The sequence below is a fragment of the Mobula hypostoma genome, assembly GCF_963921235.1.
Source record: "Mobula hypostoma chromosome 11 unlocalized genomic scaffold, sMobHyp1.1 SUPER_11_unloc_3, whole genome shotgun sequence".
Classification (NCBI taxonomy): domain Eukaryota; kingdom Metazoa; phylum Chordata; class Chondrichthyes; order Myliobatiformes; family Myliobatidae; genus Mobula; species Mobula hypostoma.
Genome location: NW_026948142.1, coordinates 95466 through 233562, shown reverse-complemented (window position 1 = coordinate 233562; position 138097 = coordinate 95466). Strand labels below are relative to the sequence as shown.

At 46.0% G+C, this 138097-nt stretch overlaps 1 protein-coding gene across 1 annotated transcript; it reads right to left on the bottom strand.

The window, feature by feature from the left end:
• Nucleotides 1–16930: 16930 nt before the first annotated feature.
• On the bottom strand, nucleotides 16931–91146 carry LOC134341265 (ureidoglycolate dehydrogenase (NAD(+))-like). Its single transcript, XM_063039127.1, has 9 exons — nucleotides 91121–91146; nucleotides 80709–80857; nucleotides 70827–71015; nucleotides 53980–54041; nucleotides 49634–49687; nucleotides 26732–26830; nucleotides 21733–21868; nucleotides 19319–19437; nucleotides 16931–16957 (listed from the first exon to the last, which is right to left on the bottom strand). The coding sequence occupies exons 1-9, from the start codon at nucleotides 91126–91128 to the stop codon at nucleotides 16931–16933; spliced, it is 843 nt and encodes a 280-aa protein (XP_062895197.1). The 5' UTR covers nucleotides 91129–91146.
• Between the last annotated feature and the right edge of the window lie 46951 nt (nucleotides 91147–138097).

The following is a 138097-nucleotide window of genomic DNA, read 5'->3' as shown; positions in this document are numbered from 1 at the left end:
GGTACAGAGGGTGAATGGGAGAGTGGGGGTACAGAGGGTGAATGGGGGAGTGGGGTACAGAGGGTGAATGGGGGAGTGGGGTACAGAGGGTGAATGGGGAAAGGGGGTACAGAGGGTGAATGGGGATGGGGTACAGAGAGTGAATGCGGAGAGGGGGTACAGAGGGTGAATGGGGAGAGAGGTTAAATAGGGTGAATGTGGGAGTGGGGTACAGAGGGTGAATGGGGAGAGGGGGTACAGAGGGTGAATGGGGAGAGGGGGGAGAGGGGGTACAGAGGGTGAACGGGGAGAGGGTTATAGAGGGTGAATGGGGAGAGGGGTACAGAGGGTGAATGGGGGAGGGGGCTACAGAAGGTGAATGGGGGTAAAGAAAGTGTATGCGGAGGGGGTACAGAGGGTGAATGGGGAGGGGGTACAGACGGTGAATGGGGGAGTGGGGTGCAAAAGGTGAATGCGGTGAGAGGGGGTACAGAGGGTGAATGGGGAGGGGGGTTACAGAGGGTGAATGGGGAGAGGGGGTACAGAGGGTGAATGGGGTGAGGGAGTTACAGAGGGTGAATGGGGAGGGGAGTACAGAAGGTGAATGGGGGGATACAGAAGGTGAATGGGGGAGGGGATACAGAGGGTGACTGGGGAGGGGGGGTACAGAGGGTGAATACGGAGAGGGGGTACAGAGGGTGACTGCGGAGAGGGGGTACAGAGGGTGACTGAATGGGAGAGGGGGTACAGAGGGTGAATGGGGAGAGAGGTTAAAGAGGGTGAATGTGGGAGTGGGGTACAGAGGGTGAATGGGGAGAGGGGGTACAGAAGGTGAATGGGAGTACAGAGGGTGAATGGGAGAAAGGGGGTACAGAGGGTGAACAGGGAGAGGAGTTAAAGAGGGTGAATGTGGGAGTGGGGTACAGAGGGTGAATGTGGAGAGGGGGTACAGAGGGTGAATGGGAGAGGGGGGGTACAGAGGGTGAATGGGAGAGTGGGGGTACAGAGGGTGAATGGGGGAGTGGGGTACAGAGGGTGAATGGGGGAGTGGGGTACAGAGGGTGAATGGGGAAAGGGGGTACAGAGGGTGAATGGGGATGGGGTACAGAGAGTGAATGCGGAGAGGGGGTACAGAGGGTGAATGGGGAGAGAGGTTAAATAGGGTGAATGTGGGAGTGGGGTACAGAGGGTGAATGGGGAGAGGGGGTACAGAAGGTGAATGGGAGTACAGAGGGTGAATGGGAGAAAGGGGGTACAGAGGGTGAACAGGGAGAGGAGTTAAAGAGGGTGAATGTGGGAGTGGGGTACAGAGGGTGAATGTGGAGAGGGGGTACAGAGGGTGAATGGGAGAGAGGGGGGGTACAGAGGGTGAATGGGAGAGTGGGGGTACAGAGGGTGAATGGGGGAGTGGGGTACAGAGGGTGAATGGGGGAGTGGGGTACAGAGGGTGAATGGGGAAAGGGGGTACAGAGGGTGAATGGGAGAAAGGGGGTACAGAGGGTGAACAGGGAGAGGGGTACAGAGGGTGAATGGGAGAGAGGGGGTACAGAGAGTGAATGGGGGAGTGGGGTACAGAAGGTTAATGGAGAAGAGGGGGTTACAGAAGGTTAATGGGGAGGGGGTTACAGAGGGTGAATGGGGAGAGGGGGTGCAGAGGGTGAATGGGAGAGAGGGGGTTACAAAGGGTGAATGGGAGAGGGGGTACAGAATGTGAATGGGGGGTACTGAAGGTGAATGGGGAAGGGGTACAGAAGGTGAATGGAGAGGGAGTTACAGAGAGTGAATGGGGAGGGGAGTACAGAAGGTGAATGGGGAGGGGGTACAAAGGGATAATGGGGAGAGGGGGTACAGAGGGTGAATGGGGAAAGGGGGTACAGAGGGTGAATGGGGAGAGGGGGTACAGATGGTGAATGGGGAAGGGGTACAGAGGGTGAATGCGGAGAGGGGGTAGAGAGGGTGAATGGGGGAGGGGGCTACACAAGGTGAATGGGGGGGTAAGAAAGTGTATGCGGAGGGGGTACAGAGGGTGAATGGGGAGGGGGTACAGAGGGTGAATGGGGAGAGAGGTTAAAGAGGGTGAATGTGGGAGTGGGGTACAGAGGGTGAATGTGGGAGTGGGGTACAGAGGGTGAATGGGGAGAGGGGGTACAGAGGGTGAATGGGGAGAGAGGTTAAAGAGGGTGAATGTGGGAGTGAGGACAGAGGGTGAATGGGGAGAGGGGGTACAGAGGGTGAATGGGGAGAGGGGGTACAGAGGGTGAATGGGGAGAGGGGGGAGAGGGGGTACAGAGGGTGAACGGGGAGAGGGTTATAGAGGGTGAATGGGGAGAGGGGTACAGAGGGTGAATGGGGGAGGGGGCTACAGAAGGTGAATGGGGGGTAAAGAAAGTGTATGCGGAGGGGGTACAGAGGGTGAATGGGGAGGGGGTACAGACGGTGAATGGGGGAGTGGGGTGCAAAAGGTGAATGCGGTGAGAGGGGGTACAGAGGGTGAATGGGGAGGGGGGTTACAGAGGGTGAATGGGGAGAGGGGGTACAGAGGGTGAATGGGGAGAGGGAGTTACAGAGGGTGAATGGGGAGGGGAGTACAGAAGGTGAATGGGGGGATACAGAAGGTGAATGGGGGGATACAGAAGGTGAATGGGGAGAGGGGGTACAGAGGGTGAATACGGAGAGGGGGTACAGAGGGTGACTGCGGAGAGGGGGTACAGAGGGTGACTGCGGAGAGGGGGTACAGAGGGTGACTGCGGAGAGGGGGTACAGAGGGTGAATGGGGAGAGAGGTTAAAGAGGGTGAATGTGGGAGTGGGGTACAGAGGGTGAATGGGGAGAGGGGGTACAGAAGGTGAATGGGAGTACAGAGGGTGAATGGGAGAAAGGGGGTACAGAGGGTGAATACGGAGAGGGGGTACAGAGGGTGACTGCGGAGAGGGGGTACAGAGGGTGACTGCGGAGAGGGGGTACAGAGGGTGAATGGGGAGAGAGGTTAAAGAGGGTGAATGTGGGAGTGGGGTACAGAGGGTGAATGGGGAGAGGGGGTACAGAGGGTGAATGCGGAGAGGGGGTACAGAGGGTGACTGCGGAGAGGGGGTACAGAGGGTGAATGGGGAGAGAGGTTAAAGAGAGTGAATGTGGGAGTGGGGTACAGAGGTTGAATGTGGAGAGGGGGTACAGAGGGTGAATGGGGAGAGGGGGTACAGAGGGTGAATGGGGGAGTGGGGTACAGAAGGTTAATGGCGGAGAGGGGGTTACAGAAGGTTAATGGGGAGAGGGTTACAGAGGGTGAATGGGGAGAGGGGGTGCAGAGGGTGAATGGGAGAGGGGGTACAGAATGTGAATGGGGGATACAGAAGGTGAATGGGGAGGGGGTACAGAAGGTGAATGGGGAGGGGGTACAGAAGGTGAATGGGGAGAGGGGGTACAGAGGGTGACTGCGGAGAGGGAGTACAGAGGGTGAATGGGGAGAGAGGTTAAATAGGGTGAATGTGGGAGTGGGGTACAGAGGGTGAATGGGCAGAGGGGGTACAGAGGGTGAATGGGAGAAAGGGCGTACAGAGGGTGAATGGGAGAAAGGGGGTACAGAGGGTGAACAGGGAGAGGAGTTAAAGAGGGTGAATGTGGGAGTGGGGTACAGAGGTTGAATGTGGAGAGGGGGTACAGAGGGTGAATGGGGAGAGAGGTTAAAGAGGGTGAATGTGGGAGTGGGGTACAGAGGGTGAATGGGGAGAGGGGGTACAGAGGGTGAATGGGAGAAAGGGGGTACAGAGGGTGAACAGGGAGAGGAGTTAAAGAGGGTGAATGTGGGAGTGGGGTACAGAGGTTGAATGTGGAGAGGGGGTACAGAGGGTGAATGGGAGAGAGGGGGTACAGAGGGTGAATGGGGGAGTGGGGTACAGAAGGTTAATGGCGGAGAGGGGGTTACAGAAGGTTAATGGGGAGAGGGTTACAGAGGGTGAATGGGGAGAGGGGGTGCAGAGGGTGAATGGGAGAGGGGGTACAGAATGTGAATGGGGGATACAGAAGGTGAATGGGGAGGGGGTACAGAAGGTGAATGGGGAGAGGGGGTACAGAGGGTGACTGCGGAGAGGGAGTACAGAGGGTGAATGGGGAGAGAGGTTAAATAGGGTGAATGTGGGAGTGGGGTACAGAGGGTGAATGGGCAGAGGGGGTACAGAGGGTGAATGGGGGAGTGGGGTACAGAAGGTTAATGGCGGAGAGGGGGTTACAGAAGGTTAATGGGGAGAGGGTTACAGAGGGTGAATGGGGAGAGGGGGTGCAGAGGGTGAATGGGAGAGGGGGTAGAGGGGGTGCAGAGTGTGAATGGGAGAAAGGGCGTACAGAGGGTGAATGGGAGAAAGGGGGTACAGAGGGTGAACAGGGAGAGGAGTTAAAGAGGGTGAATGTGGGAGTGGGGTACAGAGGGTGAATGGGGAGGGGGTTACAGAGGGTGAATGGGAGAGGGGGTACAGAAGGTGAATGGGGAGGGGGTACAGAGAGTGAATGAGGGGGTACAGAGGATGAATAAGGAGAGGGGGTGCAGAGTGTGAATGGGGAGAGGGGGTACAGAGTGTGAATGGGGGAGAGGAAGTACAGAGTGTGAATGGGGAGAGGGGGTACAGAAGCTGAACGGGGAGAGGGGGTACAGAGGGTGAATGGGGAGAGGGGATACAGAGTGTAAATGGGGTGAGGGGGTACAGAGTGTGAATGGGGGAGATGGTACAGAGTGTGAACGGGGAGAGGGTACAGAGGGTGAATGGGGAGAGGGTACAGAGGGTGAATGGAGAGAGGGTACAGAGGGTGAATGGGGAGAGGGTACAGAGGGTGAATGGAGAGAGGGTACAGAGGGTGAATGGAGAGAGGGTACAGAGGGTGAATGGGGAGAGGGGACAGAGGGTGAATGGAGAGAGGGGGTACAGAAGGTGAATGGGCGAGAGGGGGTTACGGAGGGATGAATGGGGAGAGGGGGTACAAAGGGTGAATGGGGAGAGGGGGTACAGAGGTGAATGGGGAGAGGGGGTACAGCGGGTGAATTGGGAGAGGGGGTGCAGTGTGAATGGGGAGAGGGAGTTACAGAGAGTGAATGGGGAGGGGAGTACAGAAGGTGAATGGGGAGGGGGTACAAAGGGATAATGGGGAGAGGGGGTACAGAGGGTGAATGGGGAGAGGGGGTACAGATGGTGAATGGGGAAGGGGTACAGAGGGTGAATGCGGAGAGGGGGTAGAGAGGGTGAATGGGGGAGGGGGCTACACAAGGTGAATGGGGGGGTAAGAAAGTGTATGCGGAGGGGGTACAGAGGGTGAATGGGGAGGGGGTACAGAGGGTGAATGGGGAGAGAGGTTAAAGAGGGTGAATGTGGGAGTGGGGTACAGAGGGTGAATGTGGGAGTGGGGTACAGAGGGTGAATGGGGAGAGGGGGTACAGAGGGTGAATGGGGAGAGAGGTTAAAGAGGGTGAATGTGGGAGTGAGGACAGAGGGTGAATGGGGAGAGGGGGTACAGAGGGTGAATGGGGAGAGGGGGTACAGAGGGTGAATGGGGAGAGGGGGGAGAGGGGGTACAGAGGGTGAACGGGGAGAGGGTTATAGAGGGTGAATGGGGAGAGGGGTACAGAGGGTGAATGGGGGAGGGGGCTACAGAAGGTGAATGGGGGGTAAAGAAAGTGTATGCGGAGGGGGTACAGAGGGTGAATGGGGAGGGGGTACAGACGGTGAATGGGGGAGTGGGGTGCAAAAGGTGAATGCGGTGAGAGGGGGTACAGAGGGTGAATGGGGAGGGGGGTTACAGAGGGTGAATGGGGAGAGGGGGTACAGAGGGTGAATGGGGAGAGGGAGTTACAGAGGGTGAATGGGGAGGGGAGTACAGAAGGTGAATGGGGGGATACAGAAGGTGAATGGGGGGATACAGAAGGTGAATGGGGAGAGGGGGTACAGAGGGAGGGTGAATACGGAGAGGGGGTACAGAGGGTGACTGCGGAGAGGGGGTACAGAGGGTGACTGCGGAGAGGGGGTACAGAGGGTGACTGCGGAGAGGGGGTACAGAGGGTGAATGGGGAGAGAGGTTAAAGAGGGTGAATGTGGGAGTGGGGTACAGAGGGTGAATGGGGAGAGGGGGTACAGAAGGTGAATGGGAGTACAGAGGGTGAATGGGAGAAAGGGGGTACAGAGGGTGAACAGGGAGAGGAGTTAAAGAGGGTGAATGTGGGAGTGGGGTACAGAGGGTGAATGTGGAGAGGGGGTACAGAGGGTGAATGTGGAGAGGGGGTACAGAGGGTGAATGGGAGAGGGGGGGTACAGAGGGTGAATGGGAGAGTGGGGGTACAGAGGGTGAATGGGGAGAGTGGGGTACAGAGGGTGAATGGGGGAGTGGGGTACAGAGGGTGAATGGGGAAAGGGGGTACAGAGGGTGAATGGGGATGGGGTACAGAGAGTGAATGCGGAGAGGGGGTACAGAGGGTGAATGGGGAGAGAGGTTAAATAGGGTGAATGTGGGAGTGGGGTACAGAGGGTGAATGGGGAGAGGGGTTACAGAAGGTGAATGGGAGAAAGGGCGTACAGAGGGTGAATGGGAGAAAGGGGGTACAGAGGGTGAACAGGGAGAGGGGTACAGAGGGTGAATGGGAGAGAGGGGGTACAGAGAGTGAATGGGGGAGTGGGGTACAGAAGGTTAATGGAGAAGAGGGGGTTACAGAAGGTTAATGGGGAGGGGGTTACAGAGGGTGAATGGGGAGAGGGGGAGAGGGGGTGCAGAGGGTGAATGGGAGAGAGGGGGTTACAAAGGGTGAATGGGAGAGGGGGTACAGAATGTGAATGGGGGGTACAGAAGGTGAATGGGGAGGGGGTACAGAAGGTGAATGGAGAGGGGGTACAGAGAGTGAGTGAGGGGGTACAGAGGATGAATAGGGAGAGGGGGTGCAGAGTGTGAATGGGGGAGAGGGGGTACAGAGTGTGAACGGGGAGAGGAAGTACAGAGTGTGAATGGGGAGAGGGGGTACAGAAGGTGAATGGGGGAGACGAAGTACAGAGTGTGAATGGGGAGACGAAGTACAGAGTGTGAATGGGGAGAGGGGGTACAGAAGCTGAACGGGGAGAGGGGGTACAGAGGGTAAATGGGGTGAGGGGTACAGAGTGTGAATGGGGGAGATGGTACAGAGTGTGAATGGGGGAGATGGTACAGAGTGTGAATGGGGGAGAGGGTACAGAGGGTGAATGGGGAGAGGGTACAGAGGGTGAATGGGGAGAGGGTACAGAGGGTGAATGGAGAGAGGGTACAGAGGGTGAATGGGGAGAGGGGACAGAGGGTGAATGGAGAGAGGGGGTACAGAAGGTGAATGGGCGAGAGGGGGTTACAGAGGGATGAATGGGCGAGAGGGGGTTACAGAGGGATGAATGGGGAGAGGGGGATACAGAGGGTGAATGGGGAGAGGGGGTACAGAGGGTGAATGGGGAGAGGGGTACAGAGGGTGAATGGGGAGAGGGGTACAGAGGGTGAATGGGGGAGTGGGGTACAGAAGGTTAATGGAGGAGAGGGGGTTACAGAAGGTTAATGGGGAGAGGGTTACAGAGGGTGAATGGGGAGAGGGGGTGCAGAGGGTGAATGGGAGAGGGGGTACAGAATGTGAATGGGGGGTACAGAAGGTGAATGGGGAGGGGGTACAGAAGGTGAATGGGGAGGGGGTACAGAAGGTGAATGGGGAGGGGGGGTACAGAGGGTAACTGCGGAGAGGGGGTACAGAGGGTGAATGGGGAGAGAGGTTAAATAGGGTGAATGTGGGAGTGGGGTACAGAGGGTGAATGGGCAGAGTGGGTACAGAGTGTGAATGGGAGAAAGGGCGTACAGAGGGTGAATGGGAGAAAGGGGGTACAGAGGATGAACAGGGAGAGGAGTTAAAGAGGGTGAATGTGGGAGTGGGGTACAGAGGGTGAATGGGGAGAGGGGGTACAGAGGGTGAATGGGAGAGAGGGGGTACAGAGAGTGAATGGGGGAGTGGGGTACAGAAGGTTAATGGAGAAGAGGGGGTTACAGAAGGTTAGTGGGGAGGGGGTTACAGAGGGTGAATGGGGAGAGGGGGTTACAAAGGGTGAATGGGAGAGGGGGTACAGAATGTGAATGGGGGGTACAGAAGATGAATGGGGGAGAGATAGTACAGAGTGTGAATGGGGAGGGGGGTACAGAAGGTGAATGGGGAGGGGGTACAGAGAGTGAATGAGGGGGTACATAGGATGAATAAGGAGAGGGGGTGCAGAGTGTGAATGGGGGAGAGGGGGTACACAGTGTGAACGGGGGAGAGGGGGTACAGAGGGTGAATGGGGAGAGGGGATACAGAGTGTAAATGGGGTGAGGGGGTACAGAGTGTGAACGGGGGAGAGGGTACAGAGGGTGAATGGGGAGAGGGTACCGAGGGTGAATGGAGAGAGGGTACAGAGGGTGAATGGGGAGAGGGGACAGAGGGTGAATGGAGAGAGGGGACAGAGGGTGAATGGGGAGAGGGGGTACAGAAGGTGAATGGGCGAGAGGGGGTTACAGAGGGATGAATGGGGAGAGGGGGATACAGAGGGTGAATGGGGAGAGGGGGTACAGAGGTGAATGGGGAGAGGGGGTACAGAGGGTGAATGGGGAGAGGGGGTACAGAGGGTGAATGGGGAGAGGGGGTGCAGTGTGAATGGGGAGAGGGAGTTACAGAGAGTGAATGGGGAGGGGAGTACAGAAGGTGAATGGGGAGGGGGTACAAAGGGTGAATGGGGAGGGGGTACAAAGGGTGAATGGGGAGAGGGGGTACAGAGGGTGAATGGGGAAGGGGTACAGAGGGTGAATGCGGAGAGGGGGTAGAGAGGGTGAATGGGGGAGGGGGCTACACAAGGTGAATGGGGGGTAAGAAAGTGTATGCGGAGGGGGTACAGAGGGTGAATGGGGAGGGGGTACAGAGGGTGAATGGGGAGAGAGGTTAAAGAGGGTTAATGTGGGAGTGGGGTACAGAGGGTGAATGGGGAGAGGGGGTACAGAGGGTGAATGGGGAGAGGGGGTACAGAGGGTGAATGGGGAGAGAGGTTAAAGAGGGTGAATGTGGGAGTGGGGTACAGAGGGTGAATGGGGAGAGGGGGTACAGAGGGTGAATGGGGAGAGGGGTATAGAGGGTGAACGGGGAGAGGGGTACAGAGGGTGAATGGGGAGGGGAGTACAGAAGGTGAATGGGGGATACAGAAGGAGAATGGGGAGGGGGTACAGAGGGTGAATGGGGAGAGGGGGTACAGAGGGTGAATGGGGAGAGGGGGTACAGAGGGTGACTGCGGAGAGGGGGTACAGAGGGTGACTGCGGAGAGGGGGTACAGAGGGTGAATGGGGAGAGAGGTTAAAGAGGGTGAATGTGGGAGTGGGGTACAGAGGGTGAATGGGCAGAGGGGGTACAGAGTGTGAATGGGAGAAAGGGGGTACAGAGGGTGAATGGGAGAAAGGGGGTACAGAGGGTGAACAGGGAGAGGAGTTAAAGAGGGTGAATGTGGGAGTGGGGTACAGAGGGTGAATGGGGAGAGGGGGTACAGAGGTTGAATGGGAGAGAGGGGGTACAGAGGGTGAATGGGGGAGAGGGGCTACAGAGGGTGAATGGGGAGAGGGGCTACAGAGGGTGAGTGAGGGAGAGGGGACAGAGGGTGAGTGCCGGAGAGGGGACAGAGGGTGAGTGCCGGAGAGGGGACAGAGGGTGAGTGGGGGAGAGGGGACAGAGGGTGAATGGGGAGAGGGGACAGAGGGTGAGTGGGGAGAGGGGACAGAGGGTGAATGGGGAGAGGGGCTATAGAGGGTGAGTGGGGGAGAGGGGACAGAGGGTGAGTGGGGGAGAGGGGACAGAGGGTGAGTGGGGGAGAGTGTACAGAGTGTGAATGTGGGAGAGGGGGTACAGAGGGTGATTGGGCGAGTGGGTACAGAGGGTGATTGGCAGAGAGGGGGTACAGAGGGTGAGTGGGGGAGAGGGGGTACAGAGTGTGAATGGGGAGGGGGGTACAGAGTGTGAATGGGGAGAGGGTACAGAGTGTGAATGGGGAGAGGGTACAGAGGGTGAATGGGGAGAGGGGCTACAGAGGGTGAATGGGGAAAGGGGCTATAGAGGGTGAGTGGGGGAGAGGGGACAGAGGGTGAGTGGGGGAGAGGGGATAGGCTGATTGGGGAAAGGGGCTATAGAGGGTGAGTGGGGGAGAGGGGACAGAGGGTGAGTGGGGGAGAGGGGACAGAGTGTGAGTGGGGGAGAGGGGACAGAGTGTGAGTGGGGGAGAGGGGACAGAGTGTGAATGGGGAGAGGGTTCAGAGTGTGAATGGGGGAGAGGGGGTATAGAGGGTGAATGGGGGAGAGAGGGTACAGAGGGTGACTGGGCGAGGGGGTACAGAGGGTGAGTGGGGGAGAGGGGACAGAGGGTGATTGGGGGGAGAGGGGGTACAGAGGGTGACTGGGGGGAGAGGGGGTACAGAGGGTGAATGGGGAGAGGGGGTACAGAAGGTGAATGGGGAGCAGGGGTACAGAGTGTGAATGGGGAGAGGGTACAGAGGGTGAATGCGGGAGAGGGGCTACAGAGGGTGAATGCGGGAGAGGGGCTGCAGAGGGTGAGTGGGGGAGAGGGGCTGCAGAGGGTGAGTGGGGGAGAGGGGCTGCAGAGGGTGAGTGGGGGAGAGGGGACAGAGGGTGAGTGCCGGAGAGGGGACAGAGGGTGAATGGGGGAGAGGGGACAGAGGGTGAATGGGGGAGAGGGGCTACAGAGGGTGAGTGGGGGAGAGGGGCTACAGAGGGTGAATGGGGAGAGGGGCTATAGAGGGTGAGTGGGGGAGAGGGGACAGAGGGTGAGTGGGGGAGAGGGGACAGAGGGTGAGTGCCGGAGAGGGAACAGAGGGTGAATGGGGGGAGATGGGGTACAGAGGGTGAATGGGGGGGAGAGGGGGTACAGAGTGTGAATGGGGTTGAGGGTGAATGGGGAGAGGGGGTACAGAGTGTGAATGGGGGAGAGGAAGTACAGAGTGTGAATGGGGAGAGGAGGTACAGAAGGTGAATGGGGAGAGGGGGTACAGAAGGTGAATGGGGATAGGGGCTACAGAGGTTGAATGGGGAGAGGAGGTACAGAGGGTGAATGGGAGAGAGGTTACAGAGGGTGAATGGGAGAGAGGGTACAGAGGGTGAATGGGGGAGAGGGGCTACAGAGGGTGAATGGGGAGAGGGGCTATAGAGGGTGAGTGGGGAGAGGGGACAGAGGGTGAGTGGGGGAGAGGGGACAGGGTGAATGGGGGAGAGGGTACAGTGTGTGAATGGGGGAGATGGGGTACAGAGGGTGAATGGGAGAGAGGGGGTACAGAGTGTGAATGGGGGAAAGGAAGTACAGAGTGTGAATGGGGAGACGGGGTACAAAGCTGAACGGGGAGAGGGGGTACAGAGGGTGAATGGGGAGAGGGGATACAGAGTGTAAATGGGGTGAGGGGATACAGAGTGTAAATGGGGTGAGGGGGTACAGAGTGTGAATGGGGGAGATGGTACAGAGTGTGAACGGGGGAGAGGGTACAGAGGGTGAATGGGGAGAGGGGACAGAGGGTGAATGGAGAGAGGGTACAGAGGGTGAATGGGGAGAGGGGACAGAGGGTGAATGGAGAGGGGGGTACAGAAGGTGAATGGGCGAGAGGGGGTTACAGAGGGATGAATGGGGAGAGGGGGATACAGAGGGTGAATGGGGAGAGGGGGTACAGAGGTGAATGGGGAGAGGGGGTACAGAGGGTGAATGGGGAGAGGGGGTGCAGTGTGAATGGGGAGAGGGAGTTACAGAGAGTGAATGGGGAGGGGAGTACAGAAGGTGAATGGGGAGGGGGTACAAAGGGTGAATGGGGAGGGGGTACAAAGGGTGAATGGGCAGAGGGGGTACAGAGGGTGAATGGGGAAGGGGTACAGAGGGTGAATGCGGAGAGGGGGTAGAGAGGGTGAATGGGGAGGGGGCTACACAAGGTGAATGGGGAGTAAGAAAGTGTATGCGGAGGGGGTACAGAGGGTGAATGGGGAGAGAGGTTAAAGAGGGTTAATGTGGGAGTGGGGTACAGAGGGTGAATGGGGAGAGGGGGTACAGAGGGTGAATGGGGAGAGGGGGTACAGAGGGTGAATGGGGAGAGAGGTTAAAGAGGGTGAATGTGGGAGTGGGGTACAGAGGGTGAATGGGGAGAGGGGGTACAGAGGGTGAACGGGGAGAGGGGTATAGAGGGTGAACGGGGAGAGGGGTACAGAGGGTGAATGGGGGAGGGAGCTACAGAAGGTGAATGGGGGGATGAAAGTGTATGCGGAGGGGGTACAGAGGGTGAATGGGGAGGGGGTACAGAGGGTGAATGGGGAGGGGGTACAGAGGGTGAATGGGGGAGTGGGGTACAAAAGGTGAATGCGGTGAGAGGGGGTACAGAGGGTGAATGGGGGAGAGGGGGTACAGAAGGTGAATGGAGAGAGGGGGTACAGAAGGTGAATGGGGAGAAGGGGTTACAGAGGGATGAATGGGGAGAGGGGGTTACTGAGGGAGAATGGGGGAGAGGGGGATACAGAGGGTGAATGGGGAGAGGGGGTACAGAGGGTGAATGGGGAGAGGGGGAACAGAGAGTGAATGGGGAGAGGGGGTTACAGAGGGTGAATGGGGAGAGGGGGTTACAGAGGGTGAATGGGGAGAGGGGGTACAGAGGGTGAATGGGGTGAGGGGGTGCAGTGTGAATGGGGAGAGGGAGTTACAGAGGGTGAATGGGGAGGGGAGTACAGAAGGTTAATGGGGGATACAGAAGGTGAATGGGTAGGGGGTACAGAGGGTGAATGGGGAGAGGGGGTACAGAGGGTGAATGCGGAGAGGGGGTACTGAGGGTGACTGCGGAGAGGGGGTACTGAGGGTGAATGGGGAGAGAGGTTAAAGAGGGTGAATGTGGGAGTGGGGTACAGAGGGTGAATGGGCAGAGGGGGTACAGAGTGTGAATGGGAGAAAGGGGGTACAGAGGGTGAATGGGAGAAAGGAGGTACAGAGGGTGAACAGGGAGAGGAGTTAAAGAGGGTGAATGTGGGAGTGGGGTACAGAGGGTGAATGGGGAGAGGGGGTACAGAGGTTGAATGGGAGAGAGGGGCTACAGAGGGTGAATGGGGAGAGGGGCTACAGAGGGTGAATGGGGAGAGGGGCTACAGAGGGTGAGTGGGGGAGAGGGGACAGAGGGTGAGTGCCGGAGAGGGGACAGAGGGTGAGTGCCGGAGAGGGGACAGAGGGTGAGTGGGGGAGAGGGTACAGAGGGTGAATGGGGAGAGGGGACAGAGGGTGAATGGGGAGAGGGGACAGAGGGTGAATGGGGAGAGGGGGGGTACAGAGTGTGAATGGGGAGAGGGGGGGTACAGAGTGTGAATGGGGGAGAGGGTACAGAGGGTGAATGGGGAGAGGGGACAGAGGGTGAATGGGGAGAGGGGGGGTACAGAGTGTGAATGGGGAGAGGGGGGGTACAGAGTGTGAATGGGGGAGAGGGTACAGAGGGTGAATGCGGGAGAGGGGCTACAGAGGGTGAATGCGGGAGAGGGGCTGCAGAGGGTGAGTGGGGGAGAGGGGCTGCAGAGGGTGAGTGGGGGAGAGCGGCTACAGAGGGTGAGTGGGGGAGAGGGGACAGAGGGTGAGTGCCGGAGAGGGGACAGAGGGTGAATGGGGGAGAGGGGCTACAGAGGGTGAATGGGGGAGAGGGGCTACAGAGGGTGAATGGGGAGAGGGGCTATAGAGGGTGAGTGGGGGAGAGGGGACAGAGGGTGAGTGCCGGAGAGGGGACAGAGGGTGAGTGCCGGAGAGGGGACAGAGGGTGAATGGGGGGAGATGGGGTACAGAGGGTGAATGGGGGGAGAGGGGGTAGAGTGTGAATGGGGATAGGGTGAATGGGGAGAGGAAGTACAGAGTGTGAATGGGGGAGAGGGGGTACAGAGGGTGAATGGGGAGAGGGGGTACAGAGTGTGAATGGGGAGAGGGGGTACAGAAGGTGAATGGGGATAGGGGCTACAGAGGGTGAATGGGAGAGAGGGTACAGAGGGTGAATGGGAGAGAGGGTACAGAGGGTGAATGGGGGAGAGAGGCTACAGAGGGTGAATGGGGAGAGGGGCTATAGAGGGTGAGTGGGGGAGAGGGGACAGAGGGTGAGTGGGGGAGAGGGGACAGAGGGTGAGTGGGGGAGAGGGTACAGTGTGTGAATGGGGGAGATGGGGTACAGAGGGTGAATGGGAGAGAGGGGGTACAGAGTGTGAATGGGGGAAAGGAAGTACAGAGTGTGAACGGGGGAGAGGGTACAGAGGGTGAATGGGGAGAGGGGACAGAGGGTGAATGGAGAGAGGGTACAGAGGGTGAATGGGGAGAGGGGACAGAGGGTGAATGGAGAGAGGGGGTACAGAAGGTGAATGGGCGAGAGGGGGTTACAGAGGGATGAATGGGGAGAGGGGGATACAGAGGGTGAATGGGGAGAGGGGGTACAGAGGTGAATGGGGAGAGGGGGTACAGAGGTGAATGGGGAGAGGGGGTACAGAGGTGAATGGGGAGAGGGGGTACAGAGGGTGAATGGGGAGAGGGGGTGCAGTGTGAATGGGGAGAGGGAGTTACAGAGAGTGAATGGGGAGGGGAGTACAGAAGATGAATGGGGAGGGGGTACAAAGGGTGAATGGGGAGAGGGGGTACAGAGGGTGAATGGGGAAGGGGTACAGAGGGTGAATGCGGAGAGGAGGTAGAGAGGGTGAATGGGGGAGGGGGCTACACAAGGTGAATGGGGGGTAAGAAAGTGTATGCGGAGGGGGTACAGAGGGTGAATGGGGAGAGAGGTTAAAGAGGGTTAATGTGGGAGTGGGGTACAGAGGGTGAATGGGGAGAGGGGGTACAGAGGGTGAACGGGGAGAGGGGTATAGAGGGTGAACGGGGAGAGGGGTACAGAGGGTGAATGAGGGAGGGGGCTACAGAAGGTGAATGGGGGGTAAGAAAGTGTATGCAGAGGGGGTACAGAGGGTGAATGGGGAGGGGGTACAGAGGGTGAATGGGGAGGGGGTACAGACGGTGAATGGGGGAGTGGGGTACAAAAGGTGAATGTGGTGAGAGGGGGTACAGAGGGTGAATGGGGAGAGGGGGTACAGAAGGTGAATGGAGAGAGGGGGTACAGAAGGTGAATGGAGAGAGGGGGTACAGAAGGTGAATGGGGGAGAAGGGGTTACAGAGGGATGAATGGGGAGAGGGGGTTACTGAGGGAGAATGGGGGAGAGGGGGTTACTGAGGGAGAATGGGGGAGGGGGGATACAGAGGGTGAATGGGGAGAGGGGGTACAGAGAGTGAATGGGGAGAGGGGGTTACAGAGGGTGAATGGGGAGAGGGGGTACAGAGGGTGAATGGGGTGAGGGGGTGCAGTGTGAATGGGGAGAGGGAGTTACAGAGGGTGAATGGGGAGGGGAGTACAGAAGGTGAATGGGGGATACAGAAGGTGAATGGGGAGGGGGTACAGAGGGTGAATGGGGAGAGGGGGTACAGAGGGTGAATGCGGAGAGGGGGTACTGAGGGTGACTGCGGAGAGGGGGTACAGAGGGTGAATGGGGAGAGAGGTTAAAGAGGGTGAATGTGGGAGTGGGGTACAGAGGGTGAATGGGGAGAGGGGGTACAGAGGTTGAATGGGAGAGAGGGGGTATAGAGGGTGAATGGGGAGAGGGGGTACAGAGGGTGAATGCGGGAGAGGGGCTACAGAGGGTGAGTGGGGGAGAGGGGACAGAGGGTGAGTGGGGGAGAGGGGACAGAGGGTGAGTGGGGGAGAGGGGACAGAGGGTGAGTGCCGGAGAGGGGACAGAGGATGAATGGGGGAGAGGGGACAGAGGGTGAATGGGGAGAGGGGACAGAGGGTGAGTGGGGGAGAGGGGACAGAGGGTGAGTGGGGGAGAGGGGGTACAGAGTGTGAATGGGGAGGGGGGTACAGAGTGTGAATGGGGAGAGGGTACAGAGTGTGAATGGGGAGAGGGTACAGAGGGTGAATGGGGAGAGGGGCTACAGAGGGTGAATGGGGAAAGGGGCTATAGAGGGTGAGTGGGGGAGAGGGGACAGAGGGTGAGTGGGGGAGAGGGGACAGAGTGTGAGTGGGGGAGAGGGGACAGAGTGTGAATGGGGAGAGGGTTCAGAGTGTGAATGGGGGAGAGGGGGTATAGAGGGTTGGGGGAGAGAGGGTACAGTGGGGAAGAGGGGACAGAGGGTGATTGGGGAGAGGGTACAGTGTGTGAATGGGGGAGATGGGGGAGAGGGGGTACAGAGGGTGACTGGGGGGAGGAATGGGGAGCAGGGGTACAGAGTGTGAATGGGGGAGAGGGTACAGAGGGTGAATGGGGGAGAGGGGGTACAGAGTGTGAATGGGGGAGAGGGTACAGAGGGTGAATGCGGGAGAGGGGCTACAGAGGGTGAATGCGGGAGAGGGACTGCAGAGGGTGAGTGGGGGAGAGGGGCTGCAGAGGGTGAGTGGGGGAGAGGGGCTACAGAGGGTGAGTGGGGAGAGGGGCTATAGAGGGTGAGTGGGGGAGAGGGGACAGAGGGTGAGTGGGGGAGAGGGGACAGAGTGTGAGTGGGGGAGAGGGGACAGAGTGTGAATGGGGAGAGGGTTCAGAGTGTGAATGGGGGAGAGGGGGTATAGAGGGTGAATGGGGGAGAGAGGGTACAGAGGGTGAGTGGGGAAGAGGGGACAGAGGGTGATTGGGGAGAGGGTACAGTGTGTGAATGGGGGAGATGGGGTACAGAGGATGAATGGGGGAGAGGGGGTACAGAGGGTGACTGGGGGGAGAGGGGGTACAGAGGGTGAATGGGGAGAGGGGGTACAGAAGGTGAATGGGGAGCAGGGGTACAGAGTGTGAATGGGGGAGAGGGTACAGAGGGTGAATGGGGGAGAGGGGGTACAGAGTGTGAATGGGGGAGAGGGTACAGAGGGTGAATGCGGGAGAGGGGCTACAGAGGGTGAATGCGGGAGAGGGACTGCAGAGGGTGAGTGGGGGAGAGGGGCTGCAGAGGGTGAGTGGGGGAGAGGGGCTACAGAGGGTGAGTGGGGAGAGGGGCTATAGAGGGTGAGTGGGGGAGAGGGGACAGAGGGTGAGTGGGGGAGAGGGGACAGAGGGTGAGTGGGGGAGAGGGGACAGAGGGTGAGTGCCGGAGAGGGGACAGAGGGTGAGTGCCGGAGAGGGGACAGAGGGTGAATGGGGGGAGATGGGGTACAGAGGGTGAATGGGGAGAGGGGGTACAGAGGGTGAATGGGGAGAGGGGGTACAGAGTGTGAATGGGGTTAGGGTGAATGGGGAGAGGGGGTACAGAGTGTGAATGGGGGAGAGGAAGTACAGAGTGTGAATGGGGAGAGGGGGTACAGAGGGTGAATGGGGAGAGGGGGTACAGAGTGTGAATGGGGTTAGGGTGAATGGGGAGAGGGGGTACAGAGTGTGAATGGGGGAGAGGAAGTACAGAGTGTGAATGGGGAGAGGGGCTACAGAGGTTGAATGGGGAGAGGGGGTACAGAGGGTGAATGGGGAGAGGAGGTACAGAGGGTGAATGGGAGAGAGGGTACAGAGGGTGAATGGGAGAGAGGGTACAGAGGGTGAATGGGGGAGAGGGGCTACAGAGGGTGAAAGGGGAGAGGGGCTATAGAGGGTGAGTGGGGGAGAGGGGACAGAGGGTGAGTGGGGGAGAGGGGACAGGGTGAATGGGGGAGAGGGTACAGTGTGTGAATGGGGGAGATGGGGTACAGAGGGTGAATGGGAGAGAGGGGGTACAGAGTGTGAATGGGGGAAAGGAAGTACAGAGTGTGAATGGGGAGACAGGGTACAGAAGGTGAATGGGGCAGAGGGGGTACAGAGGGTGAATGGGGAGAGGGGGTACAGAGTGTGAATGGGGTGAGGGGGTACAGAGGGTGAATGGGGAGAGGGGCTTCAGAGGGTGAATGGGGAGAGGGGCTTCAGAGGGTGAATGGGGAGAGGGGCTATAGAGGGTGAGTGGGGGAGAGGAGACAGAGGGTGAGTGGGGGAGAGGGTACAGAGTGTGAATGGGGAGAGGGGGTACAGAGGGTGAATGGAGGAGAGGGGTTACAGAGGGTGAATGGAAGAGAGGGGGTACAGAGGGTGAATGGGGCAGAGGGGGTACAGAGGGTGAATGTGGGAGAGGGGGTACAGAGGGTGAATGGGGAGAGGGGTACAGAGGGTGAATGGGAGAGAGGGGGTACAGAGTGTGAATGGGGATAGGGTGAATGGAGAGAGGGGGTACAGTGGATGAATGGGGAGAGGAAGTACAGAGGGTGAATGGGGAGAGGGGGTACAGAGGGTTCATGGGGGAGAGGGGTTACAGAGGGTGAATGGAAGAGAGGGGGTACAGAGGGTGAATGTGGGAGAGGGGGTACAGAGGGTGAATGGGGAGAGGGGGTACAGAGGGTGAATGGGGAGAGGGGTACAGAGGGTGAATGGGAGAGAGGGGGTACAGAGTGTGAATGGGGATAGGGTGAATGGAGAGAGGGGGTACAGTGGATGAATGGGGGAGAGGAAGTACAGAGGGTGAATGGGGAGAGGGGGTACAGAGGGTGAATGGGAGATGGGGGTACACAGTGTGAATGGGGATAGGGTGAATGGAGAGAGGGGGTACAGTGGATGAATGGGGAGAGGAAGTACAGAGGGTGAATGGGGAGAGGGGGTACAGAGGGTTCATGGGGGAGAGGGGTTAGAGAGTGCCGAGGGCAAGGGAGTACAGATGTTGCAGAGGGAAAGAGGGTGGGGAGGGCGAGGAAGAGGAAGTAAAGGAGATGGGGTGCAGATGGTGCAGGGGAGGGGGGTACAGAGGGTGAGGGGTACAGATGGTGCAGAGGGAGATGGGGTACAGACAGTGCAGGGAAGAGGGAGATGGGGTGCAGATGGTGCAGGGGAGACGGGGTATATGTGTTTCTACAGGGAGCAATGATAGCGAAGAGGGTGAAAGTTAGAGTGCTACGCTCTATGGTGATGCAGAGCGGGATCATTTGAGAAAGTCAGATATGACAAATGGTATCATAGAGGAACGGTGTACAATCAGTGAGTACGCTCATGGTGAAGAGAAAGCACCGATGGGTGCGAATGCACTCATAGCAACAGACAGTGAACTTACAAAGCAACACACACAAAATGCTGGTGAACGCAGCAGGCTAGGCAGCATCTATAGGAAGAGGCCTCTTCCTTCAGTTAGTCCTGACGAAGGGTCTCGGCCCGAAACGTCGACTGTACCTCTTCCTAGAGATGCTGCCTGGCCTGCTGCATTCACCAGCAACTTTTATGTGTGTTGCTTGAGTTTCCAGCATCTGCAGATTTCCTCGTGTCTGAGTGAACTTACCAAGTCCGCCACCGCGTCCATCTCCTTCCAGTGGCGGATGTTGTTACTGTAATGAGCTCCCGCTAGAATTCCACAGAACACCTCCACCATCAGACTGAGTCCATAGCCCTTGTACCCACCTGGAACATGGCACATGGTTATCTAATGCAGCGCCTGGACACACTTGGATCATGAGTATCTGGTCTGACACCGAAGCACTGGTCTGTCTGGTCTGACACCTAGGGAGGAGAATGTACTTCAGGGGTCCCTCTAGACCCAGGGTCACTGACTGTGGTGGAGAATGTTTCGTGGGACGACCAGCGACCATCTAGAGCTATCATCACTGACTGTGGGGGTGAATATACCTGAGGAGTCCCTCCTGACCCACGGTCACTGACGGCAAGGGGCGAGTGTACCTCGGGGTCCCTCCAGACCCACAGTCACTGACAGCGAGGGGTGAGTGTACCTCAGGGTCCCTCCAGAGCCTGTGACTATGACAGTGGAGGAGAATGTACCTCGGGGTCTCCCCAGATCCATGGTCACTGACAGTGGGTGAGAATGGGGTCCGTCTAGAGCCATTGCTACTGACAATGGGAGTAAGGTGGGGTACCTGCAGAGCCATGGTCAGGGACTATCTCGAGGGCTCCTCTGGAGCCATGGTCACTGACTGGGGGGATGAATGTACCGTGGGGTCTCTCCAGAGGCATGGTCTCCGACAGTGGGGGAGAATGTACCCTGGGGGTTCCTCTCAAATTCTGGTCATTGTCAGTGGAGGCGAATGTGCCTCGGGGGCACCCCAGAACTCTGGTCACTGACAGTGAGTGCTGAGTGTTCCTAAGATTTTCTTCTCGAGCCATTGTTACCGACAGTGGAGTGCATATACCGTGGGGTACATGCAGAGCCAATGTCAGGGATTATAAGGGGTGAATGTACCTCGGGGTCCCTCTAGAGACCTGGTCACTGATTGTGGGGGGAGATGGCGAAGGGTACGGAACAGACAGTGATGGACTGGACCTGACAGTGAGGAACATCGACCTGACGGTGAGGATAATGGAGCCGACAGTAAGCGACCCGGAACCAACAGTGAGGGACACGGACCTGACAGTGAGGATAATGCAACTAATGTGGAGGGGTACAAACTGGTTTTTATGGCTGTCAATATGAATCCAGATGTTTGGTCTCCCTGGTGCCAGAGTGATTTCAGGGGATTCTAAAGGGGTCAGGTAAAGTGCACAAAATCCTTGGTGCTATTGACATAGATAATAACAAATCAGAACAGTACAGTACAGGAATAGGCCTTTCAACCCACAGTGTTGTGCTAAACTAATTAAATTAGTAATCAAATGCTAACTCAACTAATTACTTCTGCATACACAATATCCATATCCTTCCATTTTCCTCACATTCCTGAGCCTCTTGAAGGCCTCTATCACAGCTGCCTCCACAACTACCCATGGGTGCACAGTCCAGGCACAAGATCAAAGAGGTTCTGCAATATAAAAGTTGAGCTGAGAAGCAGGTTAAAGAGTAGGATCTCTGTCATCAGGCGAGCACTTCTGACGTTCCATGATAGTGAGATCTCAGTAATCTCTGGATCACTTCCGGTGTCACTTGTTTAGTGAGGACATGAATTCGAGGGCAGGTCATTGTGTCTGGGAGATTTGGTTGGCGGTGGGGGTATTACGTTTAAAATGAGATATTTGATGTCAGGTTTCAAGGTGGATAAATTTCCCAGGATGTGGAGATGTAACCAAGGCCGGGAGGCAAGAGAGGAAATGCTGGGCCCCTGACAGAGATTTTTAATGTTTTTGATGCCTGCAGCCAAGGTGCTAGATGACTGGAGAATGTGGTACCTCTGTTCAAGAAAGGCAACAGGCCTGTGAGTCTAACTTCAGCAGTAGGAACGTTGATTTGTGGGAGATCTGGTTTGATTAATTTGGCTGAACATCTTAAAGAGGGAACAAAAAGAATTAATGAGGAGTGGGATTGACAAAGTTGACATGGATTTCAGTGAAACCATTAACAAGGTCAAACACATGTGGAGGACTGATCCAAAAAGTTACAGACCTTGGGATGTAAGACAATGTGGCAAACCAAATACAAAATTGGGTTGTTAGTAGGAGGTAGAGGGTGATGGTGTTGTGTTGTTTGGAAACCTGCACTAATGTACAGCAGGGGACAGAGCTGAAACACCAACTATTGAGTTGAAGGTAACAGAAATGATATAAAAATTGTTAATGCTGTTGAAAGTGGGGAGAGTAGTCTTTGACAAATGGAGATTTTAATCACCTGAAATCATTAATTGGAAACTTGATTCCACACTCAGATTGAAATGTGTGTTGGAATCTCTCTGGTTGCGATGAGATACAGTTGCTAACGAAGTTTCCTAATTCACAATAACCTGGTACAGAGGTGTTCATAAATGTCATTCTTACTTGTAGCTTCACTTCCTCCCAGAGGCAACAGACACCCTCCATGCAGGATACTTGCTGGATCTGTGGTGTTTTTGCCGTTGGCGTCACAGCCCCATCCTTCAGGAACTATCTCTCCACGTCGGTGTTGAAGTTCTATCTGATTTAGAAAGATGGTTCATTACAGATTGTCAGTACAAGTTTGTATGTGGAGACCATGAGTCATGAATTTTTTGAAGAGATAGATAAGAAGGTTGATGAGAGGAGGTTGGTATACAAAGTCTTGATAAGGTTCCACATGGTAGGCTGCTCTGGAAGGTAAGAACGCATTGGATCAGGAAGAGCTGGCCACTTGGGTACAAAATTGGCTTGATGGTAGGAAACAGAGGGTAATAGTGGGAGGTTGTTTTTCAGACTGCAAGCCCATGGCAAATGGTATGCTTCAGGGATTAGATTAGATTAGATTATGAGGACACTCAGTCCTCGTTTATTGTCATTTAGAAATGCATGCATTAAAAAATGATACAACGTTCCTCCAGAGTGATATCACAAGAAACACAGGACAAACCAAGAATAAAACTGACAAAACCACATAACTATAACATATAGTTACAACAGTGCAAAGCAATACCGTAATTTGATAAAGAGCAGACTATGGGCACGGTAAAAAAAAGTCTCAAAGTCCCGATACCCTCATCATCTCATGCAGACGGTAGAAGGGAGAAACTCTCCCTGCCATGAACCTCCAAGCGCCGCAAACTTGCCGATGCAGCACCATTGGAAGCACCTGACCGCAGCAGACTCTGAGTCCGTCCGAAAACTTTGAGCCTCCGACCAGCCCTTCGACACCGAGCACCATCCTCTGCCGAGTGCTTCAACCCCGCCCCGGCCACCGAGCAACAAGCAAAGCCAAGGACTCGGGGCCTTCCTCTTCACACAGCAGCAGTAGCAGCGAAGCAGGCATTTCAGAAGTTTCACCAGATGTTCCTCCGTGCTCTCACGTCCGTCTCCATCAAAGTAGGATTGTGCACGGCACCCTACCTGACAAATAACAGACATCACCACTGGAATGGCCGCTGCGAGCTGCGTCGCGCCGCCATCTTCTCCTCTCCTTACATGATAGGTGCTGAACCCATTTTTGTTTGTCAACAATTTGGATGAGAATGTTCAAGGAATGGTTAGTAAGTTTGCAGATGACACTGAAATAAGCGGTGTTGTAAACAGTGAAAATGTTTATCAGGTTACAAAGGGGGGTAAGTGGACTGAGGAATGACAAATGGAGTTTAACTCTGTTAAGTACGAGGTGTTGCATGTGGGAAGACAAATAACTGTAGGCATTTCACAGTGAACGGTAGGGCTCTGGGAAGAGTTGTCGAACAGAAGGGAGGAGTTTCACAGTGAACAGTACAGGTCTGCAGAGTGTTGTCAAACAGAGGATGGAGTTTCACAGTGAACGGCAGGGCCCTGGTGTGTGAGATAGAACAGAGGATAGGGGTTTCACAGTGAATGGTAGGTCCCTGGGTAGTGTGTTCAATCAAAGGGGAGCAGTTACAGAATGAACAACTAGTCCTTGGAAAGTTTTACAGCACAGGTTAGGAGTTTTGCATTGAATGGCAGGGCTCTGGGGAGTGCTGTTGAAAAGGTGGTAGGAGTTTCACAGTGAAAGGTAGGGCCCTGGTGTGTGATGAAGAACAGAGGTTAGGAGTTTCACAATGAAAGCTAGGGCTCTAGAGTGTGTTGTGGAACAGACGATAGGAGTTTCAGAGTGAAGGGCAGGGTTCAGGTGAGTGTTGTGGAACAGAGTACAGTATAGGAGTTTCACATGGAACAGCAGGGCGCTGGGGAGTGTTGTTGAACAGAGACTAGGCATTTCACAGTGAATAGCGGGGCCCTGGAGAATGCTGCCAAACAGAGGGTTGGGGAGTGTTGAACTTGGTACAAGTTTCATCGTGAAAGGCAAAGGCCTTGGTAGTATTGTCAGAGGATACAAGTTTCACAGTGGATGGTAGGGCTCTGGGGAGTGTTGTTAAACAGAGGTTAAGTTTCACAGTGGATGGTAGGGCTCTGGGGAGTGTTGCAGCACAGCGGGTGGGAGTTGCACAGTAAATGCTAGGGCCCTGGGGAATGTTATCAAACTGATAACATTTGTTTTACAAAATATCTTTATTACAAATTCAGTGCTAAAATATATACAAACCAGTGACTAGCACAATTACTACACAACTACTAGACAAACAAAATTAAACTACACTGTTTCCATCTCTGTCAATGATGGTGCTAATCCCCCGTGGAGCCCAATGATCCCGTAATGCCTCTATGGTCGCCATGGACAACGCATGTTCTCTCTCAATGGTTACCTGGTCACAGACAGACCCCCTAAACATAGCCAGGCAGTCTGCCGAGGCGGATCACTCTGCCACCCATTTCCAGAACCCATGGATAGCTGTTTTTACCAGCCCCACGTGCAAATTGACAAGGACATCCTCATCCCTCCATGGCCCCCCTCCTTACTGGATGACCGTATATAAATAGGGTGGGGCTAAAATGTAACCAGAAGGTGCCCACGCAGATATGCAAAAAGGGGCTGCAGCCTCGCACACTCCATGTATGTGTGTTACACGGTCTCTTCCAGCCCGCAGAAGCGACATGCGGCTGGAGGACGCGTACAAGCTAAAGAACTTATTGCAGGGCACCGCTCTACGCAGCAGCCTCCACCCCAGATCCCCAAGGTGCATGGGAAGAACTCCCTCGTGAAGGGACTTCCACTGAGCACCCCCTCACCCTCAGGTGGAAAGACAGTCTGCCGTGGCGTGTCGGGATGGTGAACAAAGGCTGGGAAATGGAGGATGTGGAACAGTAGCCCATACAGGTACCTGCTACTTGCATCCCTGAATGGAATTGTGGGAGTCGATGAGAGATGGCTCAAATTGTGTGGGCTCGGCTCTCGGATAAGATTGTGGGGCCTGGCCCCAACAAGCCACTGCGGCGATGCAGAGGTGAGCCTAGCCGGAGTCATTCCACAAACCTGAGCAGCAACGACATCCACTGAGGTCGGGCAGGGGTCGCCCAGGACTCCGCCCTCTGCCAGAGGAGGGGATTCCTGGCCTGACGCAACCACGTTCCAGATTCTCAGTAGGTCCTGATAGAAGCCGGGTAGACTCTGCAAAGCAGGACAGCTGATGCCCACTGGTAATAGCCGCATCTTTTCGTAAAGACAACAGCCCCTTTGTAGAAAATACATCTCCATTACCTGCCACCTGGGAGGGTGCTTGGCATACAGGAATCTCTGCAGGATCCTGAGGTGGAGAGCTGCCAGCCGTGTACGGACACAGCAGTGCTAGTCCGCCCTCTTCCATTGGGAGACTCAACGCCGATGCGGAGACCCAGTGCTTCCTGTTACACCAGAACAAGTCCACTAACTTCATCTGCACTCTTGCGACAAAGGGGGCAGGTGGGGCCAGGATGACCATCCAGTACCACAACATGGAGGCCACCAGTTGGTTTACGACCACCACTAAGGGTCGGAGTTGTACAGAGAACATTGGGGTTCTGGCGAGTGTTGTAGAACAGAGGGCAGGAGTTGCACAGTGAACAGCAGGGCTCTGGGGACTGTTGCAGAAGAGAGGAAAGGAATTTCACAGAGCAAGTAGGGGTTCTTGGCAATGTTGTTGAACACAGCACTGGAGTTTCATAGTGAACGCTAGGGCCCTGGGGAATGATGTTGAACTGAGCGTAGAAGTTTCCCGGTGAACAGTAGGGTTCTGGACTGTGTTGTTGAATAGAGCTTAGGAGTTTCACATTGAATGGCAGGGCTCTGGGGAATATCGTCGAACAGAGGTTAGGAGTTTCACAGTGAACACCTTGGCCTGGGGGAATGTTGTGGAGCAGAGAATAGGAGTTTCACAATGAATGCTAGGACCCTGGGGAAAGTTGTCAAACAGAGGGTCGGAGTTACACAGTGAACGGTAAGGCCCTGGGGAGTATTGTCAAACCTGGAAGGGGTTTCTCCGTGAAAGGCAGCATACTGGAGAGTATTGTTGAACAGAGGTTAGGAGTTTCACAGTGAATGGTAGGGCTCTGGGAAGTGTTGCTGAACAGAGGTAGGGATTGCACATGGAGTGGTAGGGTTCTGGGGATTGTTGTCAAACAGAATGTAAGAGTTTCGCAGTGAACTGCAGGGTCCTGTTGAGTCTTGCAGCACAGAGGTTAGAAATTTACTGGTGAGACGGGGCTCTTGGCAGTGTTGTTGAACATAGCACCGGAGTTTCACAGTGAACGCTAGTGCCCTGGGAAAAGTTGTCAAACAGAGAGTGGATAGGTGTTTCACAGTGAACAGCAGGGCTCTGGAGTGTGTTCGACAATAGAGGGTAGGTGTTTCACAGTGAATGGCAGGGCTTTGGGGTGTGTTCTACAGTAGAGGATAGGTGTTTCACAGTGAATGGCAGGGTTCTGGGGTGTGTTCTACACAGTCAAAGTTTGTCCCAAGCCTTTGTGGCCCATCAGGCCGGTGCTTATGCTGGTTTCTGTGGCATGAAGCGACTGAGAGTACGAGACTCGCACCCCCATTCCGGATAGGATGCCAGTCTATTGCAAGGTTAACCCCCAGCATTTGCCAGTACCCATTTTCAGCTGGGTGGACTGGAGAAGTGTGTGGTTAAGTGCCTTGCTCAAAGACACAACACGCTGCCTTGGGCAAGACTCGAACCCACAACCTTCAGATCGTGAGCCCAACGCCCTAACCACTTGGCCACGCGCCACATGTTCAACAACAGAGGGTAGGTGTTTCACAGTGGACAGCAGGGCTCTGGGGAGTGTTATAGAACAGGGATGAGTACATAGTTCTCTGAAAGTGGTGTCACAGGTATCGACAGGGTGGTGAAGTAGGGTTCTGGCAAGTTAGCTTTGATTAGGATACTGAGTATAGAAGTTAGGATGTTATGTTGTCATATGCGATGCTGCTGAGGACATATTTGGAATGTTTATTCTGATTACACCTATAATAGACAATAAACTTTAGCTGTACCTTTCCCAACGCTGCAGCCGATGTGGCCATGTCCAACACAAAGATGTCGTCATCCAGGGCAGGAGCAGCGACACTAATAGGATTGGTTCCCAAGGTGCACTGGAAAATAGGTAAACACGGGGATGATTATTTGAAAGACTGTTGAATGGGTCAAGCAGGGAGACAAGGAAACAAACCATAAAGGGCAGCAGGTAAATTGAGCATTGTCTCCAAGTGATTAAAGGAAGCAAAACACAGGTGGTAAGTTATTAGTCAATGACAGAGCACTACAGCACAGAAACCTCACCTTTAGCCCACCTATTCCATGCCGAACTGCTATTCTGGCTAGTAGTATCTATCTGCTCCCGGATCATAGTACTCCAAACCTTCCCATCCACGTACCAATCCAAATTTCATTTAATTGCTGAAATCCAACTCACAACTTGTGCTGGCAGATCGTTCGACCCAACCTCAACGAAAAAGCCTGCTTGCATTTACCTTATCTAGACCCCTCATAATTTTGTATAACTCCAGCAAATCTCCTGTCATTCCACTGCACTCGACAAAATAAGGTCTTGGCCTATTAAGATAAGATAGACTGGCAAATGACACTTAAAGGATTGACGGTGGATATGCAATGGCAAGCATTTAAAGGTTGCATGGATGAACTACAACAATTGTTCATCCCAGTTTGGCAAAAGAATAAATCAAGGAAGGTAGTGCACCCGTGGCTGACAAGAGAAATTAGGGATAGTATCAATTCCAAAGAAGTAGCATACAAATTAGCCAGAGAAAGTGGCTCACCTGAGGGAGAAATTCAGAGTTCAGCAGAGGAGGACAAAGGGCTTAATTAGGAAGGGGAAAAAAGATTATGAGAGAAAACTGGCAGGGAACATAAAAATGGACTGTAAAAGCTTTTATAGATATGTAAAAAGGAAAAGACTGGTAAAGACAAATGTAGGTCCCCTGCAGACAGAAACAGGTGAATTGATTATGGGGAGCAAGGACATAGCAGACCAATTCAATAATTACTTTGGTTCTGTCTTCACTAAGGAGGACATAAATAATCTTCCAGAAATAGTAAGGGACAGAGGGTCCAGTGAGATGGAGGAACTGAGCGAAATACGTGTTAGTAGGGAAGTGGTGTTAGGTAAATTGAAGGGATTGAAGGCAGATAAATCCCCAGGGCCAGATGGTCTGCATCCTAGAGTGCTTAAAGAAGTAGCCCAAGAAATAGTGGATGCATTAGTGATAATTTTTCAAAACTCATTAGATTCTGGACTAGTTCCTGAGGATTGGAGGGTGGCTAATGTAACCCCACTTTTTAAAAAAGGAGGGAGAGTGAAACCGGGGAATTATAGACCGGTTAGCCTAACGTTGGTGGTGGGGAAACTGCTGGAGTCAGTTAGCAAGGATGTGATAACAGCACATTTGGAAAGCGGTGAAATGATCGGACAAAGTCAGCATGGATTTGTGAAAGGAAAATCATGTCTGACGGATCTCATAGAATTTTTTGAGGATGTAACTAGTAGAGTGGATGGGGAGAACCAGTGGATGTGGTATATTTGGATTTTCAAAAGGCTTTTGACAAGGTCCCACACAGGAGATTAGTGTGCAAACTTAAAGCACACGGTATTGGGGGTAAGGTATTGGTGTGGGTGGAGAATTGGTTAGCAGACAGGAAGCAAAGAGTGGGAATAAACGGGACCTTTTTAGAATGGCAGGCGGTGATTAGTGGGGTACCGCAAGGCTCAGTGCTGGGACCCCAGTTGTTTACAATATATATTAATGACTTGGATGAGGGAATTAAATGCAGCATCTCCAAGTTTGCGGATGACACGAAGCTGGGTGGCAGTGTTAGCAGTGAGGAGGATGCTAAGAGGATGCAGGGTGACTTGGATAGGTTGGGTGAGTGGGCAAATTCATGGCAGATGCAATTTAATGTGGATAAGTGTGAAGTTATCCACTTTGGTGGCAAAAATAGGAAAACAGATTATTATCTGAATGGTGGCCGATTAGGAAAAGGGGAGGTGCAACGAGACCTGGGTGTCATTATACACCAGTCACTGAAAGTGGGCATGCAGGTACAGCAGGCGGTGAAAAAGGCGAATGGTATGCTGGCATTTATAGCGAGAGGATTCGAGTACAGGAGCAGGGAGGTACTACTGCAGTTGCACAAGGCCTTGGTGAGACCACACCTGGAGTATTGTGTGCAGTTTTGGTCCCCTAATCTGAGGAAAGACATCTTTGCCATAGAGGGAGTACAAAGAAGGTTCACCAGATTGATTCCTGGGATGGCAGGACTTTCATATGAAGAAAGACTGGATGAATTGGGCTTGTACTCGTTGGAATTTTGAAGATTGAGGGGGGATCTGATTGAAACGTATAAGATCCTAAAGGGATTGGACAGGCTAGATGCAGGAAGATTGTTCCCGATGTTGGGGAAGTCCAGAACGAGGGGTCACAGTTTGAGGATAGAGGGGAAGCCTTTTAGGACCGAGATTAGGAAAAACTTCTTCACACAGAGAGTGGTGAATCTGTGGAATTCTCTGCCACAGGAAACTGTTGAGGCCAGTTCATTGGCTATATTTAAGAGGGAGTTAGATATGGCCCTTGTGGCTACGGGGGTCAGGGGGTATGGAGGGAAGGCTGGGGCGGGGTTCTGAGTTGGATGATCAGCCATGATCATAATAAATGGCGGTGCAGGCTCGAAGGGCCGAATGGCCTACTCCTGCACCTATTTTCTATGTTTCTATTAGGCTGCCTGTGTAAGTTTTGTTCAGTCTCACAGGATCATTGTATCTGATCCAGGCCCGATGTTTTGGGAAAGGAAACTTTGAGAGGTATAGGGATGGATTACAGGGTTGGTGCCAAACAGGACAGACCTCAGTTTTGTGGTTGGACTGGAAAAGCTCAGTGGATGGACTTGGAGCACGGAATGTATGGGAGGAAATATTTAAAATGAGAGTCGGTGACTACGAGTACAAGTTTAACATATAAAAACAAAAATGCTGAAAATATTCAAAGCACGAGAGATTCTGCAGGTGCTGGAAATGCAGAGCAAAACACACAAAAGGCTGGTGAAACTCAGGCCATGCAGCATTTATGGAAATGAATAAACAGTTGCCGTTTTGGGCTGAGACTCTTCATCAGGACTGATGAAGCATCTCAGCCGGAAATGTCGAATGTTCATTCATTTCCATAAATGCTGAAAATATTCAAGATCAAGTTTGTTCAGTTTACTGTGGAAAGCGGCCAGTGAAGGAGTGGAGCTTTGAGGCTTTGACTCGAGAGATTCTGGCAGTTTTGGCAGTTGGTCTGTGCAATCAAGTCAATCAAGATTTGAATAGATCAGCAGAAAGCCGTTAATTAGACAATCAAGATTTGAATAGCTCAGACTCAGCAGAAAGCAGCTGATTGGGCAGTCGAGGTCAGGTGACCAAACATTTTGAAAAGCTCAAACAGATAAATAGAGGGATAGCTCAAGCGAAGTGGCTAATGGAAAGCGGCCAGAGCGTGAGTGGAGCTTTAAGGCTTTGACGAGAAGAAGCTGAGGACAAGCTTGCTCGCAATTAGTCTCTACAATGCCTCCTGAGATGGTGATGTGCCTCTCATGTGAGATGTGGCAATCTTGGGGGAACGCCCCTCTCCCGCAGTCACATCTGCCAGAAGTGCATACGGCTGGGCGATCTGGAAGACCACGTAAGGAATCTGGAGCAGCAGCTGGATGACCTTCGACTCATAAGGCACAATGAGGCAGTCATAGATGAGAGCTACAGGGAGGTAGTCACACCTAGGCTGTCGGAAGCAGGTCGTTGGGTGACAGTCAGAGGGGGGAAAGCAAAGGTGAGCAGACGGGTAGTGCAGAGCACCCCTATAGCCATTCCCCTGAATAATAAGTTTACCGTCCTGGATACTGTTGGCGGGGACGACCGACCTGGTGTGAGCCACGGTGGCAGGGCCTCCGGCACTGAGTCTGACCCGGTGGTGCAGAAGGGTGGGACGGAGAAAAGAGAGCTGTCGTCATTGGAGACTCTATAGTCAGGGGAGCAGACAGGAAATTTTGTGGACATGAGAAGGACACCCACATGGTTTGTTGCCTCCCGGGTGCCAGGGTCTGGGATGTCTCTGACCGGGTGCATGACATCCTGGTACAAGAGGGAAAGCAACCAGAAGTCGTGATACATGTTGGGACCAATGACATAGGCAGGGAGAGGGATGAGGTCCTCAAGTGTGAGTTTCGGAAACTAGGCAGAAGTTTGAAGAACAGGACCTCAAGGGTGGCGTTCTCAGGATTGCTGCCAGTGCTACGTGACAGTGATGGTAAGAATTGGAGGAGATGGCAGTTGAATGCGTGGCTGAGGAGTTGGTGCAGGGAGCAGGGTTTTGGATTTTTGGATCATTGGGATCTCTTCTGGGGAAGGTGGGACCTGTACAGATTGGATGGGTTGCACCTGAACTCGAGGGGGAGCATTATTCTTGCAGGTAGGTTTGCTAGCATGGTTCGGAAGGGTTTAAACTAATTTGCAAGGGGGATGGGACCCAGAGCGATAGAGCAGTGAAAGAAGTGCATGGAGTAAAGCCAGATCTAACATATAGAGAGGCTTTGAGGAAAGAGAAGCAGAACAAACAGTGTAAAGACAGTAAGGAAGAAGGGCTGAAATGTGTGTACCTCAATGCAAGAAGCATCAGGAACAAAGGTGATGAACTGAGAGCTAGGCTACACACATGGAATTATGATGTAGTGGCCATTACAGAGACTTGGCTGGCACCAGGGCAGGAATGGATTCTCAATATTCCTGTGAATATTCCAATATTCCAGTGCTTTAAAAAGGATAGAGAGGGCGGAAAAAGCAGTGGAGGGGTGGCATTACTGGTCAGGGATACTATTACAGCTACAAAAAGGGTGGGTAATGTAGCAGGATCCTCTTTTGAGTCAATATGGGTGGAAGTCAGGAACAGGAAGGGAGCAGTTACTCTATTGGGGGTATTCTATAGGCCCCCTGATAGTAGCAGAGATACAGAGGAGTAGATTGGGAGGCAGATTTTGGAAAGGTGCAAAAATAACAAGGTTGTTATCATGGGTGACTTTAGCTTCCCTAATATTGATTGGCACCTGATTAATTCCAAGAGTTTAGATGGGGCAGAGTTTAAGTGTGTCCAGGATGGATTCCTGTCACAGTATGTGAACAGGCCGACTAGGGGGAATGCCATACTAGATCTAGTACTAGGTAATGAACCGGGTCAGGTCACAGATCTCTCAGTGGGTGAGCATCTGGGGGATAGTGACCACCGCTCCCTGGCCTTTAGCATTATCATGGAAAAGGATAGAATCAGAGAGGACAGGAAAATTTTTAATTGGTGAAGGGCAAGTTATGAGGCTATAAGGCTAGAACTTGCGGGTGTAAATTAGGATGATGTTTTTGCAGGGAAATCTACTATGGACATGTGGTCGATGTTTAGAGATCTCTTGCAGGATGTTAGGGATAAATTTGTCCCGGTGAGGAAGATAAAGAATGGTAGGGTGAAGGAACCATGGGTGACAAGTGAGGTGGAAAATCTAGTCAGGTGGAAGAAGGCAGCATACGTGAGGTTTAGGAAGCAGGGATCAGATGGGTCTATTGAAGAATACAGGGAAGCAAGAAAGGAGCTTAAGAAGGGGCTGAGAAGAGCAAGAAGGGGGCATGAGAAGGCCTTGGCGAGTAGGGTAAAGGAAAATCCCAAGGCATTCTTCAATTATGTTAAGAAAAAAAGGATGACAGGAGTGAAGGTTGGACGGATTAGAGATAAAGGTGGGAAGATGTGCCTGGAGGCTGTTGAAGTGAGCGAGGTCCTCAATGAGTACTTCTTTTCGGTATTCACCAATGAGAGGGAACTTGATGATGGTGAGGACAATATGAGTGAGGTTGATGTTCTGGAGCATGTTGATATTAAGGGAGAGGAGGTGTTGGAGTTGTTAAAATACATTAGGACGGATAAGTCCCGGGGGCCTGACAGAATATTCCCCAGGCTGCTCCACGAGGCATGGGAAGAGATTGCTGAGCCTCTGGCTAGGATCTTTATGTCCTCGTTGTCCACGGGAATGGTACCGGAGGATTGGAGGGAAGCGAATGTTGTCCCCTTGTTCAAAAAAGGTAGTAGGAATAGTCTAGGTAATTATAGACCAGTGAGCCTTACATCTCTGGTGGGAAAGCTGTTGGAAAAGATTCTTAAGAGATAGGATCTCTGGGCATTTAGAGAATCATGGTCTGATCAGGGACAGTCAGCATAGCTTTGTGAAGGGCAGATCGTCTCTATCAAGCCTGATAGAGTTCTTTGAGGAGGTGACCAGGCATATAGATGAGGGTAGTGCAGTGGATGTGATTATATGGATTTTAGTCAGGCATTTGACAAGGTTCCACATGGTAGGCTTATTCAGAAAGTCAGAAAGCATGGGATCCAGGGAAGATTGGCCAGGTGGATTCAGAATTGGCTTGCCTGCAGAAGGCAGAGGGTGGTGGTGGAGGGAGTACATTCAGATTGGAGGATTGTGACTAATGGTGTCCCTCAAGGATCTGTTCTGGGACCTCTACTTTTTGTGATTTTTATTAACGACCTGGATGTTGGGGTAGAAGGGTGGGTTGGCAAGTTTGCAGACGACACAAAGGTTGGTGGTGTTGTAGATAGTGTGGAGGATTGTCAAAGATTGCAGAGAGATATTGATAGGATGCAGAAGTGGGCTGAGAAGTGGCAGATGGAGTTCAACCTGGTGAAGTGTGAGGTGGTACACTTTGGAAGGACTTAGGCAGAGTCAAAGTAAATGGCAGGATACTTGGTAGTGTGGAGGAGCAGAGGGATCTGGGGGTACATGTCCACAGATCCCTGAAAGTTGCCTCACAGGTGGATAGGGTAGTTAAGGAAGTTTATGGGGTGTTATCTTTCATAAGTCGAGGGATAGAGTTTAAGAGTCGCGATGTAATGATGCAGCTCTATAAAACTCTGGTTAGGCCACACTTGGAGTACTGTGTCCAGTTCTGGTCGCCTCAGTATAGGAAGGATGTGGAAGCACTGGAAAGAGTACAGAGGAGATTTACCAGGATGCTGCCTGGTTTAGAGAGTATGCTTTATGATCAGAGATTAAGGGAGCTAGGGCTTTACTCTTTGGAGAGAAGGAGGATGAGAGGAGACATGATAGAGGTGTACAAGATAATAAGAGGAATAGATGGAGTGGATAGCCAGCGCCTCTTCCCCAGGGCACCACTGCTCAATACAAGAGGACATGGCTTTAAGGTAAGGGGTGGGAAGTTCAAGCGGGATATTAGAGGAATTTTTTTTTACTCAAAGAGTGGTTGGTGCATGGAATGCACTGCCTGAGTCAGTGGTGGAGGCAGATACACTAGTGAAGTTTAAGAGACTACTAGACAGATATATGGAGGAATTTAAGGTGGGGGCTTATACGGGAGGCAGGGTTTGAGGGTCAGCACAACATTGTGGGCCAAAGGGCCTGTACTGTGCTGTACTATTCTATGCTCTATGTACTGTCATTCAATGGTACACATGAATACTGACAAATGAAACAATGCTCCTCCACAAATAAATGACCAATAATCAGGTGCATTTAGCCTGTTAGCCTGACATCAGTGGTTGAGAAGTTGTTGGAATTGAATGTTAGGGATGAGATTACTGAATACCTGGACGCACATGACAAGATAGGCCAAAGCCAGTATGGCTGCCTGAAAGGAAAATCCTACATGACAAACCGACTGCAACTCTTTGAGGAAATTACAAGCAGGGTAGACGAAGAAGATGTAGTAGATGTGAAATACTTGGATTCTCAGAAGGTCTTTGACAAGGTACTGCACATGAAGCTGCTTAGCAAGATAAGAGCCCATGGAAATACAGGGAAGTTACTAACACAGGTGGAGCGTTGGCCAGTCGGCAAAAAACAAGAGAGTGAGAATATTCTGACTGGCTGCCAGTTATCAGTGGAGTTCCAGAGGGTTCGGTGTTGGGACTGCTGTTTTTACGATGTATGTCAGTGATTTGGACTACAGTATTAATGGATTTGTGGCTAAATATGCCGATGATACAAAGATGGGTGGAGGAACGGGTAGTGTTGAGGAAACAGAGACCCTGCAGTGAGACTTAGATAGTGTAGGGGAATGGGCAAAGAAGTGGCAAATGAAATACAATGTTGGAAAGTGTGTGGTCATGCACTTCAGTGGAAGAAATAAATGGGCAGACTATTATTTAGCTGGGGAGAGAATTCAAAATGCAGAGATACAAAGGAACTTGGGAGTCCTTGTGCAAGATACCCTAAAGGTTAACCTCCAGGTTCAGTCAGTTGTGAAGAACGCGAATGCAATGTTGGCATTCATTTCTAGAGGGAAAGAATATAAAAGCAGTGATGTGATTTTGAGGCTCTATAAGGCACTCATGAGACCACACTTGGAATACTGTATGCAGTTATGGGCTCCTTATTTTTAGAAAGGATGTACTGACATTGGAGAGGGTTCAGAGAAGATTCACGAGAATAATTCCAGGAATGAAAGGGTTACCTTATGAGGAATGCCTGGCAGCTCTTGGGCTGTATTCCCTGGAGTTCAGGAGAATGCGGGGGCGGGGCAATCTCTTAGAAACATTCTGAATGTTAAAAGGCCTGAACAGATTAGATCTGGCAAAGTTATTTCCCATGGTAGGGGATTCTGGGACAAGAAGGCATGACTTCAGGATTGAAGGACGTCCTTTTAGAACTGAGGTGCCTCAACATCACATCTCTGCTCTTGTATTCTATACCTCTAGAAATGAATGCCAACATTGCATTCGCCTTCTTCACACCGACTCAACTTGGAGGTTAACCTTTAGGGTAGCTTGCACAAGGACTCCAAAGTCCCTTTGCATCTCTGTGTTCAAATTCTCTCTCCTTCTAAATAATAGTCTGCCCATTTATTTCTTCCATCAAAGTGCATGATCATACACTTTCCAACATTGTATTTCATTTGCCACTTCTTTGCCCATTTCCCTAAACTATCTAAGTCTCTCTACAGGCTCTGTTTCCTCAACACTATCCACTCCTCCACCTATCTTTGTATCATCAGCAAATTTAGCCACAGATCCATTTATCCCATATTCCAAATCATTGACGTACATCGTAAAAAGCAGCAGTCCCAACACCAACCCCTGTGGAACTCCACTGGTAACCGGCAGTCAGCCAGAATAGGATACCTTTATTCCCACTCTCTGCTTTCTGCTGATCAACCAATGCTCCAACCATGCTAGTAACATACCTGTAATTCCATGGGCTCTTATCTTGCTAAACAGCCTCCTGTGTGGCACCTTGTAAAGGCCTTCTGAAAATCCAAGTGTACCATATCTACTGCATCTCCTTTGTCTACCCTGTTTGTGATTTCCTCAAAAAATTGCAGTTGGTTAGTCAGGCAGGATTTTCCTTTCAGGACACCATGCTGGCTTTGGCCTATCTTGTCATGTGCCTCCAGGTATTCCGTAATCTTATCCCTAACTATCGATTCCAACAACTTACCAACCACTGATGTCAGGCTAACAGGTCTATAGTTTCTTTCCTGCTGCCTCCCACCCTTCTTAAATAGCAGGGTTACTTTTGCAATTTTCCAGTCATCTGATACAATGCCAGAATCTATCAATTCTTGAAAGATTATTGTTAATGCCTCCACAATCTCTCCAGCTACTTCCTTAGGAGCCCAAGGGTGCATTCCATCAGGTCCAGGAGATTTATCCACCCTCAGACCTCTAAGCTTCATTTTAGTAGTTTTGTAAGAACTGTCTGTTCTGCTTCCAGCCTGCCTGGGTTTGAGCTGAGCTAAGTTCAACACAGGAATGTTGTGTCAGCCAGTCAGGATGGTGGAATTGGAAGAAGTTTCTAGAGAACGCTGCACAAAGAGTTTTTGAGAGGGACACTGGTGAGGGTTGAGGTTTTTTTTGGCAGCAGCTGGGAGAAGATGGGGAAGATGGCTGAGGATGTCATATGGTGGGCATTGATGGCAGACCCAGATGCAAGACACAGACACTGAAGTACTGGGAACTGGACTGGACTAGAGTTAGGGACAGGATTGGACACAGACTTGGGTTAGAACTTTGGCTGGGAAAGCAGAACCAGGACAAGGAACTGAGAACTAAGAGCCTGGGTTTGGACTCTGAGCCAGAGACTGGACTAGGACCCAGAAGCTGGGTCTGGACTAGGCGAGGCTTGGCTTGGCTACAGGACTAGGCAAAGCAGAGACTGGACAAGGACCCAGAACCTGGGTCTTGACTCGGGCTCAGACTCTGGAACTAGGCGAAGACATGACATGGCTACAGGACTGGACAAGGCTTGGATTCTTCAAGGCACTCCTGGGCAGGACAAGGTACTCCTTCTTGGAACGCAGGGCCAGGACCCTTTCTAGGATGCATGGCTGGAATGCTTTTGCAAGGTTGGGCCCCTTCCTTGGACGCTGGGCTGGGATGCTTACTAGAATGCAGGACCGGGATGACTGCCGAGATAAACCGCCAAGGAAACTGTCAGGGATTCAGGTGGAGAAGGGAAGGGAACAGACCAGCCTCAGGCAAAGACAGCCAGACTTACCCAACAGAGGCAAGGACAGGAAGGGACAGATCCAACCGCAGGGTAATGGCAAGGACTGCCTGACTTACCCCATAGAGGCAAGGACAGGAAGGGAGCTCAATCCAGGGTGGCTCTAAGTCTCAGGGCAGCCAGCAACCTTGGCTGGCTATGGAAACAGCCAAATCCATATCTAGCTCAGAGTGGCAGACAGCCACTCAGCTAGCCCCAGAAACAGCCGAATCCATACCACGATGACTGCTCCGACTGGAGACAACAAGGTTCCATGAAGCAGTTGTCCTCCAACCAGGCCTAGAGATCACAAAGGGTTGCTCTAGCCTTTCACCAGCAAGTTACTCTAAGGGGATACTAACAAGACAAACCAGCACCCACACTTGATCCCAGGGCCACTTAAATTCCCATCCCCAAGATAAGCATCAGGTGCCTATGATTAAGCCCAAATGGAACATGGGACAGCCGGAAGACCCGGAGTCGAGAGTCCAAGGACCGGGTTGTGAATCGGAATGCAATCTTCATGGACTGGACCATAACAGAGGATGCTATCTCTGCTGCACAGGATGTTTGTGCAGATGAATGGCTTCAAGGAGGAAGGACCAATACTCCTGTGGAAGACCCGTCTGTTTAATTTTGAGCAATATCTGAAAGGTGGTGTGTGCTTTCACACAGACCAAGGGTCCAGCGTGTGAGTTACAGACAAGTTCAAGATGAGTTCCAACTTTTATGATGATTTGACTGTTTAATTATAATGGGCACTTGCTTTTTGCTTTATTTTCTTTAAAAACTCTGGCTAAGTTAATGTTCATAAATATCCTCTCTTTATATTGGTATGCTGTGTACCTTCTGTTATTTCTTGCTGACAGGTGATTGAAGGAGGTCAGCAAATCACACAGCATTCACACAAACCGGGGTTTGGGAGGGTGAGACATCCCAACCTCACGCGTTTGGTGGGACCAAAGTGTATACACGCTAGACGTACGGAGCTTGAGAAAGGTGGGTTTTTCATAGTGGAGTCCTGTGGCTGTTAGCGAGGGGCTAACAACCCGCATTTCCAGAGATGCCTAATAAAAAGGGGTTTCACACTTTCTGCATCTGCCTGCTCCACCATTTCATCATGGCTGATCCAATTTTCTTCTCAGCCCCAATCTCCTGCCTTCTCCTTGTATCCCTTCATGCCCTGACCAAGCAAGACTCTATCAACCTCTGCCTTAAGTATACATAAAACCTTGGCCTCCACAGCTGCCTGTGGTAACAAATTCCAGATTTATCACCCTCTGGCTAAAGAAATTCTTCCTCATCTCTGTTCTAAAAGGACACCCCTCTATTCTGAGGCTGTGTCCTCTCCCACCATAGGAAACATCCTCTCCACTTCCACTCGATCAAGGCCTCTCACCATTCAATAGGTTTCAATGAGGTCACTCCCCATTTTTCTGAATTTGAATGAATTCAGGCCCAGAGCCATCAGACACTCTTCACGTGACAAGGCATTCCATCCTGGAATCATTTTCGTGAACCTCCTTTGAACCCTCTCCAGTTCAGCATATCCTTTGTGAGATAAGATGTCCAAACCTGCTCACAATACTCCAGGTGAGGCCCAGGTGACTTATCTACCTGCAGACTTTCAGTTTCCCAAGAACTTCCTCTCTAGTCACTTCACACACTTCATGCCCCTGATGCCTGGAACTTCCACCATTCTGCTAATGTCTTCCACAGTGAACACAAATGCAAAATACTTACTCAGTATTTCGCTATTTTGTCCACCACCCCCCCACCCCCCCCGTTACTACCTCTCCAGCATTGCTTTCCAGTCCGATATCCACTGTTGCTTCTCTTTTACACTTCACCTATCTCAGACCCTGCGGGAGGCAAGTGCAGAATTTGCCAGGCCCAAGCAGAGATATTTAAATCATCCTTAGTGACAGGTGAGGTACAAAGGATTGAAGGATAGCCAATGTTGTTCCACTGTTCACGAAAGGCTCTAAAAATAAACCAGAAAATGAGAGGCCAGTGAGCCTGACATTTGCAGTGGGAAAGCTATTGGAAGGTACTCTAAGGGACCAGATATATGAGTATTTGGAGAGACAAGGACTGATTAAGCATGGCTTTGTGCGTGGTAGGTTATGTCTAACCAAGCTTATAGAGTTGATGAAAGGAAGGCAGTAGATGTTGTCTGCGTGGGAGTTTAATCAAGATGGTTCAGTAACTCAGCATTCAAGATGAGGTAGTAAATTAGATCAGACTTTGGTTTTGTGGGAAAAGCCAGAGAGCAGTAGTAAATGGTTGCCTCTCTGACTGGAGGCCTATGACTAGTGGAGTGCTGCAGGGATCGCTGCTCTGTCCATTGTTGATCTGAATCAATGATTTGAATGATAATGTAGTCAACTGGATCAGCAAATTTGCGGATGCAGTGGACAGTGAGGAAGGCTATCAAGGCTTGCACCAGGATCTGGACAAGCTGGAATAACGGGTTGAAAAATAGCAGATGGAATTTAACGCAGACAAGTACGAAGTGTTGTACTTCGGTCAGACAAACCAGGGTAGGTCTTACACAGCGAAGAGAAGGGCCCTGAGGAGTGTGGTAGAACAAAGGGATCTGGGAATACAGGTCTATAATTTATTGAAAGTGGCATCACTGATATATACGGCTGTAAGGAAAGCATTTGGCACATTGGCCTTCATAACTCAAAGTACTGAACACAGGAGATATGATGTTATGTTAAAGTTGTAAAGTTAAAGATATTGGTGAGGCCTAATTTGGAGCATTGTGTGAAGCTTTGATCACCTACCTAAAGGAAAGGTGAAAATACGGTTCAAAGAGTAGAGAAAATTTACAAGGATGTTGCCAGGTCTGGAGGACCTGAGTCATAAGGAAAAATTAAATAGGTCAGGAATTTATTCCTTGGAATGCAGAAGATTGAGAGGAGACTTGATAGAGGTATACAAAATTATGAGGGATATAGAGAGGGTAAATGCAAGCAGGCTTTTTCTACTGAGTTTGAGAAGGATTACAACCAGAGGTCATGGGTTAAAGGTGAAAAATGAAAAGGTGAAGGGGAACATGAATGAATACTTCTTCACTCAGAGGGTTGTGAGAGTGGAATGAGCTGCCAGAACAAGTGGTACATGCAAGCTTTATTTCAACATATAAGAGGAGGTTGCATAGGTACACAGATGGTAGTGTATGGAGGGCTATGGCCATTAACCTGCACTATGGCCCAAGTGCAGGTTAATGGGTGTTGGTAGTTTAAATGGTTTGGCAGGGACTAGATAGATCGAAGGGCCTGCTTCTGTGCTGTCATTTTTTAAAGATTCTCTTACTCTATGCACCTCGCAACTACCATAAATACCACTCACTTAGATAATCACAATATCCTTATAAAAGAGAAGAAAGGATGCCATAAAGGTACGAAAGGATGTTAAGAGTAGCTGGCATTTATGCTGCCGTACTGTTTCCTGGATGGTAGCAGCTGGAACAGTTTGTGGTTGGGGTGACTCAGGTCCCCAATGATCCTTCGGGCCCTTTTGTCGCACCTGCCTTTGTTAATGTCCTGAATCATGGGAAGTTCACAACTACAGATGCACTGGGCTGTCCGCACCACTCTCAGCAGAATCCTGCAACTGAGGGAAGTACAGTTCCCATGCCAGGCAGTGATGCAGCTGGTTAGGATGCTCTCAATTGTGCTCCTGTAGAAAGTTGTTAGGATTTGGAGGCCCATACCAAACTTCCTCAACCATCTGAGGTGAAAGAGGCACTGTTGTGCCTTTTTTTTTAAAATCACACAGCTGGTGTGTACAAGACCATGTGGGGACCTCGATGATGTGGATGCCGAGGAACTTAAAGCTGTTTACCCTCTCAACCCCAGATCCATTGATGTCAATAGGGGTTAGCCTGTCTCCATTCCTCCTGTAATCTACAACCAGCTCCTTTGGTTTTGCGATATTGAGGGAGAGGTTGTTTTCTTGACACCACTGTGTCAGAGAGATGACTTCTTCCCTGTAGGTCACCTTGTTATTGTTTGAGATTAGGCCAATCAATGTAGTCTCGTCAGCAAATTTAATTAGCAGATTAGAGCTGTGGGTGGTGACACAGTCATGGGTATACAGGGAGTAAAGGAGGGGACTTAGTACACAGTCCTGAGGGGCACCTGAGTTGAGAGTCAGAGGGGTGGAGGTGAGGAAGCCCACTCTTACCACCTGCCGGCAATCTGACAGGAAGTCCAGGATCCAGCTGCACAAGGCAGGGTCAAGGCCGAGGTCTCTGAGCATCCTGTTGAGCTTGGATGGAATTATGGTGTTGAATGCTGAACTGTAGTCCAAGAACAGCATACTCACATAAGCAACCTTCTTCTCCAGATGTGCAAGGATGATATGTAGAGCAGTGGCTGATGGGTCATCTATCCATCGGTTGAGTCGGAAGGCAAATTGCAGGGGGTCCAGTCTGGGTGGTAGTAAGCTGCAGATGTAATCCTTGACCAGCCTCTCAAAGCATTTGCTTATTATTGAGGTAAGTGTCTTCTTTACCACAGACTCAACCTGTAAATTAATCTTCTGGGAGTCTTGCATGAGGACTCCTAAATCCCTCTGCACCTCGAGTTTGAATCTTCTCCCCATTTAGATAATAGTCCGCACTATCGTTCCCTTTACCAAAATGCATTATCGTATACTTTAGTAAAAGGAACAACAGTGTGGACTGTTACCTAAATGGGGAGAACTTCTATTTTCACCAATGAAAACAGGATTCAGCACTCCATATGATAAGTACACACCACTAAACTGAAATGAAAGCATAGCCCAGAAATGTGAAGAAATTATAATGATAGAAGAAAAAGTTAACCAATGGAAGTGCATAACCCTCCTTAGAAGACATCCCCATGAACTGAGCAGACTACATTGAGCAGTGTGATTGAGCTCTGATCAGTGACCAATTTGCGTTTGGGATTGATTAGCAAGAACAAATTAAAGGTAGGCAAGGCAAGCACAGTGGCCATTGTCTGAGTGCACAGAGTTAGACTGGTGATCTTGAGGTTTAGCTCTTTGGGGCTTCAGTGACGAGAGGCTTCAGTCAGAGGAAGCAAAAAAGAAAAGCTCTAGGTAAACTTTTTTTCTCCTTTCCCTTCTTTTTTATCTGCTCAGTTAGGACAGAAGAGATGACAGGCAGGATAGTTGAATGCTCCTCTTGCAGGATGTAAGAAGGCAAGGAGACCTCAGTGTCCCTGATGACTACAACTGTGAGAAATGCATCCAGCTGCAGCTTCCAACAATCTGCGTTAAGGCGTTGGAGTTGGGAGCTGGAACCGGATGAACTCCAGATGATTCGCGAGGCTGAGGACATGATAGGTAGGACATAAAGAAGGGTAGTTACACGTAAGGTGCAGGCACATGAAACTGGATGGCAAGTAGAAAGGGGTTAAACAGCCAATGCAGAATACTCCTGTGGTCATTCCATACAACGCATATACCACTTTGGATACTGTTGCGGAGGGGATGACCTAACAGAGGAAAGTCACAGTGGTCAGGTCTCTGGCACTGAGTCTGTCTCTGTGAAGGGGCAGAAGAGGTGATAGGGGATTCATTAGTTAGATGAATGGGCAGGAGGTTCTGTAGGCAAGAATGAGATTCCTGTATTGTATGCTGCCACCCGGTGCCAGGGTCTGTGACATCTTGGATCGTGTCCACAGCATTCTTAAGTGGGAGTGTGAAAAGCCAGAGGAAGTGGTCCATGTAGGTACCAATGACATGGGTAGGATGAGAGATGAGGTTCTGCATAGGGAGTTCAGGGAGTTAGGTGCTAAGTTGAAGGGCAGGACCTCTAGGGTTTGAACCTCAGGATTGCTACCTGTGCCATGTACTAGTGAGGCCAGAACTAAGAAGATTATACAGTTTAATATGTGGCTAAGAAGTTGGTGTAAAACAAAGGGCATAAGATTTTTGGATCATTGGGCTCTCTTCCAGGGAAGGTGGGACCTGTACAGAAAGGACAGCTTGCGACTGAACTGGAGGGGGCTAATATCCTAGCAGGAAGGTTTTTTAACGCTGCACAGTGGGATTAAAGCTAGAGATGTGGGGGGATGGGAACCAGAATGACAGAAAGGTTAGTGGACAGGCTGTGGAGGCAGATTGTAGGTAAGACCTTAGATAAAGTCAGGAATCAAAAGGTTAAGTATGGTGTGACGAGTGTCCTGAGCTGTGTACATTTCAGAAGTATCGTAAGAAAGGTGGATGAGCTCGGGCATGGATCAACAATTGGGATTATGATGTTATAGCTATTAGTGAGACTTGGATGCAGGAGATACACATTGATATTAAGGGGTTCCGTTGTTTTAGACATGACAGAGCAGGAAGGATTAAAGGAGGAGGGGAGGAGTTGCTAGTCAGGGAAAATGTCACGGCAGTGCTCCATCAGGCCAGACTGGAGAACTTAACTAGTGAGACATTTATGGGTGGAACTGAGAAATAAGAAAGGTATGACCTAGTAAATGAGTCCATGCTACAGTCCATTGAACAGTCCTCGGGACTGAGAGGAACAAATTTGTAGAGATTGCAGACTATTGCAAGAAACATAAGGTTATTATGGTAGGTGATTTTATCTTTCCACATATTGACTGGGAATCCCATACTGTAAAGGTCTAGATGGGATAGAGTTTGTCAGATGTATTCAGGAAAGTTTCCATCGTCAGTATGTAGAAGTCCCAACGAGACTGCATGCAATACTTAAGCAATATGAATTTTTATAAATGACCTGGTTGAAGAGGTGTAAGGGTGGGCTAGTACATTTACTGATGACAAAAAGATTGGGGGTGTTCTGGATAGTCTGGAGGGGTGTCAGAGGTTACAGTAGGACATCAATAGGATGCAAAACTGAGCTGAGGAGTGGAAGATGGAATTCAACCCAGATAATTGTGAAGTGGTTCATTTTGGAAGGTCAAATTTGAAAGCAGAATGTAATACTAATAGAAAAACAGAAGAACGTAAGAAATTGGAGCAGAAATAGGCTATCTGGCTTATCAAGCCAGCTCTGCCATTCAATAAGATCATGGCTGATCTGACCATGGACTCATCTCCACCTACCTGTCTTTTTCCCATAACCCTTAATTTCCTTACTATACAAACATCTATCCAACCTTGCCTAAGTATATTTACTGAGGTAGCCCCACTGCTTCATTGGGCAGAGAATCCACAGATTCACCACTCATTGGGAAAAGCAGCTCCTTCTCATCTCTGTCCTAAATGTACTCTCCCAAACCTTGAGACTTCCTCAAGTAAGGAGACCAGAACTGCACTCAGTACTCCAGGTGTGGCTTCACCAGTACCTTGTACAGTTATATCATAACCTCCCTGCTCTTAAATTCAATCCCCCTAGCAATGAAGGCCAACATTCCATTTGTCTTCTTGATAGCCTGATGCACCTGCATACCAACCTTTTGTGATTCATGCACAAGCACCTCCAAGACCCTCTACGCAGCAGTATGGATCAATTTTTTTACCATTTAAATAATAATTTGCTCTTTCATTTTTCCTTCCAAAGTGGATGACCTTGCATTTACCAACATTGTACTCCATCTGCTAAACCCTTGCCCACTCACTTAACCTATCAATACCTCTCTGCAGACTCTCTGTATCTTCTGCAGAATTTGCTTTTCCACTCAATTTAGTGTCATCAACAAACTTAGATACACTACACTTGGACCCCTCTTCCAGTTTATTGATGTAAATTATAGAGATTATAGAAAGAACAGGCAGGAGATGAGGCTTAATCAAAGCCAGTGGCATGAGTTACAGGGCAATAGAGGCACGGTGCAGTTAAGTCAGAAAGCAACAAATACTGTAATGAGAGTGTTGTATTTGAATGTACACGGCATAAGGAATAAAATGGACGATCTTGAAATTCAGCTACAGATTGGCAGATATGACATTATGGCCATCTTTGAAACTTGGCTAAAGGATGGCTGCCATTGGGAGCTGCATGTCCAAGGATATACGGCGTATCGGAAAGATAGGTCAGTAGGCAGAGGGGGTGATGTGGCTCTGTATAAAAAATATTAAATCGTTGGAAAGAGATGACGTAGGATTGGAAGGTGTAGAATGTCTATGGGTTGAGTTAAGAAATGGCAAGGGTAAAAGGACCCCAATGGCAGTTGTATACAGGCCTTCAAACAGCAGCCAGGATGTGGATTACAAATTACAGCAGGAGATAGAAAAGACATGTCAGAAAGGGAATGTCATGATAATTGTCAGGGATTTTAACATGGAAGTGATTGGGAAAACCAGGTCAGTACTGGACCTCAAGAGAGAATTTGTGGAATGTCTAAGGGATGGCTTTTTAGAACAGCTTGTTGTTGAGCCCACTAGGGGATTGGCTGTGCTGGATTGGGTGTTGCGCAATGATCTGGAGGTGATAAGAGAGCTTAAGGTTAAGGAACCCTTAGGGAACAGTGATCACAATATGATCAAGTTCACATTGAAATTTGAGAGGGAAAAAGTAAAATCCAATGTGTCGCTATTTCAGTGGAATAAAGGAAATTACAATGGCATGAGAGGGAACTGGCCGAAGTTGACTGGAAAGGGACATTTGCGGGAAAGACAGCAGAGCAGCAATGGCTGGAGTTCCTGCGAAAAATGAGGGAAATGCAAGACAGATATATTCCCCATAAGAAGAAATTTTCAAAGGGAAGAAGGACACTACCATGAATGACAAGTGAAGTCAGAGGCAAAGTACGAGGGGTGATTGATAAGTTCATGGCCTAAAGTAGAAGGAGTCAATTTGAATGTGTATTTTGCATTAGTCTTCACAGTGGAAGTATACCGGACATTCAGGGAGGTGAAGTTTGTGCAGTGAAAATTACAACTGAGAAAGTGTTAAGGAAGCTTAATGATCTGATGGTGGATAAATCTCCTGGACCTGATGGAATGCACCCTTGGGTTCTGAAGGAAGTAGCTGGAGAGATTGCAGAGGCATTAACAATGACCTTTAAATAATTGATAGATTCTGGCATTGTACTGGATGACTGGAAAACTGCAAATGTTACTCAGCTATTTAAGAAGGGTGGGAGGCAGCAGAAAGGAAACTATAGACCTGTTAGCCTGATATCAGTGGTTGGGAAGTTGTTGGAATCGATTGTTAGATGCTATCTTTCAAATCATCCTATTCTTGCCCTCACTAGCACATGGCACAGGCAGTAATCTACAGATTACTACCCTGGAGGTCCTGTTTTTCCAGCAGAAATGAATGTGCTTGGCTAAGCCTGCAGCTCAGGTTTTACCAACTTGAACTGAGAAAAAATATTTAAAAAATAATGATGATAATTAACATAAGAGATTCTGCAGATGCTGAAGGAATTCAGCAGGACAGGCAGCACTTATGGTGAGAAATAATTGGTGAGTACAGTGCAGGCTCAGACTTGAAGTACAAACTCAGCTGGCAGAGAATTTCTGGGCACTGTCTTGGCAGGGGCAGTGTCACTGGCACAGTGTTAGCAGGCACAGACTCGGCAGATACAGGATGGGTGGGTATCGTCCTGGTAGGTACAGTGTCACTGTGCACATTCTCAGCAGGCACAGATTCAGTGAGCATCATCTCAGTGGGCATAGGCATGGTGGGTACAGTCTTAGTAGGCACAGACTCGGGGGGGCGGCGGCTCAGATTTAGTGGATACAGTCTCAATGGGTACAGACTTGATGGACACAGGCTCAGTAGGTACAGGCTTGGTCACATTCTCAGCGAGTATAGACTGGGTAGTTACAGTCTCACTGTGCATAGTCTTGGTGGATACAGATGCAATGGGCACAGGCACGGTAGTACAGTGTGATGGGTACAGTCTCACCATCTATAGGTTTGGCAGGCACTGGCTTGATGGCACAGACTTGATGGGTACACACTAGGTGGGCACTGAATTGACGGGTAGTCTGGGCAGACAGTCTTGCTGGTCACAGACTCAGGCATAGTCTCAGTGGGTACAAACACAGAGGGTACAGTCTTGGTGAGTACAGATTCAGTAGGACAGTCATGGTACGCAGACTCAATGGTTACCGACAGGACAGGCACAGAATCGATGGGTACAGTCTCAGTGGGCACAGGCTCAGTGGGTATAGACTGGGCAGACAGAATTAATGGGTACAGTCATGCTGGGCACAGACTCAGGTACAGTCTCAGTAAGTGCACATTCAGGGGGCACAGGCATGATGAGCACAGACTCAGCGGGCACAGACACAGTGGACACAGACCCGACAGATACAGGATGGGTGGGTATAGGCTTGGTGGGTGTAGTGTTGTTGGGCACAGTCTCAGCAAGTACAGATTCAGTGGGCATAGGAACAGTGGGTACTGTCTTGGTGAAAATAGACTCGGAGCGTTGATTCGGCCAGTACAGTCTTGGTGGGTACAGATTCAGTGGCCAGTCTCAGTGTGCACAGACATGGCAGTCACAATCTCAGTGAGTACAGATTTGGTGGGCACAGATTTAGTGGTTCAGTCTCAATGGGTACAATCTTGGCAGGTAAAGAGTCGGCAGGCATAATCTTGATTGGTACAGACTTGGGCACAGGCTCAGTGGGTAGATTTGGGCAGAGATTCGGCTGGCAAAACTTGGCGGGTACAGAATGGATGGGTACAGTCTCAGAGAGCACAGCCTCAATGGGCACAGATTTAGTGGGTACAGATTCAGTGGGCACAGGCACAGTGGGTACAGTCCCAGTAAGCACAGACTTGGTGGGCACAGTTTTAGTGGGTATAGTTTCGATGGGTACCGACTCGGTGGTTACAGACTCAGGCACAGTCTCAGTGGGTGCAGAAATGATGGGCACAGGTTCAGTGGGTACAGTCTTGGTGGGTACCGAATCGATGGGCATGGGCTTAGTGGCTATAGACTCAGGCACGATCTTGATGGGAACATATTCAGTGGGAATAGACTCAATGGTCAGAGACTCGGGCACAGTCTTGGTGGGTACAGAATCGATGGACACACTCTCAGCGGGTACAGACTCAAACAGGCTCAGTGGGTACGGAGAGGCACACTCTCACTGGGCACAGATTCAATGGGTACAGACTCACACAGTCTAAGTGGGTACAGAATTAATGGACACCATCTCAATGGGCACAGATTCGATTCAGTGAGTACAGACTCACGTACAGTCTCAGTGGGCACAGATTAAGTGGGTACTGACTCAGTGGGACAGTTTCGATGGGCACAGATTCAGCAGATACAGACTCTGGCACAGTCTCAATGGACACCGATTCAGCTGGGTACAGTTTCAATGGACACCGACTCAGTAGGGTACAGTCTCAATGGACACCGACTCAGTAGGGCACAATCTCAATGGACACCAGTTCAGCTGGGTACAGTCTCAATGGACACCGATTCAGCTGGGTACAGTCTCAATGGACACCGACTCAGTAGGGCACAATCTCAATGGACACCGGTTCAGTTGGGTACACACTCAATGGACACCAGTTCAGTTGGGTACAGACTCAATGGACACCAGTTCAGTTGGGTACAGACTCAATGGACACCAGTTCAGTTGGGTACAGACTGAATGGACACCAGTTCAGTCGGGTACAGACTCAATGGACACCAGTTCAGTCGGGTACAGACTCAATGGACACCAGTTCAGTTGGGTACAGACTCAATGGACACCAGTTCAGTTGGGTACAGACTCAATGGACACCAGTTCAGTTGGGTACAGACTCAATGGACACCAGTTCAGTTGGGTACAGACTCAATGGACACCAGTTCAGTTGGGTACAGACTGAATGGACACCAGTTCAGTTGGGTACAGACTGAATGGACACCAGTTCAGTTGGGTACAGACTGAATGGACACCAGTTCAGTTGGGTACAGACTCAATGGACACCAGTTCAGTTGGGTACAGACTCAATGGACACCAGTTCAGTTGGGTACAGTCTCAATGGACACCAGTTCAGTTGGGTTCAGTCTCAATGGACACCAGTTCAGTTGGGTACAGACTCAATGGACACCAGTTCAGTTGGGTACAGACTCAATGGACACCAGTTCAGTTGGGTACACACTCAATGGACACCAGTTCAGTTGGGTACAGACTCAATGGACACCAGTTCAGTTGGGTACAGACTCAATGGACACCAGTTCAGTTGGGTACAGACCCAACATGCCCAATGGGTTATTTCACTGCTGTGTTTCTCCATGTCTCAGATCAGCTGAGAAGTGAAAGGTAGATCAGATGAGGGTCCAGGGGATTGGTTCCTGCTGCCGTTTTGAAAACAAATTTATTCCCTAATCTGGTAACAGGAACCACAGTTTATGACACCTTGTGGGTGACAGAAGGTACCCTGTAAATAGAATGCTGGCTCAGCAAATGTTGGTTAGCTAAAATGTTACCTCCTTTGCTCTGGTTGCCACCACAAATGGAGAGGTGTTGGTACAAGACATCCCCTAAAGAATACAAAGAGAAAAATGTTGTTATAAAACCATAAGATATAGGAGCAGAATAGGCCATTTTACCTATCTTTGCCATTTGACCCATCTGCTTTGCCATTTGATCATGGCTTATCCATTTCCCTCTCAGACCCAATCTCCTGCATTCTGCCCACCCTGTATGCCTTCATGCCTGGATTAATCAAGAACCTAACAATCTCTGCCTTAAATATAACCAATGACTTGGCCACCACAGCTGTACATTGCAACAAATTTAACAGATTTACCACTCTGGCTAAAGAAATTCCTCCTCATCTGCATACTAAGTGGATACTGCTCTATTCTGAGGCTGTGTCACTGGTCTTAAATTTCCCAGTTTGGGGAAAATCCTCTCCATATCCACTCTATTGAGGTCATTTGACATTCTACACGTTTCAATGAGATTCTCCCCTTATTCTTCCAAATTCCAGTGAGTACAGGCTCAGAGCCATCAAGTGATTGTCATATGATAAGCCTTTCAATCCTGGAATCATTTTTGTGAAACCGCTTCGAACTCTCTCCAATGTTAGCACATCCTTCTTAGATAAGGAGCCCAAAACTGCGCTCAATACTCAAAGTGAGGCCTCACCAGTGTCTTATAAAGCCTCAACATTACATCGTTGCTTTTATATTCTAGTCCTCTTAAAATGAATGCTAACATCACTTAGAAAAATAGGATGCTATGCAGTAGGGTAATTCTAGGCAGTTTCTAGAGTAGGTTACATGGTCCGCACAACATTGTGGGCCTAAGGGCCTGTGATGTGGTGTAGATTTATATGCTCTATGTTCTAACATTGCATTTGCCTTTCTCACCTGCAAATTAACCTTTAGGGAATCCTGCAAAAGGATTCCCAAGTCCCATAAGACATTGGAGCAGAATTAGGCCATTCAGCCCATAGAGTGTACTCTGCCATTCCATCATGGCTGATCCTGTAATCCACTCAACCCTTACACCTGACTTCTCGCTATGTCCTTTGATGACCTGACCAATCAGGAAACTATCAACTTCCGCTTTAAGTATACCCATGGATTTGGCCTTCACTGCAGTCTGTGGCACAGCATTCCTCAGATTCACTACTTTCTGCCACAAAAATAAATCCTCCTTACCTCTGTTCTAAATGGTTGCTCCTCAATTTTGAGGCTGTGCCCTCTAGTTCTGGATACCCCCACCACAAAAAATATCCCCTCCACATCCACCTTATCTAGTCCTTTCAATATTCGGTTGGTTTCAATGAGATCCCTCGGCATTCTTCAGGCCCTAAGCTGCCAAATGCTCCTCATATGGTAACCCTTTCATTCTTGGAATCAACCTCGTGAACCTTCTCTGGACTCTCTCCAATGACAACACATCCTTTTTGAGACATGGGGCCCAAAACTGTTGACAACACTCCCAAGTGCAGCCTGACTAGTGTCTTATAAAAGCTCAGCATTATCTCCTTGCTTTTATATTCTATTCCCCTTGAAATAAATGTCAATATTGCATTTGCCTTCTTTACCACATTCACAACCTGTAATTCAACCATTTAGGAGTTTTGCACAAGGACTCCTAAGCCCCTCTGCACCTCTGATGTTTGAACCTTCTCCTCATTTAGAATATAGTCTGCACTGTTGATTCTTTTACCAAAATGCATTATCATACATTTCCCAACATTGTGTTTCATCTGCCACTTTTTTTCCGCATTCTTCCAATTTGTCTAAGTCCTGCTGCAATCTCATTGCTTCCTCAGCACTACCTACCCCTCCACCTATCTTCATATTATCCACAAATGTTGCTACAAAGCCATCAATTCCATTACCTAAATCATTGACAAACAATGTGAAATCCTCCCTTATTCTTCCGTGAAGAGCCTCAATACTGACCACTGAGGAACACCGCTAACCACTGGCAGCCGACCAGAAAAGGCCCCCTTTATTCCCACTTACTGCCTCCTGCCTATCAGTCATTCCTCTATTCATGCCAGTATCTTTTCTGTAATGCCATAGGATTTTATCTTGCTAAGCAGCCTCATGTGCGGCACCTTATCAAATGCCTACTGAAAACCAAAGGAAATGATGAGCACTGCCTCTCTTTTGTCCACCTTGCTTGTTACTTCCTCGAAAAACTCTAATAGATCTGTCAGGCAAGATTTCCCTTCACAGAAACTATGCTGACTTTGACTTATTTTATCATTAGTCTCCAAGTACTCTGAATCCTCATCCTTAATAATAGACTCCAACACTGAGGCTAGCATGATCTATAAAGTGGCCTATAACCCTTTGCCTTGCTCCCTTCTTAAAGAATGGAGAGATATTTGCAATCTTCCAGTCCTCTCAAACCATGCCAGAGTCAAGTGTTTCTCGAAAGATCATAACCAATGCATTTGCTAACTTTTTAGCAACCTCTCAGAACTCTGGGATGTAGTCCATCTGGTCCAGGTGATTTGTCCACCATAAGGCCTTTGAGTTTGCTTAGCACTTTTTCCTTTGTAATAGCAATGGTACTCACTCCTGCTCCCTGACACTCACAGACCTTTGGCACACTGCTGGTGTCTTCCATATTATGCTGCACCATAGTGTCCTTTGCCATTTCCTGTCTCCCATTACTATCTCTCCAGCATCACTTCAGCAGTCCAATATCTACTCTCGTCTCTCTTTTACACCTTATGTATCTGAAGGAACCTTTGGTATCCTCTTTAATATTATTGGCTAGCTTATTTTCATATTCTGTCTTTTCCTTATTTATGACTTTCTTAGTTGCCTTCTGTTGTTTTTTACAATCTTGTCAATCCTCTAACTTCCCACTAATTTTTGCAATATTAAATACCTTCTCTTTGACTTGTCTTGTCAGCAGTGGTTGTGTTATCCTGCCTTTAGAATACTACTACTTTGGGATCTACCTAACCCACCCATCTGCATTGTCATCCAGGTCATTTATATACATGATTAACAGCAGAGGTCCCAGCTCAGATCGCGGCGGAACACTACTAATGACAGACCTCCAGACGGAAGAAGTCCCTTCAACCACTATCCCCTGTATCTATGCGCAAGTCAGTTCTGAATCCAAACAGCCTATTTGCCGCGGACCCCATGCATCTTAACCTTCTAGATTAGTCTTCCACATCCTTCTCAAACTGCAGGGTGAAATCTCTCACATTATGATCAATATCCCCTAAAGGTTCTTTTACCTTAAGCTTTCTAATCAATTCTAGTTCATTGCACAACACCAACTCCAGAATACCTGATGCCCTTAGTGGGCTCAACCACAAGCTGCTCTGAAAAGCCGTTTGATAGGCATTCTGCAAATTACCTCTCTTGGGATCCAGCACCAATCTGATTTTCCTAATCGACCTGCATATTGAAATCTCTCTTGACTATCGTATCATTGCCCTCTTGACATGCATTTTTAATTTCCTGTTGTAATTTGTAGACCACATCTTTGCTATTGTTTGGCAGTCTGTAAATAACTCCCATCAGGGTCTTTTTACCTTTGCAGTTTCTTAGATCTACCCACAACGATTCTATACTTTCTGATCCTATGCCACTTCTACCTAATTTGATTTCATTTTTTCACCTATAGAACCATCCCACCCCATGTGCCTACTTGCCGATCCTTTCGATACAATATTTATCCTTGGATGCTAAGCTCCCAACTATAATCTTTCAGCCATGTTTCAGCGATGCCCACAACGTCATTCATGCCAATCTGTAACTGTGCTACAAGATTATCTACCTTATTCCGTATGCTGCATGCATAGAAGTATAATATTCAAAACTGCCAGGATAGAAAGGCTTCTCATATGAGGAGTGTTTAATGGCTCTGAGCCTGCACACACTTGAATTCAGAAGAATGAGGTTTCTCTGAAACCTACTGAATGTTGAAAGGCCTCAGTAAATGAATGTGGAGATGATGTTTCCTGTGGTGGGGTAGTATAATACTAGAGGACACAACCTCAAAATACAAGGACGTCCATTTGGAACAAAGATAATCTTATGGTCTTTTAACACCTTCTGTACTGTATTCATCACCCTTTTCAACTTGTCCCCTTTTTACTTTGCAACTCATCTTGTTGATTGCAATTTTCCCTATCTTCAATTTCTGCTTGCGAGCTGTCTACCCACACGCTGCCTCTGTTTGTAAACCAACTACCCTATCCTCAGTCCTCTCACTCCAGTTCCCATTCTCTTGCTTGATTATTTTAAACTCTCCTGAACAGCCCTAGCGAACCTGTCTGCAAGGATATGTGTGTAACAGGTCAATCTTCCAAATCACATTTTTTGCACATCTTACTCACAATGAGGCCACATTTCACAGCTTGCATGGAATAGAAGCCTGCGATGCCATAATGGTTGGAACCTGGGAAGACAGTACGACACAGTGATCAACTTGAGGTGACAACAGAGCTGAGGGCGGCGCAGCTGATGTATTTTACGTGGACTTTCGTACCTCCCACTCGGCAATTGTCATGTACCCCATGACGGGAATAAAGAACCAGCAGAGATGGAAAACACTTTGGAGTCCAGTATTGCTATAAACTAATAATATTTATTAGTAACTATGCAATACAGTAATATAAATGTAGATAAATCAAACAGGTTAGCAATGATTATATAAAAGTAAGTGTGAAATATATATGTATGAAAGAAAAACCAAGCTTCTTTACATCTAGGGGTAAAAAGATACAGTCTTACGATGATGAGTGAAGTTCAGTACAGTTCAGTTCATGGTATTGAGTTGAGTAGTGATAGAGAGAGAGGGAGAGATTTGAGTCTTCAGGTGAGCTGACACCGCCAATCTTCTCGTTGTCCTTTGAAATCCTTTAAAAGTCACCGACTGTGACTTTAACAAAGGGGACCGGTTTTCTGTGGTGGAGCTATCCCCCAGGCAAGGGTGGGCACATGGACAACTCCTCACCAGTCAACCCCTTTCCTCTTTTCACTGCAAGAGCCACTGATCGATCCTCCAAAACCCACTTTTTCTGCAGGCACAACAATGCTCCTTCAGTGTCCAAACATGTGTCTGAGGTCTATATCATCTGACCCCCTATTTATCCTCCGGGGCTGAGCATCAACTGTCATTCAAATAACTCCTCCTTCCTCTCTCTGTGTAAGAAATACAAGCAGGCAAACTGTCCTTGAGAAGTATCAACAACCTGCCGAAAATCATAACATCGAGTGTCCATTAAATAACGCCCTCGGTCACCATAGCAACTTACGAGCTGCTCGGTGCTGTCTCCAACTCAGCAGAAATCCAAAAGTTACTTCCAATGCCTTAAAGTGACAGTCCAACAGTTAGTCTTCGTCCCTCTCCCTCTCAAACCAACATGTTGGTGTTAAATAACTCTCTCTCTCTCCTTTCAAAAGCTCAGTTCATAGGGGTAATTCAGGACCCCGTCACAGCAATCAACTCCAAAAGGCAAGTTGACAAATTGGATGCAAAGTTGGCTGGGTAATATGAGACAAGAGGGTTGTTTTTGTGACTGAAAGCCTGCTATCAGCGGTGTACCATAGAGATTCGTGCTGCTACCCTTACTATTTGATATATACATTAATGATTTGGATATGAATGTAGGAGTGGCATAGTAGTGAGCTGTCAGCATAACACTTTACTGCGCTAGCTGGAAGGTGGTGGCATGATTCCTGCCTCAGGTAGATGCAGACAAGTGCTTTATTCACTATGGTAGAGGGGAAACTATTGCTCAGGAAGACAGTGTTTCAGAGCATCCTTATGGAAAGTGTCATGGAACACTACAGCACAGAAACAGGCCCTTTGGCCCATCTAGTCCTTGCCAAACTATGAATCTATTATAAACTAGTAATTGAATTGAGAAGAATGAGAGGAGATCTTATAGAAACATATAAAATTATGAAAGGGATAGATAAGATAGAGGCAGGAAAGTTGTTTCCACTAGTAGGTGGGACTAGAACTAGGGGACATAGCCTCAAGATTCAAGGGAGTAGATTTAGGATGAAGATGAGGAGGAATTGCTTTTGCCAGAGTGGAGAATCTGTGAAAAATTCTTTACCCAATGAAGCAGCGGGGCTAATTCAATAAATATATTTTAAGACAAGGCCGGATAGATTTTTGCAAAGTCGGGGAATTAAGGGTTATGAGAAAATGGCAAGTAGGTGAGTCCATGACCAGATCAGTCGTGATCTTATTGAATGGCGGAGCAAGCTCGAAAAGCCAGATGGCCTACTTCTGCGTTTATTTCTTATATTCTTAATCTGCCTAGTCCCATTGGCCTGCACCTGGACCATAGCCCTTCACACTCCTCCCATCCATGTACCCAATCTAATATCTCTTAAACGTTAATTGAATCCACATCACCACTTCCACTGGTAGCTCATTCCACACTTTCACCACCCTCTGAGTGATGAAGTTCCCCCTCATGTTCCTTTAAACATTTCACCTTTCACTCTTAACCCATGACCCAACTCCAATTTTAGTTTCACCCAACCTCACTTCAGTGGAAAAGGTCTGCTTGCATTAATCCTATCTACACTCCTCATAATTTTGTATGCAGCAGATTCCAGTTAATTGGGACATATCGGAACCAGCACATTTTGGCTCAATTAAGCAGCTGCACCAATTAGCCAAAATTTCATGGAAATAGTTCAAAAGATGTAAAAGACAAACTGAGTAACAAATTATATATTTAAATAAAATACAGAATAAATTAGAACATCACCAATACCACAACGGTACTTAAAACTATTAGTTCCTAATAGTTATTGATGGAGGAAATCATTAGTGTACAGTGATGAGCTGTTTTGATTAACTGTAAATGAACAAAATCAGTGCAGACACATCGTACAAAGTGGACTGCCTTCAAACAATGCTTTCGATGATTGCATCCTCCAAATCTTCATTTTCATTGTAACATTCAAGATGATTGCTGATGCCTTCAAATTTCTGGCATCTCCAAGCCTGAATACTTGAAACTGCACAGTGAGAAAAATGGTTCCAGATTGTCTTACTGTTTATCATTCACCCACTATCAGTGACAAAAATCAGTGCTTTTTGAATATAAACATGTCAGAGACACTATTTAAAAACTGTTTGCTCTAAGCACAGAGTAGTGCCTAGTGGCCACACAACATACTTGCGACTGATGAGAGTTGGAAAATGTTCAGCAACAGTTCCCTGTCCTAATTAAGCATTGTGTGCTCCAAATAAAAGAATAGATTCCTGACTATTTTGATTTGTTTTTGTTTGCAAGGAGCACTATCGATAAAGGCAATTTGTGCGGCAGCTCTAATAGAAACAATCAAATACTCTCGTTTCAGCCTACTGCAGCTGAGAACCCAAAACTGCATCTAAGGTTTGTACAGTTAGTAACAATGTTTTAATGCGATTAAATAATCTATCGCTAATCAATAATGACAGAAATAGATCGGACTCTGGCCGGAGCCTTGCCCCTTTAAGATGGCATAAGAGTAGTTGTGCTGGGCTAAAAGTGCATTTAAGAAGACAAGGTTTTCAACTCCTAATATCAATTACTTGCTGGCAAACCTAGTCTCTGGTAAATAAAATTGAAGATCTCAGAGCTAGGGTGCTGAATCACAAGGACATTAGGACCACTTGTGCCTTTTATTTCATGGAATCTTGGTTAACCCCTTCCAACCCAGATGTAATTATTCAGAATGGCGGGTTCACAATATACCACCAAGATAGGATTGCTGAGTCTTTTAAAGCCAAGGGTAGTGAAGTATGCTTCATGATCAACACCTCATGGTGTACAAACATGGCAACACTGTGCCGGGTCCTGTTCACCAGACCTGGAACACCTCGCAATCAAGTGCCATTTACCTGCTACAGGAGATTTCAGTGATTGTACGCAGGCCAATGTCAAACAGACTCTAGATGAACTGTGCGATGTGATCAACAGGCATGAGACAGTACATGATGTCTTCCTCATTATTCTGCGGAATTTTAAACAGGCTAGCTTGAAAATGACTCTAAATAATTATTACCAACAAATCACTTGTAGGACCAGAGGAACCAAAACACTGGAGCGCTGTTATACCAACATCAAAAATGCTTACTGTGCTATCACACACCCAGCTTGGAAAGTGTGACCACCTGGCTGTACTTCTACTCCCTGAGAAAAGGCAGAGACTGAAGACTGCAACACTAGCAGTGGGGACCAAAAAGGCTTGGACAAGGGAAGTGCAGGAGTGCTTACAGGACTGTTTTGAATCGGTGGGCTGGACTGTATTCAGGGATTCATCTATGTCACAGTTTACACTGACTTCATTAAAACCTGTGTGGATGAGTGTGTGTCTACGAGACACTGCCTGGCCTGCTGAGTTCCTCCAGCATTTTGTGTATGTTGTTTGGATTTCTACTGTACATATCCAGATCAAAAGCTATTGATGACCCAGGAGGTTCATAGCCTGCAGAATGCTAGATCTGTGGCATTCAACAATGGTGACCCAGGTCTGCATGAGAAAACAAGGTATGACTTGTAGAGGGCTATTTCAAGAGCTAAGGAACATTTCCAATTGAGGTTGGAGGCAACTTCAGATGCACGTCAACTCTGGCAGGCTTTGCGCACCATTACTTCCTACAAAGCAAAACCCAACATCATGAATGGCGGTGATGCTTCATTCCCAGATGAGCTCTATGCTTTTTATGCTTACTTTGAAAGGGAGAATAAAACTACAGCTATGAGGACTCCTGCAACACCTGGTGACCCTGTGATCTCCAAGCTGTCTTTCAGGAGAGTGAACCCTCGTAAGGTGGGAGGTTCTGATGGAGTACCTGCTAAGGTTTTGAAAACCGGTGCCAACCATTGGTGGGGGTGTTCAAGGACATTTTCAATTTCTCATTGCTGCAGTTGGAAGTTCCCACCTGCTTCAAAAAGTCAACAATGATACCAGTGTCCAAGAGGAGCCTAAGAAGCTAGGCAGCGTCAGAGTGGTGATCTTGAGCCTTTAGTTCTTCGAGGCTTTAGTTAGAGAAAGCAAAGGAAAGAAAAGTTCAAGGTTAAGTTTTTTTTTCCTTTCTTTATATCTGTTCAGCTAGGACAGTCCAGCTGCCAGGTAGGATAGTTGAATGCTCCTCTTGCGGGATGTGGAAGGCAGCCTCCCTACTGACTACAACTACGAGAGGTACATCCTGCTGCAGCTTCTAACAATCTGCGTTAAGGAGTTGGAGCTGGAACTGGATGAACTCTGGATCATTTGAGAGGCTGGGGAGTGGGGTGATAGTGGAGAGGTGCAGGACACGGGAAACTGGGTGACAGTCAGGAAGAGGAAAGGGTATATGGAGCCAGTGCAGAGAACTCATGTGGCCATCTCCCTCAATAACAGGTACATTACTTTGGATATTGTTGGAGAGGATGACCTAACAGAGGAAAGTCACTGTGGTCTGGTTTCTGGCACTGAATCTGCCTCTGTGACTCAGAAGGGGGATGGGGAGAAGGAACATGCTGTGGTGATAAAGGATTCAGTAGTTGGGGGAATGGACAGGAGTTTCTGTGGGTGAGAACGAGAATCCTGGATGGTATGTTGCTTCCCAGGTGCCAGGGACTGGGATATCTCGGATCGAGTCCTCAGCATTCTTAAATGGGTGGGTGAACAGCCAGAAGTCATGGTCCATGTAGGTACTAAAGACATGGGTAGGTTGAGTGACGAGGTTCTGCATAGAGAGTTCAGGGAATTAAATGTTAAATTAAAGGTCAGGACCTCCAGGGCTGTGATTCAGGACTTATACCTGTGTCATGTACTAGTGAGGCCAGAACTAGCAAGATTATACAGTCTAATATGTAACTAAGGAGTTGGTGTAGAAGGAGGGCATAAGATTTTTGGATTATTGAGCTCTCTTGTAGGGTCGTGGGACCTGTACATAAGGGATGCTTTACACCTGAACTGGAGGGGAAGGTTTGTTAATGCTGCATGTTGACGTTTAAACTAGAGTTGCAGGGGGATGGGAACCAGAGTGCCAGAACAGTTAGTGGAGAGGTTGTGGAGGCAGATGTTGGTAAGACCGCAGACAAAGTTAGGAATTAAAAGGTTGAGGATGTTGCAGCTAGTGTCCTGAGCTGCATATATTTCAATGTAAGAAGTACCAGAGGAAAGGTGGAAAATAGCGCTGAAGATGAGGTAGTTGGTGTACAAATAGAAGCAATGTGTAGTGAGGTTGCTGATTGGGCAAAATTGCAGTCAATACAATGCAAAAGGCAGACAAAGTCAAAAAGGGCGAATATAGGACTGAGTTGTATCTGAATGCACGCAGAATACGGAATAAGGTAGATGAACTTGCAGCACAGCTGCAGATTGGAAGATATGATGTTGTAGGCATCACTGAACCGTGGCTGAAAGATTATTATAGCTGGGAGCTTAATGTCCAAGGATACACATTGTATCAAAAGGACAGTCAGGAAGGCAGAGGGGGCAGCGTTGGTCTGATGGTAAAAAATGAAATCAAATCATTAGAAAGAGATGACATAGGGTCAGAAGGTGTATCAAGCTAAGGAACTACAAGGGTAAAAAGACCCTGATGGGAGTTGAATACAGACCTCCAAACAGTAGTAAGGATGTGGTGTACAAATTACAATGGGAGACAGAAAATGCACGCAAAAGGGCAATGTTACAATAGTCATGGGGGACTCCAATATGCAGGTAGATTGGAAAACAGGTTGGTGCTGGATTCCAAGAGAGGGAATTTCTAGAATGCCTATGAGATGGCTTTTTAGAGCATCTCATGGTTGAGCCCACTAGGGAATCAGCTATTCTTGAGTGGGTGCTGTGTAATGAACTAGAATTGCTTAGAGACCTAAAAGCAAAAGAACCCACAGGGGCAAGTGATCATAATATGATAGCATTCACTCTAAATTTGAGAAGAAGCTAAAGTCAGACATATCAGTATTACAGTGGAGTAAAGGAAATTACAGAGAGAGGAGTTGACCAGAACTGATTGGAAAAGGACACTGGCAGGGATGACAGCACAGCAGCAATGGCTGGAATTTTTAGAAGTAATTCAGAAGGCACAGGATATATACAGTACATCCCAAAGGAGGAATACTCTAAAGGAAAGGTGACACACCTGTGGCTAACAAGAGAAGTCAGGGCCAATATAAAAGCTGAAGAGAGGGCATCTAATAGATTAAAAATTAGAGGAAAGTTAGAGGATTAGGAAGTTTTTAAAAACCAACAGAAGGCAATTTAAAAAGTCATTAAGAAGGTAAATATGGATACAAAAGTAAGCAATCCAATAATATTATAGAGGATACTGTAAGTTTCTTCAGACACATAAAGTGTAAAAGTGAGGCAAGAGTGATTATTGGACCACTGGAAAATGAAGCTCGAGAAGTAGTAATGGGGATAAAGAAATGACAGATGAACTAAATAAGTATGTTGCATCAGTTTTCACTGTGGAAGACACTAGCAGTTTGATGGAAGTTCCAGGTGTCAGGATCATGAGGTGTGTGAAGTTACCATCACTACAGAGAAGGTTCTTAGGAAAGTGAAAGATCTGAAGGTAGATAAGTCACCAGGACCAGATGTGTACACCCCAGGGTTCTGAAAAAGGTGGCTGAAGAGATTGTGGAGGCATTAGTAATGAACTTTCAGCAATCACTAGATTTTGAAATGGTTCTGGAAGAATGGAAAATTGCAAATGTCACTCCACTCTTAAGAAGGGAGAGGGGCAGAAGAAACTATAGGCCCATTAGTCTGACCTCAGTGGTTGAGAAGGTGTTAGAGTCGACTATTAAGGATGAGGTCTCAGGGTATTTGGAGGCACGTGATAAGATAGGCCTTAGTCAGCATGGTTTCCTCAAGGGAAAATCTTGTCTGACAAATCTATTGGAGTTCTTTGAAGAAATAACAAGTAGGATTGACAAAGGAGAATCAGTTGATGTTGTGTACTTGGATTTTCAAAAGGCCTTTGACAAGGTGCCACACACAAGGCTGCTTAACAAACTTTCAGCCCTTGGTATTACAGGAAAGATTCTAGCATGGATTAAGCAGTGGCTGATCGGCAGGAGGCAAAACCTTTTCTGGTTGGCTGTCAGTGACTAGTGGTGTTGGTGTAGGGGTCTGTGGTGGGACTGATTCTTTTCACATTGTATGTCAATAGTTTGGATGTTGGAATTGATGGCTTTGTTGCAAAGCTTGCAGATGATACAAAGGTAGGTGGTGGGGTAGGTAGTGTTGAGGAAGTAGAGAGACTACAGAAGGACTTAGACAGATTAGGAAAATGGGCAAAGAAATGGCAGATGGAATATAGTGTTGGAAGGTGTATCATCATGCACTTTGGTAGAAGAAATGAAAGGGTTGACTATTATATAAGTGGAGAGAAAATACAAAAAATTGAGGCACAAAGGGATGGGAATCCTTGTGCAGCATTCACTACAGGTTCATTTGCAGGTTGAATCTGTGGTGAGGAAAGCAAATACAATGTTAGCATTTATTTCAAGAGAACTAGAATATAAAAGCAAGAATGTAATGTTAAGACTTCATAAAGCACTGGCAAGGCCTCACTTGGAGTATTGTGAGCAGGTTTGGGCCCCTTATCTCAGAAAGGATATGCTGAACTGGAGAGGGTTCAAAGGAGGTTAACGAAAATGACTCCAGGATAGAATGGCTTGTGATATGAAGACGACTTGATGGCTCTGGGCCTGTATTCACTAGAATTCATAAGAATGAGGGGTGACCTCATTGAAAGCTTTTGAATGGTGAAAGCTCTTGATGTAGTGGATGTGGAGAGGACGTTTCCAATGCTGGTAGAGTCTTGAACCAGAGGACAGCCTCAGAATAGAGGGGTGTCCTTTTAGAATGGAGATGAGGACGAATTTCTTTAGCCAGAGAGTGTTGAATCTGTGGAATTCTCTGCCACTGGCAGCTGTGGAGCCAAGTCTTTATGTATATTTAAGGCAGAGGTTGACAGATTTTTGATTGATCAGGGCATAAAGGGAAACGGGGGGAAGACAGGAGATTGGGGCAGACAGTAAAACTGGGTCAGGTATGATGAAGTGGCAGAGCAGATTTAATGAGCCAAATGTCCTAATTCTGCTCCTATATTTCATTGTCTTATGGTCTAGGAGCATTGTGAGTTGCCTTAACGATGATTGTCCAGTAGTGCTCACATCTACGATGATGAAGTGCTTTGAGAGGTTGGTTATGGCTAGAAATAACTCCTGCCTCAGCAAGGACCTGGACCAACTGCAATTTACCTATGGCCACAATAGGTCTAAGGCGGACATGCAACCTTAGATCACCTGGACAATACAAATACCTATGTAAGGATGCTGTTTATTGACTACAGCTCAGCGTTTAACACCATCATTCCTACATAAGACAGTAAGACATAGGAGCAGAGATAGGCCATTTGGACTATCGAGTCTGCTCTGGCATTCAATCTTGGCTGATCCTTTCCCCCTCCTCAGCTTCACTCCCCTGCCTTCTCCCCGTAACCTTTAATGCCACGGCCAATCAAGAACCTTTCAACCTCTGCCTTAAATACACCCAATGGCCTGGCCTCTACAGCTGCTTGAGATAACAAATTCCACAAATTCACCACCATCTGGCTAAAGAGGGCTGTGCCCTCTTGTCCTAGACTCCTCCACCACGGAAACCATCCTTTCCACATCTGCTCAATTCAAATTCCACAGAGTACAGGCCCACAGCTATCAAACATTCCTCATTTTTCTTCAGCACTTTGATCGGGGCACGACTGTGCAAGCGTGTGGACGTCAGCCAATGAGAACAGCAAGAAGAGTTTAAAAGGAAACGGTTATTTTTTCAGCGGTTTGATTGGAGCACAACTGCACAAGCGCATGGAAGTCAGCCAGTTAGAACAGTAAGAAGAGTTTAAAAGGAGACAACTTTATAGAGCGGGCATCAGAGGAGCAGGTGACAGAGTAGAGGGAGACAGAGAAGGAAGGCGATAATGGGTTGAGGCAAGGTAGGTTGCTTGTGTAGATTACAGACAGGAAGAATGTGTGTGAGGCCATTGTTCTGTGCTCGGTGTCAGATGTGAGAAGTTCGGGAAACTCCCAGTCTCCTGGATGGCCACATCTGCGCAGGGTGCGTTGAGCATTAGGGAACTGGAGATGCAGCTTGATGACCTTCGTCTGGTCAGGGAAAGTGAGGAGGTGATAGAGAGGAGCTATAGGCAGGTAGTCAGGTAGTCACATTAGGGTGTCAGGAGACAGGTGGGTGGGTAACAGTCAGGAGAGGGAAGGGCAAGAGCCAGATACTAGAGAGTACCCTAGTGGCTGTCCCCCTTGACAATAAGTACTCCTGTTTGAGCACTGTCGGGGGACACGGCCTAGCTGAGGGAAGCAACGGTGGCTGTGCCTCTGGCACAGATCTAGCCCTGTGGCTCCGAAGGGTAGGGAAAGGAAGAGGATGGCAGCAGTGATAGGGGACTCTATAGTTAGGGGGCCAGACTGGTGATTCTGTGGATGCAGGGAAGAAACATGGATGGTATTTTGCCTCACAGGTGCCAGGATCTGGGATATTTCTGATCACGTCCACGATATCCTGAAGTGGGAAGGAGAACAGCCAGAGGTCGTGGTACATATTGGTACCAACGACATATGCAGGAAAAGGGAGGAGGTCCTGAAAACAGACTACAGGGAGTTAAGGAGGAAGTTGAGAAGCAGGGCCACAAAGGTAATAATCTTGGGATTACTGCCGGTGCCACGCAACAGTGAGTATAGGAATAGAATGAGGTGGAGGATAAATGCGTGGCTGAGGGATTGGAGCAGAGGGCAGGGATATAGATTTCTGGATCACTGGGACTACTTTTGGGGCAGGTGTGACCTGTACAAAAAGGATGGGTTGCACTTGAATCCCTAGGGGACCTGGCGGGGAGGTTTGCGAAGGCTACTGGGGAGAGTTTAAACTAGGATTGCTGGGGAGTGGGAACCGAACTGAAGTGATGGAGGAAGAGGCGGTTAGCTGACAAATAGAGAAAGCTTGGGGACAGTGCCAGAGGAAGGATAGGCAGGTGATAGAAAAGGGCCGCGCTCAGACCGATGGTTTGAGATGTGCCCATTTTAATGCCAGGAGTATTATGAACAAAGCAGATGAGCTTAGAGCATGGATCATCACTTGGAGATATGATATAGTGGCCATTACAGAGACTTGGATGGCTCAAGGGCAGGAATGGTTACTTCAAATGCCAGACTTTAGATGTTTCATAAAGGATAGGGAGGGAGGCAAAAGAGGTGGGGCGTGGCACTGTTGATCAGAGATAGTGTCACAGCTGCAGAAATGGAGGAAGTTATGAAAGGATTGTCTACAGAGTCTCCGTGGGTGGAAGTTAGGAACAGGAAGGGGTCAATAACTCTACTGGGTGATTTTTTAGAGACCACCCAATAGTAACAGGGACATCGAGGAGCAGATAGGGAGACAGATTCTGGAAAGGTGTAATAATAATAGCGTTGTTGTGGTGGGAGATTTTAATTTCCCAAATATCGATTGGCATCTCACGAGACCGAGGGGTTTAGGTGGGGTGGAGATTGTTAGGTGTGTTCAGGAAGGTTTCTTGACACAATATGTCGATAAGCCTACAAGAGGAGAGGCTGCACTTGATCTGGTATTGGGAAACGAACCTGGGCAGGTGTCAGATCTCTCAGTGGGAGAGCATTTTGGAGATAGTAATCACAATTCTATCTCCTTTACCATAGCTTTGGAGAGGGATAGGAACAGACAAGTTAGGAAAGCATTTAATTGGAGTAAGGGGAAATATCAGGCTATCAGGCAGGAACTTGGAAGCATAAATTGGAAACAGACGTTTTCAGAGAAATGTACGGAAGAAATGTGGCAAATATTCAGGGGATATTTGCGTGGGGTTCTGCATAGGTACGATCCAATGAGACAGGGAAAGGATGAAAGGGTACAGGAGCCGTGATGCACTAAGGCTGTTGTAAATCTAGTCAAGAAGAAAAGAAGAGCTTACAAAAGGTTCAAAAAACTACATAACAATAGAGATCTAGAAGATTATAAGGCTAGCAGGCAGGAGCTTAAGAAAGAAATTAGGAGAGCCAGAAGAGGCCACGAAAAGGTCTTGGCAGACAGGATTAAGGAAAACACCAAGGCATTCTACAAGTATGTGAAGAGCAAGAGGGCAAGGCTTGAGAGAATAGGAGCAATCAAGTGTGACAGTGTAAACTTTGCTTCAGTATTCACTACGGAAAAGGATCTTGGTGATTGTAGGGATGACATACAATGGACTGAAAAGCTTGAGCATGTAGATATTAAGGAAGAGGATGTGCTGGAGCTTTTGGAAAGCATCAAGTTGGATAAGCCACCAGGACCGGATGAGATGTACCCCTGGCTACTGTGGGAGGCGAGGGAGGAGATTGCCAAGCCTCTGGCAATGATCTTTGCATCATCAATGGGGACGGGAGAGGTTCCGGAGGATTGGAGGGTTGCGGATGTTATTCGCTTATTGAAGAAAGGGAGTAGAGATAGCCCAGGAAATTATAGACGAGTGAGTCTTACATCAGTGGTTGGTAAGTTGATGGAGAAGGTCCTGAGAGGCAGGACTTATGAATATTTGGAGAGGCATAATATGATTAGGAATAGTCAGCATGGCTTTGTGACAGGCAGGTCATGCCTTATGAGCCTGATTGAATTTTTTGAAGATGTGACTAAACACACTGATGAAGATAGAGCAGTAGATGTAGTGTATCTGGATTTCAGCAAGGTATTTGATAAGGTACCCCATGCAAGGCTTATTGAGAAAGTAAAGAGGCATGGGATCCAAGGGGACATTGCTTTGTGGATCCAGAATTGGCTTGCCCACAGAAGGCAAAGAGTGGTTATGTTCTGCATGGAGGTTGGTGACCAGTGGAGTGCCTTAGGGATCTGCTCTGGGACCCCTACTCTTAGTGATTTTTATAAATGACTTGGATGAGGAAGTGGAGGGATGGGTTTATAAATTTGCTGATGACACAAAGATTGGGGGTGTTGTGAGTAGTGTGGAGGGCTGTCAGAGGTTACAGCGGGACATTGATAGGATGCAAAATTGGCCTGAGAAGTGGCAGATGGAGTTCAACCCAGATAAGTGTGAGGTAGTTCATTTTGGTATTTCAAATATGATGGCAGAATATTGTATTAATGATAAGACTCTTGGCAGTGTGGAGGATCAGAGGGATCTTGGGGTCTGAGTCAAAGGACACTCAAAGCTGCTGTGCAGGTTGACTCTGTGGTTAGGAAGGCATACAGTGCATTGGCCTTCATCATTCGTGGGATTGAGTTTAAGAGCCGAGAGGTAATGTTGCATCTATATAGGACCCTGGTCAGACCCAAGTCCCACTTGGAGTATTGTGCTCTGTTCTGGTCGCCTCATTGCAGGAAGGATATGGAAACCATAGAAAGAGTGCAGAGGAGATGTTGCCTGGATTGGGGAGCATGCCTTATGAGAATAGGTTGAGTGAACTCGGCCTTTTCTCCTTGGAGCGACAGAGGATGAGAGGTGACCTGATAGAGGTGTAGAAGGTGATAAGAGGTATTGATCATGTGGATAGTCAGAGGCTCCTTTCCAGGGCTGAAATGGCTAGCACAAGAGGGCACAGTTTTAAAGTGCTTGGAAGTAGGTACAGAGGAGATGTCAGGAGGAAGTTTTTTTTTATAAACGCAGAAAGTGATGAGTGTGTGGAATGGGCTGCTAGTGACAGTAGTGGAGGCGGATACAATAGGATCTTTTAAGGGGCTCCTGGATAGGTATATGGAGCTTTGAAAAATTGCGGGCTATGTGTAACCCTAGATCATTTCTAAGGTAAGGACATATTTGGCACAGTTTTGTGGGCCGATGGGCCTGTTATGTGCTGTAGGTTTTCTATGTTTCTACGTGATAACCCTTTCATTCCTGGAATCATCTTTCTGAACCTCCTCTAAATCCCCTCCAATGCTAACACACCCTTTCTTACATAAGGAGCCCACAACTGTTCACAACACTCAACGTGAGGCCTCACCAGTGCCTTCTGAAGGCTCAGTATCACATCCCTGCTCTTGTATTCTGGACCGCCTGAAATGAATGCCAACATTGCATTTGGCTTCCTCACCACCGACTCAACTGCAAGTTAACTTTTAGGTTGTTCTGCACAGGGACTCCCAAGTCCCTTTGCATCTCAGATTTTTGGATTTTCCCCTGTTTAGAAAACAGTCTGCACAGTTATCTCTTCACCAAAGTGCATGACAATGCATTTTCTGACACTGTATTTCATTTGTCAATTTCTTGTCCATCCTCCAAATCTGTCTCAGTTCTTTTGCTGCCTACCAGTTTTCTCAACACTACCTGCCCCTCCATCATTTTTCGTATCATCTGCAAACTTGGCAACAAAGCCATCTATTCCATCATCTAAATCATTGCCATACAGCATAAAAAGAAGCCGTCCCAACACAGAACACCACTAGTCACTGGCAGCCAAACAGAAAAGAATTCTTTCATTCCCACTTGCTGCCTCTTACAAATCAGCCAATGCTTTAAGCATGCTAGCAACCTTCTTGCAATACCATGGGCTCTTAACTTGGTAAGCAGCCTCATGTGTGGCACCATGTCAAAGGACTTCTGAAAATCCAAATACACAAAATCCACTGCATCCCCTTTATCTATCCTACTTGTAATCTCCTCAAAGAATTCCAACAGGTTTATCAAGTATGATTTTCCCTTAAAGAAACCATGCTGACTTTGTCCTGTCTTGTCCTGTGTCACCAAGAACATAGAACATTCAAATCTACAGCACATTACAGGCCCTTCGGCCCACAATGTTGTGCTGACCATGTAACCTACTGTAGAAACTGCTTAGAATTACCTTACTGCATAGCCCTCTATTTTCCTAAGCTCCATATATCTATCTAAGAGTCTGTTAAAAGACCCTATTGTATTTGTCTCCAGCATTGTTGTCGGCAGTGCATTCAGTGCACCCACCTCTCTCTGTGTGAAAAACTTACCCCTGACATCCCCTTGGTACCTATTTCTAAACTCATCAAAATTATGCCCCCTCGTGTTAGCCATTTCAGCCCTGGGAAAAAGCCTTTGACTATCCATAACCTAATCCTTAACAATTGTCTCCAACATCTTCCTATCACTGAGGTCAGGCTAACAGGTCTATAAATTCCTTTCCGCTGCCACCCTCCTTTCCTAAAGAGTGGAATGACATTTGCAATTTTCCAGTCCTCCAGAAACATGCCAAAGTCCGATGATTCTTGAAAGATCATCACTAATGCCTCCACAATCTCTATCACTACCTCTTTCAGAGCTCTAGGGTGCAGTTCATCTGGTCTGGGTGACTTTTGTACCTTTAGGTCTTTCAGCTCTTTGGCACGTTCTCCCTTGTCATAGTAGCTGCACTCATTTCTCTTCCCTCACTACTTTCAACACCTGGCACACTGCTAGTGTCTTCCACTGTGAGCACTGATGCAAAATACTCATTTAGTTTATCTGCCATCTCCCTGTCCCCCATTACTACTTCTCTAGCTTTATATTCTAGCAGTCCTATATGCACTTTCATCTCTCTTTTATTTTTTATATACTTGAAAAAACTTTTTCTACCCACCTTGATATTGTTTGCTACCTTGCTTTCATATTTCATCTATTCCCTTCTAATACTACCTTTAGTTATTTCTGTAGACTTTTGAAGGCTTCCCAATCCTTTATCTTCCCGCTAATTGTTGCTTTATTTGTATGTCCTCTCTTTTGCTTCTACGTTAGCTTTGACTTTGCTTGTCAGCCACGGTTGTACTATTTTACCATTTGAGTATTTCTTTGTTTTTGGAATACATCTATCCTACACCACCTTCATTTTTCCCAGAAACTCAAGCCTGATGAATCCTATAGCCCTGATCAAAAAGCTACAGAACCTGGGCCTCTGTACCTCCCTCTGCAAATGGATCATCGACTTCCAAATGGGAAGACTACACTCTGAATTGGAAATAACATCTCCAGCTCACTGACAATCAATACTGGCGCACCTCTGGGATGTGTGCTTCGCCCACTGTTCTACTCTCTCTACACCCATGACTGTGTGACTAGGCACAGCTCAAATACCACCTATAACTTCGCTGATGATACAACCATTGTTTACAGAATGGTGACGAGAGGGTGAACAGGAGCTCGTTGAGTGGAGTTGCAGCAACAATCAAAGACCAAAGAACTGATTGTGGACCTCAGAAAGGGTAAGGTGAGGGAACACACATCAGTATTCATAGAGGGGTCAGAAGTGGAAAGAGTGAGCAATTTCAAGTTGCTGGGTGTTAATATCTCTGAGTATCTAACCTGGTCCCAACATAAATGATGCAACTATCAAGAAGGCTAGACAGCAGCTATATTTCATTAGGATTTAGAGGAGATTTGCTATATCACCTAAAACGCTCGCAAATTTCTACCATGGAGAGCATTCTAACTGGCTGCATCACCATCTGGTATCGGAGGGGGCTACTGCACAGGATCAAAGTAAGGTGCAGAGAGTTTAAAATTAGTCAGCTCCATCACGGGCACTGGCCTTTGTAGCATCCAAAACATCTTCAAGGGGCAATGCCTAAAAAAGGCGGCATCCATCATTAAGGACCCCCATAACCAGGACCTGACCTCGTCTCATTGTTACTTTCAGGAAGGAAGTACAGAAACCTGAAGGCACATACTCAGTGATTCCAGGACAGCTTCTTCCCCTCTGCCATCCGATTTCTGAATGGACATTGAACCCATGAACACCACCTCACTACTTCTTTATTTCTGTTTTTTTGCACTACTTAATTAAGTTAACTATAATATATATATATATATATATATATATATATATATATACTTACAGTAATTCACGTTTTTTTTCTATATTATCATAAATTGCATTGTAGTGCTGCCCCAAAGTTATCAAATTTCATGACATATGCCAGTGATATTAAACCTGATTTTGATTCTGAAATAAACAGCTGTCCTAATTAACCAATGGTCCAATTAACCGGAACCCATTGCAACTCCATCGAATCTCCCCTCATTTTCATGTACTAGGGAATTAAGCCTGGCAATATTCTTTGTAAATTTTCTCTGCATGTACTTGTCATACTGTGGAGACGGAAGAACTCAGAGAATGGGACAAAGTCCATGTGGAAGGACTGGTGGAGCATATTCGGGGGACTACTGCTCTTATTTTCTTATATACATAGTCCAGCTACTCACCATAAGCACACACCCAGCCTATTCCCACTTCTTTGGCCTTTTTGATAGCAAGATTGATGCAGAAGTTGCCGACAACAGGTCCAAGCAAGTTATTGCCATTCACCAATGCAGTGGCTTCAGTGAACTTTTCAACAGTGGGTTCCCCTTCCTTTGCACAGATCCCAGTCTTCAGATCATTCAGGTACGTATCTGTGATATTGAAAGAGTCACAATGAGATGCACATGGCTGGCTCTGACCTTAAACCTGTCCCTTAGGCCAAACTGCCTGACTCCAATCACATACATACAACAACACAGCACTGAACAGGCCTTTCAGCAAACATGTGTGTGCCCGTCACAATGCAAATCTAAAGTAATCCAATCTGCCTACACATGATTCATATCTCCCAGTCCCTGCCTCTTCACTTGCCTATCTAATTGCCTCTTAGATGTTGCCATTGTGTCCGTACCTGGCAGCCAGTTCCAGGCACCCAGAACTCTGAGTGAAATCAAAACTTGCCTCACAAACTCCTTTAAACTTTTCCCCTCTCACTATAAACTTATGTCATCAAAGGAAAAGAATCTGACTGCCAATCCTACCTCTGTCTCTTATCATTTTATAAACTTCTACCACATCTCACCTCAGCCCCCATCACTCCAGAGAAAACAAGCCAAGTTTGCCCAACCTCTCCTTATAGGCCATATTCCCCAATGTAGTAGCATCCCAGTGAACCTCTTCTGCACTCTCTCCAAAACTTCCACATCCTTCCTGTGACCAGAACTATACACAGTACTCCAGTAGTGGCACAGCTGCAATACGACTTCCCAACCCTTATACTCAATACCTTGACTAATGAACGCAAGCATGCAATGTGCCTTCTGTACTACCCTTGTGTTGGACTTTCAGGGAACTAAGGTATTTTATCCAACTATCACCCTGTACATTACGGGTCCTGCTATATACTGCATACCTTTCTTTTGCATTTGACCTTCCTAAGCGCATTACCTCAGACTTGGCTAAATTAAACTCCATCTGCCATTTCTTGGCCCAAATTTTCTTACTTGCTTTTGTGCAAATAACAAATACCATGGATATCTATCTGTTTTGTTACCTGCAACCCCAAATCTATAACCCTAACACAAGACACTAACTTTGAAGCAGAGCTTAAACTTAACTCCTACCAGATTTATTGAAATTCCTCAATGCCAACAAGACTTCAGGAGAACTTGCATCACTCACACCCCTCTTTACATCAAGGCAGCGGTGGAAACTGTGAGTAGCTTCAAATTCCTAGGAATGCATATCTTGTACAAGATCACATTGTCCTTGAATACATTTTACACAGTCAGGAAAGCTCATCAACACGTCTACTTTCTGGAGGAGGCTGAAGAGATCTCAACTATGCATGTCCTTACTCATATCCTTCTCCAGATGCACAGGAGAGTATCCTAACATGCTGCATCACTGTGGCGGACAGGAAGGCTCTACAACAGGCAGTCAAAACTGCCCAACACATTGCTGGTACTAGCCTACCTGACATTAAGGACATATATATAGAAAAGTACTGGAAAAGTGCCAGGAACATCACCCTACTCCTGGATTGTTTGTCTCACTCCCATCAGGGAGGAGGCTATACAGCATCCATGCCAGAACCACCAGACTCATGTTACTTTTCTCAAGCAGTAAGGCTGATCAACACCTCCACCCACTAACCCACCCCACCACATCCCCAATCACTATTATGTTATCATTTCCTGTTAGTCACCTTATGTAGAGACACTCCTGTGCTTAGTGTCACATTTTGGATATACAATAAATCTATAAATGTAAGCTATCATCATCATCATCATCATCAGGTTCCATGCCCAGTTTGAGCTTTGACTGCCATGGCCCACACACTCCTGTTTCGGGTCAAGTGGATCAATTCACTGGTATTCATTTCCAGTTCTCTGGCTGCTGTCTCCATCATCATTTGTCTTTGTCTTCCTCTTGCTTTCTTCCCTTCAATCTTTCCCATAATTACCGTGCATTCTAACTCCTCTTTCCTAATCACATGTCCAATGAAGTTACGTTTCCTTTTCATGATCTCATACATTATTTCTCTTTTTGTGTTTGCTGTTCATGACATCCTCATTAGATATTCGTTTCATCCATGATATTCTTTGCATCCTCCTCAAAAACCACATCTCTGCTGCTACAATTCGTTTCCTCATGTTACTAGATATTGTCCAACATTCTGAGCCATATAACATAACTGGATAAACGTAACATTTCAGTACTCTGAGGAGGGTTGCCATGCCTAGTTTAGTATTGGTCAGTATACTCTTCATTCTCGTAAAGGTGTCTTTTGCCATCCCTATTCTTCTTTTGATGTCACCCAGCTTCCTAAGTAGCAAAAGTTCTTTACTTGTTTTATGTCTTCCCTATTTATTCTCAGCCTGCAGATAGGATTCTCTTTTTTGGATATCACCATACATTCTCTTTTTGCAGTTGATAGACAGATCCATTTTTGCACTTTCTTCAACAATTATATCAATTAAGTTTTGTAGTTCTTCCTCCGTACTTGCAATTAACACAGTGTCATCTGCATATCTGAAATTATTGATGTTTTCATCGCCAAGTTTGAGATGTCTCTTATTTTTTTGTAATATTGTTTCACTGTACACATTAAATAAATCAGGGGAGAAAACACACCCTTGTCTAATGCTTCTCTTAATTTTCGTAAACTGACTTACTCCTCCATCTATTCTTACAGCGGTAGTTTGTTCCCAGTACAGATTTCTGATTAGGCAGAGGTCTTTCGAATCTAGATCTAGAGTTTTCTGTAATATTTCAAATAACTTAAAGTGAAGCACAATATCAAATATTTTTGTGTAGTCAATACAACAAACAAATCTTTCTGCACTTGAATAGCTCGTTCTGATAGTATCCTTATGTCATGATCCAGTCCATGAAGTCCGTATGCCAGTTCACGGTCCAGTCCATTGACTCTTGCTCCAGGTTTTCCTGTCTACCCTGTTTCTGTTCTTGTTGAGCTCTAATTGAGTCAGCTGACCACCGTTGAGGCTGGCTGCATAAATACCTTCAGAGACCAGGGCGTGGCTGCTGGATTGTTCTTGTCCTTACTCCTTGTATCCCTTCCCCTGCCTTCTGTTTCCTCACCTGAAGCCCTGCCCTGCCTTGTCTTGCCGGTAACTCTCGCCTCACCTGAAGTTCTCATCTCACCTTGCTTTGCCAGAAGCCCTGCCTTGTCTTGCCGGTAACTCTCGCCTCACCTGAAGTTCTCGTCTCACCTTGCTTTGCCTGAAGCCTTGCCTTGTCTTGCTGGTAACTCTCGCCTCGTCTCGCCTGCAGTCTTGTCCAGGAGCCACCCTGTACCTAGCTCCCTTCCTGTCCCTTGCCTCCACCCAGGTAAGCCAGGCCGTCTTGCCGTTACCTGCAGTTTGTTCTGTCCCTTCCCTCCATTGGGTAAGCCAGGCCGTCTTGCCGTTACCTGCGGTTGGTTCTGTCCCTTCCTGTCCCATGCCTCCGTCAGGTGGTGATCCGCGCCCTGCCCAGGTGAACCGTGCCCTGCCCTAGGAGGAGCCTGCCCAGCCTCAAGCCCGAAGACTCCAGCCTCCTGCCCAGCCTCAAGCCCGAAGACTCCAGCCTCCTGCCCAGCCTCAAGCCCGAAGACCCCAGCCTCCAGCCTCTTGCCAAGCCTCGTCTCTAGCCTCTAGCCTCAAGCCTGAAGACTTCAGCCTCCTGCCAAGCCTCGCCTCTAGCCTGAAGACTCCAGCCTTCTGCCTCCTGCCAAGCCTCGTTCTTGCCTAGTTCTGGGGTCCGAGCCAGAGGCAAGTCCCAGGTACTGGGTCCTTATCCAGTCTCTGGCTCGGAGTCCAAGCCCGGGCTCCTAGCTCTCTTGTCCAGTCCTGTTCCGGGTTCCTGGTTTTCGTGTCCATGTCCTTGCCCTCAGCCTGTATCCTAGTCCTGTCCCTAGTACTTCATTTTCATTTTTAAATCTTTTTATTAATTATTATTGAAAATCAACAGCAGAGAAAAATACATCAAAATAATCAAGATAACATAACCATATGTAGAGTAAATGTTAAACTATCAATCAGGCTGAACAGTATACCAATAATAATCAAAAAACAAAGTATTAAAGCTTTTTTTTATGGAAAGAAGGAAAGAAAGAATAAAGAACCCCTACTAACTGAAACAGAGAAAACCCCTGATAACTTTAAAAAAAAAGGGGAAAAAACCCATTTGGAGCACAAACCTGGAGCTATGTGCCATACAAGCTTCCAGTTTAAAAAAAAGACATCAAACCGCCAATCAATCCATATACCTAAGCATCAGAAAAGGACCATCTTAATTAACTCAAGTCAAGTGATAATAATGAGCAAAAGAACCCCACATTTTCTTGAAGTCAAATTTAGGATCAAAAGTTCGACTTCCAATTTTTTTCAAACTAAGATATAACATCACCTGAGAGAACCATTGTATCAAAATGGGAGCAGAGACATCTTACCATTTTAATAAAATAGCCCTTCTAGCCAATAATGTGACAAATGCAATTACGTATTGGTCAGATATAGAAATACCGTGAATATGTTGAGGAATTATACCAAACAAAACTGTCAATTTATTAGGCTGTAAATTGATTCTTAAAGCTTTAAGAGATTGTAGAAAAAATAGATTTCCAAAATTGTTTCAATACAGAACATGACCAAAACATATGTGTCAATGTAGCTATCTCAGTTTTGCATCTATCACACTAACTATTTACATTAGGAAATATTTTAGACAATCTCTCCTTCGTCAAATAATAACGATGTACAATTTTAAATTGAATTAGAGAATGACTAGCACAAATCAAAGAAGAGTTAACCAGCTTCAAAATTCGCAACCAATCCTCTGTTATCAAGGTCATATTAAGCTCTCTTTCCCAATCTTGCTTAATTTTAAGTAAAGGATAATTGTCCTGTTGTAATAGTAAATTATAAATTTTCCCAATAAAATCTTTCACTAAAGGGTTCATTTTTAAAATAATATCTAACAGGTCAGAATCTTGTATACGTATGTGGAAAATTACTTAAATATTCTTGTAAAAAATGTTTGACCTGAAGATATTGCAAAAAATGTGAATATGAGAGAGAGTATTTAGTTACTAATTTCTCAAAGAACATCAATCCATCTTCTTGAAACAAGTCCATAAAGGAAAAAATTCCTTTATTCCTCCAAAGAGAAAAGGTAGGATCATTAAGTGAAGGTTTAAATAAATAGTTTCGATAAATTAAACTAAAAAGGTTAAATTTTTTAAGATTAAAAAACTTACAAAAGTGATACCAAATTCATAATAATTGATTAATCATAGGATTTATATTTAGAATAGAAATTTTGGCTAATTGTACAGGTAAAGGAGATCCTAATAATGAAGTTAAATGAAATTGTTTCACAGTTTTCAATTCCAAATCAACCCAAGATGGTCGTTCCTTTTTAACGGTCCAATATAACCAAGAATACGCATAACGTACATTAACCGCCCAATAATACATTCTTAAATTAGGCAAAGTAAGACTCCCATCCTTTCTTAATTTTTGTAAATGACATTTACCAATTCTTGGTCTTTTATTATTCCAAACAAAAGATGTAATATAGAGTCAACTTGATCAAAAAACTTCTTAGTTAGAAAAATAGGACTGTTTTGAAATACATATAAAAATTTTGGTAAAATCATCATTTTAACTGCATGAATTCGACCTACTAATGAAAGTGTAAGTGGACTCCATCTAGAAAAAAATTGCTTCATAAAATCCACTAAGGGAACTAAATTAGTTCTATAAAGGTCTCCATAATTTTTAGTAATGGTAATACCTAAATATTTAAAAGAATCCGTAACTTTTAGAGGAATGTTATCATATATAGAAGCAGAATCATTTAAAGGAAATAATTCACTTTTATGCAGGTTTAATTTATATCCTGAAAACAATCCAAATTCATTTAAAAATTTCAATAAGCTAGGAATAGATTCTTCGGGATTCGAAATATAAACCAAAAGATCATCCACATAAAGGAGATCTTATGAATAGTCCCATTTATAGAAATTCCTTGAATATTTTTAGCTTCACGAAGTGCAATAGCCAAGGGTTCCAACATCAAGTTAAATAACAGAGGACTTAACGGACATCCTTGTCTCGTACCCTGAGAAAGTTGGAAAATGGAGGATCTACAATTATTAGTGATAACAGTGGCAATAGGGCTTTTCTATATCAATCTGATCCATTTATTAAAATTAGTACCAAAGCCAAATTTCTCTAAAACCTTAAATAGATATTTCCATTCAACTCTATCAAATGCCTTTTCAGCATCTAGAGAAACAACACATTGGGGAGTCTTAGAAAGGGATGAGTATATAATACTTAACAATCTCCGAGTATTAGAAAAAGAATAACGGCCTTTTATAAAACCTGTTTGATCCTGAGAAACAATTTTAGCTAGTATATTCTCCATCCGATTAGCCATTATTTTTGAAAGAATTTTGGCATCCACATTTAATAATGATATAGGTCTATATGAAGCACAATCAGTAGGATCTTTATCTTTCTTAAGGATTAAAGAAATAGAAGCTTCATAAAATGTGGAAGGTAACTCTCCTAACAGAGAAGAATCTTTAAGCATTTCCAACATATAAGGAGTAAACAAATGTTCAAATTTTTTATAAAATCCTACAGTAAAAACCATCCAATCCAGGAGCTTTACCAGATTGCATTGAGAGAATAGCTTTCTGAATTTCTCTTTCGGTAAGAGGAACATCAAGAATTTGCTGATCTTCAACAGATAATCTAGGAAAGTCAATTTTTTGTAAAAAGGCATACATATTAGAAGGGTCAGCTGGAAACTGAGATTTACAGAGTTCACTGTAATAGTCTTGAAAAAATTAATATCTTCATAATTACAAGCTAACCTACCATCTCTCTTACGAATTTTTAAAGTTTGTCTTTTAGCTCTAACTGCTTTAAGATGAGATGCTAATAGCTTGTTACTTTTATCTCCAAACATATAAAATTGACTTTTTAATTTAAGCAAATTTCTTTCAATAGGATAAGTTAATAGTAAATTATATTGTGATTGAAGTTCAACCCTTTGTTTAAATAAATCAACATTAGGAGAAACTGCGTAAGTATTATCTAGATCTTTAATTAGTTTGGAAATTCTATCTAATTCGACTGTACCTCTTCCTAGAGATACTGCCTGGCCTGCTGCGTTCACCAGCAACTTTGATGTGTGTTGCTTGAATTTCCAGCATCTGCAGAATTCCTGTTGTTTGCGTTTAATTCTATTTTTGTCAGTTTCTTGAGTTTAGCCAAATAAGATATTACCTGACCTCGCAAATATGCTTTGAGTGTATCCCATATAATCAATTTCGAAACATCTCCCGTATTATTAAAAAGAAAGAAATCATTTATCTGAATCTCTAAAAATTTAACAAAGTCCGAACTTTGTAATAAATTTACCGGAAAGCGCCAAGGCAAGATTACATTACTAACATCATTTAACTCAAAAGTTAAACTTAAAGGCGCATGATCCGAGACTGCAATAGCATCATATTCACATTTCCAAATGACTCGGAAGCTGCTGATTGGTTGAACTTTTGTCAATCAAAGGGCTTAAGAAACAGTTGAAGTCACCTCCCATCAGCAGCATATATTCATTTAAGTCTGGTAATAAACCAAATACATTTTAAAAAAAAGGATCATCTACATTAGGTCCGTATAGATTAACCAAGACAATTTTTCTATTACAAATTGTTCCTTTAATAATTAAAAATCTACCATTATTATCTGAGACAATGTCTTCTTGAATAAATAAAATATTAGATTTAATAAAAATAGATACTCCCTTTGTTTTATTTTGACAAGTAGCATGGTATTGAAGGCCCTTCCATGTTTTAAAAAATCTATTTTGATCGCCCGTTCTGATAGGCGTTTCTTAAGCAAAAATTATATCGGGCTGGAATCGATTAATAACTTTAAATGTCTTCCTTCTCTTAATAGGGTGATTCCAGCCACATACATTCCAACTAATAACGCTTATCTGTTTAAGTACCATTAAGTATTATTCTAAATACGACAATACACGCATACCATCGTGGGCTAATCAAAGATGGCGGTGATGAATATAACCAAATAGAAAACCGGAACTCCATAATGGGGAAAAATACAAAAAGTGTGTGTGAAAAAAAATCCCACAATAAACCCCAAAATACAAAAATACCCCCAAACATCCCACCAACCCCAAGGAAGAAAATCCGGCGAAAGAAAGAAAAAGCCTGAACGCATCCCCAAGAAAAAAGACTTCAGTGTCTGTGTTTTGCACTTGGGTCCGTTCCCAGCCACCGCCTTATGACACCTTAACATCAATATTGCGTTTCTTATACCTTTGTCTTTCACAAAACCACATTGTTCTTTGCCTATTTCAGCTTGTATCTTACTTTTAGCTCGTCATCAAAATTCTTAGACGTACTTGGTGATATGACTCATTAAACCTATGGTCCTATGTAATTCACATTTTACTGCTCCAGCTTTCTTAGGAAGAGTGATAAATACTGATTTTTTCATCCCTCCTGGTATTATTCCAGTCTCATAAATGTCATTGATTAAATCAGTAAGTTTCTCAATTTCCTAATCTTCAAGGACAATAATTTGTTCTATTACTGATTTTTTATTGTTGTGTTCTTTATCTTATTGTGTTTTTTTTGCACTGCATCAGATCCGGTGTAACAATTGTGTTGTTTTCCTTTACACTAGTATACTGGAAATAACATTAAACAATCTTGAATTAACCCTAGCAAGGAGGAGGAGAAGATGGCAGCACGATGCAGCGCGTAGTGGCCACTCCGGTGAAATGATATCTGTTATCTGTCAAGTAGGGTGCTGTGCATAATCCTGATTTCATAGAGACTGATGTGAGAGCATGGAGGAACATCTGGAGGAACCTCTGAAATGCCTGCTTCACTGCCGCTGCTACTGTGTGGTCCGAAATCTCCGGAGAAGGCCCCGAGTCCTCGGCTTTGCTTGTTGCTCGGTGCGAGGTCGAAGTGCTCGGCAGAGGATGGTGCTCGGGAGGCTGTATCAGAGGGGCTGGTCAGAGGCTCGAAGTTTTCGGACGGACTCAGAGTCGGCTGTGGTCGGGTGCTTCCAATGCATCGGCAGTTGTCGGTGCCTGAAGGTTTATGGCAGGGAGAGTTTCTCCCTTTTGCCGCCTGCTTTCAGGACTATCGGGAGTCGATCGGAACTTTGAGACTTTTTTTTTACCGTGCCCATGGTCTGCTCTTTATCAAATTATGGTATTGCTTTGCACTGTTGTAACTATATGTTATAATTATGTGGTTTTGTCAGTGTTAGTCTTTGGTTTGTCCTTTTTTTGTGATATCACTCTGGAGGAACATTGTATCATTTCTTAATGCATGCATTTCTAAATGACAATAAACGAGGACTGAGTGTCCTCATAATCTAATCTAACACACACAAAACTCTGGAGGAACTCAGCAGGCCCGGCAGCATCTATGGAGAAAAGTCCTGCCGAAGGGTTTCAGCTCAAAACATCAACTATACCCTTTTCCCAAACTAGTCTCTGATAGTAAACTGCACATAATAAGGCACAATGAAATTATAGCATGCAGATTTTGAAGTTAAATTAAGTATTTGAGAAATGTTTTCAAACAAGAGTTATTAACAAGGGAACAGATGTAAGAATAGGGGATGGTCATTGAGAAGTGAGGTGTGCAGAAACTTCTGTCAGATAGTGGTGCGAATGTGTGTGTGTGTGTATATAGTAAACGGCATGTATGTTCCTCATGGTGAGTGAAGAGTTATCCTCAGTACCACAGGGCAAACAGAAATATTATGTGCACACACCAAGTCTGTTCAGTCCGTGGCTATAATGTCCTCGATAATCTCCTTCCACCAGTACATCGGCCATTGCTGATCCATGGCTGCTTCGCGCTCCAACTGCACTCATACAGCACTCAATGAACTGGTGCAGTTCAGGCCGGCTCACCAGGTACCTGCAACACAAAACATCAAACAACATCAACGCCAGGGCCAGGCACAGACTGCACAACAGAAAATGGACAGGCCAGAGAGCAGGGGTTGAGGATGAAATGGGGGCATAGACAGAGGAAGTAGAAGCCTGAGGCTATTCAGCCCCTTGCACTGACTGTACATCATGGCTAATCTTCAATGCCTCTTCTACCTGGAGATCTCCCAGACTATATCAAGTATATTCAGCAGTTGAACATTGAGGGTCCTCTTGGTAGGAAATTCCAGATTCCTTACCTTCTGGGTAAAGTTTCTTCCTGTATAACCCCAACTGTCTCCAGCATTGCCAGGAGGGTGGGTTTGTTATACGAGGAGAGATTTAAGCATACTTGGCCTGTAACACTTCAGATGTGAAGTGTGGCAGTTAGTCTTATTGAATGGTTATATGCAGAGATGATATTTTTCTCAGGTGGGAGGGGGTGTGACAACAGAACTGAAAGCAGAGTCATCGACCGATTCAGAACAGAAACAGGCCCACCTAGTCTGTGCCAAACCATTAATCTGCCTAGTCCCATCGACTACGTTGGAGTCGATTATTAAGGATTAGGTTTCAGGGTACTTGGAGGCACATGATAAAATCAGCCATAGTCTACACGGTCACCTCAGGGGAAAATCTTGCCTGACAAATCTGTTGGAATTCTTTGAAGAAATAACAAGCAGGATAGACAAACAAGAATCAGTTGATTTTGTGTACTTGACTTTTCAGAAGGCCTTTGACAAGGTACCACACATGAGGCTGCTTAACAAGCTATGAGCTCATGGTATTACAGGAAAAAATCTAGCATGGATAGAGCAGTGACTGATTGGTGGGAGTCAAAGCATAGGAATAAAGGGAGCATTTACTGGTTGGCTACCGATGACTAGTGGTGTTCCACAGGGGTCTGTGTTGAGACCGCTTCTGGCTTTGTTGCAAAGTTAGCAGACGATATGAAGATAGGTGGAGGGGCAGGTAGTTTTGAGGATGTAGAGAGACTACAGAAGGACTTAGACAGATTAGGAGAATGGTCAAAGAAATGTCAGATGAAATACAAGATATTTCATACAATTGTATATAATTTTGTATACAAGATATTAAGAGGAATAGAGTGGACAGCCAGCACCTCTTCCCTAGGGCACCACTGCTCAATAGAAGAGGACATGGCTTTAAGGTAAGGGGTGGGAAGTTCAAGGGGGATATTAGAGGAAGGTTCTTTACCCAGAGTGGTTGGTGCATGGAATGCACTGCCTGAGTCAGTGGTGGAGGCAGATACACTAGTGAAATTAAAGCGACTACTAGACAGGCATATGGAGGAATCTAAGGTGGGGTTTTATATGGGAGGTTGGGTTTAAGGGTTGGCACAACATTGTGGGCCGAAGGGCCTGTACAGTGCTTTACTATTCTATGTTCTATATTTTAAATACAGTATCAGGAAGTGAATGCACTTTGGTAGAAGAAATAAAAAAATTAATTAAGTACAAAAAAACAGTGGTGCAAAGGGACTTGGGAGTCCATGTGCAGGATTCCCTAAAGGTTAATTTGCAGGTTGAGTGTGTAGTGAGGAAGGTAAACGTGATGTTAGCATTCATTTCAAGAGGACTAGAACATAAAGCAAAGATGTACTGTTGAGGCCTCACTTGGAGTATTGAGAGCAGTTTTGGGCCCCTTATCTTAGAAACTGGAGACAGTTCAAAGGAAGTTCGCGAAAATGATTCTAGAATTAAATGGCTTGTCATATGAAGAGCGTTTGATGGCTCTGAGCCTGTATTCACTGGAATTCAGAAGAATGAGGGGTGACCTCATTGAAACCTATTGAATGGGTGAAAGGCTTTGATCGAGTGGATGTTTCCTATGATGGGAGTCATCAAACAGTAGAGGACACAGCTTCAGAAAAGAGGCCATCCATTTAGAATGGAGATGAGGATGAATTTCCTTAGCTAGAGAGTGGTGAATCTGTGGAATTCTCTGCCACAGCCAGCTGTGAATACCAAGTTGTTATGTATATTTAAGGCAGAGTCTGATAGATTCTTGATTAGTCAGGACATGAAGGGATCCAGGAAAAGGCAGGAGATTGGTGCTGAGAGGAAAATTGGTTCATCCATGAAGAAATGGTGAAGCAGACTTGGTGAGCCAAAATGGCCTATTTCTGCTCCCATATCTTATGGACCAAACCTCTTAAATGTTGATGGAGGTTCTGTCAACTCTGACCTGGAGTGGGCTATGCTGCTCTCAAGCCTGCTTCACCATTCAGTGAGAACACCACTATCCTGACAGTAACCCTAACTCTTCATTCCAATCTATCACTGGTAACTCTATACCTCCTCGCTTATCAGGGCCATATCTACTTTTGCCTGAAAAGAAGTCAAAGATTCTGTTACCTGTAACTTTTGACTCAGGTTTCTGAGAGAAACAAGGAGAGATATTTCAGTCTCAAACATGTGAATTCTTACATAAAATGTAGCCTTGCAGATAGATAGAGGGATATTGGACAAGGATGGAGGAAGGAACTGGAAAGGGAGATTAGATTTCTCAGATGTTACTAAGATTGCACTTCTTGACTTATGAGGAGAAAGTGGATAGGCTTCAACTTTTTCCTAGAGGATAAGAGGGTAAGTGGAGGTACCGTATATAAAATTACGTGAGACATACATAGATTGAGACATTTTTCACTGTGCGTTGGAGACTAAGGGGTGACCTTATAAAATTTTGTAGTCATGAGGGGCATAGATAAGGTGAAAGGACACAATCTTTTCCGCAATACAGGGGAGTCTAAAACTAGAAAATATAGGATTAAAGTGAGGGGAAAGGTTTTAAGGGAAACTTTGAGGTAACAGAGAGTGGTGGCTACATAGATTGAGCTACCAGAAGAAATGTAAGAGATGGATACAATTACAACATTAAAACACTATTTGGACAGCTGCATGGAGAGGACAGGTTTTGAGCAAAATGGGCTAAATGCACGTAAATGGGACTAGACAAACGGGAGTCAGCATTGACAAAATGGGAGAAGGTCTATTTCCACACTGTATAATTCTATAACTTTATAACTAACACAAAAGATTCTGTAGATGCTGGAATTCTAGAGTAACACACACAAAATGCTGGAGGAACTCTGCAGGTCAGGCAACATCATTGGAGGAGAAATAAAGAGATGACAGGTCTTTTCCTGAAACATCAACTCTTTACTCCTGGGTTTTCCTACAAGAGGAAACATCCTTTTTGTATCCAGCACGTTAAGGCCTTGGAGAATGTTACACGTTCGACTCCAGAAGGTGGGAAAACGTAGAAGGCGCATTGATAGATCAACAGATGGGCACGGGTGGAGGCACTGTAAAGAGACAAGGCACTATTGACAAACGAGGGACTGAAGTAACAGGAGAAACTAATGAGTCCATCAATGGATGGAAGGACCTTGCACTGAGGCAGAGGTGATACAGGATTATGGGCAGAGGCAGAGGTAGTTGGAGGATCATGGACAGAGGCGGAGGTAGTTGGAGGATCATGGACAGAGGCGGAGGGAATTGGTAGGACTGTAGACAGAGGTGGAGGAAGGTGAAGGCATTGTTTTGGGTTGTAGATTGGTAGAGGAGCTGTGGTGGAACCACAGACAGGAAATGAGCAGTCAGTGGGACCATGGACGGGCAATGAGCAGTCGCTGAGACCATGGACGGGCAATGAGTGTCACAGTCCGATCTGTGGACTCTGCATTCCTGTTCACGGTCCGGTCTGTGGATTCCGTACTCTGGTTGTTTGTTTTCCCTTGTTTCTGTTGGGTGCCTTAATTGAGGCAGCTGATCCTTATTTCGGGCTTGCAACATAAATAGCTCAGGGGTCCAGCTATTCCTTTGCTGGACCGTTCCTGTTAGAATCCCCGTCAGAAACCCACACTAAGAAGCTCAGCATCAGACACTCATTCCAGGAAGCTCGACATCAGAAACCCACACCAAGAAGCTCGTTACCAAAAACAAATAGAACATAGAATAGTACAGCACAGTACAGGCCCTTTGGCCCACAATGTTGTGCCGACTCTCAAACCCTGCCTCCCATATAAGCCCCCACCTTAGATTCCTCCATATACCTGTCTAGTAGTCTCTTAAACTTCACTAGTGTATCTGCCTCCACCACTGACTCAGGCAGTGCATTCCACGCACCAACCACTCGGAGTAAAAAACCTTCCTCTAATATCCTCCTTGAACTTCCCACCCCTTACCTTAAAGCCATGTCCTCTTGTATTGAGCAGTGGTGCCCTGGGGAAGAGGCGCTGGCTGTCCACTCTATCTATTCCTCTTATTATCTTGTACACCTCTATCATGTCTCCTCTCATCCTCCTTCTCTCCAAAGAGTAAAGCCCCAGCTCCCTTAATCTCTGATCATAATGCATACTTTCTAAACCAGGCAGCATCCTGGTAAATCTCCTCTGTACCCTTTCCAATGCTTCCACATCCTTCCTATAGTGAGGTGACCAGAACTGGACACAATCCTCCAAGTGTGGCCTAACCAGAGTTTTATAGAGCTGCATCATTACATCACAACTCTTAAACTCTATCTCTCGACTTATGAAAGCTAACACTCCATAAGCTTTCTTAACTACCCTATCCACCTGTGAGGCAACTTTCAGGGATCTGTGGACATGTACCCCGAGATCCCTCTGCTCCTCCACACTTCCAAGTATCCTGCCATTTACTTTGTACTCTGCCTTGGAGTTTGTCCTTCCAAAGTGTACCACCTCACACTTCTCCGGTTGAACTCCATCTGCCACTTCTCAGCCCACTTCTGCATCCTATCAATGTCTCTCTGCAATCTTTGACAATCCTCCACACTATCTACAACACCACCAACCTTTGTGTTGTCTGCAAACTTGCCAGCTCACCCTTCTACCCCCACATCCAGGTCGTTAATAAAAATCACGAAAAGTAGAGGTCCCAGAACAGATCCTTGTGGGACACCACTAGTCACAATCTTCCAATCTGAATGTACTCCCTCCACCACCACCCTCTGCCTTCTGCAGGCAAGCCAATTCTGAATCCACCTGGCCAAACTTCCCTGGATCCCATGCCTTCCAACTTTCTGAATAAGCCTACCATGTGGAACCTTGTCAAATGCCTTACTAAAATCCATATAGATCACATCCACTGCACTACCCTCATCTATATGCCTGGTCACCTCGTCAAAGAACTCTATCAGGCTTGTTAGACATGATCTGCCCTTCACAAAGCCATGCTGACTGTCCCTGATCAGACCATGATTCTCTAAATGCCGATAGATCCTATCTCTAAGAATCTTTTCCAACAGCTTTCCCACCACAGACGTAAGGCTCACTGGTCTATAATTACCCAGACTATCCCTACTACCTTTTTTGAATAAGGGAACAACATTCACCTCCCTCCAATCCTCCGGTACCATTCGCGTGGACAACGAGGACATAAAGATCCTAGCCAGAGGCTCAGCAATCTCTTTTCTCGCCTCGTGGAGCAGCCTGGGGAATATTCCGTCAGGCCCTGGGGACTTATCTGTCCTAATGTATTTTAACATCTCCAACACCTCCTCTCCCTTAATATCAGCATGCTCCAGAACATCAACCTCACTCATATTGTCCTCACCATCATCAAGTTCCCTCTCATTGGTGAATACCGAAGAGAAGTATTCACTGAGGACCTCGCTCACTTCCACAGCCTCCAGGCACATCTTCCCACCTTTATCTCTAATCGGTCCTACCTTCACTCCTGTCATCCTTTTGTTCTTCACATAATTGAAGAATGCCTTGGGGTTTTCCTTTACCCTACTCGTGAAGGCCTTCTCATGCCCCCTTCTTGCTCTTCTCAGCCCCTTCTTAAGCTCCTTTCTTGCTTCCCTATATTCCTCAATAGACCCATCTGATCCTTGCTTCCTAAACCTCATGTATGCTGCCTTCTTCCTCCTGACTAGATTTTCCACCTCACTTGTCACCCATGGTTCCTTCACCCTACCATTCTTTATCTTCCTCACTGGGACAAATTTATCCCTTACATCCCGCAAGAGATCTCTAAACATCGACCACATGTCCATAGTACATTTCCCTGCAAAAACATCATCCTAATTCACACCTGCAAGTTCTAGCCTTATAGCCTCAGAATTTGCCTTTCCCCAGTTAAAAATTTTCCTGTCCTCTTTGATTCTATCCTTTTTCATGATAATTATAAAGGCCAGGGAGCGGTGGTCACTGTCCCCCAGATGCTCACCCACTGAGAGAGCAGTGACCTGACCCGGTTCATTACCTAGTACGAGATCTAGTATGGCATTCCCCCTGGTCGGCCTGTCCACATACTGTGACAGGAATCCATCCTGGACACACTTAACAAATTCTGCCCCATCTAAACCCTTGGAACTAATCAGGTGCCAATCAATATTAGGGAAGTTAAAGTCACCCATGATAACAACCTTGTTATTTTTGCACCTTTCCAAAATCTGCCTCCCAATCTGCTCCTCTGTATCTCTGCTGCTACCAGGGGGCCTATAGAATACCCCCAGTAGAGTAACTGCTCCCTTTCTGTTCCTGACTTCCACCCATATTGACTCAAAAGAGGATCCTGCTACATTACCCACCCTTTCTGTAGCTGTAATAGTATCCCTGACCAGTAATGCCACCCCCCCTCCCCTTTTTCCACCCTCTCTATCCCTTTTAAAGCACTGAAATCCAGGAATATTGAGAATCCATTCCTGCCCTGGTGCCAGCCAAGTCTCTGTAATGGCCACTACATCATAATTCCATGTATGTATCCAAGCTCTCAGTTCATCATCTTTGTTCCTGATGCTTCTTGCACTGAGGTACACACATTTCAGCCCTTCTACCTTACTGTCTTTACACCGTTTATTCTGCTTCTCTTTCCTCAAAGCCTCTCTGTATGTTAGATCTGGCTTTACTCCATGCACTTCTTCCACTGCTCTATCGCTCTGGGTCCCATCCCCCTCACAAATTAGTTTAAACCCTCCTGAACCATGCTAGCAAACCTACCTGCAAGGAAAAATCTGTACAGGTCCCACCTTCCCCAGAAGAGATCCCAATGATCCAAAAATCTAAAACCCTGCTCCCTGCACCAACTCCTCAGCCACGAATTCAACTGCCATCTCCTCCAATTCTTACCATCTCTGTCACGTAGCACTGGCAGCAATCCTGAGAACGTCACCCTTGAGGTCCTGTTCTTCAGCCTTCTGCCTAATTCCCAAAACTCACACTTCAGGACTTCATCCCTCTTCCTGCCTATGTCATTGGTCCCAACATGTATCACGACTTCTGGTTGCTTTCCCTCTCATACCAGGATGTCGTGCGCCCGGTCAGAGACATCCCAGACCCTGGCACCCAGGAGGCAACAAACCATGCGGGTGTCCTTCTCACGTCCAAAAAATCTCCTGTCTGCTCCCCTGACTATAGAGTCTCCAATGACGACAGCTCTCCCCTTCTCCTTCCCACCCTTCTGCACCACAGGGTCAGACTCAGTGCCGGAGGTCCTGCCACCGTGGCTCACACCTGGTCAGTCATCCCCACCAACAGTATCCAGGACGGTAAACTTATTATTCAGGGGAATGGCTACAGGGGTGCTCTACACTACCTGTCTGCTCACCTTTGTTTTCCCCCCTCTGACTGTCACCCAACAACCTGCTTCCGACAGCCTAGGTGTAACTACCTCCTTGTAGCTCTCATCCATGACTGCCTCATTCTCCCTTATGAGTCGAAGGTCATCCAGCTGCTGCTCCAGATTCCTTACACGGTCTTCCAGATCGCCCAGCCATATGCACTTCTGGCAGATATGACTCTGCGGGAGAGGGGCATTCCCCCAAGACTGCCACGTCTCACATGAGAGGCACATCACCGTCTCAGGGGACATTGTAAAAACTAACTGCGAGCTTGCTTGTCCTCCGCCTCTTCTCATTGAAACCTCTCAAGTCAAAGCTCCACTCCTTCACTGGCTGCTTCGCTTGAGCTATCCCTCTATTTATCTGTTTGAGCTTTTCAGAATGTTTGGTCACCTGACCTCGACTGCCCAATCAGCTGCTTTCTGCTGAGTCTGAGCTATTCAAATCTTGATTGTCTAATTAACGGCTTTCTGCTGATCTATTCAAATCTTGATTGCCTTGATTGCACAGACCAACTGCCAAAACTGCCAGAATCTCTCGAGTCAAAGCCTCGAAGCTCCACTCCTTCACTGGCCCACTCATGCTCTGGCCGCTTTCCACTGGCTGCTAAACACGTGACCTCAGCCAATGTGGTAAGTCTGAACCATTATTGGAGCTACTGAATATCGTGGACTCTAGATTGCCTCTGTGTCCTGTGTCCAAGAAGAGTCCTGTCTCTGTGTCCCGTGTCCAAGAAGGGTCCCGGCTCTGTGTCCCGTGTCCAAGAAGAGTCCTGTCTCTGGGCCCTATGTCGAAGAAGGGTCCCAGTTCTGTGTCCCGTGTCCAAAAAGGGTCTCGGCCCTGTGTCCTGTGTCCAAAAAGGGTCTCAGCCCTGTGTCCCGTGTCCAAAAAGGGTCTCAGCCCTGTGTCCCGTGTCCAAGAAGGGTCCCGGCCCTGTGTCCAAGAAGAGTCCAAGTCAAGCCAAGTCTGAGTTCCAAGCCAAGCAAAGTTAAGAGTCCTAGGTCAAGACAAGTCCGGGTCCCAGGTCAAGCCAAGTACGAGTTCCAGGTCACGCCCAGTCCAAGTTCTACGTCAAGAGCCAAGCCAAGACCTAGGTACCGAGTCTCTGCCAAGACCTGTGTTCCGAGTCATGACCCGAGGGCCCAGTGAAGTCCAAGTCCCAAGTTCTAGTCCTGGTTTTCCATTTTGTTATTCTATGTTTATGTCCATGATGCCATTTTGTCCTCCATCTTGGCCCCACGGTAATTCTTAATAAACATAGTCCTGTTTATACTATTTCAGTGTCTGTGTCCTGCATTTGGATCTGCTCCCCAACCCCCCCCTTGTAACAATGGTGAGACCATGGACGGGGAGTGAGCAGTTGGTGGTACCATGGATGGGAATGAGCAGTCGATGAGACCACGGACAGGGAGTGAGCAGTCGATGACTGTTCAGCAAGCCCAGGATAGCTGTAGTTGTGAATTTCCCATGATTCAGGACATTTACAAGGACAGGTGAGTAAAAAGGGCCCGTAGGATCATTAGGGACCCTAGTCACCCCAACCACAATCTATTCTAATGGCTACCATCTGGGAAACAGTACCGCAGCATAAAAGAGAGAACCCACAAGCTCCAGAACAGCTTCTTCCAGGCCATCAAACTGATAACTCACACTGATTTGAGTGTACTCTATTCTACATTAACTGTTCTATTTATTATAAATTACTGTGACTGCACATTGCACATTTAGACGGAGACATAACATAAAGAATTTTACTCCACATATACATATGAAGGATGTAAGAAATAAAATCAATTCATATATGCACTGTGAGACCATGGATGGGAATGAGCAGTCGATGGGAGCATGGATGGGAATGCGCAAGTCGGTGAGACCCTGGACAGGGAATGAACAGTCGGAGAGACCATGGACGGGGAGTGAGCAACACTCACAACATGCTGGAGGAACTCAGCAGGTCGGGCAGCATCCGTGGAAATGATCAGTCAATGTTCCGGCCCGAAACGTCGACTGATCATTTCCACGGATGCTGCCCGACCTGCTGAATTCCTCCAGCCTGTTGTGAGTGTTGCTTTGAACCCAGCATCTGCAGATTATTTTGTGCCCGGCAGTGAGCAGTCGGTGAGACGCTGGACAGGGAATGAGCAGTCGGTGGGATAATGGACAGAGAATGAGCAATTGGTGTGACCCTGGATGGGGAGTGAGTAGTTGGTGAGACAATGGCCCAAGTTTGTTGACGGAGGGAGAGCAAAGATAGAAACAATAAACAGAGCTTCCACTGTTATGACATAAATGGTGAAAAGGAGCTGGAGAAACAGGGCAGGGAGTGTTGGAGGAAGGGAGTAAGCGACGTGTAGGAAGGCGTGGTGAACACAGGAGGAATAAGGAAGAAGGAATTCAGGTGGAGGATGATAAACACAAAGGGAGATGGATGATTGAGATACTGCTGGTAGGTAGGTGAGGCCTGGCCTGCTGCGTTCACCAGCAACTTTGATGTGTGTTGCTTGAATTTCCAGCGTCTGCAGAATTCCTGTTGTTGGTAGGTGAGGGCTGGCTGAAGGAAGGAGGGGGAGATCAAACGGAGACGGGACCAGGGCTGAGGGGAGAATCAGAGTCTTGGCCGAGTTTGAAGGTCAGTACTCACCGAGCCATTTCGCGCCAAACGCGCGGGTCACGTGCCTCTCACAGTAATCCGGGTACCTGGGGAGGGGACGAGGCGCGGTCAGATGGGGGGGGGCGGTGCGATTGGGGGCGGGGCCGATGAGGACGGGGTCAGATGGGGAAGCTCGGGTCTGTGTCCGGGACAGTTGAGCCCGCGTCCGCTGGGTCTCGGGATCTTCTGGTGCGGAGCCGGAGTGCAGAGATCCCACCCTGACCCTTCCCCATCTACAGTCACACACACCCCTCCCCTCCCCAACTCCTTCCGTAACCATTCCCTCCCCTGGACTACTCCTTCCGTCAGTTCACCAACCCCCCCCTGATGTTTATCCTGGTCGTGTCCGCTTCTCACCGCTAAAGATGTCGCTGCTGAATATCTATTCCACTCTGAAAATTCCATCGGTTGTTGTACTCTTACTCCCACTCCCTGTCCCTCCCCCTCTCCCTCTCCCTCTTTCTCCATACCCCATCTCTTCCTACGCATTGTCGCCTCTCACTCTTCCTGGCTTCTCTGGTCCGTTCTCTGTCTTTCTGCTTCCCTCTTCCTTTACTCTGAATATGAATCCGATCATTTCCCCTCAAAGAAGGGGCTCGGTCCAAAATGTCGACTGTTTATTAATTTCCATAGATGCTGCCTGACTGGCTGGGTTCCTCCAGAGTATTGAGTGTTGCTTTGGATTTCCAGCATCTGCGGATCTCTTGTGTTTATTTCTTCCTGTAGAATACAGACAGGAAGTATGTGTGTGAGGCCGGTGTTCTGTGCTCGGTGTCGGATGTGGGATGTCCGGGAGACTCCCAGCCTCCCGGACGGCCACATCTGCACCCGGTGCGTCGAGCTGCAGCTCCTGAGGGACCGTGTTAGGAACCGGAGATGCAGCTTGATGACTTTCGTCTGGTCAGGGAGAGTGAGGAGGTGAAAGATAGGAGCTATAGGCAGGTAGTCACTCCGGGGCCACGGGAGACAGACAAGTGGGGAACAGTCGGGAGAGGGAAGGGCAGGAGTCAGATACTAGAGAGTACCCCAGTGGCTGTCCCCCTTAACAATAAGTACTCCTGTTTGAGTACTGTTGGGGGGGGGAGGGGACAGCCTACCTGGGGGAAGCAACAGTGGCTGTGCCTCTGGCACAGAGTCTGGCCCTGTGGCTCAGAAGGGTAGGGATAGGAAGAGGAAGGCAGCAGTAATAGGGGACTCCAGAGTTGGGGGTCGGACTGGCGATTCTGTGGACGCAGGAAAGAAGCACGTGTGGTAGTTTGCCTCCCAGGTGCCAGGGTCCGGGATGTTTCTGATCGCGTCCACGATATCCTGAAGTGGGAAGGTGAACAACCAGAGGTCGTGGTACATATTGGTACCAACAACATAGGTAGGAAAGGGGAAGATGTCCTGAAAGCTGACTACAGGGAGTTAGGAAGGAAGTTGAGAAGCAGGACCACAAAGGTGGTCATCTCAGGATTACTGCCTGTGCCACGTGACAGTGGGAATAGGAATGCAATGAGGTGGAGGATGATTGCGTGGCTGAGGGATTGGAGCAGGGGGCAGGGATTCAGATTTCTGGATCATTGGGACTACTTTTGGGGCAGGTGTGACCTGTACAAAAAGAATGGGTTGCACTTGAAGCCCAGGGGTCCAATACCCTGGGGGGAGATTTGCTAAGGTTATTGGGGAGAGTTTAAACTAGGATTGCTGGGGGGTGGGAAACGAACTGAAGAGACAGAGGAAGGGTCAGTTGGCTCACAAATAGAGAAAGCTTATACAGTGTGTGAGGGAGGATAGGCAGGTGATAGTGAAGGGATGCGCTCGGACTGATGGTTTGAGATGTGTCTTTTTTTTTATTACTAATTTTTTATTGCCACAGCAACAAATTACAATCCATACAACCAATTGCCAATTACATTTTGACTGTTTAACCCAGCCACCCCCAACCTTCATCACCATCCCCCTCCACCCCTCTCTACCCCCATCCCTCTCCCCTCCACCAACCAACTGAATAGTAGTGCATACACAGACAAAACATTCCTATTTTAACAGAAGATCTTTTAAGTTAGGTATCAAATTTGTCCACATTAAGATTGTGTTTGGTCGTGCATCATTTACTCTTGCTGATGAAAGTTCCAGGTAAGAAATGTCCAAAAAGCTCTGAAGCCAGTGAGTATTTGAAATATCATGGGGAGGTTTCCAACGCTGGACTACAATCTTCTCAGCTGCAGTCAGGCCTGCCAGCTAGATTTTGCGTGTTTTTTCCATAAGGGAAAGGTGGGAGTCATCATTTAGAAGATGTATAGCGGGGTCCATTGGTAATTGTACCCCTGTTAGTTCTGTAAGAGTACTGATAACCTTCCCCCACAAACCAAAAACCCCTGGACATTCCCATACAACATGTATAAAAGAGCCAACGGTTCCGTGGGGGCAAAATGAGCAATAAGGGTCAGGAACCAGTCCCATTTGATGTCTAATTCTCAGTGTTAAATATGCTCTATGACAACATTTCAAGTGTATATACCGATGATTTGGGTTTTTCAAAGCACCAGCAGCATTATCCCAAATCGCATCCCAGTCCAAGTCTTGTCCCAATTCAGATATGTCCCCATCCCAGGCTTTCTTTCCTGATGTGGACATATATATCTGAGAGTTTAATTTTTAGATATATGACACCATCTGTCCTGAAGCACTCTATATCCAACTTAAAATGGGATGGTCCTTTAAATCTGACCCCCAGGGAATGCCGTAGGCTGATGCTACTCTAAAGTAGCAGAAATATCTTGAAGAGTAGTAATACCTTTAACCTCCCAAGTTCTGTTAGTGAATGGTTTTCCCCCAGATAGAAAATGATTATTGTTCCATAATGGAGATGACTTGCACCATACGCTTTAAAATTTAGGAATTTGTCTGCTGCTCTAAACACTTGTAGTATATGGTTAAAATTGGACCGTAATACAAATCAGATTTTTTGGTAGACATACCTATAAGGAGAAAGTCCTTCAACCTTATTGGTGCTATTAGCTCTTGTTCTATATCTTTCCAGGATGAAACTTTATCCTCCTCCATCCAATAGCTAAGACTTTTTAATACAAATGCCCAGTGATACAATTTAAAATTTGGACATGCCAATCCCCCATCCGACTTTTTGAATTGTAGAGCTGACCATTTTATATTGGGTCGTTTACCATTTCAAACATAGCATCGTAGTAAGGAGTCCAGTTTTTGACAATATCCTGCTGGAGGTGCAAGTGGGATCATTGAGCTGATAAAATTAATGCGGGGTAAGATGTTCATTTTAATGACCGATATACGGGCTGGGACTGATGCTGGCAGGTGTCTCCATCTATTAATATCTTCTATTTTTTTCAAAATTAAAGAGTAATTTGTTTTAGCCACAGATGATAGGGAAGTATTAAATTTAATACCCAAGTGGAGGACCTCATTTGTAACCTTAATCTGGGGAGGGAGAGACACCTTACTTTCATCCGTATTAATCAGCATCAGTGCTGATTTTGACAAATTAACTTTGTATTCTGAAAGAAATCCAAATTGCTCCAGTGTTTTTAAATCATAGGGGAGAGTTTGTTGAACAGTTGCCATGTAAACTAGCGTGTCGTCCGCGTAAAGTGATATTGAACGAGATGTTGTACCTATTGTAATAGGGGAGATCTGAGGAGAGTTTCTAATTAAATGTGCAAGCGGTTCAATAGATATAGTAAAAATTAAAGGAGACAAAGGGCGCCCTTGTCGTGTGCCCCGTCCTATGTCAAATAACTCTGAGAAACCTACTCCCACACATACCCGGGCTGAAGGAGTAGCATACAGTGTTTGAATCATGTTGATAAATTTATCGCCCAACTTAAATTCTTTTAGAACACTCCAAAGATATGGCCATTCAAGGCGATCGAATGCTTTTTCAGCATCTAGAAATAGCCGGCCACAGGCAGGCGGGATTTTATGTGTTGCACTCAGTATGTGTAAGAGCTGGCGAATATTATCAGATGCGAGATGCCCCCGATAAAGCCCGTTTGATCTGGGCTAATTATTTTCCCAACTACTGTCTCAAGTCTACTGGCTAAGACTTTGGAAAATATCTTGAGGTCGGCATTTATCAAGGAGATTGGACGGTAATTGGCACACTCCAAGGGGTCCTTACCGGGCTTAGGTGTAACTGTGATCAGGGCTGTGTTTAGATCTCTATGGAAAGCGCCATTTCCAATAGCATAATTTAATGTTTCTAACCATACTGGTCCAAGAATATCCCAAAGTGCTAGGTAAAGTTCCACAGGTATGCCATCTATACCTGGCGTATGGCCCTTATTCGTAGCTTTGACTGCTTTAAGTAGCTCATCCAGTGTAATAGGAGAGGCTAGAGTTTTGGTGTCCTCTAATGACAACGTAGGGAGGTCTAATCCACTAAAAAAATCTGTGAAGTCATTCTCAGAAGGAACTGAACCACTTGTATACAGTTCTTTAAAGTAATTCTTGAATGTCTGGTTTATTTCCTCTGTTGAAGATACCACTCCACGTTTAGCACATCTAATCGCTGGTTTGGACCTTTTAGTTTCCTGTTGTTTGAGCGTTAGAGCTAAAAGATGGCTCGGTCTGCTGCCTTCTGTGTAATACTTATGTTTGGTTATAAGGATCATATATTCTGCCCTGCTTCTTAATAAATCATTTAATTCTGCTTGTTTTGTTTTGAGCTCGTTTTCTTTTGTTATGGTGTATCTCCTTTTGAGATCATTCTCCAAAACCTTACATTCTTCTTCGAGGGTGGAAATCTTTTGAAGCCGGCTTATGTAGGTGGGAACTGAACCATATAGCGTTATTTCGTAAGAAACCCTTGATGGAGGCCCAAATCACTGTCACATCCGAGACACGATTTTTATTTAAATTTATAAATTCTGGCAGTTTTGTTCTCAGTTGTGATAGAAATTCGTCGTTTTTTAGAAGGGTGGAGTTAAGCCTCCACCTAGTAGCCTTATTTTTAATTTTGCCATAATTAAAAGTAGATATGACTGGGTTGTGATCAGATAGGTGTCTGGACAGGTTGTTCTCTGGCAAGGATGTGATCGGTAGGTGGGAAGCCTTCAAAGGAGAAATTTTGAGAGTGCAGAATTTGTATGTTCCTGTCAGGATTAAAGGCAAAGTGAATAGGAATAAGGAACCTTGGTTCTCAAGGGATATTGCAACTCTGATAAAGAAGAAGACAGAGTTGTATGACATGTATAGGAAGCAGGGAGTAAATAAGGTGCTTGAGGAGTATAAGAAGTGCAAGAAAATACTTAAGAAGGAAATCAGGAGGGCTAAAAGAAGACATGAGGTTGCCTTGGCAGTCAAAGAGAAGGATAATCCAAAGAGCTTTTACAGGTATATTAAGAGCAAAAGGTGGTCCTCTTGAAGATCAGAGTGGTCGGCTATCTGCGGAACCAAAGGAAATGGGGGAGAGCTTAAATAGGTTTTTTGCGTCTGTGTTTACTAAGGAAACTGGCATGAAGTCTATGGAATTAGGGGAAACAAGTAGTGAGATCATGGAAACTGTACAGATCGAAAAGGAGGAGGTCCTTGCTGTCTTGAGGAAAATTAAAGTGGATAAATCCCCGGGACCTGACAGGGTGTTCCCTCGGACCTTGAAGGAGACTAGTGTTGAAATTGCAGGGGCCCTGGCAGAAATATTTAAAATGTCACTGTCTACAGGTGAGGTGCCGGAGGATGGCTCATATTGTTCCGTTGTTTAAAAAAGGATCGAAAAGTAATCCAGGAAATTATAGGCCGGTAAGTTTAACGTCGGTAGTAGGTAAGTTTAACGTCGGTAGTAGGTAAGTTTAACGTCGGTAGTAGGTAAGTTATTGGAGGGAGTACTAAGAGACAGAATCTACAAGCACTTGGATAGACAGGGACTTATTAGGGAGAGTCAACATGGCTTTGTGCGTGGTAGGTCATGTTTGACCAATCTGTTGGAGTTTTTCGAGGAGGTTACCAGGAAAGTGGATGAAGAGAAGGCAGTGGATATTGTCTACACGGACTTCAGCAAGGCCTTTGACAAGGTCCTGCATGGGAGGTTAGTTAGGAAAATTCAGTCGCTAGGTATACATGGAGAGGTGGTAATTGGATCAGACATTGGCTCAATGGAAGAAGCCAAAGAGTGGTAGTAGAGAATTGCTTCTCCGAGTGGAGGCCTATGACTAGTGGTGTGCCACAGGGATCAGTGCTGGGTCCATTGTTATTTGTCATCTATATCAATGATCTGGATGATAATGTAAATTGGATGAGCAAATTTGCTGATGATACAAAGATTGGAAGTGTAGTAGACAGCGAGGAAGGTTTTTAGAGCCTGCAGAGGGACTTGGACCAGCTGGAAAAATGGGCTGAAAAATGGCAGATGGAGTTTAATGCAGACAAGTGTGAGGTATTGCACGTTGGAAGGACAAACCAAGGTAGAACATGCAGGGTTAATGATAAGGCACTGAGGAGTGCAGTAGAACAGAGAGATCTGGGAATACAGATACAAAATTCCCTAAAAGTGGCGTCACAAGTAGATAGGGTGTTAAAGAGAGCTTTTGGTACATTGGCCTTTATTAATCAAAGTATTGAGTATAAGAGCTGGAATGTTATGATGAGGTTGTATAAGGCATTGGTGAGGCCGAATCTGGAGTATTGTGTTCAGTTTTGGTCACCAAATTACAGGAAGGATATTAATACGGTTGAAAGAGTGCAGACAAGGTTTACAAGGATGCTCCCGGGACTTGAGAAACTGAGTTACAGAGAAAGGTTGAATAGGTTAGGACTTTATTTCCTGGAGTGTAGAAGAATGAGGGGAGATTTGATAGAGGTATATAAAATTATGATGGGTATAGATAGAGTGAATGCAAGCAGGCTTTTTCCACTGAGGCAAGGGGAGAAAAAAACAGAGGACATGGGTTAAGGGTGAGGGGGGAAAAGTTTAAAGGGAACATTAGGGGGGGCTTCTTCACACAGAGAGTGGTGGGAGTATGGAATGAGCTGCCAGACGAGGTGGTAAATGCGGGTTCTTTTTTAACACTTAAGAATAAATTGGACAGATACATGGATGGGAGGTGTATGGAGGGATATGGTCTGTGTGCAGGTCAGTGGGACTAGGCAGAAAATGGTTCGGCACAGCCAAGAAGGGCCAAAAGGCCTGTTTCTGTGCTGTAGTTTCTATGGTTCTAAGGTTCTATTGACAAAAATTTTATTGTACGTACCAAAGGCAGCGGACTGGAGGATATAAGAATGTAATCTATCCGAGAGAAAGTTTTGTCTTGTGGAGAAGAAGGTGTAGTCTTTAGCAGATGGATTATGCACCCTCCACACATCAGTTAAATTTAAATATGTTAGAAAAAGCTTAAGTGCTTTGGAAGCAGATTCTTGAGAGCTTGATATAGTTGAGGAAGATTTATCGAGGTTAATGTTTACCAAAGCATTCATGTCTGAACCAACATATAGTTGGTAGTCACTTAACTTCAGTAATTGTGAGGTAATTGAGGGAAAAAATTCAACCTCGAATATAGTTGGGGCATATAGGCTAATGAATGCAACTCTTTTACCCTGCATGGATGTGCAGCAAAAAGCTAGACGTCCTTCACTTTCGGCGCCAGTCCTTTCAATTGATACATTAATACTACGTCTCATTAATATTATAACTCTTTCGTACGAGTACCATCAGCTGATGCTGCAACAGGTTTATAAAAGCGGTTTTGAACTCTGGGAATGTCATTAGGTTTAAGATGTGTTTACTGTAACACTGTGATATCTATTTTCTTTCTGCGTAAAAAATCTAAAACCTTTGAATGCTTGTAGGGAGAGTTTAATCCTCTAACATTAAATGATACAATAGTAAGATTTTCTAATTTATCTGTGTTGCTCATCTTCCCCTGGATCTGTTGTTGTAAGTTGGTGGTGGAGCCCTGAGCTACCCCCTTCCCACCCCCCCCCCCATTCAACCCTTTACTTCATAACATCTGTGAGTGTCACTTAGCAATGTCAGACACTGAATATTAACATCAACCGCCCCCACCTCTTGCACCAACACATTAGAAAGGCAAAGCAGTTCTCATAGACAATCATATCAAAGAGACAAGAAAAAAAAACCTTGACAAACCCGTTAACCTATATAATTAAAACCATATCCATCTCAAATATAGTATAACACATAATTAAGACCCCAACAGTTCTCTTGCGAGAAACTGTTGCCTTAATAGACTGTCGCTTAGCGTTGGCGCCAGTGACGTCTTATCTGGTGACCAGGAACGTAAACAAGTCTACTGGAGACATAACGTTCTAAGGTTATTCAGAACTAACTGCTGTTTTTCAGCTTCATTCTTGATGAAGTATGATATCTGGGTATATTGAATATCACCTTAGAAAGTAAAAGATAAAAAGTATTAATCTAGGTGGACTTATATCACCTTACCATGTTATCCTTGTACTAACAAGTTAACTGAGCCATTACCTTAAAACTCTGACCTGCAATGCTCAGAGACAAATTGGCCCCTTAATTAACTAAATGCAAAAGTGCAGCAAATGACTTTCCAACAAAAGAATAACCAGAAAACTTCACACCTAGGACGCTAACTTGCCCGTGCCTGTTAGATTGCACATAAAGGTTGGTCCGAGCTCTTAATGCGGTTCCATCTCCTCCTAAGGGGCGTGTGGACTTTGCCCAGGGTCTTCTTCCATATCTCCCAGCACCGATGATTTCAGAGCTTCTTTCGCTTCCTCTGCTGAGTTAAACGACATCTTCATGCCCTTGATATTCACTCTCAAAATCGCCGGGTATATGAGGAACGAGTCGATCCCCTTCTGTCGAAGCTTAGCGCTGATTTCCTTGTATCCCTGCCATTCCTGCATCGTGCCGGGGCTGTAGTCGGCGAAGAACTGTAGCTGGGTGCCATCCGGGAGAGCCAGAAGAGGCCACAAGAAGGTTTTGGCAGACAGGATTAAGTGTGACAGTGTAAACTTTGCTTCAGTATTCACTATGGAAAAGGATCTTGGTGATTGTAGGGATGACATACAATGGACTGAAAAGCTTGAGCATGTAGATATTAAGGAAGAGGATGTGCTGGAGCTTTTGGAAAGCATCAAGTTGGATTAAGAAAAGCCCCAAGGCATTCTACAAGTATGTGAAGAGCAAGAGGGTAAAATGTGAGAGAATAGGACCAATCAAGTGTGACAGTGGAAAAGTGTGTATGGAACTGGAGGAGATAGCAGAGGTACTTAATGAGTAAACAACAAACAACAGGAATTCTGCAGATGCTGGAAATTCAAGCAACACACATAAAAGTTGCTGGTGAACGCAGCTGGCCAGGCAGCATCTCTAGGAAGAGGTGCAGTCTACGTTTCAGGCCGAGACCCTTCGTCAGGCCTGACGAAGGGTCTCGGCCTGAAACGTCGACTGCACCTCTTCCTAGAGATGCTGCCTGGCCTGCTGCGTTCACCAGCAACTTTTATGTGTGGTACTTAATGAGTACTTTGCTTCAGTATTCACTGTGGAAAAGGATCTTGGTGATTGTAGTGATGACTTGCAGCAGACTGAAAAGCTTGAGCATGTAGATATTAAGAAAGAGAATGTGCTAGAGCTTTTGGAAAGCATCAAGTTGGATAAGTCGCTGGGACCGGATGAGATATACCCCAGGCTACTGTGGGAGGCGAGGGAGGAGATTGTTGAGCCTCTGGCGATGATCTTTGCATCATCAATGGGGACGGGAGAGGTTCCGGAGGATTGGAGGGTTGCGGATGTTGTTCCCTTATTCAAGAAAGGGAGCAGAGATAGCCCAGAAAATTATAGATGAGTGAGTTTTGCTTCATTGGTTGGTAAGTTGATGGAGAAGATCCTGAGAGGCAGGATTTATGAACATTTGTAGAGGCATAATATGATTAGGAATTGTCAGCATGGCTTTGCCAAAGGCAAGTCATGCCTTACGAGCCTGACTGCATTTTTTGAGGATGTGACTAAACACATTGATGAAGATAGAGCAGTAGATATAACATATATGGATTTCAGCAAGGCATTTGACAAGGTACCCCATGCAAGGGTTATTGAGAAAGTAAGAAGGCATGGGATTGAAGGAGATCTTGCTTTGTGGATCCAGAATTGGCTTGCCTACAGAAGACAAAGAGTGGTTGTAGACAGGTCATATTCTGCATGGAAGTCAGTGACCATTGGTATGCTTCAGGGATCTGTTCTGGGACCCCTACTCTTAGTAATTTTTATAAGTGACCTAGCTGAGGAAGTGGAGGGGTGGGTTAGTAAATTTGCTGATGATACAAAGGTTGGGGGTGTTGTGGATAGTGTGGAGGGCTGTCAGAGGTTACAGCGGGACATTGATAGGATGCAAAACTGGTTTGAGATGGAGTTCAACCCAGATAAGTGTGAGGTGGTTCATTCTGGTAGGTCAAATATGATGGCAGAATATAGTACTCTATATGGTAAGACCTTTGGCACCGTGGAGGATCAGAGGGATCTTGGGGTCCGAGTCCATAGGACACTCAAAGCTCAACGCTAGTTGACTCTGTGGTTAAGAAAGCACTCAGTACATTGGCCTTCATCAATTGTGAGATTGAGTTTAGGAGCTGAGAGGTAATGTTGCAGCTATATAGGACCCTGGTCAGACCCCACTTGGAGTACTGTGTTCATTTCTGGTCGCCTCAATGCAGGAAGGATATGGAAACCATAGAAAGGGTGCAGAGGAGATAGTTATCGAAGGCTGGCTCTCCACACCCTTACCGTCTATGCTTTCAACTTTTGTTGAGCACGGTGAAAAATCTCTTTGAAGGTCTTCCACTGCTCCTCAACTGTCCCACCATATAGCCTGTGTTACCAGTCTACACTAGCCAAATCCTCCCTCATCCCATTGTAGTCTCCATTGTTTAGGCATAATACACTGGTTTTAGATTGAACTATCGCATCCTCCATTTGTGTGAGAAATTCAATCATACTATGATCACATTTTCCAAGAGGGTCACTAATTTTACCTGCCTCATTGCACAGGACCAGATCTAAGATCACATGTTCTCTCGTAGGTTCAGTGACATGCTGTTTAAGAAAGCCATCACGGATGCATTCAATGAAGTCCTCCTCAAGACTGCCTCAACCAACTTGGTTCACCCAATCGATGTGCATCTAACTGCTGTTCCATTCTTACGTGCCTCAGATATTTCTCTGTTTATTGCCTGTGCCACTGTAATGTTATTATTCGGTGGCCAAAAGCCAACTCCCACCATTAATTTTTTTACTGTTACTATTCCTAATCCATAGTCACAGCCAACAGGGTGAGTATCAGTACATTAGGGATGCAGAATCAGAAAGGATAACAAATACGGTACTCAAGGTGTTGTACCTCAATATGCGGAATATAAGAAATAAAGTGGATGATCTTGTTGCACTATTACAGGTCGCCAGGTATGATGTTGTGGCCATCACTGAATTGTGGCTGAAGGATGGTTGTAGTTGGGAGATGAACATCCAAGGTTACGCGTTGTATTGGAGGGACAGGAAGGTAGGCAGAGGGGAAGGCGTGGTTCTACTGGTAAAGAATGGCATCAAATCAGTAGAAAGATATGACATAGGATTGGAAGATGTTGAATCCTTGTGGGTTGAGTTAAGAAGGGGGAGGGAGAGAACGTCAACTCAGACCTTGAGAGGCCTGCGTTGGGCATTTTCATGCCTTACAAGGCAGATTGGAAGTCTGTGTGGGGCACCACTCCTCGCACAGACACTAGAGTATTGTGTGGTTAAACACCTTGCTCAGGGACACAAACATGCTGCCACAGCTGAGGCTCGAACTAGCGACCTTCAGATCACTAGACAAATGCCTTAACCACTTGGCCATGTGAGTTAAGAAACTGCAAGGGTAAAAGGATGTTGATGGCAGTTATAAACAAGCCTCCCAACAGTGGCTGGGAGGTGGACCACAGGTTACAACAGGAAATAGAAAAGGCGTGTCAAAAGGGCTATGATATAGTAGTCATGGGAGATTTTAACATGCAGGTTGATTGGAAAAATCAGGTTGATAATGGATCTCAAGAGAGTGAGTTTGTTGAATGCCTAAGAGATGGCTTTTTAAAGCAGTTTGTCTTTGAGCCTACTCTGGGATCAGCTATACTGGAATGGGTATTATGGAGTGAACCGGAGGTGACTAGGGAGCTTAAGGTAAAAGAACATTTGGGAACCACCGATCACAATATGATCGAGTTCAACTTGCAATAGGGAGAAAGTAAAGTCTGACATAGCAGTATTTCAGTGGAATAAGGGAAATTGCAGAGGTGTGAGAGAGGAGTTGGTCAAAGTAAATTGGAAGGAGATACTGGCAGGGATGTCAGCAGAGCAGCAATGGCGTGAGTTTCTGGGAAAAATGAGGAAGGTGCAGGACATGTCTATTCCAAAAATGAAGAAATACTCAAATGTTAAATAGTACAACCATAGCTGACAAGGGAAGTCAAAGCTAATGTAAAAGCAAAAGAGTGGACATATAACAAAGTAAAAATTAGTGGGATGATGGAGGATTGGGAAGTTTTTAAAAACCTACAGAGAGCAACTGAAAGAATCACTAGAAGGCAGAAGATGAAATATGAAAGCAAACTAACAAACAGGATCGAAGTGGATAGTAAAAGCTTTTTCAAGTATGTAAAAAATAAAAGACAGATGAGAGTGGATATAGGACCGCTAGAAAATGAGGCTGGAGAAATAATAATGGGGGACAAGGAGATGGCAGATGAACTAAATGAATATTTTGTATCAGTCTTCTCTGTGGAAGACACTAGCAGTATGCCAGATGTAGTGTGTGGAGGAAGAGAAGTGGGTGCAGTTACCGTTACAACGGAGAAGGTCCTCAAAAAGGTGAAATACCTAAGAGTACACAAGTCACCTGGACCAGATGAACTTCACCCTAGGGTTCTGAAAGAGGCAGCATTGGAGATTGTGGTGGCATTAGAAATAATATTTCAAAAATCATTTGACTGTGGCATGGTCCCAGAGGAATGGAAAATTGCAAATGTCACTCCACTCTTTAAGAAAGGAGGAAAGCAGCAGAAAGGAAATTATAGACCAGTTAGCCTGACCTCAGTGGTTGGGAAGATGTTAGAGTCAATTGTGAAGGATGAGGTGATCGAGTACTTGGTGACGCAGGACAAGATAGGACAAAGTCAGCATGTTTCCTTTAGGGAAAATCCTGCCTGGCGAATCTGTTGGAATTCTTTGTGGAGATTACAAGTAGGATAGAGTAGGGATGTAGTGGATGTTGTATATTTGGTCTTTCAGAAGGCCTTTGACAAGGTGCCACACATGTGGCTGCTTACTAAGTTAAGAGCCCGTGGTGTTACAGTAAAGTTATTAACATAATTAGAGCACTGGCTGATTGGTAGGAGGCAGCGAGTGGGAATAAGAGGATCCTTGTCTGGTTGGTTGCCAGTGACTAGTGGTGTTCAGCAGGGGTCAGTGTTGGGACCACTTCATTTTCTGGTATAGCTCCCCTGGCAAGCCTCAAGGTTGCTCAGCTCACTGTCATCTAGGGAAACAGCCCTTGGCCCCGCCAAACTGGGTAATTAGTTTGTGTGGATATTGTGCAATGTACCCCACCCCGCCAAATAACAGACAATACACCAGATACGATTAAATGAATTACAGTTTATAGATATTACTGGAACTATATAATTAATAGAGATATTAATTAAGTTACATAAAAGGAAGGTAAAAGGCACCACACTTATCAAAGTCCAATCTCTGTGCACAAACAGTTGGAGCTCAGGACCTTCCTTCTTCACCCTGCAATCTCCTCGGAGCACCTCGACCTGCTGCCTGGAACCAACAATGGTGGTTGACCAGATGCTCCACACGAGTCCGTCTCTGTCTCTTCTCCTCGCCGAACACCCTGGACCTCGGACTCCTGCTCGGGGTCCGACCCCGTTAGCCGACACACAGCACCTTGTCCATCCTCTCTATCTCTCTCTCTCGCGCCTTCTGCCCCAAAACCTGCGCATCACAATAACTTACAGACACACGAGAAAGAATAACATCTATCCCAATTGGTTCATTCGCTCTCTTATCAATAACATAATCCAAGCAAACTGCTAGCGGGAGGACTTTCTCAGCAGTTAAGATAACAAGAAGCCATTTTAATTAGCCTACGCAGTAACATAAAAGAAGAAACCCCTTACAGTGGTCTCTATATAAATGATTTAGATGATGAAATAGATGGCTTTTTTGCCAAGTTTGCAGATGATATGAAGATTTATGGAGGGGCAGGTAGTGTTGACAAAATAGGTAGGATACAGAAGGACTTAGACAGATTAGGAGAATGGGCAAGGAAGTGGCAAATGAAATATAACATTGCATTGCATGGTCACGCACTTTGGTAGTAGAATTAAATGTGCAGACTATTTTCTAAGTGGGGAGAAAATCCAGGAATCAGAGATGCAGAGGGACTTGGGAGTCCTTGTGCAGAACACCCTGAAGTTTAAATTGCAGGTTGAGTCAGTGGTGAGGAAGGCAAATGCAATGTTAGCATTCATTTCAAGAGGTGTAGAATACAAGAGCAGGGATGTGATGCTAAGGCTTTATAAGGCACTGGTGAGTATTGTGTACAGTTTTGGGCCCCTCATTTTAGAAAAGATGTGCTGGCATTGGAGAGGTTCCAGAGGAGGTTCACAAGGATGATTCCAGGAATGAAAAGGTTATCATACATAGAAACATAGAAAACCTACAGCACAATACAGGCCCTTTGGCCCACAATGCTCTGCTGAACATGTACTTACTTTAGAAATTACCTAGGGTTACCCATCGCCCTCTATTTTTCTAAGCTCCATGTACCTATCCAGGGGTCTCTTAAAGACCCTATTGTATCCACCTCCACCACCGTTACCGGCAGCCCATTCCACACACTCACCACTATCTGCATAAAAAACTTACTCCTGACATTGTTGTGTGTTGGTATGTGGAGGCAACCAGTCTCCAGCTTCTCCCTCAAAACCATTGTTGAATCCAATTTACTACCTCAACTTGAATGCTGAGCGACTGGATCTTCTTGACCAGTCTCCTATGTAGGACCTTGTCAAATGCTTTACTAATGTCCATATAGACAACATCCACTGCCATGTCTTTATCCACTTTCCTGGTAACTTCCTCGAAAAGCTTTAGGATTAATTAGACATGACTTACCATGCACAAAACCATGCTGACTATTCCTAATCATTCCCTGTCTATCCAAATACTCATATATCCGGTCGCTTAGAATACCTTCCAAGAACTTTCCCACCACTGATGCTAGGCTCACCAGCCTTTATTTTCCTGGTATGTGTTTAGAAACTTTCTTAAACATAAGACCAAAAGATTCGGGATTAGAATTAGGTCATTTGGCTGATCGAGTCAGTGGAACAAGATTGGCTATCCTTAAACCTTCTGGTACCTCACCTGTTGTGAAGGATGATTTCAATATCTCTGCTCGGGCCCCTACAATTTCTGTACCAGGCTCCCCCTGGGTCCATGGGAACACCTTGTCAAGCACTGGAGATTTATCCACCTTAATTTGCCAGAAGACAGCAAACATATCCTCCTCTGTAATTTGTATTAGGTCCATAGCCTCGCTGCTGCTTTGCCTCACTTCTATAGACTCTGTGTCCATTTCTAAAATAAATACAGATGCAAATAATCCATTTAAGATCTCCCCCAAGTGTTCAGACTCCATGCATAGAGTACCATTCTGCTCTTCCAGAGGACCAGTTTTGTCTCTTGCAATCCTTTTGCTCTTAACATACCTGCAGAATCCTGTCGGATTGTTTTTCACCTTGTACGCTGGGGCAACCTCATGCTTTATTTTAGCCCTCCTGGTTTCTTCCTTAAGTGTTCTCTTGCATTTCTTATACTCCCTAAGCACCTCATTTGTTCCTACTTTCCTATATCTGCTATACACATTTTTTTCTCTTAAAAAGGGTCTCCATATGTCTTGAAACCCAAGGTTCCCTGTTATCTTTACCTTTTATTCTGACAGGCAGCAGTTTGTGACCTTGTAGACATCTATTCTTCTAAATTATGTGGGCTGCTGAGCGGTCTGCAACGATGATGATGATTATGGCCGGTTCTTTATTTGTGAAGATCAGGAGGGAACTCCATCGCTATAGGACTTTTCTTCCTGCCTGCGCTGCATAGGTTTATAGTGGCGATTGGTGTGCACGGACCGATTCCACTCTTTAGGCCAGGGGACATTCCCCAATGGCACAGTGAGCTGCGGCGACTGCAAGGCTGTAGGTCGAGTATCGGAGTTTTCCTTCTCCGAGAGACTGCCTGGCACGGCCAACAAATCCCATCTACCCAGGTTTGGAATCGGAGTTGTCCTGATGAACTCAGACTGCTTGCCCAGTTATTCCACTGGACACTCAGTCACGCCATGACAGAACAAGCTCGTTAAGAAGAGAGACGCCATGGAAGGTGTTGCTATGGGCACAGCAGCATCGGAGACGCCATATGCAAGTGACCACCTGCACGGCAAGCCAAACAATGGTCCTGTGGCCATCACGACATCTGGAAAGGTGAGGCTATGAAAGATGCTTTGCCTTCATTAAGTGAGCAAGATGTCCAGCCCAGAACTCAACTGTCTCCAGTCTATAATATAGCCATTTTAACATGGTCATATCCTTCCTTACTTCTCAGTTCCACCCATAAAGCCTCACTAGATGAGCTCTCCAGTCTGTCCTGACTGAGCACTGCAGTGATCTTTTCCCTGACGAGGAACCCACTCACCCCTCCTCCTTAAGCCCTCCCATTGTTGCATCTAAAGCAATGGAACCCGGAAATATTGACCTGTTATTCCTGCCCCTCCTGTAACTAAGTCTCACTGATGGCTACAATATCATAAATCAGGGTGTTGATTCATGCCCTGAGCTCATCTGCCTTTCCTTTCTTTCTTTATTAATCTTTCTATTGATTTAAAAAACCATAGCTACAATCAAGAGGAGAATTAGTTCAAATATATATATCAGTAATCAAGATTAAAATAGACACTGTCAAAATCATAGATGTTGTTAAACTAGTATAAAATATATAATAAAAAAAAGAAAATAACTGTATCCCCCCTGGCCAGCCTCAGGGTCGCTCGGCTCGCTGTCGTCTAGGGACAATTAATTATAACATAACAAAGAAGCCATTTTAATTAGACTGCGCTGTGACATAAAAATAAGAAACCCCTCACATAACAATTCTCCTCTTACCAATTAAAAGGAGAAAGGAAAAAAAAAATTGGGTTTTAAATAGAGAGAGAAAAAACCCCACTACACTATTAAAAAAAACAGAACAAACAAAACAGAAGGGACTGGGCAGTCCATTTTGAGGATACAATCGAAAAAAGAGGAGAGAAAAACTTTCTGATCAAATCTAAAACCTCGAGAAAAGAACTTGAAAGCACAATAAATCAAATTAAATGAAAATATTGCAAAAAGGTCACCATATTTGTTCAAATTTAAAGGATGCATCAAATGTCCAACTTCTTATTTTCTCTAAACATAAACAGGAGATGATGGAGGAGAGCCAGTTAAAGACCGTAGGTGGATTAGAATCCTTCCACTTCAGTAAAATGGCTCTCCCAGCCAGTAAGGTCGAAAAGGCTGTCATACGTTGAGTTGAAACAGGAATATTTCCTGCTTCCGAAGGGATAATCTCAAAAATTGCCATAAGCAAGTGAGGTTGTAGGTCCAGATTCAAAACTCTTGATAGCGTTTTAAAAACATCTCCCAAAGTTAACTAGCTTTACAGAAGACCAATACAGATGAGTTAAACTGGGCAACTCAGTATTACATCTGTCACAAATAGGATTAATATTGGAGAAAATAGGTGCTAGTTTATCCTTTGACATATGGGCCTGGTGCACTACCTTAAACTGTATCAAGGAATGATGGGCACAAATAGATGAGTTGTTAATCAAATGAAAGATTTTACTCCATTGATTATCTGAAAATGACTTTTGAAGTTCCAATTCCCAAGCGCCTTTAACTTTGTCATTAGAAATAATTCGTAAACTCAATATCCGTTTATAGATTATAGCTATCAACCCTTTTTGAAATGGTTTAAACTGAAATAGAACATCTATCATATTAGGTGGAAAAGCAGAAGGGTAATTTGGCAACAAACCATGTAAAAAATTCCTAATTGGTAAATATCTAAAAAAGTATACATTTGATAAATCATATTTATCCGCTAACTGAGAAAAAGACATTAAACGGTCCCCTAAAACAAATCTGAAAAAGTTATTATTCCCTTGGTTTTCCAAATTTAAAAGGCCTTATCCAAAATTGATGGTTTAAAAATAATTAAGATAGATATTACTAGAAAGAATTAAATTATTAAACTCAAATAATCTACAAAACTTCAACCAAATTATAACCGTATAACCATATAACAATTACAGCACGGAAACAGGCTATCTCGGCCCTTCTAGTCCATACCGAACGCTTACTCTCACCTAGTCCTGCCAACCTGCACTCAGCCCATAACCCTCCATTCCTTTCTTGTCCATATACCTATCCAATTTTACTTTAAATGACAATATCGAATCTGCCTCTACCACTTTTGCTGGAAGCTCATTCCACGCAGCTACCACTCTCTGAGTAAAGAAGTTCCCCCTCGTGTTACTCCTAAACTTTTGCCCCCTAACTCTCAACTTATGTCCTCTTGTTTGAATCTCCCCTACTCTCAATGGAAAAAAGCCTATTCACGTCAACTCTATCTATCCCCCTCATAATTTTATATACCTCTATTAAGTCCCCCCCAACCTTCTATACTCCAAAGAATGAAGACCCAACTTGTTCAACCTTTCTCTGTAACTTAGGTGATGAAACCCAGGTAACATTCTAGTAAATCCTCTCTATACTCTCTCTATTTTGTTGACATCTTTCCTATAATTTGGTGACCAGAACTGTACACAATACTCCAAATTTGGCCTTACCAATGCCTTGTACAATTTTAACATTACATTCCAACTCCTATATTCAACATATCCTATATCCTACATACCTCGACACTGTTTTATCACCCCTTGTTCAATCCCTTCCGACCTATGTTCTTGACACTTCTCACGCTCTTAAACTTTTCGATGATTTTAAGTTCCCTGGCCCCCACCGCTTTATTTTCACCATGGATGTCCAGTCCTTATATACTTCCATCCCCCATCAGGAAGGTCTCAAAGCTCTCCGCTTCTTTTTGGATTCCAGACCTAATCAGTTCCCCTCTACCACTACTCTGCTCCGTCTAGCGGAATTAGTCCTTACTCTTAATAATTTCTCCTTTGGCTCCTCCCATTTCCTCCAAACTAGAAGTGTAGCTATGGGCACCCGTATGGGTCCTAGCTATGCCTGCCTTTTTGTTGGGTTTGTGGAACAATCTATGTTCCGTGCCTATTCTGGTATCTGTCCCCCACTTTTCCTTCGCTACATCGACGACTGCATTGGCACTGCTTCCTGCACGCATGCAGAACTCATTGACTTTATTAACTTTCCCTCCAACTTTCACCCTGCCCTCAAGTTTACCTGGTCCATTTCTGACACCTCCCTCCCCTTTCTAGATCTTTCTGTCTCTGTCTCTGGAGACAGCTTATCCACTGATGTCTACTATAAGCCTACTGACTCTCACAGCTATCTGGACTATTCCTCTTCTCACCCTGTCTCTTGCAAAAACGCCATCCCCTTCTCGCAATTCCTCCGTCTCCGCCGCATCTGCTCTCAGGATGAGGCTTTTCATTCTAGGACGAGGGAGATGTCTTCATTTTTTAAAGAAAGGGGCTTCCCTTCCTCCACTATCAACTCTGCTCTTAAACGCATCTCCCCCATTTCATGTACATCTGCTCTCACTCCATCCTCCCACCACCCCATTAGGAATAGGGTTCGCCTGGTCCTCACCTACCACCCCACCAGCCTCCGGGTCCAACATATTATTCTCCGTAACTTCCGCCACCTCCAACGGGATCCCACCACTAAGCACATCTTTCCCTCCCCCCCTCTCTGCATTCCGCAGGGATTGCTCCCTACACAACTCCCTTGTCCATTCGTCCCCCCCATCCCTCCCCACTGATCTCCCTCCTGGCACTTATCTGTGTAAGCGGAACAAGTGCTACACATGCCCTTACACTTCCTCCCTTACCACCATTCAGGGCCCCAAACAGTCCTTCCAGGTGAGGCATCACTTCACCTGTGAGTCGACTGGGGTGATATACTGCGTCCGGTGCTCCCAATGTGGCCCTTTATATATTGGTGAGACCCGACGCAGACTGGGAGACCGCTTTGCTGAACATCTACGCTCTGTCCGCCAGAGAAAGCAGGATCTCCCAGTGGCCATACATTTTAATTCCACATCCCATTCCCATTCTGACATGTCTATCCACGGCCTCCTCTACTGTAAAGATGAAGCCACACTCAGGTTGGAGGAACAACACCTTATATTCCGTCTGGATAGCCTCCAACCTGATGGCATGAACATTGACTTCTCTAACTTCCGCTAGGCCCCACCTCCCCCTCGTACCCCATCTGTTACTCATTTTTATGCACACATTCTTTCTCTCACTCTCCTTTTTCTCCCTCTGTCCCTCTGAATATACCTCTTGCCCATCCTCTGGGTCACCCCCCCGCTTGTCTTTCTTCCCGGACCTCCTGTCCCATGATCCTCTCGTATCCCCTTTTGCCTATCACCTGTCCAGCTCTCGGCTCTATCCCTCCCCCTCCTGTCTTCTCCTATCATTTTGCATCTCCCCCTCCCCCTCCAGCTTTCAAATCCCTTACTCACTCTTCCTTCAGTTAGTCCTGACGAAGGGTCTCGGCCTGAAACGTCGACTGCGCCTCTTCCTATAGATGTTGCTTGGCCTGCTGCGTTCACCAGCAACTTTGATGTATGTTGCTTGAATTTCCAGCATCTGCAGAATTCCTGTTGTTTCCTATATTCAATGCTCTGATTTATAAAGGCCAGCATACCAAAAGCTTTCTTCACCAGCCTATCCACATGAGGTTCCACCTTCAGGGAATGATGCACCATTATTCCTAGATCCCTCTGTTCTACTGCATTCTTCAATACCCCACCATTTACCATGTATGTCCTATTTTGATTAGTCCTACCAAAACGTAGCACCTCAATTTATCAGTATTAAACTTCATCTGCCATCTTTCAGCCCACTCTACTAACTGGCCTAAATCTCTCTGCAAACTTTGAAAACCTCCTTCATTATCCACAGCTCCACATATCTGAGTATCATCTGCATACTTACCTCATCCAATTTACCACCCCATTATTCAGATCATTAATGTATATGACAAACAACATTGGACCCAGTACAGATCCCTGAGGCACACCATTAGACACTGGCCTCCAATCTGACAAACAGTTATCCACTACTACTCTCTAGCGTCTCCCATCCAGCCACTGCTGTATCCATTTTACTACTTCAATATTAATACCTAACGATTGAACCTTCCTAACTAACCTTCCGTGTGGAACCTTGTCAAAGGCCTTACTGAAGTCCATATAGACAATATCCACTGCTCTACCCTCGTCAACTTGCCTAGTAATCTCTTCAAAAAATTCATTAAGATTTGTCAAACATGACCTTCCACGCACAAATCCATGTTGAATGTTCCTAATCAGACCCTGTCTATCCAGGTGATTATATATACCATCTCTAAGCATACTTTCCATCAAATTACCCATCACTGATGTCAAACTCACAGGCCGATAATTGCTAGGTTTACTCTTAGACCCCTTTTTAAATGATGGAACAACATGAGCAATATGCCAATCCTCTGGCACCATCCCCGTTTCTAATGATATTTGAAATATTTCTGTCAGAGCCCTTGCTATTTCTACACTAATTTCCCTCAAGGTCCTAGGGAATATCTTGTCAGGACCCAGAGACTTATCCACTTTTATATTCCTTAAAAGCGTCAGTACTTCCTCTTCTTTAATCATCATAGTTTCCATAACTTCCCTACCTGTTTCCCTAACCTTACACAATTCAATATCCTTCTCCTCAGTGAATATTGAAGAAAAGAATTTGTTCAAAATCTCCCCCATCTCTTTTGGTTCCACACATAGCTGTCCACTCTGATTCTCTAAAGGACCAATTTGATCCCCTCACTATCCTTTTGCTATTAATATAACTGTAGAAACCCTTTGGATTTATTTTTACCCTACTTGCCAAAGCAACCTCGTATCTTGTTTTAGCTTTTCTAATTTCTTTCTTAAGATTCTTTTTACATTCTTTATATTCCTCGAGAACCTCATTTACTCCATGCTGCCTATATTTATTGTAGCTATCTCTCTTTTTCCGAACCAAGTTTCCAATATCCCTTGAAAACCATGGCTCTCTCAAACTTTTAACCCTTCCTTTCAACCTAACAGGAAAATAAAGATTCTGTACCCTCAAAATTTCACCTTTAAATGACCTCCATTTCTCTATTACATCCTTCCCATAAAACAATTTGTCCCAATCCACTCCTTCTAAATCTTTTCGCATCTCCTCAAAGTTAGTCTTTCTCCAATCAAAAATATCAACCCTGGGTCCAAACCAATCCTTCTCCATTATTATATTGAAACTAACGGCATTGTGATCACTGGACCCGAAGTGCTCCCCAACACAAACCTCCGTCACCCGACCAATCTCATTCCCTAACAGGAGATCCAACACTGCCCCTTCTCTAGTTGGTACCTCTATGTATTGCTGCAAAAAACTATCCTGCACACATTTTACAAACTCCAAACCATCCAGCCCTTTTACAGTCTATGATATAGTTAGGATCACAGAGACATGGCTCCAGGGTGACCAAGGATGGGAGCTCAACATTCAGAGATATTCAATATTCAGGAGGGATAGACATGAAAGAAAAGGAGCTGGGGTAGCGTTGCTGGTTAGAGAGGAGATTAACGCAATAGAAAGGAAGGACATTAGCCTGGAGGATGTGGAATCGATATGGGTAGAGCTACACTAAGGGGCAAAAAACACTGGTGGGAGTTGAGTACAGGCCATCTAACAGTAGTAGTGAGGTTGGGGATGGCATTAAACAGGAAATTAGAAATGCGTGCAATAAAGGAACAGCAGTTATAATGGGTGACTTCAATCTACATATAGATTGGGTGAACCAAATTTGTAAAGGTGCTGAGGAAGAGGATTTCTTGGAATGTATGCGGGATGGTTTTCTGAACCAACACGTTGAGCAACCAACTAGAGACCAGGCCATTCTAGACTGGGTATTGACCAATGAGGAAGGGTTAGTTAGCAATCTTGTCATGCGAAGCCCCTTGGGTAAGAGTGACCATAATATGGTGGAATTCTTCATTAAGATGGAGAGTGACATAGTTAATTCAGAAACAAAGGTTCTGAACTTAAAGAAGGGTAACTTTGAAGGTATGAGATGTGAATTAGTTAAGATAGACTGGCAAATGATACTTAAAGGGTTGATGGTGGATATGCAATGGCAAACACTTAAAGATCGGATGGATGAACTACAACAATTGTTCATCCCAGTTTGGCAAAAGAATAAACCAGGGAAGGTAGTGCACCCATGGCTGACAAGGGAAATTAGGGATAGTATCAATTCCAAAGAAGAAGCATACAAATTAGCCAGAAAAAGCAGCACACCTGAGGACTGGGAGAAATTCAGAGTCCAGCAGAGGAGGACAAAGGGCTTAATTAGAAAAGGGAAAAGAGATTATGAGAGAAAGCTGGCAGGGAACATAAAAACTGACTGTAAAAGCTTTTATAGATATGTGAAAAGAAAAAGATTGGTTAAGACAAATGTAAGTCCCTTACAGTCAGAAGCAGGTGAATTGATCATGGGGAACAAGGACATGGCAGACCAATTGAATAATTACTTTGGTTCTGTCTTCACTAAGGAGGACATAAATAATCTTCCGGAAATAGTAGGGGACAGAGGGTCCAGTGAGATGGAGGAACTGAGGGAAATACATGTTAGTAGGGAAGTGGTGTTAGGTAAATTGAAAGGATTAAAGGCAGATAAATCCCCAGGGCCAGATGGTCTGCATTCCAGAGTGCTTAAGGAAGTAGCCCAAGAAATAGTGGATGCATTAGTGATAATTTTTCAAAACTCTTTAGATTCTGGATTAGTTCCTGAGGATTGGAGGGTGGCTAATGTAACCCCGCTTTTTAAAAAAGGAGGGAGAGAGAAACCGGGGAATTATAGACTGGTTAGCCTGACATCAGTGGTGGGGAAAATGCTAGAGTCAGTTATCAAAGATGTGATAACAGCACATTTGGAAAGCGGTGAAATCATCGGACAAAGTCAGCATGGATTTGTGAAAGGAAAATCATGTTTGCGAATCTTATAGAATTTTTTGAGGATGTAACTAGTAGGGTGGATAGGGGAGAACCAGTAGATGTGGTATATTTGGATTTTCAAAAGGCTTTTGACAAGTCCCCACACAGGAGATTAGTGTGCAAACTTAAAGCACATGGTATTGATGTGGATAGAGAATTGGTTAGCAGACAGGAAGCAAAGAGTGGGAATAAACGGGACCTTTTCAGAATGGCAGGCAGTGACTAGTGGGGTACCGCAAGGCTCAGTGCTGGGACCCCAGTTGTTTACAATATATATTAATGACTTAGACGAGGGAATTAAATGCAGCATCTCCAAGTTTGCAGATGACATGAAGCTGGGCGGCAGTGTTAGCTGTGAGGAAGATGCTAAGAGGATGCAGGGTGACTTGGATAGGTTAGGTGAGTGGGCAATTTCATGGCAGATTCAATTTAATGTGGATAAATGTGAGGTTATCCACTTTCGTGGCAAAAACAGGAAAACAGATTATTATCTGAATGGTGGCCGATTAGGAAAGGGGAGGTGCAACGAGACCTGGGTGTCATTGTACACCAGTCATTGAAAGTGGGCATGCAGGTACAGCAGGCGGTGAAAAAGGCGAATGGTATGCTGGCATTCATAGCAAGAGGATTTGAGTACAGAAGCAGGGAGGTACTATTGCAGTTGTACAAGGCCTTGATGAGACCACACCTGGAGTATTGTGTGCAGTTTTGGTCCCCTAATCTGAGGAAAGACATTCTTGCCATAGAGGGAGTACAAAGAAGGTTCACCAGATTGATTCCTGGGATGACAGGACTTTCATATGAAGAAAGACTGGATTGACTAGGCTTATACTTTCTGGAATTTAGAAGATTGAGGGGGGATCTGATTGAAATGTATAAAATCCTAAAGGGATTGGACAGGCTAGATGCAGGAAGATTGTTCCTGATGTTGAGGAAGTCCAGAATGAGGGGTCACAGTTTAAGGATAAAGGGGAAGCCTTTTAGGACCAAGATGAGGAAAAACAACTTCACACAGGGAGTGGTGAATCTGTGGAATTCTCTGCCATAGGAAACAGTTGAGGCCAGTTCACTGGCTATATTTAAGAGGGAGTTAGATGTGGCCCTTGTGGCTAAAGGGATCAGGGAGTATGGAGAGACGGTAGGTACAGGGTTCTGAGTTGGATGATCAGCCATGATCATACTGAATGGCGGTGCAGGCTCGAAGGGCCAAATGGCCTACTCCTGCACCTATTTTCCATGTTTCTATGTGCAGAAAATTAAAATCTCCCACAATCACAACCTTGTGCTTACTACAAATATCTGCTATCTCCTAACAAATTTGCTCCTCCACTTCTCGCTGCCCATTAGGTGGTCTATAATACACCCCTATAAGTGTTACTACACCTTTTCCATTCCTCAATTCCACCCAAATAGCCTCCCTGGATGAACTCTCTAAATTATCCTGCCAGAGCACCGCTGTAATATTTTCTCTGACAAGTAATGCAACACCTCCCCCTCTTGTCCCTCTGATTCTACCACACCTGAAGCAACGAAATCCAGGAATATTTAGTTCTTAAAGTATGTTTAATAATGGGATTAAATTCTTGTCTGTTAATCTTAGAAAACAAAAAGGGAAGAGGAGCTCCCAGTAAAGAGGCCAAAGAAAAACCTTTCACTGAGCTTACCTCAAGATCCAACCATGAATATCAAAGTAATACGTATATCGAATATTGATTGCCCAATAGTGCATTCTAAAATTAGGCAAAGCCATACCACCATCCTTTTTCAATTTCTGCAATAAGGGTTTACTCAATCTAGGATTTTTATAAGTAAATATAAAATGAAATTATAGAATCTATTCTGTGAAAGAACTTTTTAGGAACAAAAGAGGGAACTGCCTGAAATATGTATAAAAATTTCAGTAAAGCTATCATTTTAATAGCATTAATTCGACCTATTAATGATAAGGTCTTAGGAGACCATTTAGAGAGCATTTGTTTGGTGTAGCCAATTAATGGAAAAAAATTATATGTATATAGATCCTTAAAATTTTTTAGTAATTTTAATACCAAGATAGGTAAAGTAATTTTTAGCAATAGTAAAAGGTATTTGATGATTTGGATCCGAGTAATTATTAATAGGAAATAACTCACTTTTATGTAAATTTAATTTATAGCCAGAAAAACTACTGAATTCAGAAAGTGTTGATAACATAGAAGGAATAACTGCCTTTCCTACCATAATTCTGGCATTGAAATATCCTCAGCTCAGATTTGTTGCACCATGCTTAACCTTTTTATTCCAGACTTTTTCTGAAGTCTTAACATCAACAGTTTCCATAGTCTCTTTACTAGCTGTTCCCATCTCCCGGCATTCTAGTTTAAACACCTCCCCCCTCCCCCGTGCAGCACAAGCAAACCTTCCCACTATGAGAGGTCTGAATACAGACCTGTTAAACAGGTAAAATAAAATCATGTCAGTATCTGAGCAATATTGTTGTGATGGGTCTGATAGCAGCATTGATTTCCCACAAAATTGCTCCCTCCCTCCCATTGGACAGAAGATACAAAAGCCTGACAACATGAGCCAATAGGCTTAAGGGAAGGGCAGCCTCTACCCTGTTATTATAAAAGTTCAAAGTTCAATGTACATTTATTATCAAAGTACATATATGTCAGATTGGTTTTCCCGTGGGCGTACTCAGTAAATCCAAGAACCATAACAGGCTCAATGAAAGACTACACACAATGGGGGGGGGGGAGGGGAGGATACAAACAACCAATGGGCAAAATACAGAAGAGAAACGATCATAATAACAAATAAATTAGCAATAAATATCAAGAACATGAGATTAAGAGTTGTGGAACAGTTCAGTGATGGGGGCAAGTGACGTTACCCTCTCTAGTTCAAGAGCCTGCTGGTTGAGGGGTAATAACTGAACCTGGTGGTGTGAGTCCTGAGGCTCTTGTACTGTCTTCCTGATGGAAGCAGAAAGAAGAGAGCATGGCCTGGGAGGTGAGGATCTCTGATGATGGATGCTGCTTTCCTGCAACAGTGTTTGATGTAGATGTGCTCAGTGGTGGGGTAGGGTTGAATCCATTACTTCTGTAAGATTTTCTGTTCAAGGGTGTTGGTGTTTCCGTACGTTGTGGGCCAAGGGCCTGTACTGTGCTGTACTATTCTATGTTCGATACCAGGCTGTGATGCAGCCAGTCAATACACGCTCCACTACACATCTATAGAAGGCAAATAGAAATAAATTAATTACTCAGATGATGAAGAATGGCCATGTTGACCAAGCCCATGAAATGTCCCAGACGCTGTTGCTAATGTTTGGAACTAAAGTTAGGGATTATTAGTGAAGGTTAGCGATCATTAGGGAATGTGTTAGAATTTGTGATTTCAGTTGGTTTGCCTTAATATCTTCATAACTGTAAAAGTAAATTAAAGAGATCATGACCAATGCCACTGGATATGTAAAAAAGCAAGAGTTTGTAATTCAGGCTGCATCGTAGTAAACCTCTTCTGCAGCCTCTCCAAAGTATCGACATCCTTCTTGAGATTGTCGTCAGGGATAGTGTGTCAGATGCAGAAAGGGAGGACTTCCTGGAGGGATCATCCATTGAGTCAGTGTGGGTGGAAGTCCAAACAGAAAGGGAACAATCATGCCATGCAGTATTCTGTAGACCCCTCCCCCACTCCCCCCACAATAGCAACAGGGCCAGTGAGGAACAGGTAAGTAGCCAGATTTTGGAGAAGTGCAAAAATAGCAGGCAGGTGACTCCAACTTTCACAATACTGATTGGCACTTCCTCAGTGCAGAAGGTTCAGACGGGGTGGAGTTTGTCAGGTGTCCAGGAAGGAGTCCTGGTACAATACATAGTCAGGCTGACCGGAGAAGAGGCCATACTGGATCTGAGACTGGGCAATGAACCTGGTCAGATGACAAACCTCTCAATGGGCGAGCATTTCAGAGACAGTGAAAAAAATCCCCTAATAGAAGGGTTGTGTGTGGTATTAATAATCTACTGAGGTGTGTCTATTTCAATGCGAGGAGTATTGTGGGGAAGGTTGATGAGCTGAAGGTGTGGATTGACACATGGAATTACGACATTATAGCCATTAGTGAAACTTGGCTGCAGGAGGGGCAGGACTGGCAGCTTAATGTTCCAGGGTTCTGCTGTTTCAGATGTGATAGAGGCAGAGGAATGAAGGGTGGGGGGTGGGGTAGCATTGCTGGTCAGGGAAAATGTTACAGCAGTGCTCAGGCAGGACAGATTAGAGGGCTTGTCCACTGAAGCCGTATGGGTGAAGCTGAGAAACAGGAAAGGTATGACCACATTAATCGGTTGTATTATAGCCCACCCAATAGTCAGCGAGAATTGGAGGAGCAAATCTGCAGAGAGATAGCAGACAACTGCAGGAAACATAAAGTAGGGGATTTTAGTTTTTAGTTTTCCACATATTGATTGGGATTCCCATACTGATAAAGGTCTAGATGGGTTAGAGTTTGTAAAATGTGTTCAGGAAAGTTTTCTGAATCAATATATAGAGGTACCAGCTAGAGAGGGTGCAATATTAGATCTCCTGTTAGGATACGAGTTAGGACAGGTGACAGAAGTGTGTGTAGGGGAACACTTTGGTTCCAGTGATCATAACACTATTAGTTTCAACTTGATCATAGATAAAGATAGATCTGGTCCTCGGGTTGAGGTTCTAAACTGGAAAAAGGCCAAATTTGAAGAAATGAGAAAGGATCTAAAAAGGCAAACAAGAGGAATTCTGCAGTTGCTGGAAATTCAAGCAACACACATCAAAGTTGCTGGTGAACACAGCAGGCCAGGCAGCATCTCTAGGAAGAGGTACAGTCGACGTTTCAGGCCGAGACCCTTCGTCAAGGTTCTAAAAAGCGTGGATTGGGACAGGTTGTTCTCTGGCAAGGATGTGATTGGTAAGTGGGAGGCCTTCAAAGGAGAATTTTTGAGAGTGCAGAGTTTGTATGTTCCTGTCAGGATTAAAGGCAAAGTGAATAAGAATAAGGAATCTTGGTTCTCAAGGGATATTGCAACTCTGATAAAGGAGAAGAGAGAGATGTATGACATGTGTAGGAAACAGGGAGCAAATAAGGTGTTTGAGGAGTATAAAAAGTTAAAAAAAAAACTTAAGAAAGAAATCAGGAGGGCTAAAAGAAGACATAAGGTTGCTTTGGCAGTCAAGGTGAAGGATAATCCAAAGAGCTTCTACAGGTATATTAAGAGCAAAAGGATAATAAGGGATAAAATTGGTCCTCTTGAAGATCAGAGTGGTCGGCTATGTATGGAACCAAAAGAAGTGGGGGAAATTTTAAATGGGATTTTTGCGTCTGTCTAAGAAAACTGGCATGGAGTCAATGGAAATAAGGCAAATAAGTAGTGAGGTCATGGAACCTATACAGATTGAGGAGGAGGAGGTGCTTGCTATCTTGAGGCAAATCCCCAGGACCTGACAGGGTATTCCCTCGGACTTTGAAGGAGACTAGTGTTGAAATTGCAGGGGCCCTGGCAGATATATTTAAAATGTCGGTATCTATGGGTGAGTTGCTGGAGGACTGCTCATGTTGTTCCGTTATTTTAAAAAGGCTCTAAAAGTAACCCGGGAAATTATAGGCTGGTAGGATTGACGTCGGTATTAGGTAAATTATTGGAAGGAGTACTAAGAGATAGGGTCTACAAGTTTTTGGATAGCCAGGGACTTATTAAGGAGAGTCAACATGGCTTTGTGCAGGGTAGGTTATGTTTAATCAATCTATTAGAGTTTTTCGAGGAGTTTACCAGGAAAGTGGATGAAGGGAACGCGGTGGATGTTGTCTACATGGACTTCAGTAAGGCCTTTGACAAGGTCCCGCATGGGAGGTTAGTTAGGAAGATTCAGTCGCTAGGTATACCTGGGGAGGTAGTAAATTTGATTAGATATTGGCTCATTTGAAGAAGCTAGAGAGTGGTAGTGGAGGATTGCTTCTCTGAGTGGAGGCCTATGACTAGTGGTGTGCCACAGGGATCAGTGCTGGGTCCATTGTTATTTGTCATCTATATCAATGATCTGGATGATAATGTGGTCAATTGGATCAGCAAATTTGCTGATGATACAAAGATTGGAGGTGTAGTAGACAGTGAGGAAGGTTTTCAGAGACTGCAGAGGGACTTGGACCGGCTGGAAAAATGGGCTGAAAAATGGCAGATGGAGTTTAATACAGACAAGTGTGAGGTATTGCACTTTGGAAGGACAAACAAAGGTAGAACATACAGGGTAAATGGTAAGGCACTGAGGAGTGCAGTAGAACAGAAGGATCTGAGAATACAGATACAAAATTCCCTAAAAGTGGTGTCACAGGTAGATAGGGTCGTAAAGAGAGCTTTTGGTACATTGGCCTTTATAAATCAATTGAGTATAAGAGTTGGGATGTTATGGTGAGGTTGCATAAGGCATTAGTGAGGCCGAATCTGTAGTATTGTGTGCAGTTTTGGTCACCAAATTACAGGAAGGATATAAATAAGGTTGAAAGAGTGCAGAGAAGGTTTACAAGGATGTTGCCGGGACTTGAGAAACTGAGTTACAGAGAAAGGTTGAATAGGTTGTGACTTTATTCCCTGAAGCGTAGAAGAATGAGGGGAGATTTGATAGAGGTATATAAAATTATGATGGGTATTGATAGAGTGAATGCAAGCAGGCTTTTTCCACTGAGGCAAGGGGAGAAAAAAACCAGAGGACATGGATTAAGGGTGAGGGGGGGAAAGTTTAAAGGGAATATTCGGAAGGGGGCTTCTTCACACAGAGAGTGGTGGGAGTGTAGAATAAGCTGCCAGATAAAGTGGTAAATGCAGGCTCACTTTTAACATTTAAGAAAAATTTGGACAGGTACATGGATGAGCGGTGTATGGAGGGATATGGTCCAGGTGCAGGTCAGTGGGACTAGGCAGAAAAATGGTTCAGTACTGCCAAGAAGGGCCAAAAGGCCTGTTTCTGTGCTGTAATGTTCTAAGGTTCTATAGTTCTATCTCCTCTATACCTACTTCCAAGCAACTTAAAACTGTGTCCTCTCGTGTTAGCCATTTCAGCCCTGGGAAAAAGCCTCTGGCTATCCACACGATCAATGCCTCTCATTATCTTGTACACCTCTATCAGGTCAACTCTCATCCTCCATTGCTCCAAGGAGAAAAGGCCAAGTTCACTCAACCTATTCTTGAAAGGTATGCTCCCCAATCTCCTCTGCACCGCTTCTATAGTTTCCACATTCTTCCTGTAATGAGGTGACCAGAACGGAGCACAATACTCCAAGTGTGTATGAGGAATGTTTGATGGCTCTGGGTCTGTACTCGCTGGAATTTAGAAGGATGAGGGAGGGATCTCATTGAAACTTTTCGAATGCTGAAAGACCTGGACAGAGTAGATGTGGAAAGGATGTTTCCCATGGTGGGGGAGTCTAGGACAAGAGGACACAACCTCAGGATAGAGGGGTGTCATTTCAAAACAGAGAAGTGGAGAAATTTCTTTAGCCAAAGGATGGTGAATTTGTGAAATTTATTGCCACATGCAGCTGTGGAGGCCAAGTTGTTGGGTGTATTTGAGGCAGAGACTGATAGGTTCTTGATTGGACATGCATCTAAGGTTACGGGGAGAAGGCCGGGAAATGGTGTTGAGGAAAAGAAGAAAAATGATTAGCCATGATTGAATGGTGGAGCAGACTTGATGGGCCAAATGGTCTTATGGTCAAATCTCTACCCAGATGGATTTAACATTCTACTGCTTAGATCTTATATTGCCTCTCACCATTGCTCTGATCTCATCTTTATTTAAGAGCACTACCCCACCTCCCTTACCTTCCTGCCGATCCTTTCGTATTACATGATAATCTTAGATATTTAATTCCCAATCCTCTTCACACTGCAACCATCTCCCTATAATGGCCACAAGTCCTCCTACTCGGACCCCCTGTCAAATCCTTCTGCTCGGACTCCCGTCAAATCCTCCCGCTCGGACCCCCTGTCAAATCCTCCCGCTCGGACCCCCCGTCAAATCCCCCCGCTCGGACTCCCGTCAAGTCCTCCCGCTCGGACCCCCTGTCAAATCCTCCCGCTCGGACCCCCTGTCAAATCCTCCCGCTCGGACCCCCTGTCAAATCCTCCCGCTCGGACCCCCGTCAAATCCTCCCGCTCGGACCCCCATCAACTCCTCCGGCTTAGAACCCTGCCAATTGACCCACACTGATCTCTGTGATATCTTACCCCTACAATCCCTGCTAAATTCTCCCTCTCTGATCCCCATGAAGCTTTCCCTCTCACAGCTATTAGTGACATGTGACTCGAAGAAAATCAGCATTCTCAAACTGATGCAATAATCTTGTCTATGTGGCCCCACCCTATCATCTACAGTGCCTCTCGCATCCTACAAATCACTCTCAACCTCGCTCTGTAAATTTGTTGTCCCGGTGGCTATCCCTTGAGGTCGAGGATGATGGTCTTCATTCTGAAGTGGCCCACAGAGTGAAGACACCTGTGCGTGTATTTGCTTAATAGGTACTTGATGTTGCACTCCAAGAAGCACACCATACTTCACAAATCAACCAACTGATTCCAATGGCATGGAAACCACGACAATTGGAGCTGATGGATTTGCTGCAGCCTTCATCCGCCTTCACAGCCGTTGAGTTCGAAGTAACTTCGTCTACTTGTTCCACCGTTGAGGTCTTGGTTGGATTGTTCTTTGTCAGGGACCTCATCCTCGACCTTACCGCCATGGGTGACCCTACCAGGAGCATAGCTCCAGACGGCATTGCTCTGGGGATCACAGGACCACACAAGCTTCTCCACCACGACAAGGTGACAATCCATGGAGAAGTCTGTAAGTTAAATCTAACCATTCTGACAGACAGTTGTTGACTTGACACGACTTGCTAACCTTTGTCAGTCCAGGTGAAGGGTCTTGGACTGAAACATTGACTGTACTCTTTTCCATAGATGCTGCTTGGCCTGCTGAGTCCCTGCAGCATTTTGTGTGTGTTGCTTGGATTTCCAGCATCTGCAGATTTTCTCTTGTTTGTGATTATTCCTCTCCATAGATGCTGCCTGATCTGCTGAGTTTCTCCAGCATTTCGTGTGTGGTACAAAGTCAATATGATGTTTTAAACATGTCAATTCCCGTCCTGTTTACACTTGAAACTGAAGTGAATTGAAGAATGGCTGGTACTGAGCCCTCACGTTCCAAAGCCTTGGCTGATGTTGTTCCAGAACAATGCTACTCTGTTTCCCTTTGCAGTCTGGTTGGTTGGTGCCTCTGAGTTTAGAGCCAAGGGCAGTGTGGAAGAGCTCAATTGTATTAAAGTTTAGACTGCTGTAAACATTTAGTGGATCAGGCAGAGTATGTGAAGAAAGAACCAGGCCTAGTGTTTTATAGGGAACATCTGTCTCCAATATGAAACAATCAGAATTCTCAGCATACCTGCATAGTTTCCTATAAGTCTTAGCCCTGCTGAATTGGAGCCATCTCCACACCTCTACCCTGCCAGCCCTTGGTGAAGAGGGACTATTTACAAACATGAGATTCTGCTGATATTGAAAATCCTGAGTAACACTCACAAAATGCCGGAGGAATTCAGCAGGTCAGGCAGAATCTATGGATTGAAGAGTTGACGTTTCAGGACTATTTACATTTTTGGATTTTCATCACCTTGCCCACTGCGCTAAAGAAGCTGAACATTACCTCATAATATTGTGTCGAGAGGTTTCCTCCATGATAGCTGGAAATGTATTTACTTATGAAGGACTACAGCCTCAGTACAAATCACTAATTCTCACCTTTCCTGCACCAGCTGTTGTGCACTGAACAGTGTTTGCCTGTTCCCAGCAGGTAATTTGTAATAGCTGCTCACAGCAACCAGTTACGAAACAGGCTGAGCAGCCACAACTGGTTCTTAATTAATATTTTGCATGTGATAGGTTAATTCTGAGATTAATTATGTGTTGGAGCACTGAATTCAGTTCTGAAATTATTTTCTTCGAATGAATCACATCTCAGATACAAGGAGTGGCAGCCAGTACAGAGTTTAGTTCTTTCTGGAAACTTTTTTGATGTCCTGAGGAGATTTGTTAAAGAGAAAGATATGGAGAGCTTGGGAGCAGATGTTGGAGGATGGGTAGGGAGTGGGTGGCAAGGTGACAGGGATCAAAGCTTGAAAGCTGTGTAGAGCAGATCGGGGAAGAGATCTTGGAGAGAAGGAGTGATCAGCACAGGGAGAAATATGGAAAACTGTGGATACTATTCAGCACATCACAGAAACTAGCCACTCCTCCATACTCTCTGTCCACACTTCTTAGTGTCTCAGTAAAACAGTTATCATACCATCCCAGGCACCCCCATTGACAGAAGATCCATGAGCCTAAAAGCATATGCCACCCGGTTCAAGGACAGCTTCTGCCCGCTGTTATCAGACTACTGAACAGTCCCCTAGTACGATAAGATGGAGTGTTGACCTCACAATCTGCCTTGTTGTGATTTTGTACCTTATTGTCTGCCTGCTCTGCATTTTCTCTGTAACTATAGCACTTTATTCTGCATTCTGTTATTGTTTTTTCTTTGTTCTAGCTCAATGCCGTGTAATGATCTGATCTGTATGAACAGTGTGGAAGATAGGTTTTTCACTGTACCTTGCTACATGTGACAATAATAAACCAATTTATATAGTCAAGCAACACACACAAAATGCTGGTGGAACACAGCAGGTCAGGCAGCATCTATAGGAAGAGGTACAGTTGACGTTTTGGGCCGAGACCCTTCGTCAGGACTAACTGAAACTCTTACTATCTCTTCTTATCAGTTAGTCCTGACTCTCTTACTATCCCTTCTTTCAGTTAGTCCCGACAAAGGGTCTCGGCCCGAAACGTCGACTGTACCTCTTCCTATAGATGCTGTCTGAACTGCTGCGTTCCACCAGCATTTTGTGTGTGTTGTTTGAATTTCCAGCATCTGCAGATTTCCTCATGTTTGCAATTTATATAGTCATTGACTATGTTAGAGGAATTAAACCATAGGATGACAGAACAATTACAACACAGGAAAAGGCCACTTGGCCTACTAATCCTCTGCTAGTAAATTACCAGCATTCGTCTGACAAATTAATTTAGGTGTGAATTATGGCAGAGAACTGAGGAAATTCATCTCCCGGTGTAAACCATTGCCTGTACAAATGATGAGGGATGCCCCAAAACGTCAACTATTATATGCTGCCTGACCTGCTGAGTTCCTCCAGCATTTTGTGCATGTTATTCTGGATTTCCAGCATCTGCAGAATCTGTTATGCTTATGATTAGCTGTACAAATGCCATCTTTTCCACTGAGACATGGCTGATGATGTCATTTCCTGTCAAATGCTCATTTACAGAGTTACCAGGAGACACAGGGCCAGTTGGTTACAAGTTGGACAGTGGCCAGCTGGTTAGGCCTAATTTGGACTATTGTGTGCAGTTTTGGTCATCTATCTACAGGAAAGTTGTAAATAAGGTTAAAAGAGTATAGAAAAAACTCACAGGTATGTTGCTGGGACTGGAGAACCTGCGTCATAAGGAAAGATTGAATAGGTTTGGATTTTATTCCTTGGAACATAGAAGACTGAAAGGAGATTTGATAGAGGTAGACAACATTGTGAGGGGTATAGATAGGGTAAATGCAAGCAGCTTTGTTCCACTGAGGTTGGGTGGGATTGCAACTAGAGGTCATGGGTTAAGGGTGAAAGGTGAAAAATTTAAGAGGAACATGAGGGAAAACTTTTTCACTCAGAGGGTCATGAGAGTGTGGAACGAGATGACTGTGCAAGTGGTGCATGTGAGCTTGATTTCAATGTTTAAGAGAAGTTTGGATAGGTACATGGGTGGTAGGGATATGGAGGGTTATGGTCCTGGTGCTGATCAATAGGAGTAGACAGTCTGGCATGGATGAGAGTGGCTAAAGAGTCTGTTTCTGTGCTGCACTTTTGTATGACTCTATACTGGAAATCCAGAGTAACACGCACAAAATGTTGGAGGAACTCAGCACATCAAGTAACATCTATGGAGGGGATTAGCAGTCAGTGTTTTGAACTGAGACTATCTATCAATTCTTTTCTCAAGCCAGCTTGTTTATAAATCATGTAGTGGGGAGCACTCCCTGTGTAATTTCCATGTAGCTGCTGAAAAGGCAGCTATATTCCAAATAAGGAAAAATTTTCAAAGGGAAGAAGGACACCACCATGGCTGACAAGTGAAGTCAGAGCCACAGTAAAAGCAAAAGAGAGGGCATACAAGGAAGCCAGAGCTAGTGGGAAATAGAGGATTGGGAAGCTTTTAAAAACTTGCAGAAGGAAACTAAGGAGCTCATTAGGAAAGAAAAGATGAATTATGAAAGGAAGCTGGCATCTAATATCAAAGAAGATAATAAACGCATTTTTAAGTATATAAAGGGTAAAAGAGAGTTGAGGGTAGATATAGGACCAATAGAAAATGACGCTGGAGATATTGTAATGAGAGATGCAGAGATGGCAGAGGAACTGAATGCATATTTTGCATCAGTCTTCACAGTGGAAGACATCTGCAGCATACCAGACATTCAAGAGTGCCAGGGAAGTGAAGTATGTGCAGTGAAAATCACAACTGAGAAAGTGCTCAGGAAGCTTAGTAGTCTGAGGGTGGATAAATCTCCTAGACTGCATGGAATGCACCCTCGGGTTCTGAAGGAAGTAGCTGGAGAGATTGCGGAGGCATTAACAATGATCTGTTAAGAATCGATAGTGGGAGAGCACTTTGAAGATAGTGATCACAATTCTATCTCAATTACCATAGAGTTGGAGAGAGATAGGAACAGACAAGTTAGGAAAATGTTTAATTGGAGTAAGGGAAAGTATGAAGCTATCAGGCAGGAATTTGAAAGCATAAATTGGGAGCAGATGTTCTCAGGGCAGAAATATGGCAAATGTTCAGGGGATATTTGCGTGGTGTATTCCAATGAGACAGGGAAAGGATGGTAGGGTACAGGAACTGTCTGTACTAAGGCTGTAGAAAATCTAGACAAGAAGAAATGAAAAGCTTACAAAAGGTTCAAAAAACTAGGTAATGATAGAGATCTAGAAAAATATATGGCTAGGAGGAAGGAGCTTAAGAATGAAGAGGCCATGAGAAGGCCTTGGCGAGTAGGATTAAAGAAAACCCCAAGGCATTTGACAAGTATGTGAAGAGCAAGAGCATAAGACCTAAGAGAACAGGACCAATCAAGTGTGACAGTGGAAAAGTGTGTATGGAACTGGAGGATATAGCAGAGGTACTTAATGAATACTTTGCTTCAGTATTCACTATGGAAAAGGATCTTGGTGATTGTAAGGATGACTTGCAGCGGACAGAAAAGTTTGAGCGTATAGATATTAAGAAAGAGGATGTGCTGGAGCTTTTGGAAAGCATCAAGATGGATAAGTCACCAGGACCGGATGAGATATACCCCAGGCTACTGTGGGAGGTGAGGAAGGAAATTGCTGATCCTCTGGCAATGATCTTTGCATCATCAACGGAGATGGGAAAGTTTCTGGAGGACTGGAGGGTTGCAGATGTTGTTCCCTTATTCAAGAAAGGGAGTAGAGATAGCCCAGGAAATTATAGACCAGTGAGTCTTAACTTCAGTAGTCTGTAAGTTGATGAAGAAGATCCTAAGAGGCAGGATTTATGAACATTTGGAGAGGCATAATATGATTAGTGTTACATGCCTCAAGGAGATCTGTGATTTTTTTTGTGAGAATGATGTAATGGTCTTTTGGAGGTCACCTGATGTAATTTTCCTGCCGATGTGAGGTCATGTGATGACATGTGCACCACGGGTATATAAGGGGAGACCCCAGATGACGCAGTTAGTTTTTAGTTTTTAGATTTCCAGCTAGAACGTACTGTGTCTCCGTTTGTGTTGCGTATTTGTTTTTATGCCGCAGTTTCATTTTTAAAATGGTTGTTACGTTCTGTTGCAAGGTACAATATTACTGAACTGGAAATTTTTGCTAGATGTGTTGATGTACCTTATTCCAGCAGCAGTAGAAGGGAGAGTGAAGACTTTAACGAAGTACGGGACCCGAAGGATTGAGAGGGGTCAGTATCGTTCGGCAGTTTAACAAAGGATCGACCTTATTGAGTCTTCGTTGAAGGAGTAGTGACCTGCATCGCAGATAACTCTTGCCAAAAGAGCAAGGAGTTCATGCAAGGTTTGCTTTCTCTAAAAGAAATTAAGGTCAGTTGTTTTAAACTGTTTATTTACTGCATCGTGAATCCTTCGGACAGAACCAGCAGGAAAGTCGTGTCTACGAAGAAATCTTTCTCCAGAGAAGTCTCTCCCAATTGAACGTATAAATCTGTTGGACTTTTGAATTTACCATTTTAAGAACTATATCTGACTTTACCGTTTTAAGAACAATTTTCGCATTTAACGCTTTCAGAACCAGTGCCAAGTGATGATTTGTTGAACGGCTGCATAAGGGTTAACTTCCGGTTAAGGTTTTTGTTTGTTTATCCGTGTTTAATAAATGTTTGGTTGTTTTTATATAACCCATCTTGATTGATATTCATTGTTGCCAGTTATGTAACATTAGGAATAGTCAGCATGGCTTTGTGAAAGGCAGGTTGGATTTCTTGCGGAAGTGACTAAATACATTGATGAAAGTAGAGCAGCAGATGAAGGGTATATGGATTTCAGCAAGGCATTGGATAAGGTAACCCATGCAAGGCTTATTGAGAAAATAAGAAGGCATGGGATACAAGGGGACCTAGCATTGTGGATCCAGAATTGGCTTGCCCCACAGAAGGCAAAGAGTGGTTGTAGATGGGTCATATTCTGCATGGAGATCAGTAACCAGTGGTGTTCTGCAGGGATCTGTTCTGGGACCCATTCTCTTTGTGATTTTTATAAATGACCTGGATGAGGAGGTGGAGGAATGGGTTAGTAAATTTGCTGATGACACAAAGGTTGGGGGTGTTGTGGATAGTTTGGAGAGCTGTTAGAGGTTACAGCGGGACATTGATAGGATGCAAAACTGGGTTAAGAAGTGGCAGATGGAGTTCAACCCAGATAAGTGTGAGGTGGTTTATTTTGGTAGGTCAAATATGATGACAGAATATAGTATTAATGGTAAGACTCTTGGCAGTGTGGAGGATCAGAGGGATCTTGGGGTCCCAGTCCATAGGACACTCAAAGCAGCTGCACAGGTTGACTCCGTGGTTAAGAAGGCATACAGTGCATTGGCCTTCATCAATCGTGGGATTGAGTTCAAGAGCTGAGAGGTAATATTTCAGCTGTCTTGGACCCTGGTCAGACCTTACTTGGAGTACTGTGCTCAGTTCTGGTCAGTTCACTACAGGAAGGATGTGGAAGCCATAGAAAGGGTGCAGTGGAGATTTACAGGGATGTTGTCTGGTTTGGGGAGCATGCCTTATGAGAACAGGTTGAGTGAACTTGGCCTTTTCTCCTTGGAGAGTTGGAGGATGAGAAGTGACCTGATAGAGGTGTATAAGATGATGAGAGGCATTGATCATGTGGATAGTCAGAGGCTTTTTCCCAGAGGTGAAATGGCTAACACGAGAGGGCACAGTTTTAAGGTGCTTGGAAGTAGGTACAGAGGGGATGTCAGGGGTAAGTTTTTTATGCAGAGAGTGGTGAGTGTGTGGAATGGGCTGCCAGCAACAGTGGTGGAGGCGAATGCAATAGGGTCTTTTAAGAGACTCTTGGATCGTATATGGGGTTTAGAAAAATACAAGGCTATGGGTAACCCTGGATAATTTCTAAAGTAAGTACATGTTTGGCACAGCATTGCAGGCCGAAGGGCCTGTATTGTGTTGTAGGTTTTCTATGTTTCTAGGGACAGGATGTCTATGGTGAAAATGAGGCAGTCTGGCAGGGAACTGAAAACTGTTGAAGTCTTGGAGAGAATGTGAGATGTCTCGTATGTAGGTGGAAAGGAACAGGGCCCAGGAGAGATAAGATGGAATTAAGATACAGGAGTCAAGTATGATAAGGCAGGAAAAATCAGTTAAGAGTGGGGTACTGGAGCAGATTGTCGGTAAAAATCCTTTTACATGTAATGCTCCAAGTGAGACTCTGTGCGGCTGTCAGTGAGTGTGCGGGGAAGGCTGGGGCCATCCTTTGAACTAACCAAAGGTAGTTTTAAATAAAAGCCAGGATATATCCTCCCAGTTGTCACCCGTCCATTCCCCCACTGACACTGCGTTTCTCTGGCAGTTCATTCCACATCACAGCATCTTGAATCTCTGGTACCCTCGCAGTTTCTTTCCTGGCCGTCCTGGGATATACTTGGTCAGGCCCCAGTGATTTGTTCACCTTAATGTTATGTAGGACTGCAGTATTACCCCCCATACCCCCATAACATGGCATAACTGGTCTCCTCCCTGAGCTCCTGAGCTTTTGTGACCTTCTCCACGGTAAAAACAGATGTGAAGTATTTGTTTCAAACCTCACATCTCCTGTGGCTCCACACATGGACAACCACACTGATTCCTTAAGGGGCCCTGTTTTCTCTCTGGTGCTATTGTTCTTAATATACTACCATCCCCTCAAAACTAATCAATAAGCTTCAAGACCTCCTGGTGCAATTGGATCCTCAATTTCTTACTTGCAGCCCCATCAGTTCTGATTGGCAACAACATCTCCTCCACAATCTCCATCAGCACAGGTGCACCACAAGGCTGTGTGCGTAGCCCCCTGCTCTAGTCCCTTTACACTTATAATTGTGAAGCTAGGCACAGCTCCGATGCCATATTTAAGCTTGCTGATGACACCGCGTTATTAGCTGAATCAAAGGTGGTAATAAATCAGCATATAGAAAGAAGATGGAAAATCTGGCTGAGTGGTGCCACAACAACCACCTCTCATTTAATATCAGCAAGACCAAGGAGCTGATTATTGACTTCAGGAGCAGGAAGTCAGAGGTCCATGAGCCAGTTATGAAGAATCAGAGGTGCAAAGGATCAGCAACTATAAATTTCTCCGTGTTATCATTTCAGAGGCTCTGTCCTGGGTCCAGCGTGTATCATTACAGAAGTGCCTCTGCTTTCTCAGAAGTATGCGAAGAGTTGGCTTGTCATCTAAAACTTTGGCAAACTTCTAAAATGGGCGGTGAAGAGTATATTGACTTGTTGCATCATGGCCTGGGATGGAAACTCCAATGCCTTTGAACGGAAAATCCTACAAAAAGTAGAGGATACAGCCCAGTCCAACAGGGGTAAAGCCCTCCCCACTATTGAGCACATTTACACGGAGTGCCGTCACAGGAAAGCAGCATCCATCATCACTGACCCCCAGCACCCAGACCATGCTCTCTCTCACTGTTGCCATCAGGAAGAAGGTACAGGAGCCTCAGGACCCACATCACCAGATTCAGGGACAGTTACTACCCCTCAACTATCAGGCTCTTGCACTAGAGAGGGTAACTTCACTTGCCCCCATCACTAATCTGTTCCACAACCTATGGACTCACTTTGAAGGACACTTAATTTCATGTACTCAATATTTATTCCTTATTTATTTATTATTATTATTGTGTTTGTTGTCTTTTGCATATTGGTTGTTAGGTTGTCCTGTTGTGTGTGTGTTTTTCATTGATTCTTTGTACTTACTTTGACTGCCCACAAAAAAAAGAATCTCAGGTTTTATATGGCAACATATATGTCCATTGATAATAATTTTACTTTGAACTTTGAACCTTGAACTATTTTAATCAAATCTCTTTGGATTCTCCTTTACCATGCTGCCTAAACCATTTCAAGTCCTCATTTTGCCCTCCTAATTCTGATTCACATGTAAGTAAGTAAGTAAAGGCATCCGTTAGTCTTGCAAGACCAAGTCTTCACTCTCCAGGGTGCAGGCCTGGGCAAGGTTGTATGGAAGACCAGCAGTTGCCCATGCTATAAGTCTCCCCTCTCCATGTCACCACTGTCGTCGCAGAGCAATGTGTGATTAAATGCCTTGCTCAAGGACACAACATGTTCCCTTAGCTGGGGCTCGAACTCACAACCTTCAGATCACTAGTCCAATGCCTTAACCACTTGGCCACATGCCTACACAATTCATATGTAGATTTATTTTTAGATTATGAAGATACGTAGTCTTCTTTTATTGTCATTTAGTAATGCATGCATTAAGAAATGATACAATATTTCCTCCGGTGTGATATCTCAAAACACAGGACAGACCAAGACTGAAAAAACTGACAAAACCACATAACTATAACATGTAGTTACAACAGTGCAACGATACCATAACTTGATGAAGAAGTCCATGAGCACAGCAAAGTTCAAAGTCTCTCAAGTGTCCCACATCTCACGCAGACGGGAGAAGGAAGAAAAACTCTCCCTGCCATGCCAACCACAATCCGACTCTTGAGTCATCCGAAAACTTTGAGCTCTGATCAGCTCTCTGACACCGAGTACTGAGTGCCATCTCTATCTGAACAATTCGACCTCCTTCTCGGTCGCCAACAGCAGGCAAGGCCGGGGATTTTGAGGCCTATCCTCCGAAAGATTCCCAACCGCGCAGTAACGACAACAGCTAACGGGCATTTCAGAAATTTCTCCAGATGTTCCGCTGTACTTTCACGTCCCTTTCCATCAGATCAGAATTGTCCACAGCCCCTATTTAACAGATATGATATCATTTTTCACTGGAGGGCTGCGCACGCGCGGCGTGCCACCATCTTCTCCTGCCCTCATGTACTTCACATGTACTTTGAAATGTGCCATTTGTGATAACAACTGACAGATCCAAATTTGTGCTGGGGTCAGCCTGCATGTGGTCACACATTCTGGTGCCAACATAGCATGCCCATAATACTCAGCAGAACATCTTCCGTGTGTTCCTACAAGCCTGAGATTCCTCAAGGTTCGCTTGATCCCAGCTGCCTATACCTGAGATATTCTTTGATGAGCGCCTGAATATCTCTTACACCAGGACTTCGTAACCTGGACAGCCTTCGCAGCGTTGCCAGTCTGCAGTGCTCCTTCGCTTTGCTCACCTCCATTGTTTCCAGCCTTGCTGGTCTTTCCCTGCCTTTCCTTTGCACCCACCAATCCGTTACTCCTGCTTTCTCCAGCTTCTGATGACAGACAAATGTGGCTTTAATTGGCTGCCTTGGTTGAGGTTTTCAGCCTTGTTGTTACTACTGCTGATGCTGCTGCTTTGTGTGAACAGGAGGGGGAAACATTGGTCCACTGACTATGTAGGAGGGTTCTGGCCACATCTGGAACCAACCGGCAGGACCCAAACTCCCTGCAAAAACTGTTGAGGCATGGCTGTAAGTCAGAAAAAATTCATATGAAAAGTTGTGGAATGTTTTTATGTAAAACTGGAGTGTTTCAGTTTATATCTGCAAACTAAGCTATTGTTGTCAATACCCTGGGAGTTTGGAAAATTAAGAGTACAAGGGGAAGGGAAGAGAGCCCTGAAGCAGGAGGGCTCTGGACGTCCGTGAGAAGATGTTAATGTCAACTGGGAGGACTCTGGCCAAGAGATTCCGGGAAATATGTGAACTCGTGGGCAGTGCAGCCATGTGTTACAAAGTTCAGAACAAATTTCTGGCAGAAAACCAAAAACTTATTGGCAGCCATGAGTTTCAGCTGAAGGGGCCCTGGAGTGGTCTGCTGTGGAGATCATAGACTGCTGCCGCAGAGATTTCAGTTACTTTGAGATCGAAGGATTTTGTGAGTATACAAGAAAGTGACTCTTAGAAACATTAGCTGTGATCCTAGAACATAGACATGGACCGTCATGTCTGCCAGTCTCACTGATCCCACCTGTCTGCACATGGTCTTCACCTTGCCATTGCCTGAACATTCATATTGCTCTCTAAATGTCTCAAATGTTGCTTTCATATCTGCTTCCACCATCTTCCCTGGCTGCACTTTCTAGATACCCACAATTCATTGCCAAAATAAATCTCATCTTCACATCAATTAAACTTTTTCCCCTAATCTTAAATTAATGTCTCCAATGCTTTGAGCAGTGGCAAACTGGAGATTAGAAGCTTGAGAAAACCACAAGATATAAGAGCAGAATAGGCCATTTGGCCCATTGATTCTATTCCACCATTCAATTATGGGTGATCCTTATCTCCCCACTTCAGCCCCACTCCCTGTAACCTTTGATGTCGTGTCTGATCAAGAGTCTGTCAAGCTCTGCCTTAAATATACCCAAAAACCTGGCCTCCACACTGCCCGTGGTAACAAGTTCCATAAATTCACCACCCTCTGACTAAAGAAATTCTTCTGCATCACTGTTTTAAATGGACACTCCTCTAAACTGAGGCCGTGCCCTCTTGTCCTAGACTCCCCCATCATGGGAAATGTCCTTTCTACATCAAGTCTGTCTAGGCCTTTCAAAATTCCAAAGGTGTCAATGTGATTCCCCCCTCACCCTTCTAAATTCCAATAAGTACAGATCCAGAGCCATCAAAATTCTTGTATGATAACCTTTCATTCCTGGAATCATCCTTGTGAACCTTCTCTCGACCCTCTCCAATGCCAGCACATCTTTTCTCAGTTGAGGAGCCCCAAACTGTTCACAACACTCAAGGTGAGGCTTCAGCATCACATTGCTGCTCTTGTGTTCTCGACCTCTTGAAATGAATGCTAACATTGTGTTTGCCTTCCTCACCACCGACTCATCCTACCAGTTAAGCTTTAGGGTGTTCTGCACAAGGACTCCCAAGTCCCTCTGCATCTCTGATTCACCTTAGATTTTTGGATTTTCTCCCCATTTAGAAAATAGTCTGCATATTTATTTCTACTAACAAAGTGCATGACCATGCATTTTCCAACATTGTATTTCATTTGTCACTCTCTTGCCCATTCTCCTAATCTAAGTCCTTCTGAAGCCTACCTGTTTTCTCAACACTACCTACCCCTCCACCAATCTTCATATCATCTGCAAACCTGGCATCAAAGCTACCTATTGCATCATCTAGATCATTGATATACAGCATAAAAAGAAGTGGTCCCAAAACCAATTCTTATGGAACACCACTAGTCACTGGCAGCTAACCAGACAAGAATCCTTTTATTCCCACTTGCTGCCTCCTACCAATCAACCAATGCTCTAACCATGCCAGTAACTTTCTTGTAATACCATGGGCTCTAACTTGGTAAGCAGCTTCACGTGTGACACCTTCTGAAAGGCCAAATGTACAACATCCACTGCATCCCCTTTATCTATCCTACTTGTAATCTCCTCAAAGAATTCCAACAGGTTTGTCAGGCAGGATTTTCCCTGAAGGAAACCATGCTGACTTTGTTCTATCTTGTCCTGTGTCACCAAGTACTCCATAAACTCATCCTTAGCAATTGACTCCAAGATCTTCCCAACCACTGAGGTCAGGCTAACTGGTCTATAATTTCCCTTCTGCTGCCTTCCTCCTTTCTTAAAGAGTGAAGTGACATTTGCAATTTTCCAGTCCTCTGGCACCATGCCAGAATCCAATGATTTTTGAAAGATTATTACCAATAACTTCACAATCTCTACTGCTACCTCTTTCAGAGCTCTATGGTGCTCTTCATCTGGTCTGGTGACTTATGTACCCTCAGCTCTTACAGTTTTTTGAGCACCTTCTTCCTTATCATAGTAACTGCACTCACTTCTCTCCCCTCGCACCCTTCAACGTCTGGCACATGGCCAGTCTCTTCCACAGTGAAGACTGATGCAAAATACTCATTTCATTCATCTACAATCTCCTTGGCCCCTATTATTATTTCTCTGGCTTCATTTTCTAGTGATCCTATATCCACTCTTATCTCTCTCTTATTTTACACACGCTTGAAAATGCTTTTGCTATCTGCCTTGATATTGTTTGCTATCTTGTTTTCATATTTCATCTTTTCCCTCCTAAAGATTCTTTTAGTTGCTCTCTGTAGGATTTAAAAATCCTTTCGATCTTCTGTCTTCCCACTAATTTTTACTTTGTTGTACGCCCTCTCTTTTGCTTTTACATCAGCTTTGACCTCCCTTGTCAGCCACGGTTGTACTGTTTTGCCATTTGAGTATTTCTTTGTTTTTGGAATACATCTATCCTGCACCATCGCCATTTTCCCCTATAACACACACCATTGTTGCTCTGCTGTCATCCCTGCCAGCAGCTCCTTCCAATTTACTTTGGCCAACTCCTCTCTCATACCACTGTAATTTCCTTTACTCCACTGAAATGCTGCTGCATCAGACTTTACTTTCTCCCAATCAAATTTCAAGTTGAACTCAATCATATTGTGATCACTGGCTCTGGGGGTTTCTTCTAACTTAGACCATAAGACATAGGAGCAGAATTAGGCCATTCAGCCCATTGTATCCGCCGTGCCATTTCAACGTGGCTGATCCCAGATTCCTTTCAACCCCATGCTCCTGCCCTCTCACCATATCCCTTGATGCCCCGGCCAATCAGCAATCTATCAACTTCTACTTTAAATATACCCACGGACTTGGCCTCCACCGCAGTCTGTGGCAGAGCATTCCATAGATTCACCACTCTCTGGCTAAAAAAATTCCTCCTTACTTGTGTTCTAAAAGGTTGTCCCTCAATTTTGAGGCTGTGTCCTCTAGTTCTGTGTACCACCACCACAGAAAACATCCTCTCCACATCCAACATTCAGTAGGTTTCAATGAAATA

What these genes read in the sequence shown, in the direction of transcription:
- LOC134341265 (XM_063039127.1), bottom strand. An exon ending in CTGTGAAATGTGGCCTCATT is followed by an intron (nt 49,688 to 53,979) that starts GTGAGTAAGATG and finishes TGTATTCTTTAG; the next exon opens with GGGATGTCTTGTACCAACAC. An exon ending in CGGCTGCAGCGTTGGGAAAG is followed by an intron (nt 21,869 to 26,731) that starts GTACAGCTAAAG and finishes TTTCTAAATCAG; the next exon opens with ATAGAACTTCAACACCGACG.